Source organism: Dromaius novaehollandiae, chromosome Z (genome assembly GCF_036370855.1).
Source record: "Dromaius novaehollandiae isolate bDroNov1 chromosome Z, bDroNov1.hap1, whole genome shotgun sequence".
NCBI lineage: Eukaryota > Metazoa > Chordata > Aves > Casuariiformes > Dromaiidae > Dromaius > Dromaius novaehollandiae.
In genome coordinates, this window is record NC_088132.1 from 41,520,374 (window position 1) to 41,642,014 (window position 121,641).

At 42.8% G+C, this 121,641-nt stretch overlaps 1 protein-coding gene across 1 annotated transcript; it reads left to right on the plus strand.

Annotated features, from left to right (window-relative positions):
- Nucleotides 1-58,561: 58,561 nt before the first annotated feature.
- On the plus strand, nucleotides 58,562-108,155 carry LOC135325093 (coiled-coil domain-containing protein 112-like). The gene is given in 18 exon segments (XM_064502572.1): nucleotides 58,562-58,707; nucleotides 59,978-60,099; nucleotides 61,766-61,887; nucleotides 63,657-63,746; nucleotides 65,132-65,207; nucleotides 65,762-66,152; nucleotides 66,951-67,367; nucleotides 68,107-68,202; nucleotides 68,702-68,820; nucleotides 75,316-75,434; nucleotides 82,560-82,627; nucleotides 90,735-90,886; nucleotides 93,664-93,796; nucleotides 100,690-100,735; nucleotides 103,061-103,245; nucleotides 103,536-103,644; nucleotides 107,455-107,586; nucleotides 107,589-108,155. Coding segments are annotated over 18 exon segments (2,478 nt in total). The 5' UTR covers nucleotides 58,562-58,653; the 3' UTR covers nucleotides 107,636-108,155.
- The last annotated feature ends 13,486 nt before the right edge of the window (nucleotides 108,156-121,641 follow it).

The window sequence follows — 121,641 nt, forward strand, 5'->3', positions numbered from 1 at the left end:
GGGATACTCCTGGGCATGGAATTGTGCCTCTTGCTGAGTGTGATGCATCAGCTCACGACTAGCGGGAGTGCACTTGCACGCAGCTGGTCGTGTGCAGTTCATACACGCATACAGAAGGGCTATTCCAGCAGGTCAGTGCAAGGATTTGTTCTCTTTCCACGGGTCCCTCTCTCATGAGTCCATAAAAATTCATAAAATACTAGCTTGAAACACTAAGAAATGTATCCATACATGAATATAACTACACAGGTGTGAATGCACACTCAAGTACATCAATGCTTTCTTTCATAAAGAAAAAAACCTTTAGCTTTACTTAAGTCATTGTGTTTGCAAAAGGTGAGCTTACTTTTTGTATGTAATACCAGCTGTGTTAAGAACTGCATCTCAGAAAGGTTGTTTACAGTGCTGGAAACTGGTACAGAGAGCACTTTACCTCAGGGAAGAGACTAATTTCCTACAGAAGGTTTGTCAGCAATGAGGCAAAAAATAATAGCACTAGCAAGGTGAGTTTTTGTTCTGTAACTTCTCACAATAGCATAGCACGAGGCTTTTCATGGCTAGCAACAGCAAAGGGCTTCAGTGAAAAGAAGCCAGCATGACTGATTTCTTGCACTGTAGCATTTTTGTGCTAATTCCTCCCAAACAAAAGAACTGTGCATGTGTTGGAGAGGAAAAAGTAAAGGAGGAGTAGGAGGAGGAGAAAATGGACTAGTATTATTAAGTTAAGATCGAATGTTCTTCTTTTTTTATTAATTGGCTGAGCCGGTGTCAAAAGCCTAGATAATCAAGATGGAACAGTTTCAGTGATAGACTTCAAATATGAAGTGCTGCAGCTTGTACTACAGCTGTTCCAGGGTTACTTAATATACCTCAATGGGCAGATATTAAAGGGCAGTTGCGGAGAGCACGGACGTGAAGTAGCACTATTGATCGTGAAGCGCACGGGAGTAATGGATGTGCCTGGAGCTGGAAGCTGGGCTCCAAAGCTCTCACCTCCATAGCACTAGCTTAATCCTGCTATGATTAATGTTAATCAGGGCTCTACCCTTTTCAAAGGACAGTTAGGGACTTCCGTGAAATCACTGAGTTGCTAATGAGAGAGGATTTAACGATGGGACGATTTAAGCTCTAGCGGAGTACTTGGCATTTCATATCACAAGCTGGTGCCCTGGGTCGTGGCCTCAGCAGAGAGGTCGCGCGTGTTAGGCAGGTTTGGACGCCATGTCCTGCAGTGCAGGGCGAGGGACACGGAGCTCGCCCTGTCCTTGGCCTGGGAGCCGGCCGCCGTGGGCTGGTGAGCCTGGTGCTTTAGGCCGACAGCGGCTCCTCCGCAGCTGGACGTGCTGAGCTGTCGCGAGCAGAGCGCATCGGCGGGGCAGGCTGCGCAAGTCCCGTCCGACACCGACTGTGCCAAAGCCAGCAGCAAACCGCACCTGACCTGGGGAGTGTCCCCTTCCTCTGGTGCGCTTTAATGCAATTTAAAGTAGTGGAAGCACAACTACGGTACAAAACCCAGCAAAAAAGGTGGCTTGTCTTAAGCCACTAGGTTGCTAAGTTAAGGCAGCAAGGACAAGTAATGCTGGTTATTTCAAAAAGGCAGCAAGGACAAGTAATGCTGGTTATTTCAAAAAGGCTGGGAAAGCGTCTGTGAGAGTACCGCTAGGAGCCCAGGGAAACGTCTGGCCAAAGCCGAGGCGACTCGGTCCTTCCCTGGGACGACAGCTCATTGCTGCAGGTGATTGCAGCTCTCTGAAGTATCTAGCTGCCGGCCTGCAAAAGGAGGAACGGCTGCACAGGCATCGAGGTGATGCACGATGTGAAGGTCACGGAAAAGTTTTTTAAAATAAATAAATAAATAAATAACCTACATATAGGTCTAAGTGTAGGGGCTGACCTTTTGGCCGCTTCAATAAATTGGGTTCTAACGTCCAAGGCTGCAGGAGCTGCCGCCAGGCACGTGACCCCGTGTTTGCCCAGGGCGCCGCGTGCTGCCAGCATCCCGCCCCCCTTTTCAAGCCCCTCGCAAAGGGCCCTGCCGCGGCTCCCCGGCCAGCATCGCCAGCCAGCATCGCCACCGTCGGCCCGCTCGGCTGCGCCTCTCATCCAGCAGAGCTCCCTTTCGGTGAGCTGTCGGCATTTACGTGGAGCGGCACCCTATGGGATGTGCTATGGGCGTTAGCTGTTGTCGCTCCTACCGTGTAAAAACCTGACGGCAACGTGTGTCTGTGCTATTTCCACTACGCGTTGATCGTCTTGTTGGCACTTTCAAAGCCACGCTGTGAAGTGCTCCAAAAAGGATCCCGTTCTCCGCTACCTTCTCAGGCACGTGGTCTTAGGATTTCTGAAGCAGTAGTTATATTCCAGGCTTTTTGTCTTATCCTGCTACCTTCCCCCCTCCCCCACCTTGCATTTTGGGCTCTCTTTAGGGCTTTGGTAACTGAGGTTAAAACTGCCTCCTGTGTCAGGTTGATCGGGGCTGGTGGCTCACGTGACCCTCGCTGGTGAGTGACGATGGGAGGAGAGGCTGGAAATCTCATTTCTTGCGCAAGGCTGTCGGGAGCAGAGCACCGTCACAGCACTGCCTCCAAGGGCCGACCCCAAAAGGAATGGGGAAAACTCAGCTGAAGCAGAAGTTTATGTTTTCTTGTTTGTTTTCATGTTTTTTTTTTTTTTTTTTGATAGAATAAAAAATTTAAGACATACACTTTTGATCTGAAATGCCAGTCTTGGCAGACAGGCTTTGTATCATACGCTGGCAGTTCTCCTGTGCCTTTTGGAAAGGAACGAAGCCAAGACCACGTGTGATTTGAGAAATGTATTTGCTAACCCGGATTGGCTTTGACCTCGACAGCAAGGTCCTGCCTACCTGTCTGTCCTTGTTTCTGTCCTGCATCTGTCCGAGCAGGGCACCAGCGGAGCCAGCTCCCGCGGCTCAGCCAACCGGCATGACCCAGCCCAGCCCCCGGCTTTCCTTTTCGTTGGCTTTTGGAGGGGTCTTGGGTGCTTAGGTGGAAGCTAGGTCAGCCACATCTGGGCAAAAATGTCAAAACTTTTTTTTTTCTTCTTTTAAAGACAAAAGGCTGAAACGTTGCACTTCAAAATGAAATTTCTCTGTTTAAAAAGTGCCTGTTCTGACACTTCTGTTGAGGGGGGGCCAAAGTGGCTTCCCAGACTTGCAGTTTGTTTGAATTTCTCAATCTCTATTTGCTGAGAGTTTGACGAGAGGTTTTGCCAAGCTCCAGTCACCAGGTCAAAATGTGCTTCCACCCAAAGCTGCAAAGAGACAGCTTTGGTGTTGCTTATGGCTATTAAATGTTTATCTTCCTGGTGTTTTGGTTTCACATTTCCAGGAGCTGCATTGTGGTTTAAGATTTCAAGAAGACAGGGTTTGTGAAGAGTCCTTCAATGAAGGTACCCACAAAGTGCTCTTTCATAAAGATGACTTTTGGATGTTTTCTTTTATAGTTGACTTGCACAGACAAAGCAGCGAGTACTTGCCACTGATGTTTGATATATTTGCTTTAGTACAGAAAAAAATAATACCAGTAACCCCTCATATGGGCCATGTGTGCTTGTTGCTCTGAGCACTGTTTTGTAGATAGTGATGCTAGTTTTATAAAGCTGCTGGACGTTTCGTCTGTACCAGGTATGTTCCAATGATGCTAAAACAGAAAACAGTGACTGTCCCTGCGTCGTGACGTAATTTAACCAATAGGTTATGAAGATCCAGATGGCTTTTTTCAGTGTACAGCATCTTTATGCCAATGCCTGACTTGTGCAAACCGTTATTTTTCACTGCCCTCTTATATGAGGAGACTTCCTGTGAATTGCATAATTTCAAGCAGAAAAAAACGCAGTGAGCAAATGTACCACTGGGAGAGCCCAGACTACGAAAGAAAAACAATAGGTGTTTTTTTTCTCTTCTTCTTGCCAGCATCAACATATATTCTGTACGTACATCCCACCATTCTGCTCTCCCAGGAGAAGGGCTCCAAATCCAATTGCTTCCACCATTGCTCTCTCCAAGATTAGTTCCCCCCTGCCCCAGTACCAGTGCAATCTGATGTGTACACAGAAGCCGGGACAGGGGATTGGAAAAAGAGTCAGTGACAACTAACAGGGCTGGAGCTGTTAACTTTTGACATTTCTGAGTGGTGGTGAAGGAGCTTGAAAATGAAGGGGGAGGAAAGCTGGAAGAGAAAGCAACAAGCAAAGAAGAGGGGGGAAAAGAAAGCTGGATGAGGAATCAGTGGCAAAGATTGCAGAGGTAGGAAGTACAGCATCCCAGTAAGGGGGAAAGTGTTTCAGGAGATGTTGCAGTGGAGTGAGAGGGTTTTGGTTCCTTATTCTGGAAGAGTCTCTCTGTCTCTGCGTGTGTATACGTTCAGTTTATCTCAGATGTCAGGAAAGAGAAGTTCCTCCTCCTTGTTATGACCCAAATCCTTTCATTTCTATAGAGACAATGACTCCAAAAAAAAAAAAAAGTATGTATACATATACACTGATGATTTGTAGTGTTATCATTAAACTTCCTGCAATGTGAACATTAAATTTCACAGTACCTTAGTCATATAGATAAATATTATTACTAATCTAGAGCAGAGCTACCAGCTGGGAAGCAGAAAGCCCACAAATGGAGCGCACCAACCGAAGGGGAGCAGAAGAGGCTCCCTGCTAGGTGCCCCCATCAGAAGGGCCGGGGCCGGGGCCGTTCCCTCCTGCCGCCCTGCACCAGCGCCCAGGGCAGCCCAGCTCACAGCCTGCTGGGGAGGAGGAGGAGATGCCGCACGTCTCGTGTCCCGTGGAAAGACGAGGCAGTTACTTGAGAAAGCTGCTTGTGCAGAACGGCTGCAGGTTTAGGATCAATCTGCAATTGAAATAAGGGCCCCAAGGGATTAAAATACCCTCAAAGGGGGCATTGATGGGCTAAGCCAGCCTTACCTCTAAGCCAGCTTTCTCGGGAGGTTTGATAAAGCTGCCTTCGTTTTGTTTCCTGGTCTCCTCCGGGCCGTTTCTCGCCTCCCCGTGTCTGCGGGTGCGTGCACGTCCCTAGCAGCCATGCGTGCCCCAGCGGGAGGGACGGGGTCCCTAGGGCGGTTTTGCACAACGTGCCGACCTGACCGGCGCGGTGTGGGTGTCCTGCCCGCCGCTGTACTGCAGCGTCGTAGTGCCGTGAGGCATGTTGCACGTCTGCGGCATCTATGCTTGTGTGCACAAAGTACTGCAGTAACCCAGCCCGCTTGCAGCACGAGTGTGGCTTTCCAGGTTCCTGACCCCATCTCGCTCGTGGCCGAAGCAGCGATTGCTCACCTGTAGATTACATGTGTGTTTCCGATAGCAGGTGTCCCCTTCCTGCCTATGCGCTTCTCTCCTACGAGTGTGTGCTCCAGGGAACCTGGTGGTTTTGGCCCAAATAAAACACAAGGGGAGAAGAGATCCGACCGGGTTCATCCTATTCCTACTCTCTTTCTAAGTTTCTACTCCTACCCTCTTCCTGTACGCTTGCCCCCATCTTGCTCAGCCTTCATACTGAAGGCACAGTTGTAAAGAGCTTCATCTGCTGAGGGGACTCATGTTTCTTCACACTCCTCCTACGGGACTTCAAAGATGAACTTGTTATGGGGCATTCCAGATAACGAGAAATCCCCACGGTGACTCTGCTTGCGGGCTTCTATTTTTGAGCTGTGCCATCAAAAGCATCCTAGTTACCGGTCAGCACAAGCAGAGTCGTACTTGTTTATCAGACTGATAAATTAGGCTGTGGCAAGAGGAAAGCATGCAGCATTTTCTGTTGCCAATGGCATATTCAGATTTCCTCCTGAGAACTGTTCACTCCAGTGCGACTAGCACTAAGTCACAAACGCTTAACAACTTGTTCACATCCCACCTTAGTTTCTCTTATATGTCTTTACAGGAAATTCTTTATACACATAGACGGCTGGTACTGCAGTCCAGTTTAAGTCCATCTCTGAAATGAAGAGATTAAACTGAGTCCAAGATCATGACGGTGTGGGTGGAACAGAAATAGAAAGCGAAGGCAGTGTGCAGATGTTCATGGAATAAATGCATATGGTCAGCAAACTTCTGCACGTGAATGTCACAGTGAGGAAGTGGAGAAAGGTTGTGATCATGCCAACTTGTGGGTAGCTGCACATGTAGCTCAAGCATGTGAGAAAGCAATGAGGAAGACATTGATGCATTGGGGACTTTTAAAAATTGCCATTTTGGGGTGTCAGTATTAAGACTCCTGTATGTCTCCTCTATTTTATATACCCAAGTTTCAAAATGCTGATCATCTTGGTGAGCGTGGTGAATAGCCAGTTAGCAGATACCCTGTACTGAACGACTTGCTGGTTCTGCAGTAGTGCGAAGAGGCAGAAACTGGATCAGCATTTTTCCAGAGAGTCGGGGCAGTTAACTGATATCCCCTGAAGATAACAGATCGTTGTGGTTACCTTTCCTTCTTCCTCACTCTGTTCCCTCATTGTCTGATATTTGCTTAAAACACAATAATCCCCAGAAGTGGCAGGAAGGAGCCAGCATCCTCTGTCCACAGGTTCCCTGTCTGTCACCGTAGTAAGTCACTTGGATTTAATCAAATGTATGAGGAGGGATGACACTGCAATTCTCATTAGTGAGCACTGTCTAATGTCAGAAGTGTCCTAAGCAGCACAAAGAGGTCATCTCTATGCAGTCTGTCATCATCACTTTTATTATGAGTTATTTCATTCCTGAAGCACTGCCTGAATTTTGCTCGAAGCGAGGCCCAGCACTTGCACAGAATTGTCCCCGTGGTCCAGGCTGTGCTGCCAAGCATAGGCAAGCCGGCAAAGGTGGGCCCAGCTCATTGCAGAAGCAGAAATATTAGCAGGGTCTTCCCCAATCAGATCCTACTTTGCTGCAGCATGGGGAATGGTTTTGTGCTGATCAACATCTCTGTAGCTCTACCCAATAATTGCTGGGGGAGTAAGAGTAGCTCCCGTGGTGCATGAACGCACAACGTGCGCTCAGTGAGGCAGCCTACTTCCAGCTACCTCCACAGCTCTGTTTTGGGGCAAGGTATTTCTGCACCCGAAAAGGGGAGTTTGGCCACGGCTCCTACTGTGACTTTTACGGAGCCTGATGTCTAACACTGTATGGCTGTGTCAAAATTACCCTAGCTAATGCTGGTTTGGGGCTGGCGCATGGGAGTTGTGTCTCATGCTTCTCATGAGTCGTGTGCAGGGTAGTGCGTTTTGTTTGAATTGGCCCTGAAAAATCCCACCTCTTACAAATATTTTGACCTGCTGCTGGGTTATAGAAATCTATTCTTAGCAGCAAATGGTACTATGGCAACTGTCCCCGCAATATGACACAGTAGCAAGAATTCTCTCTTCTTTTAATCCGTAACTCCCAAAATATCTTCTGCACATCCCAAGCCACCTGGCTTTTCCCACCCTCTTCTGAGCTGGGGAAGCAGCTCCTACCCAATTTATTTTTCTAGTTCAGTCTGAGGCAAAGCTATCTTGAGCCAATTTAAGCAGATCTGAAATAATATACTCAGTCCCAGCTGTCATAACCTATATTGCAGGATGTTCCCCTTGCTTTCCTATGACACTTTCCCAGTTGCTCGTATGATCTCTTTTCCCCTCAGGACTTGCTAAATAATTCTTTGACATGGCTTCTGTCACCCACTATATCACTCTTTGTATATATTACCAAAGGTGATTTGTCAACCTGAAATCCAAAAAAGCTTTGGTTTACACATTTTTAATCAACACAATATATTAACCTCCACGTAAATAAAACAAAGCCTCCTCTGACAAGGCAGACTGTGTTTTATGAACTGATTTATTTCCGTTACCATAGCTGGAGTCTTGGGGGCCCACATGTGTCTGGAGTCTGCTTTTGCTATGTAATCACTCAGTCAGATCCTTAAAGAGCAGGAAGGCTGATGTTATAAACACACTCAGCATTAGCTGCTGCGGAGTCAGGCCTTCATATACATGTAGTGATAAACCTATGGAAAAATCTGGGTCGCCTCAGTGCTCTTAAGCCCCGCTAATTGCTTTATCTACACGTTTCTCAAGTGTGCTGTGGGCTCGTACGTGCCGTGCCGCCAGCGAGCGGGAGCTGCGAGCGCTGGCTGCTCGAGTGCCGAGCCACCTACAAGTTTCGCAGCGTTTGGTGAGTAATCGAAGGATTTGTGCGTTCAGTACGTGCCATATGCCGTGCGTGTCTTCGAGTGGCAGCGGAGTGACAGCAACAACGAGGTCGTTGAGAAGTTCGGCAGATAACAGGCTAAATTCATCCCTGATGTAACCCCGCTGGCTTTAGCGTGCCGATAACTACCCCGGCGCAGGGAGAGCGGCACGCGAAGGCGCCTGCTGTGAAGGGGCCCTTCGCCGTTTCCCGCCTGGGCTCTCCTGGCGCTGCCGGTGTGTTGGCGTGCCACCGCTGGGTGAGCGGCACCGCCTCGCCGAGCCGGCGCTGATGATGCCATTTATAGCTCTTCGGCGGGGTCCCACGGGCGCTGGGAACGCAAATTGTCATTGCCAGAACGTGGGCACGAATAAAAATACTTGCCCTGATTTCTCTGCCATAGTAATCGCTGTTTCTAATACGCGTTGTTAACCTTCCTCCTCTCAAAAAGGTGTTTTAACCCTTCAGTCTGGAAGAACAGAGACACGCTAAATATCGCATTTTAAAATTAACCATTTATCCTCAAGCTTTTTCCTTCTTACTCAATTTTATTGATACTGAAAAACATTTTAGGGAGCTATCTTCCATTTATGAATCACAATTTGCTGAGACTTTTGTCTCATAAGTTTTCGGTACTGGAATATAAATACTCTAAAATACTTGCTGTTTGCATTCAGCAAGTTTTCTTCCAGCTTTCAGATGATGTTGCCACTCCGCAGCAGGACGAGCCGCTGCACTTCCAAGCTTATTGTGAAAAAGAGAACGACAGGGAGAACGGATCGAGGTGCAGCTGCCTGCTCTGCCCGCGCTGCTGATGGGTGGCCGCCATCTGCCCACGCGACCCGCGTGCGGAGGCCTTCCCCGTGTCCTAAGGCGGGCAAAGACGTGAACTTTGCTCCCCTGGCTCGGGCGACTGCCCTAAACGGCCGGGCTGGCAGCCCCTGCCCCCGTCCGTCCGTTCGCTGGGCGTTGAATTGCGTCCAGAAAGCAGAATGCCTCCTGGGGGGAGAAGGCGGCCGCCCGCGGGGCCGTAGCGCTGCCGCCCTGCGACCGGCGCCCAAGCAAGCCCTTGCGCCTCGCATCGTGCCTCGTCGGCTGTTATCTCCTCTCGTGCGCTTAGCACACATTTGCAACTGCGTTTAATCACTCTGTCCTCGTGCAAACCATGTGCTCGAGCACCCGCCACGAGCAGCCCGTGTGTCGGGTTCATGCCGTACGTCTCCAGGTGCTACATTTGGGTGTCTTTCTCGCGCAATGCCACGGGTGCCTCGCAGAGGCCGCTGGTAGCCCTCCGACAGGCTCCGGGCCTCCTTCCCGCCGGGCCATCGTCTCGGTGTTCACCAGTGCACTCTCAGTCGCCCTACCGTTTTAATTGCGTCTTTCCAACAACCAGGTTTCCTGTTTTTCAGGCCCGGGTGCTGTTGTTTTAGCCTGCGACTCCTGCACAGGCTGGGAACGAGCTTTGCCAACTTGCGTCGCCTGCTGACGGGAGGCAAAACCTTCAGAGGGAGCGCAGCGAGGACACGCAGGGTCTCGGGCGCTGGCGCATAAGGTGGATGCATGGCTTCGGCTCTTCTGCGCGCCCCTCGCCGCCGAAGGGTCCTCGTGAAGCAAGCTTAGACCTCGGCCCTTACCGACCTTTGAACGGTGAAGGAAATACGCGTATTTTCGTATAAATGCTACGTACATATAAATTCTACGTAAAACGTCCATTGGAAGTTTCATTGTAGAAGTTTGAAAATCAAGAATGTGAAGGAGCAGAGAAAAAAAACAAAACAAAAAAACCCCAAACCACAAAAGGCCGCTGGGGAAGGAGCGCAATACGTGCCTCTTGCCTTTGAACAAACCGGCTGTTGAACAGCAGCGGGAGGGAAGTATCACGGGAATGCAGAGAAGTAGCAGTGACAGCATGTAACTATATATTCCAGCCTTCCCTTTTGTCATCATTAACATAAATGAGCTGGAAATTTCTCTTTTCAAACAAGACCAGGTATTTTTAAAATATTCAGTCTAGTACATGTGTGCTCATGCAGGCATTGATGTTTTTGTGCAATGCTTTCTGCGTATTTTGCCCTCCAATTCCATTTTAACCTGTAGAAATTGAGACTTTTCCAGCCGTAGCCAACTACGTAACAAATACTAGCACAAGTGTTTTAGTCTCGTCTTCAGCATGCTCAGCATTTGTTTTCTGAACGCAGAAAGGTTCTCCATCTTTCTGATACAAAGGGGAAAAATTTTCCCCTTAAACCTTTTTCCTTCAGTAAATCATGCGATCTGTAACAAGTTGCTGTGTGTATGCTTTCCTATAGGAATCACTTGCAATAACATTTTATTCCTGTAGAAATACATTTATTTTCCGTAGGAAGTATGTGCAATAAATACATTTTATTCCTCTGCATTTGTCACCTTGAAAAGACTCTCAGGTTTGGCCATCTTCCTGTCTTTGTGTGAAAAAACATCATTTTGTTGAGACTCTGGCGATCCTGTAGGATCTGCTTGATCCTAAATTAAGGTGATCTTGTTTTCTCGCCCTCCTCTCCATTTCAGTGGCTCCCTGCACCTTGAGCGTTTGTGCCCATGAGGTTGGTGGAGGAATCCTTTCTGCCAAATGAAGTCCTGCTCATGGAGCAGCGATTTGTTGCTGTGTTTAGCACCGCGTTGCTCATGGAGCGTGCTCCATAACCCATGCCAGGAGGCACCGGCAGCTTCTCTGGGAGCTCCCCACCACCAAAGCCTGTTGCGCCCGTTCTCGACCAAGGGCAGAGCCCAAGCGGAAAAAGTTTCCAGTGATGGTTTTGGGTCAGCTGGCTCTGAAGTGATCCCACCCTGGCCAGGTCCATGCCCACGTGCGTCCAGGGGACACAGTGTTGGTGTGTAAGGCGGAGGGCGAGCACGGAGCAGTGGCGGTGGTGCTGGGAGGTGGCCTGTGCGTTGAAGTCGTTCCTCGTAGGAGGTGCCAGTTTTATAGTTACGCTGTGGTATTTAAAAGTACATATTTGTTCAGTGCTGGTATGAGTTCAAAAAGATATCAAAACAATAGCGCCTGGTTTAGTGCTGGTTCAAGGAAAATGAAAGATTGGATGGGTCTTTGGTTTGTGTCTACTCCCTGTTCTTATCAAATACGCAGCATGTTTCCTACTCCCCGCGTCTTTCATTGCAGCTTTCCTGGCTTCCCTTTTAAACGCTCCTCCTGCAGACATGGAGAGAGGTGCAACTGATTGTTTTGTGGTAACGCTCCTTAGAGGTGGCATAAATGCTTCTCTTGTTCTCCTCCTCTTCCAGTTTAAGTGCTATTTGTTGTCATACGTTGCTGGATTTGAGGCCGAGATACAAGTGAGGGCTCAGCTGAGTCCTGATTCCACATTAGAGCTGTTTTGAGGAACAGGGGACTGGGGATTTCGTGTTTCTGCTTTATTTCATGCTAGACAAACCTATGAATGGTGGGGTCATCGTTATTTTCCCAGGGTCTGCGGACCATAAACCTCTCCTCTTTGCTTGCAATGTGAGTCATGTTCCTAGGGAGGTTCTTCTCGCCTGGAAAAAGGTGATAAAGAAAATCTTCTATGTCAATAGAAAACCCCATGTATTTCAGTTCTTATTAACCTAAGCAGCTACTTATCTTCCTCCTGCAGCGCAGCGTGAATGCAATCTAGTCGTACTGTTTAGAGAAGACTGGTGGAACGGTAGGGAAGTCACAGCAGAAAACAGAAAATCATCACAACTCCTTGGGAACCGGTTACTAAATCCCTTTCTAGAAATTTTCTACAGCATGAGCCCTGTGCGCACAGTAATTCCTTATTGCAAAAAGGAGTGACTAATGTACAGAGTACCCAGAATAAGCATTTTATTAGTGCATTGCTTTTTAATATAACAATTTTACAGTCTAAATGCACTTCAGAAGCAATTATCTCTTGTAATATGAGCTCTGGATATAACGGAGACAGAATAAATGTCTCTGTAATTAATGATAACTTAAAAACTGCTGCATCAAAAGCTCTTTGCTTGTGAGTCTTTCTCACATGCAGCTATGTCTGTGAGGCTAACATGTTTTTCATGTTTGCACAAGCATTTGCCAAATGGGATGTGCAGTTGCTGGCTTTCATGACTACATGCCAGAGCTGCTGCTTTGGGAGCTAATGCCTGAGGCACTCCCATTTCACACCACCTCATCCCAGAGTTTGTGGCTCTGTTGTTTTGCAAATCTGGCCAACTCTGAAACGTTTTTCCAGCAGGATCCAGATGCTGGCACGAAGCTGCTGATGTGTGTATCCCTGGCAGTGCTTTCAGCCAGGGAAGCTCTGGATTCAAATGCCACTCCTGCCTTCCAGGTACAGCCCAGGCAGCAGAAGTATGTTTTCATCAATATCATCTTGTTTTTGAATCCCTACCCAACGGGGCTCTAAAACTGCCGTATAATTGCGCATTGTATTTAACCGCCACATAACCATGCCCTCTATGTACCTTTTCCTTTAGGAAAGAGGACTTTTCTGTGCTAGGAAGGAGGTCTTGTGGTGAGAAGTTTCTGTATTTGTGCGGAGACTTTAATGGGTATACGTGCTCTGCCTGTAATATCTGCCTAACTGGCCAAGGCAAAGCACGTAGGAAACACAGGCCCTTTTTATGGTCAGCTAACCTGGTGTCGAGCATCCTAGCCTCATAATGAGCTTTCTAGTAAGGGTTAGACCTGCTTCTGCCTTACCTGCGCAGAGCTACCATGACTGGAAAAACATGCCCTTTTCAACACTGTGGAAGAGTGTCTGGGAAAACTGCGAACCTACTTGGATCAGCTAAAGTATGATTTTTTTAAAAGACTGGTCCCACCGGTGCTAACAGGGCTAAATTGCTATCCCAAAACACAAGTTCAGAAACATTGATTTTTTTTTTTCTCTGTGGGTTTTTTTTTTTCTGTGGACTAGACAAAGGCTTTCCTAGGCAACACGTGTGGAGCTGTTCCATTTGCTGATCGCTAGCTTGTGTCAGCTAACATATTTGTACGTGCCAGTTTGCAAATGCCTTATAACTACAGCCTGGTTCACAGGCCCAGTGGAGCTTGAAGCCGGAGGGCCCTTTTGGCAACCTTGTGCAGCCTCTGGGTAACTCAGGTTTGGGAATTCCAGCCAGCCACCTTTGGGCAGAGTTCAATATTTCTTGTTTGCATAGAGCATACCTAGCGCAAACCGGGATGGTAAACTGGGGGGCTGAGCAGGGGATAAGCCTCCCACGCGGTGGTTAGCTGGCTCTCACACAAGAGAGAGCGTGTAAAGAGTCTGCAGTTAATTTTAATGAATTTTATATAGGCGCATGCAAACTTTCTTTTCAGGAGGATACAGATGGAACTGAAAGATTATGATTTTCTCTTACTAAAGCTGATGTGAAAATTGGGAAGTTCTTTTATCCAAACCAGTCAAGTCCCTACTTCTGCAAAAGCGCAATGTTGTTCTTCAGGCTGTTTTATGACTGAGCCTTTCTTGTTGATCAAATTGTAGTGGTTGCAAGCGAGGGGGAGGAATGCAATGGGCCTCTGAGGCAACAGAGATCCACCAGCGCTGGAACAATCTGGTTTGAGCTATAAAATTCCCAGAGAGAAGCAGTAAAAATCACACAGGTTTCAGAGCTGGTTACTGTGGTAAGTACTGGGTCACTATATATTTAGCAGTGCTAACACAAACCACAGAAAACTGTAGAGTGGGAAAAAAAATCCTCCCAGTTACTATAGAGGAGGAAATAGGTGGAGGTTTGCCTGAGGATGTTCCCAGCTGCTGCCATTTGCTACAGATAAATCAGCGAGTGCCCTAGTGTATCTTCTGTGCTTTAGGAGTTTGGTGGACTCGGAGAAGGTCTGTAATTGTTTTGTTTGGTCTTCTCTCTTTGGCGGGAGCTGAAATACAACTGCAGCAATTGCACTGAGAAATTGCACTTAGGGAAGAATAAAAGTGTTCTCCGCGTATTGTGTCTTCTCCACTCCCCTGAGTAGTGAAATAATATTGCGTGGCTTGCAGGCATGTGCAGGATAATAAATGGTACCTTAAAATTTTATCAACGGGTATTTACTTCATGTAGTAGCGGATCATGTTGTGATGACAAGGTAAAATCAGAATGAATGCCTCTCGGAGATTTCGTTAAGGCTTCTTTGATGCACTGTAAAGTCGTGGTTTTGTGGCAGAGCAAAGAATGAAGAGGCCAGACCCCTTCTGAAGGCAAACGAACTGTTCTGGCTGTCTGAGGATGCTGCCGTACCTGCTTGGGATGTGATCCTTAGTTAGGACTGCAGAACAGTTCACTGCCTGCTGTCTCTCTGGAAACACTTTGACACGGCGAAGAGCGCTCCAAGTCCTTCAACAGCCCAAGAGACGAAGCTTCAGACACTTCCTTTATGCGCACATTTTCCAGCTGCTTCCTAAGCTGGAAGGAGCACCTTTCCACCCGTTCGTTCTTGGGTGCTTTAGGAAGGTGCTTTTTATAATACAGTACCTGTTTTTGCACAGGTCCTAGCCTATACAGTTTTCCAGGACCATCACCCCTGTATAGTACTATAGCAGAGCTTATCTGCTAGGGTTTTTTTTTTCTTGTCATTCTGTTGTCAATGAAGCCTTTTCCTCCCTACACGCAAGAGCTCCTGAAACCCAGCTAGTACCGGTTCTGCAGGCAGTATTGGTGAGGACTGCAGATGGCTATTATAAACGAACAGAAACCTGCAGATTTTGCTGAATGCCATGGTACGAGGAGGAATACCAGCTAGAGCTCCTCTGAAATCCTTGATCAGGTGATGGCTAACAAAAAACCAAGAGGCAGCCGGTGAGTTTGCAGGCAACGTGCAGATGTGGTGGGTACTGAGGTTCCTGGTGCCACAGTGCTGCCTGTGACGGGCCGAAGCGCAGGTGTCTGTGTGTCCTGAACAGGCCGCTGCTGGGTGCAGGGGAGGACATCTGAGCGCCTCAGCATCTGAGTTAGGTGTTCCCATACTCCTGCATGGTGGTTTTGCATTTCTCTTTTAAATGTTTGGCCTTTTTAAACTATATTGTGCTGTTAGAATTGTAATGCTGAAAATTCTGTTAGTTTCTCCCACTGCTCACCATCTTCTCTGAACTGTGCACAGTGCAGATTTATTGTAGGCCCTCTAACTTCTCCTCAGTTCCTCTAACTGCTGTATAATCCTGGTTTTTTGTTTGTGTCTTTGTTTTTGTGGTGTGCCACCCCCTCTGCTACACAGCGTCCTCCACGCAGTATCCCGGAGTGGTTTCTCTCTTCAGAAGCTCTAGCGCCTTTTTCTCTCTGTTTTGGTACATCAGCTCTATTCTTATTCAATCACTTTATTTTTTTAAAATGTTACTAAGCATGGCAATGCAGCACTGAGAGCTCCTCCATCTCTCATGTTCATCTCGTGTGATACTTACTGTTTGAGTTTTAAATATCCGTTATCTTTATCCCATTACACTCAGCTTATTAAATTGTCCTCTATCACTGTTTTACCAAAACATGTCCTAAAGCTCATGCAACAGACACCCCTCAGTTCTTGCCCTTCAAAGCAGTTGTTTCTTTTTTAAATGAATTCATTACAGTAGTATTTCTGCTTACAGAGTCTATGCTAACTCAAGCACTCCTCCCCCGTTTTCTGATCAGTAATTTCATAACTACCTATACCAATGAAGATGCCCTCCTTGGAAAGCAAGAGGTGACGACGCTTCCTGGCGCTCCATCCGTTCTCACGATGAGAACTGCCTCTGATGACCAGCCGTGCTGAGACTCTCTCCCCTTCTGTCCTACTCCCTTAAGCTAGCTTTGTAAAGAAACTCCAGAGAGGAAATATTGCGTACAAACATCCTTCGAATCGTGGGCAAAGTACTGCCGTCCTTACTGACTTTGCACAGCTTACAATAATACGTAGCATTTCATCCGGGCCTCACTGATGTGAAAGCAGCTGCTAAGGTCTGGGAGCCGCTCGTTGCGCAGATCGGCTCCCGAGCACGGCGACGGCGCCTTGCGGGAGACGGGCTGAGGAGCGGGTGAACCACCCTTGCAAGGCCAGGGAGGGCTCCCTCCCCGGCCGCGGCTCTGGTCCTGGCCGGCCCTGGTGCCACCACGGCCACCTCCCAGCGACCCCTCCGTGCAGGTGCTCGGCTTTCTGTGGCTTGATTTCTGCCCGCTTGCTGACACATTTCTTGGACAAGGTGGGCTGACTTCTAGATGCACCGTAGATTAGAAAGTTGCCAAATTTAAACACTGACCTTTAGCTTTCCTCTCGCCTCCGCTGATGCACAATTTAGTTTCACTCATAGTGAAATTTGCAAAATTACTCTGGGTAAGATCTGCAAACGTTTCCATCAGTCACGAATCTAGCAAAACAGCCTGATTTGATCGGTTTCACTTGATGTGCTTTAATAGGAATAAACCTCACAGCAGTCAATTTTGGGAAAATCTGTCAGCTACTCTTGTTTGTTTAAAAAAATTACTCCCCGAGAAGCTCTACAAGTCTGAGTTATTAGATATGTTTGCTGATGTTCACATTAATTCTCCCCACCCTATGGAAAATATAAAAATAAAAAGTGTTATAACTGAATGTTTTCATCTAACTTTCACAGCAAAAGACACGTCTAGGCTCTCGCTAAATTTGTTTCATCTGTGTAACAATGGTATAGCCAGAAAGCATAAATTAGAGGTGAGGTTAACATTTGACTAATCTGAATTAGAATAAAGCTCCAGAGATTAGGGAGTATCTTAGTGCTGTGACATTCCCACTCTAAAGATTTGGGTATGAATGATAACTAGAGATTCAGCTCTGATTCTAATAATCCTCATTAATAGGCAGCTGTGCAAATCTCTAGGCTGTGACAGCAAATCACTAATGCTTTGTGAATAAGCGTGATGGTTTTATTGGCTTGAACTGTTATTTGGTTTTTTGACGAAGCTTGCTTTTGTGTCAGTGTTTGTGCCCACCAAAGGTTTGGGGACGCTACGTGGTCGCTCCTCTGAAGAGTGACGCTAGACCCGTGCTGGCTCCTGTTGTCTGTCCTGCTTCCCCCGGTGCCAGGGTGTAGCGAGGCTCCGGGAAACAAGGCCGTGAGAAAGGGATAGTGCCGAACCAAAGACACTGCTCAGGAACACCGCTTGGGTTAAATCAGCTTTAATGACTGTTTCCCCGTAATGAATTCACCCAGAGAAGAATAGAATGCTTTCCTAAATCTTGAAGCTGAATAACATCTCAGTTGATTAGACAAGGTATAAACAAGTAAGTCACTCAAATAGGATATGTCTATTAGTGGAGACAAAGCTCCAGCATTATTTTTGTGGCAGAGCAGTCTGGATTGGCTTGCTGAAACCTGTTCTGATGATCTCCTGAGATGTTGTCTGTAATTTTTCTTTTTTTAAAACATTTTGGCACCTTCTTGCACATAAGATTAGCCCTAAAATTCTTCATCTTCTGAATTCTTTTCAGTATTGAGAGGTTGTTTCTGTTTCTTCATCAGCTGCTTAAAAATAAGGATGAGATACTATATTTAAGTAGGTATCTTAATTATGTTCTCAAATGATCTGTTGAACTTGTGGCTCTGCAGTACTTTCCAGTTTGTGGATCACATTTTGATGTCCAGATCTGGCTTTTTTCCCCCCATCCTTTCTTTGGGCAAATCACTCACTGAGCTCACGCATTGTGAATTCTCAAATCCTTACTCATACTGGATGAGTATCTCAAAAGCTGCAAAAACACTTCCTTTTGCGTTACAGGGACCGGAAAGATGGCTCCTTCTCCTCCTAGATACACAGCTATGCCACAAAGGTCCACGCTTTTGTGTCCCATGGGCTCGATGCTTGCAATGCCTTCCTCTGGAAGTGAAACCATGTTCACTGGATGGTGAAGGAGATTCCTACGTTCTAGGGACAGAAAGGCTGACAAGCTCATGAGCTCTCGACACCTTCCATGGAAGCTCTTGGACTAGAAAAGCCTTCTTCATGAGGCAGAGAACGGGAGAACTTGGTCGATGATAAAAATGAGCCATGGAAACGCTACCAGCGGGCGCACTGCTCTGTTGGCTGGCCTGTGCATGCCTCGGCCCTGACACGTGGCTGTGGGGCGCCGCTGCAAGGCGCCTGCCGCACTGGGCTCCGTGGACAGGTGAAGGGAGAGTGCAGGGAGCTCGTGGTTTGGTGTGCCTCAGCTGAGGAGATGCTAGATGGTTTCTTGTGAAAGAAACACAGGCAGCTTTATTGACGTGGAATGATGCGAGTAAGTAATTTTGGTGGTTGTGAGATGGAGATCCAGCCGGTGAGGTTCCTGGGGCAGGACCCCGCTGGTGATGCAGGGCTGTGGCCTGGGGGAGGCCCAGACGGTGAGTGCACCCAACCTGCCTCCCTGCCTTGTCTGCTGGGTGGCTTCTGCGAAACACGTCCCTCCCATTAGACGTCTTTGCTGTACTTTTATCAGAGTCAAAATTTTCTGGCGACACATTAGCTGGCGAACACTGTGAAATGAAATGCTGGTGAATCAAGCTTGAAGAACAGTCGGCAGCCTATAGGTGCAATTTCAAAATAAATAAATAAATGAAATGTATCTGGTTGCTCCTTTAAAAGAGCTCTGCGATCACATCAGCCTGGGTGAAGCATGCAGGAGCAAACAATAAAGGTGAAAAGCAAGTCGCTGTATGTAGGTGGTTAAATGGAATTAAACATGTGATTATGTGCCAGGGGGGCATGGTATGAATCACAAACTGCGCTGCCATTTTTAAAATGAGTGCTGCGGTGAAATAGACCACGCTATCATTTTAAGTGACATAAATGGGGCTTAACCTTGTTTCTTTCTATCAATCTTGATTGATTATAACTTTTTGAAGAAGTCGCTAATTGTTAGGAATGCATTTTGCTCTGTTTCTCAGAGCACTCTGCTGATGAAGTATATGATGAGTCATCTAATTGGACAGGGATGTGTGTCATTATATAAGGAGAAAAACAGATTAAAAGTACCACGCCAAAGCGTATTCCGATTCTGATTACGGTAAATAGACTTAGGAATATTTTGTCTTCTTAATACAAAATTGAAACACATTGTGTGGCTGGAAGATTTGGGACGTTAGTTTAAAAATGAACAAACAAGTGAAAAAAATGGGAAAAAAAATCTCCTTGCATCTATTGATGCACAGAAATTTGGAATGTCTTCTGGTGTTTTTGGTGTCAGAAGGAAGATGTTTCTCCCCTTTTCTCAGCCACCAAAGAACCTGATATTTCTGTAAATGCCCCAAAGAAGTTGCTCGGAGAGCAAGGGATGTTTCCAGCACTGTTTCCAGACGCCAAAGCAGTGGGTGGCTTAAAGATGGGGGCTGTAGCCCTAGGGTGAGCGTGGAGCCAGCGCAGTCCCTCACGGGAGGTGGCTGGGCGTGCACGCACCACGGGGCTGGCGCTCAAGGCGGTGGCAAACAACAGCCCCCACTATCCTGTCGGTAAAGCCCTGCCTGCTAATGATGTCAGGGCCATTAAAATTAATGAGCCGCTCATATCTCATGGAGTACTTTGGGTAGAGGTAAAATCACTTAGGCAGCATTTCCTGAGGAGGTGGGAGGGGCAGAAAAGCTCTTTCCACATGGGGGATTAGTAAGCGTGCTGGCACGGACGCTCGGGTAGTGCTTCAGCCTCTCCTGCCTCCTCTGTCCGAGTCACGATCTTACAGCAGCGCCTTTAGCTGTTGGGAAGGACTGACGTTGCAGAGGTTAATTCCAAGTTTCCCTAAGTTGTCTCTGCAGAAAGCTGCATCTGACATTGTCCCACCTTTTTTTGTTGGGCGGTAGTGCCTTAGCATGGCCGGCATGCTCTCCTTCGATCGGAAAGCAGCCGGAGTTTCAGGACAGCCCATCTGCGTGGCTCCGATGGAGCTAGGTTTGAGTTCTACCAGACCCGGCTCAGGGTGACACTTCCCTGGCCCTCCAGTTACAGCTCCTCAGAATTAAAACCTATGTAAAAACTGCAAGCTTTAGCCCGCAGCTAATAAGCTCCCTCTCAAAGCCAGCACTAGCTGCTCCCGTAGGTGTTCAAGGCTGCTCGATAGCCTGGTAGCACCGGGAAGCCCCGCGTTTTACGGGACCTGCCCCAACAAGCGGCTGAGCGCGCTGCCAGCCCAGGACCCCCTGGGGTCTGCGCGCTGGACGGGGCCGTCGGCGGATTTCTGGCTCACGGGGCTCCTTCTCAGTAATTTCTTTTCCTCCTGATAAGGGACTCAGTCCTGTCCCTCCTCCCCACCTCCTTTTCCCCCATAGGAATAAATCTCCTGGAGAGCTTCCACTCCCCAGGCTTCGGGCAGAGAAGGACCCAGTCTAATACAGCTTGGGCTCCTGAAGACTATTTTTCTATTTTTATCTCCTCAGTTGCTCCAGGGCTTACAGCCCCTCATGCTTCTCAGTAAGTTATATTTAAATGGTACTTATATGACGCAGCAAGTTTGTAAAAAAGCCACAGCTGCATAAACAGAGTCTGTTGGGATCAACTGATTGAATTCAGCCCAGCTCTTCAGTCTGCTGTTAAATCAGATCATGCTGGTTTATACAGGTTATTGTACGTGTATCATAAAGCAAAGCTACCTTAGAATGTTTAACATCTAATTCGCAGATAAGGAGAACATATGGGCATTCCTGGGTAAAAACTGCACACGCTGCTTGATTTAAACACACAGCTAGTGAACAGCCTGCATGAAACATTCAGAAAAAACAGCAGCTGAGAGCCATGCTGAAAGACGCACGTAGGAATCGGGTATGTGTGCAAGCCGGGGTGATATCAGCAGGAAGGCGTTTGCACGTGGAAATACCTGACTTGCACACACAGTGACAAATGGTTGCGTGCAAATGTAAGTGGTCAGTCTTGTTCGGGCTTTGTGCAGCTCTTGTAGGGCTCCCCTTTTACACTGGGCTTAACCTGTAAATATCAGGATCCAGCTTTTCTGCTAGTGACAAGCAGTTGCTTATTTTAGGATGGGTCTGTGTTGATCAGTTAATTAAAAATAATAATAGATTGGCAGTTGCTAATTAGGAAATTAATTAGTCACACGGTGAAGTGTCACTTCTCCACGTGAAGGAGCTAACTTCAAGTTGTCTTGGAGGAGGCTGGCTTTCTGCCAGCACCAGTGAGTATCTTTATACAAAAAATAGACTCTGATTATTGATGAGCACTTTCCTTTGAGTAACAGGAGGTCTCTACCCTTAAAGAAATAATAACCTAGAGCCTCTTCATAAAAGAGATCCCTCCTCCCTATTTTGGCACAAAAGAGCTTCTGTGAGCTTTTGCTGATCAATCCAAAAAGAAAATGTATGAGAATAAAATTCTTCAGTATAAGGAAAGCTAGTCCTTTACTGATGTCATGTGTTGGTTTAATCTACTTGGTTCTCCACTGCAGTAAAAAGTTGCATGAAATCATTGCTCTTTTGGCAGTAAGTGAAGCACTAAAAGTGAAGACTCCATCAATTACTTTCTACTTGTAGCATCCCAATAGCGAGCTGCATTTAACAAAAGTGTAAATGCTCTTAGAGCCCCCTTTTAGCAGCCTTTGCTTCTCTCCAGCTCCCAGTAAACACATACCTTATTGCATAACTGGTGAAGCAGCCGCTGTGCTTCCGATTAAGTTAAAATGAACAGTGTGTCTGGAGATGTTCAAAGGCAAGAACAGAGTGGCTCAGCATCGCGACAGTTTTATACAGCCCCGGGTTTAATTCCCTAGCTAAGAACCACTGCAACCTCATAAAAAACCAACATACCATAAAGGAAATAGCCCTCAGCAGCTGTGAGGTGCAGGTGCCAAGTGCAGACGGTGTGTGGCTATAGGTGTTAATTATATCGGGAATGCAAACACGAAGGCCGCTGTGGGGAAGGCCCAGGAGAACAGACGCCTGTGTGACGTCAGGGGTGAAATTATGGTGGATTTATGAGATATGACTAGGATAAAAGACAGCCTCCAGAATTCAGTATGTATTACTCATCTCCACCAGCAGCTCGCCAGCAGAACGGAGGGGAAGATCTGACTGTGTAAGCGTGCGAACATACCGTGATGCCTCAGTGGTCTCATGTGAAATGCTGCAGCTGCTTCGCTGTGGACAGTAAACCCAGCATAATTATGTGGACAGGAAGAATATTGTATGTAATTAGAATGATGGAGGAGAGGATTTAGGCAGGCAGAGTGTAATCCCTCAATCTGGGATTGCAGACAAAGCATGATGGTTAATTCTCTATCTTAATGGAAGGGTCCAAGGGAGAATGATGTGGCCAGCATTACCCATGCTGCCTCTCAGGTGAAGGCTGCGCTTCAGTGGTGTGTAGTAGGCACAGAGCCAGGAGAGGAAGGAAATACGCAATTTGTCACATCTCTAGAACTATTCGTAGGGAATGGATTCCTAAAAAAAAACCCAAAATTTCTTGGCTTTGGATGTCACATGCCATGAAGGCAGTCTCAAGAAAGGTCTCTCTTAGAGTTTGTCCACAAATCTATTCAAAGACATGTTCAACAAATTTAGAGGGCTATTCTATTTATCTATAGAAAGTAGAATTACCACAGTGATTCCAGTCATTATTAGTGGAGTGTTGCTTTTATATTTAAGAGTATAAATCAATCTGTGAACAGGTTTCAAAGAACCTTCATGTCCTACTCAACTTGTTGGAAGCACAAGGTCTCAAAACCTTCAGCAGTCAGGCAACAAAATGTTAATTTTACTAGTATTTTGGTACCTGACATCAGTGTGTTCCTCTGCTTTGAAGATGCAAGCACGTTTTATGAAGGCACTGGCTAAAGCCACCTAGCCTTTTCCTCTATCCCAAGTACACTGTCAATGGCGCAGCGGCTAGGAATTACTGAGTATTTTGGTCATTAAGGAAATATCAGAAAGGGTGTTCTGCGTGGAGGAGCAGAGGATATAACCTGTGCTTTTAACAGAAGGAGGGAGATAATGTCAAGTAATGTCTAACGAATTATGCTTCATGTTTTCTTCCATAAGGTAACAATTTGGGGCAAAAAAGGTGCTCAGACACATTATTGTAGCTGAAAGGAAATGTTTCATTTCCAAGCTGTTACCCTGTGCTGGCCCTGTTTATTAGGACCCGGGCTGACTCCATGCCCTTTATCCGAGATGTCCTCTCTTATCCTCCAGTAAAGCAGCAGCAGCAGAACTCGTATTGAAAACAGCAGCAGCTCACACTTCCAGCTCTAGCAGGCCAGGAGCCACGCGGCTGAGGCGGCGAAGGGGCGCAGCGGTGACGCCCCGGCAGGTGGGGGCTCGCGCGCGCCCGACGCCTTCTGCCCTCTCGCGTGCGGCGCGCTTCGCGGTGGCAGGCGCGGGAGCTCGCAGCAGCTTGCCGCGGCTGTGTCAAGATGAGCAGCTGGTTCCCTGGCGTGAGGGAAGCTCAGAGCGGCGTGTCTGCCGGTGGGGCGGCGGCGGGTGCTTGCGCTCTCAGGCAGGCAGACGTAGTTTTCAGGGTGGCTGCAGGAGAAATACTTTGGTAAGGGTCATCTAAAGAACGAGAATGAGCTTATTTTCCCTTTCTGAGGCCGAGGGGATGCATCTCTGTCACTTTTTGGGAAAAAGCATGCTATGCATACGCTTGCGTACTTTTGCCTGCCGACCCCTCCCTCTCCCAAATCGCAGCCTGGGCAGCAATAGTGAACCCTTTGGGCCACTTTTACAAAAGCGACACTGCCTGCACTGGTGTAGTGGCAAGGTGATAGGTGGCAGCCTGTTTGAAAGTCAGCGGTGGAAGATCAAAGGGAGGAAGTGTAATGTAAGAGCAGCTCTCAGGGCGAGAGGATTACAAGCTGACTTTTGTAATTGATTGGTTTTTCATTCTCAAGTTTATAAAAATAAAATGGTTCATTTCTTACAACCTGTCATAAGCAGGAAAGGAACAGATTGATTTTGTCATTTTACTCTTACGGAGCTTGGCACTTCCCATCCTTCACTAAAAGCTAACCCGCCCATTGCATTATGAATGAGTCCTGGGACGCTCTAGACCGAAGAGCTCCAAGAGCTTTCTCCTTTTGACAGACCGTCTCTTTCTTATGAAAAGCGTTGTGTCTCCCCTAGTATTTGTGCTGGAGGTGTGGAAGATTTTTGGATAGCATTCCAGCTTTGGGTGGACATAACTGTTGCTGAGGATCTTCTAAGATCCTTCCCAAGGTAGGGAGAGAAGTCGTGTTGGCTTCACTGATCCTGTCAAGCTCCCTTTGTGCTTTATACGGGTAAAGTCTTTGAAATACCTCTTTGATAGCCTGTCCTTGTTTGAACTCCAGGTAAAGCTGTCACTGGCGGATCCTCACTGTATGGCATTTTATCTACCTGTGATCTTTGTACCTAGAACCAGGAGGAAAATGAAAGGGCTTGTGCAGTCCGCGGTGGAGCCTTGGCGTTAGTCAGTTGTGGACGCAGACAGCGTACTTCTGATGATAGTCCTTTGCAACTGTGCAGTCTCTTAACAAATATTCCTTCGTAACCACGTAATTCTCCCGTTCTGTCATCAAAGCAAGGGAGCTCCAACACAAACCATTGCCCAAACCCTGCACTGCGCAAGCAAAGCACCCTAAGGCAGAGGTGCGGAGTCTCTAGCAAGACTCCAGTGGTGCTGTGGGGAAAACTGTAAGCTCGAACATAGCTGTGCTTTCATCCCTTGTTGCTCCAGACTAGCCCCTTGCTCTGCGAGGACTCAGGACAGTTGCTGTACAAGACTAGAAAGGATGTGCTAATCCTTTACATGCATGCCACTGGCTGCGGTCGAGACAGGGACAAGTTTGCGGGCAGATTAAGTCTGGAGATGATAAAGGGAAACATTTTAGATGTTGAAAGCGTTGCATGTCCTGCGGCAATATTCATCAATGATAGTCCACTTTCAGCATCCAGCAAAAAAACATAGAAACTGCATGTATTGCAGGAGTACCACGTGGTCTCTTTTCTCTCCTGGTGGATCAGAAGTGTGTAAAGCTTTCAGCCCAACCCTTCATAAGCCAATAATAATGCATAAAGTAGGGCAGGTCATGCAAAAGTCAAATGGTGCATGCAAATAACTCTGAATAAGGCTGGAGACGTAGGGCTGGAGAGGCAGCGCATGCCTGGACATATTGTCCCCAGGTTACAATGTATACGAGGCGAGGCCGTTCCAAAACCCTGACAGCTCGCAGCCACGTGATATATAGGATTTCATTAACCGCCCTGGGCAAAAGCTGTAAGAACAAGAACCTTACAACACTTTAAGCCGAACTGAGCTCTTCTGCAGCCGTGGCTGGCACAGCCGGTGGGGTTATCCAAGGCTGCCCGGATATGTTGGTTGCTGGGTATAGAGCTAGCAATGTATTTCTGAACGCGCGGTGACTAAGAGAAGAACCATGTGAGTGCAGGTACTTTTCTCTCTGCGTTACGGAAGCATTCGCATGCATTTCAGTTCGTCTGGTTCTGTGCAATTAATCCTCAGGGGCACCTGGGTGAGCTCTTTCAGGTAACAGGATCAGTCTCACTGAGTTAAGTACGTCAGGTCTTGTAATCATCCTGTGCCTTTTGAAAAGGAGCAAAGCTATGACCTTTTCATGCAAATAATAAACATACCCAACATATTTCATCCACTTGGAACAACACTGTTACTGGACTTGACAACTCAGCTCCTGCCTAGTGTCCTTGCTTCTCTTTCATTTCTCCCTGCCCAAACCGTAATTTTAATCAATCCACGAATTTGATTTAGGCTCTGTATTCAAACAGCCAAAGATCTATTGGGCAGGTAGGTAAATAAATATGACCACGCTTTGCTTGTCTGCTCTCGGTGAGCCATAGCGAGGCAGGGATTGCAAAGAGCAGCCCTTCATCCGTGGCAAGGGCAACGGGGGAGTTTCCTATGTGTGCCTGGGGTACACTTGCTGCAGACAGTTAGCATGGGGTCAGAGCACCAGTGCTGGTCAGAACATATTTGGCTTCTTCTCAGCGGTCATGTAAATAATTTTTTTTGGCAGAAAGTGGAATATTTCACATTAGGAATACTGCCAAATACCTCACAGAAATGTGCTTCGAGTGCTCCATCCTCCCGTTCTGCCTTAGTTTACAAACTCCTGGTTGAGTTTCATCTCCTGTCATGTACCACCCAGCCCCTCCTTCCCCTCCACTTCACACTGAAGGGAGACTTGGGCCAAAATGGGAGCACTCAGCTTGTGTGAAGAACAAGCTTTCTCCAGATACTTTTTTTCCATTGAAACTTTCAGGCCTACAACACAAAACTCTGTCTTGAGCTTAAATAAGGTTTGAACCAGCTTTAAATGGTATGTGGACCTTTTGTTTTCCCTGTACACAAATAAATTTTCCCTTTAAAACAAATGCTAGCTGGACAAAGGCTTCTTTATCCCAGTATACCTCCCAAGTTTTTTGCTCAGGATGACAGCAGATTATGCTGAAGAAGGGACTCCTGCTTATGCAGGCTATCAAACCATGAAAGAGCCCAGGGAAGTTGCATTTTCACTCTCATTGTAATAAAGAAATCGCAGCAGAAGGCAAGAACATCTCCTGCATAATAAAAAACTTAAGAAGAATATGTAGTAGAATAAAGTCGAGGTAAACAGGCTAGTATGTTATGCTTCTTCCATATTCAAACAAGTAGAAGTTTCTTCAGTTCTCACCTGGAATGAAACCCCGTGAAAGTTTCCAAGTAGTCAGAAATAAGGCAAAAGAGGAAGGAGCTGGCATAGGATAAGAAGTGAATGTAGCACTAGATAAAGCATACTTGGAGTTAACGGAGACTTCAGGCATGTGATAAAATGTGTACATTCGGCGGTACAGTTTATTCGCCTGATACCTCTTTTGTAAGTACTATACAATTTCTCTGCAAATAGCCTTCCTTTTAAGTTTGCCTCTAATCCCTTGGTGTTGCTGCTGAATTTACTATTTCCCTTGTGACTTTCTCCAAGCTTTAGAAACCCAAAACCTTCAAGCATGTTCTCAAGTCTCTTGTAAAATTCAGCAACATGTCTGCTGTATGGTTTGTTCTCTAGGGCATTACTCAGATTGCAATGAAAACATCTAAAACAGAGAAACAAAAGAAGACTGAGACATGGGGCCCCACTGTATCATAGGCATTTTTCATCCGAACTCTCCATTTCTGTTTCGCAGGACAGATCAGTGAAACCCAACAGTACAATATGATTCACTGACAGCGTTACCCAGAACGTAATAGACTTCCTGTTTAGCCTGCCTGGAACGGCGTGAGCCTAATAATTCCTTAGGGAAGATTTGGAATTTTCTCAAAACCTTGAGCACGTCTGAAAAATTCTATAGTTTGAATCAAATACTTGAAATGAGTTTTGGTATGAAAATGTATTTACCAGGCTATCACTATGATCTAATAGCGGCACGATGAGGTAATGATTTCAGGCTAATTCTTAACAATGTTGGAGATGTGTTAAAGCAACCTTTTATGAATACTGTAACTGGAACGCTGGAAAAAATTTAAAAACCTAAATATTCTTTAATTATTTTGGGGCAGCAAAGTGTAAAATGTCCATTTGAAATAAAAACAACATAGCAGATGCAATTAAAAGAAAAAGAAAAAAGAAATCTTCATACCAAATCTTGGGCCAAAGACATAAATAGCTATCTAAATTAACAACTATTATTTCCAAGAAAGGTGAGAGACGTCTTTCACAGGGCGGAGGGTCAGATGTTAAGCTAAATGCCATGAAACCTAAAGCCCTTTCTTACTGAAGCCCATGGAAGTTCTCCAGCTTCCCAGCTCCCCTGGGAGCCGGGATGGGGACCAGCCCCTGTGGCTGCTTCCCAAAAGCCCCCGAGGAAATAGTGTTCCTTGTGGCTGAAGGTCTTGCTCTTCCTCCCTCCCCTCTTCTGCCTCTCGAGAGTGTCCCGCGGCACTCGTTGCTTTTCATAAGGGATTTTGCAAGTCTGGGTGCCCTTTCTGACTCTGCGTTGTTTGGATAAACCAAAACCTGCCCTTTCCCCTCCCTTCCCTAAATGTTGTGCCGTATTTGGTGAGCCTTGCAAATGGCTCAGACTGGAGTTACTTCTCCTTGGGGTGGTTTTTTGTTTTTGGTTTGATCCCCTCCCTGGTGATCAGCAGTCTGATGGGAAGCTTTTTGGTATTAGAGCAGAGTTGTGGCAATTTTAAAACACTTGGGCTGTCCCATGCTATTCTGTGTTGCTTCTGAGGACATGCAGAACACTTGGGTTTACAAGTGGGTTAAATTCATCGTTTCAAAACCAACGATGTCATTTCTTTTTTTTTTTTTTTTTTGAGAAAGAACGAGCTAGTTCCTTCCTCCTTAATTCAGATCTGCCAGGTTTCAAGGAATATAATTTATGCTTGGAAACTGCAAGCAGAAGCAAGAAGGAAAAAGAAACAGTCCCATGTTGGAATAGAAATACCCCTTTTATTGAGGGCTGGCACATTTTAATAATTCAGAAAGTGAGTGATATGTATATCAACGCAGTTTACAAAGTGAGAGGAAAGCCGAGATACGTGCATACATCCAGTGTCTCTCCACCAATGCGGTTTAGCTGGGTAGCCAGCAAAATTCGGGCTGATCACTACCCCATCACACCAAATGCTGCGGCAGGAGCGAGGTGCCCCGCATCCGTGGGGGGCAATGACCTTTCTCTGCTTCTTCCTCCGCCAGCCTGTGGGTCTTGCCCTGAGGGCTTTGAACCTTGATTTCTCGGAGGGATGGTTGGTACGTGTAACTATCTGCCAGTCAGGCCCCAAATCCTGTGCCTCCAAGGCCTTTTTGTGCACATTCTAGTATTGTGCTGTGCAAAGTAATACCTGTGAGTTTTAAAAAGCCCCAGCAATGCTAGTGAAGGGTCCTATTGTAGCTTCTCGATTCTTGCCAGGATTTCTTTTCCTTCCTGCTCCTCTAACATGAGTACACTTGTGTCTTTACATAATAGCGGTAAAATTAACATATGAAAAAAAGAGTTTACATGATAAATTATTGTTTGGTGAAATTCTGGTCTAGCAATAGAAAAGAAAAGATAATGTCACAACCGATATCTAGTATTTTGCATAATATTAATAACACAGCATAATCCAAGTAATGCTATTACTACTATCAAGTGTGACTAATTAGATAGGTAAAAATAGCTTTTCTCTTCTCTAAATGCATTTAGATCCCTAAAATACCCCCTTTATTTCAGATGTTTGATTCTGAGCGCCGAGCAGGTAAGGCAGAGATTGACAGCTAAGAGGATCAGCCTGTCAGTAAAGCCCGGGTAATCTCTGCAGGGCCGCGGGCGGGGGAGAGAAGGCGTTTGGCAGCTCCTGTCTCTGTCTGTGTTTGCAGAGGGCCGAGGGGAATGAGCTCTCCCGGCTTCAGGTGTGTTGCTGCTACCAAAGCACGGGTATGAAGGCGCGAAGCAGCGCGAGCCCCTCAGGGCCAACAGCTTTGGGGCCCCGGCGGCAAAAGCGGCGCCGTGCAAACAGGCAGGGGCACAGGCGCTGCCGCCGCAACGCGCTCTGCCGCCAGCAGCGACCAGCCGGAGCGGCCTCTCTGGTCCGTGTCTGCTTCACAGGGCAGGCCGGAACCGCCGCTCTGCCTGCGCTGGCACAGCCTGCGAAAGGGGCCTTTGGATGCGTTGAATGAGGGGGTCAGTGTGGAAAGAAAGACGGACTCAGCAGGTGTAAATTGAAATAGCGCCATCGATTTCAGCGGAGCCGCGTCAGTTCGTGCCAGCAGATCCTCTCCGCCGTTGTCTCGTCCGATTTAGCCTCGCATGGCTGACGTTGTTGAAAGTGCTGTTGAAATGTCTGAGAGCAGACTGAAAAAAGCGTGTGCGTTTTAAAATATGTGTGTATTCCAGTGTCTAGAAAGTGATGTCAGGAAAAGAAAAAAAAAACAAAAACAAAAAAGAAACCTAGCAAGAGCTCCCATGCTTCAAATTCCCGTGCCTCTTTCCCCGACTGGTACTGGCAGTCTTTTTCTGAGATGCCTTTTTTTTTTTTTTGAAGTGACAGTAAATTTATTATGGCTGTCACCACAACAGGTAATTGGTATGCTGTACGCGCTGGGGAGTGGGAAAGTGGTGGGTGACAAAATTACACCGCTGCGCATAATTGTGGACGGGAGCAGAGCGCGTTCCCAGAGAGCTGCAGTCGGTCTGCAGACCTGCCGCTCCTTCCCCGCTCCCTCCTTGTCCCGTGGCCCTCCCGCTACGTTGGGGTGCTTCGGGAGCCTTCTGACCCCTCGTCAAAGGCGTGCCTGAAAAGTAACTTTTATATCATTTCCTATCACAGCACAAAAATGAAAAGCCTCCGCAAATGTGTGCTGAGAGAGGCAATTATTTCCGTGGTGCTTCATGGTAATTATTAGTGACTTAAACCCGCTTGGCACATTAGACAAGCTGAGCACTGGGTATCAATTTCTTTCCCTTGCTGCAGCAGGTATCAGCTCTTTCCCACTGCATCTGCTAGTTTTATTCAGCAGAGTTATTCACATGCTGTGGCAGAGTGAAAAATCAATGCGGGCTTTTTTTTCCCTCCCTCTGAGATTGGTTTTTAACTGCGGGTTGAAGTTCTCTCCCCGAACGCACCAAGCTCTGCTGTTGGCTCGCTCGCCCGTCGCTGGTGTCAGTAGCTGTCAGAAAGTTTCCCTCGCCTTTACTTCTTTAGACTTCAAAGTAACGTCAAAGATGGTTAGTGTAATAAATTATTGCAATTCAGTATAATAAATAGGAGCCCGTTTTGTATATTTTATGCGCACGCAATATTGCCTCTCATCTCCCTCCCCTTGTAACGTGTGAGAAATGTTTTATTGAGTGGGAGGCGGCAAAGGGCTATCTAAAACTTAACCTTACCTGCCGGTCTCTTGCTGCAGAGGCAGGATAGAGTTGCCTGCTGCAGGGCGTCATGCCGGCTCCAGTGATCTTTGCTCGCCTGAGCACAAAGCGCCCAGCTGAGTAAGGGGCACAGCACTGAGGCCCTCGGTTGCTGCCTCTTCAGCTACTCGCTGCTTTTCCACGGAGCGAGAAGCTCCTGGGTGTTCGAAGGAGACGCTGGGGAGTGGGCGACTGGCCATTTAATTGTCACCCTTTCCCAATGTTCCCGCATTCCTGTGCAGGGTAAAAGGGCTTATTTACACTTGGCACATGGGAAAAAACGAAGGCCCACCCATGGCTTGCCAGCCCAGACCTTTTCACATCTGCTGCACCAAAATGAATGGGTTTCAGCTTTATGCGGCACTTTTCTTTGGCGTTCTAAGGCACTTTACAAAATGATAATGATTGAGTTGAGTGCAATGGCTCTAAAGGCGAAAAGCAGGCAGCCACTGTGTGTTTGATATTGTTTATGCTGAGTAGGGCAATGCAGGCTGTTTCACTGAATGGGGGAAAGTTGGCTGGAAAGCAGCATCCTCTTGTAACAAAATCGAGAATTATTGGTCCTCAAGGTGACCTTTGTTGCTTCCCGCTGTGGGCTTCCTTCCCTAGTGCCACGGAGCTTAAATACTGGGGGCTGCCTGCACCCCGGCAGCTCTGTACGCCAGCGGCAGAGAGGCTAAGCCTGGCCCCGGACCGTTCTGTCCTTTCCCACTGGCAGCCGGTTTTCCAGAGCCAAAGAAAGAATGAGGCTTTTTTCTGTTTTTTTGCCAAAAATCCTGCTACAACGAAGGAGCCTCACTGCCTTACTCATGGTGCCTAGGCAGAGTTACGCTGCTCTCTGAGCTTGCGTGGGCGACTCTGGACCTGGCGGAGTGGGCACCCGGCCGGCCAGCGCCCAGAGCGGCTCCACCAGAAGAAAGCAGGGCAGGCTTCGGCAGCGCTCTGTGCCTTTCCGCTTCCGCCCGGCTGTGCCTTGGTGCCCCGTGTTTCGTGCCGCTCTCCAGCGCACCCATCGCTGCCCTGTAGCTTTCGGCATGGGGTGCTGGCCCGCGGGAAGGGGAAGCACCGCCGCCACGTCTGCCTGAGCAGGCTGGATTTCAGCAGTGGATTTCTTGGGTCCAGGAACATCTTGGGCAGATCCCGTAATGCCAGCTGGTAAGGCCAGCAAAGCCAGCGTTTCTCTGCCGGGGACGGCTGCAGTACGTCTGTGCCACTTCTGCTGTCCCTGTCTGCAGAGCAGGGTCCCTACCAGGTACTACAGCGTGGCTCCAAAGCCTATGAAGGTGTGGATATCGGTGAAATCCTACAGGACCTCCCTATACGTGTAATTTCTGGCGTGCTTGAAATGTCTCAGTTTGGCCCCCAAACTTGGCGATAGATAACATCATACGGTGGGATGGCAGGCAGCTTTATTTTCGGTGGCTTCACTCACCACTGCTTTAAATATATTGAGCAACATCTAAGGCTCATGCTCATAAGCCAGTACAGTCCTCCCAGTCTAAGAGTACATTTGCCTCCCTGCGCGTCCGAACTGGGGGTCCTTGGACAACAGTGAAGCTTCAGTGGAAAAGGTCAGCAAATAACTGTGCAGCTCAGGAAATTCGCCCGTGACCATCCCACGCCTTCAGGCTCCCTCTTCCCCCTGTGCCGTGCACTGCTGGTCGCCAGGCAAGAGCACATTACAGCTCTCTGCCGCCTGTTCTCCTCCTCCCTTCCCCAAGTAAGAGCCACACGGCCTCCCTGTTTGTTAACTCAGCTCGGCTAACCACATCAGCGCCGCGCCGGCGCAAGGGGCAGCAAAGCTGGCTCAGGTGACGCGGTGGCTTTGTCGGCGGCCAGCGCCTCTTTGCAGCCGTAGCAGCCCACCTGGGTGCTGCAGAGCCTCGAAAGAGGAGGTGGGAGAGAGGAGGAATAAACTTCCGCGGCGTGAAATGTGAGAGGGGGATTGCTTCTCCTCCGCTACGTGCATTGCCCACCATCTCCGCTCGTGCGACCGCAGCGCGGATGCTCACATTTCGCTGGGGAAGGTGAGGGACCGCGGGAAGAGCGTGGAAGCACGGGTGGCAGCGGCCCGCTGCAAGGGTGCCCTTCGGCATGGCTCCTGAGAGGGGCATTCGTACGCTTGTCAAAGTCTCAGAATTTGATCCTGAGTCTCAAATTACTCAGGGTGAGGCAAGGGATTTAAATGAGAGAGTTGTAGTTTTATTTTTTAAAAAAGGTATATTTCTAGCTGTCACATGTGAAGAAAACCTGAATGTTGCTCTAAAGGTCAAAAAATGAGACAGCAACTAAAAAGAGCCCAAACTTTATTTTAATCTCCAGATTTTTTTCCTAACTAATTATATTATTCTGCTGGGTCTTGCAGTTTTTAAACATCTGGGATGAGCAGCGCTCATTTGCAGCAGTCTCAGGGCTGTCCAAAGGCTCGTCCCCCTCCTCTGAGTTTTGTGCCGGGGCCAGCTCCTGCGAAGAGGCTCACGGCAGCGGGCGAAGCGAGCCACGCGCTCCCCAGCGCTCGGCTCAGAGCCTCCTGGGGCTCCGGGCGAAAGGGACGGGGCAGAGGGGTGCCTGCCCCCGCGCCGCAGCCCCCAGGTAAAAGAAGACCTGCCCCAAGTCGTGTGTGTGTGCGTGCGTGCTCTGGGCTAATGTCAAAGCACAGCGTTTTGAAACAAGAAATACTTCTCTCTCCTACGCTGATTAGCATACAGATTTTACATTTGTTCTTGCTTCTCTATTTTCCTTATCCCGAGAATAAGCCATAGAGACCATCAGGCAGATTCTGGGCCCCATTTTGGCCCTTTTCCACTGCGCCTCAGGGTTCGTCTGCGCTCGAGTATTTATTGAAATAGCAAGTCTGGATAATGATACTGGCTTTATACGTAAGGAACAAAACGTGTAACACAGGCTTCGCTTGACTGCACAAAACAGATCAAAAAAGCCATCTATCCGTGCTGTTTCCCTAAAAGTTTCTTCCCATTTTTATTCATAACACGTGAGCGCTTTGCTGGTATGGAAAGTTCCAGATAAAAACCTTTTTTTGAGCATTTTGACAGTTCTCTTTTTTGGCTGGCAGCAGGTAAATCGCATATGTTTGTCTCTGCAGTGAAAATATGAGGGGACCTTGTCCTTTTGTGGTCTTTTTGAGATTATTGGCTGCTATTTCAGTATTTTCACTCCAGCACTTCTCATTTTTTGCTTAACCACCTAATTACAATTTGCTTCTTGTTAGTGGCAGGCTCGAACTAATGACCAGCGCTAAAATAGGTCCAGTCTCAAGCCGTTTGCAATCAGTATCTCATTCTGAGAGGTGATCCCGGCATTTGGGGACAAACTATTGGTCTGCGATTCATCTTTGTGATTTTAATAGGCCAAAATTACACCTGCAGACGAAAACCCCGTTAAGAGCGAGGCTGCTAGAAATCAGGATCTAAATCTTGTGGCGTGGGTTCCGCTTTGGCTATTGATGCCTTTTTTATATCCGTAAACTGGCTTATTTGAGTGAGAGAGTCAGTCCCTTGGACAAGGAAAACAGTACGGGTAATTTGGCTTAGCATTTTACAAGATGAGTTGTCCGTGTTCTCCGTTTCCTTGGATACTGGAGATTCTATACCGTGATTCAGCCGCACACAGGTTTTCTATTCCATTATAGATCCCTGGAACGTGAATGAAAAACCCTCAGAAATTGGTAGGAGATGAGCAAGACCCCAGGTGCACAGCAGAAGTCTGCAGACAGGACCAGATCGCAGTGGACAGGCAGAGCGGAGAGTTCATGATCTGCCGGGTCTCCTAGCTGTGCTCCCTCCTACTTTTCCGAGCAGGGAAGTCTGGCATAGGCAGGCTCTCTATCCTTCACCACTCTGTAACTACAGGTGTCTTTGCTTTTGGCGTCCACCTGATTGACAGCTCAAAACGTAATGAATTAGACCATACGCATAGTTTAGGCTAGAGGCCAGTCCAGTGTACTCACTAACCAGTTTTCTAAAGGCCTTGCACAATCATAAGTGCATGAAGAAAATCAGAAGCTCGGTCCTAAAAGCTACAGCTGGGTGTGCAGATTGACTTCCTAATTTTGCTGGCTCCCAAATAAATCCACTCTTTCCATTCACACATGCAATTTTGCAGTTTCTGAATAGTCACCCTGTATTTTCTAAGTCTTGTGCCATGAATATCATTATGAGTGGTCCTGAAATTTTCCCAAAGTGGACAGAGTACTGACTCATTACAAGTTATTTGACAATAAGAAAATTGGTTTAAACAGAACTTTTAAAAAAATCACTACATAACCTTTAATCAGATTTGGTTTAGTGTGGATGAAAGGGCAGGGAAGAGCAAGAAAAACCTGGTGGCCACTTTCCAAAGAGTTCTTCCTTCTTTTTGTGGTGTTTCGGGTTTAATAAACCTAGATGGATTTTTCCTGTGAATTTCTTGAGTTTTTTTTTGAACCCAAACATCTTTTATCGTTCACAATGTCTTGGGGCAGGCAGTGCTATAGGTTAATTTTACATTTTGTGAAAAGCTGCCTCCTTCTGCTTGTTAGGAACCTGCCTAGGGTTGTTTCAGTCAATATCCCCGAGTTTTTGTAACAGAAGTGACTGTGAATAATTGGGCCATATTCACCTCCCTTGGGCCATTGAAGGTTTTGCACACCCTTGAGTCTGCACCTTTCCAGACTGAAGTGTCATAAATTATTTTAATATTTATCATAGGGAGGCCGTTCGCTAGCTTCAGAAATCTTATCATTCTTCCCTGTAACTTCCCACTTTTTGTACTTTTTTTCTGAGCTGTTCCAGCCCACCATGTTCAAGATGTGGATGCATCCTAGATACATATACGGTGGCATAATGGTGGTCTCTGTTTTATCGTTTACCCTTTTCCAAACACCTCGGATCTTCCTCTGCTTTTCTGACCCATGCTGGGCACTGCATTGATGTTCACAGGATGCACCTCACCTCTGATGAGCCCTCTCCTTTTTCCTTTGCCAAAAGGGGAGGCACCGTTCCTAATGGAACCGCCTCACTTCGGTCTTCAGAGTAGATGTGATGAATTAGGGATTTAAACCTTGTCTGACAGAAGCTGCAAAGAGAACTTTAGGCAGAATATAGCAGAAAGTCATTATTTATGTTCAGACCCAAGCAAGGTAATATACTTTTGTGCTGTTCTTGGTGCTTTTATTTTCTCTTCCAGCTGCCTGTTCAGAATCACAAAGTTTTCTCCCCGTCTCTCTGCATTTCCAGCTCCCTTTGGCAAGAGGGGAACATGCGCATGTCGAGGAACGCCGTGGCCATGCCCTGAACGCTGGAGGCGAAATGGCATTCCTGAGTGTGGACTGCCAGTGAGGCAGGATTTCACTGAAATGCTGAGGTATACCATATCTCCTTTTCCACACCAGCAATGGTTGGTACTTGCTGTTAATGTTTGCACTGAGATTCTGCCAGGGCCTCTTTTCATCAGTGGTACCTACATGTTCCTTAAGCTATGTGAGGATTTCAGTAACACCAGGGAATAATCCTTGGGGAACAACCTGCTAGATCTGGAGCCCCTTTACAATAGCAATACCTGCCCGAAGAGGGCAGAGACCAGCATGAATCAAACCATGGGAGCAAAAGGCCCTTGCAAAACTTCCCACAGGGGTTCCCAGAAGTGCTCTAGTTATTGGGGAAGAAAAAGGGGCAGAAGGGACCTCTGGGGCCAGCCTCCCACTCAGAGCAGGACTACCACCAGCACTAGGTCACGTCTCTTTTTATTGAAAGGTATCGCACCTTGGAAAGGCTTGTGGGGTTGTAATATCCTAAAAAATTCACATTTTCATAACTGGGCTTGCAAACCTTATTTTTATCATTTGTATCACAGAAAAATTCCTAATGAGGATGGGGGTCCCTGATGCCTTACACGAGGTGCAGGCTAGCAGGTAGAGAGGGCTCCCGCACTGGCAAGGCCTGTCTGAAGGTAGGATCATTAATGCCAGCTCTCTCCCAGGAGAGTGGCTTGCTTCATGACTAATGCTCAGCACAGTTAAGTGGCACAGCTAGTGTTCTTGGCAAAGTAACATATGGTGTTTTCAAGCATTGTAGATGTTTCATAGCATATGTTTTCCACTCTGTTACCTTCCAACACTTTGGGGCACCTCTTGCTCTGTTCATCATTGCTACACTAGTCATTTTTACCTTTGTTTTAAAATGTTAATTATTTATACTGTTGATACTACTACTTCATAATACAAAGGTAGACACATCTGTGTCTGCAGTGCTTTATGGGCCTCTTATAAATAAGACTCCAAACCAAGCAAGGGCTCTTTAATGCCAGATTCGGCCGTGACTTGCTGTCATATTGCGCGTGCTGCTCATGAGCTGGGGACTCTGTGCAAAGCACTGTGGCCTTGGTTTTATGCCAGCCAGAAACTCAATACATTTTTTGACTGTTTGGCATGTGTTGTTTAGAAGGATGGCATTTTTGTTTGCGCTTGCAGCCTTTACATAAATAAGCTTGGTTCAGAGGCAGGCAGATAGATATATACACATACAGAGGCATAAAGCCCAGCCATGCTTCGGGGTTAGGTCCATTAGGGCAGTGTTCAGGGAACCTCATTTTGCACTCCTTGGAAAAGCTGTTGTGATATTTTCTCCAGAGTCTAATGAGCCAGTCTCAGAACAAACCTTACGAGTCATCACCGTTTCCATTTGCACAAAGCTGAGGTTAAATGAAATGAAAGAAGTAGGTAGATACTCCATTTATGAGGACTGATGCCACGGTGAAGGGCAGTAACAAAGAGTCTTTCCATCAGCTTAGAGGGGGATCTACAGAGAGGCGAACTGCAATAATGTGGATTTTTGAATGTGAAGGACTTGCCACATAACTCACATGGTGGTAACGTTAGGTCTCTTACTAGCTCAGTGTCCTGTTTATTTCCTGGGTGTCCACTGAGGAACAAGGAAGGTTTTGTATGTTGGTGATCTACTATATTTTCCCCACTTTGAACATTTAAGATACATCTCCATTTTGTGAACAGCTTGTCACATAAAGCAGGGAGGCATCTATGATAGAGGTACTAAGGTTAGTAGACGCATAACCCTACAAAGGTGTTGACTGCGGAAAATGACGACCTTGGTTTCTTCATCAGTACATGGCAAAATCACTGAAAACTGACTCATGCACAATAAGGAACCTGGCATGAAAAACATAAAGATATGTAGAGCCCTGGTCTCTGCTGTAAGCCAGCTCTCCATCCCGGCTCAGGAGTGCGACCCAGCTCAGCAGCAGCCCAACTCCCGAGTGCCTCAGTGCGCAAGGAGCTGGCCTTCCTCTCTAACCTCTCAAGGAGCCCGGCTGGCCATCGCCCCAACCCTGGAGCTGTCTTGGTTGGGTTTCAGGCTCTCTTACGGTGATGTTTAAATCTCTCAGGAGTGAATAAAGCAAGCAAACATTCACACTCAAGCTAAACTAAAAACTCACATGTTGTAATGGGTCACCCAGTCATGTATTGACTTCTAGGAATGCATTCGTTTTCCATTTTCGAGGGAGAGTCGCTGAAAAGTCGAGCAGCAAACTAAGCCAAATGGAAGCTAATGCAATAAGATAATGCCATTGTTGATTCAAATTCAGACTGAACAGTAACATTTGACCACTTAAAAAAAAAGCCCATACAGGCCTGTTTCACTCACACGGCTGCCTTTGTTTCCCACAGTCACGTCTGCTGAAGCTGCAAATACAGCAGAGGCATAACCTAGATTGCTCAGTCACTGTAGCTTGCATTTCTGGGGCCTCTAGTTTCTTCTTGACTTTTGTATATGTTTGCAATGCTTTGCAGTTAAAAAAAAAAAACAACAACACAAATATCCTACCTCTGAGTCTGAGTTTGTCATGAGCTGTGTCAGGTCTCACAGAAAAAATAAAAGCTCAATCACTTATTTTACTTAGAGCTGATGTCAGCTAGCCAGCAACTTGCCCGTGTTCCCTGATATTTGATCAAAGTTCATTTTCTGCTCGGGCAACACTTATGTCAACGGCTTGCTTCACTCACCAGATAAGCTTTGCAAATGATGTGGTATGATCAAAGCAAGGTGTGTTGGGCAATGGTGCTTGTCAATGCACATTCCTCCCGATGAATACGGGTTTATACTTGCGCGAAGCTCGTTTGCAGCCAAGTGGCGTTTCATAGCCTAATGGTACTTCGTTTTTCCACCTTGCAGGCCCGGGACTTGATTCTGTCCTGCCTTACATACTTGTAAATCAGGAATGCAGGAGTGAGGTAAACGAAACTGGAAGCAGGTCAGGAACACCTTCATCCAGACCAAATGGTGGCCTCCTTTTGGCTTCTTAGGGGGAAACTTAAGAGTAGCAGGTCTGCGGGGAACACGCAAGCAGGCAGCCTACTCCGGAGCTGATTTCTGGGAAGGATTAGCCGTATGTGTGCCAATGTTAAACCATAAAGGCTTCTACGGTTTACTAAATACCACTGTTGGAATAATACCGTGTAATAATAATAATGATAGTAATAATAACCACACATGATAATAAGACCACATTAATAATAATAGTATCACATTAATAATAATAATACCACACAATAATAATAATACCACACAGTAATAGTAATGTCACATAAATACCAGATGTTGGAAAAAATCAGTACAAAACTGGCTCCCCAAGAAAATGGAACTGACAGTGATATAATGTGTAATACATATATGCATACACACATTCACCGCATGCTGGCTTTGCCTGGCTGGCCTGATTAAATAAAATAAGAGGTAATCAATCTGTTTTAGCATGTCCAACACCTGTTTCTTTTACGGTTAAAGCCAACATTTTGGTGGTACAGGGGTTACTGCAGACTCTTCCTGTGAGTCTCCTAAATAGTCTTTTTTTTGCCAGACAAGACCATCAACCTTCCAGTGTGGCCCAAGCCATATTTAGCAATTTCTGCACTGTTTTAGAAGTCCTTTTCTGGATGGAAGCGCAGGAAAGCACATATTTAAAGCTAAATACATACTTCAGATTTTTTCATGGGGCATTTTCTTTGTGCACAGTCTTCATGGCTTCCCTTTTCGCTGAGAATGTTTCTCTTGTTGGAAAATCAGTTTTTAATTCCTTCTTTTTGCTATACCAGCTAAATTCATCTAGTGATGGATAAAAGCCATGATGAGGAGACCCCCAAAATTTTCCTTTCGGAGCTGGGAGCCTCTTCAGAAAGTGTGTACATGAGACTGCAGTGCAGTACCTCCCTGCTTGCTCTCTCAGGGACTGTCTGTGGGGCGCTCAGCAGTAAGCCGTGCGCTGCCGGAGCTCTGCTGGCCTCAGAGCGAAAACCCCTGGGGCAGAGTGAACAGGCAGCAAGGATTTACGGCTTTACTGCCGTGAAATTCCCGAACTGATGACTTCTTTTTTCCCCAGTGTACACTTATATCCCTGTACTTAACACTGGAAAGATTATTAAAAGTATAGGGGAAACACGGCTGGTACATCTTTTTTAAGTCATGAGTTGGTCACTGTTTATTCTCAGACGTTTCAGCACAGTCGGATGCTGCACAGGCAGCCCTAACAGGTGAGGGTGTCTGTAGCACATTAGGCTTGGCTGTATGCAATTTGAAAAGTACACCATGAAAATGTCTTTCTAAAGAGATCTCAGCATTAAACCCTTAGAAATGTTACAAGACTAAAGTCCTGATGCAGTCACTCTCTTAGCGATTGCAAATTACTTGGCAGGTATTTTCAGATTCATTATGAAGTGTATTCCCTTTAGGAACAGAAGGACAGAACCGTATGTTGTTTTGCTTTTACGTCCAGGTATCTGAAGGAAAACATTTATTTTTATGTTGTCTTCTCTTATCCTAAGAAATGCGATATCTGCTGACTTTTTGTGAAGAAGAAGGTGAAATCCTATCATGTAAACAGTAAAATGCAAAATCAGGAAAGAAATTACCATAACAATATGCATTTGCATTTGCAAATATCTTTCATTTCTAAATGGCTTTACAAATCCTAGCTTTGTTCAGGCTTAGTCTTTGCATGAGCATACCTAAAGCTCGTGCACATAATTCCAGTGTGGACAATGGAATAGCCACATGAATTTATCTACACAGGCCACACAGGACATGCTAAATTGCAGGTATCTTCACTCACCACTGAAATCACAACAGTATAAGGGGAAGCTTGCTGTGAAAAGAAAGGGGCTATTAGTATTTGTCAAAATAGTGTTTCTCAAACACTTTCCAGCTGCTACTTGTGTTTAAAGACCCATTCTGCTTGCAGTGAAGCCATGAAATGACCATCGCTGAGTCCAGGGTGTGTTGGATCAGGCCCTCCTGATATGTTCTCATGTGCCACAACATTTGAGGCAGCAAGCGAGTAGCCTTTGCCTTTTTTTTTCTGGTGTCACTAATACTGTGTCTGTCCGTATAAACGGCAGCCTGCTTTGTGGCTGCTGTCTATCCCTCCCCCAGCTAACATTAAACTAGCTCTAAACTGACTAGAGGGAAATCAGTAGTGTAACACCTCAGGCTGCAGCAGCGGAGTCTTTACACGGGATTTCTGGCAGCCTCGTGCTTGACCGAGCGCCATCCTGCTGCAGCTGCACCGCGGAGGGTACCCCCGGGCTTAGCGCGGGGGCACGCAGGGGTGCACAGCCCTTCCTTGCTCTTTCTGATTGTGTGGTTGCTAGCTGGGGATATCTGGACAAACTGCGTATAAGTCACTTTCTTGATTGAACTTCTTTTCTTGTTCTTCCCGAAAAACAAAGCAGGAAACCTGCCTCTTCTTTTCCTTTTCTTCCAGCTGTTTGAAAAAACATGTAAGCTGTTACAACTTCAGGCTCTCATAGTTCCTTTGGAAATGCTGGAAGTTGTGTAGGAACAAAAGAAACAAGACTTCTCCTTGCTTCCATTCCAGCAGTTTGAAATGCAGCAGTCTTTCGTTCCCGTGGCAGTGCAACAAGTCATTTGTTAGCAAATGAGTTAAGTCCTCAAAGGAAGCAAGAGTGAAAAATTCTGTGCCATTTGGCATGGAATCAGAGAGGAATATTTTTTTCACAATCTTTTCCCACAGAAGCACTGGTGAAAGAAACATTCTTCCAAGTGCAAAGGGTTTCATCTAGGAAGAGTTGCTCTCTTTAAATGTCAGAGCTCCAGTTTCCCTTGGGAAAACTGTCATTTTTGCAGATTAATTGGCCCTTTGGTAAAGGACTTGCATTCTTTATCTAAAGATAAAGCAACAAGAAGAGCATGGAGCTGAAACTCCTGACATTTGTCTTTCTCCTCATTTGTCCAGCCCAAAAGATCTGAGGACACCTAAGAAGCAAAAGTTTCTGAACAATTAAGGATGATTTGAATGGGGTCCAGTTTAAAGCATTCCTATTATAACTATACATTTGACTATTTTTATTATTTTGTGAAGTATTGGAAGTATGCTGAGGCCACTGATGAGCTGAAGCATATGGAGAAAAATACTTTCTAGAAGAACAGAACTTACAGGGCTCCAGATGGTAAAATAAAAGCTAAGTCTTTTCCTGTTAAAGAGATCAATGAGCTAAACTAATCGATGTCATTCATAACACAAGCTATACGACGCAGAGGACAACAACAGAGTCCGTTTCTATGAACATCTGTTAGATATATAGGCCTGTAAGGAGATCTCTCTCCAGCTTGTGTGCTTAGCATGTTCGCAGTGTATTCATCAGTTCTGCAAACAATTTCGGGTCCTGTGTTGCGGGGAGCCAAGTGTCTCCGGGACGTCACTGCCCCAGGCCTGACGCCTTAGCCCTGAGCAGCCGCCAGGGAGAACTTCCGATTTTGTCCCTGCATGAGCTTCGGGGTGACAGCAGATGCTCCCGCACATGCTGGTCATTTCTCTGCGAGCTTTGACAGTGTTTTATCGATAGCATTTTCCCTTTTCTATTTCCCTGTCTGCTAGCCCTTCAGAAGCACGTTTGTGCCCTCTAAAGGAGTTGCCCCTTGTCTTTTCCTCACATGACATCTCTTGTCTCTGTACCTCACATGACTCTAATGTTATTGTCCCACTGGGACAATAACTTCTGTCATTGACTAGTTTAATATATTTAGTGTTTTAATACATATTTAGATTTATTTTAGTGTATTTTTAAACTGCAACAGTAAAAACAAACAAAAACAATACAGCAGACAGAGGTCAATGCATTTATTTAGATAGTTTGAGATGCTGTTCAAACAGTGTAATGTTTGATGTATTTTAGAGCAGATAATATAGCATCACATCAATAGTATTTAGATACCATACGAGAGGAATTAAGGGTGCTAATATTTTTCTTCACCAGAAGTTTCTGGAAGACATTCAATATATTGATTTAAGTTAAGAAAATGATAGTGCTGTGAAGACTAATGAAACAACCTCCTTGGACAGCAGAATTTAATTTTCCTCTTCCTGATTCACATCAATACTAATCCAAGCATAATATACTTATTTGTATGCAGCCAGATTTTTAAAAGTATTTAGGAGCCAACCTCTTGCTGATTTCAGTGAGATTTAGGGATCTACTCATTTCTGCAATGTGTATAATATTTTCATAAGGTGAGAATACAAGCCCAGTGTCCAGTTAACATTAAATCATTTGATCAACTTATGTACCAGTATGAGATAATTTCTTACTTTTATTTTCCAAAAGAGAGCTAAGATCTTTTTGCAGCTTTAACCTTTTATATTGATCTTTATGTTGGCTTGTATTTTATTCAAAACATAAATACTGTCATGCTGTAGTCTGTTAACAATCTAGGCAATTATGAAGACAACAGCAGTTAAGCCCCCTAATTCCACATGCACCCAATGTGTTCACTGTCTGGTTTATTTAGAGTAGCAGGGATACGGCTATGTCATTAATATTTGGGGAGTGCACAGTGTTCTCAAGCAGTTCTGCAAGCAATCCGGAAAATCTGTAATACTGTAAATGATCCATCCCTGGCTTTTAGACAGCCAGCTTCTGCTCAGGCGTTTCAAATGGAAACTGTTTAGACCAGCTGCCTTAGACCAACTTTTCAACTATATCCACTACTAGTGTGGGTGTAAGTGCAGGCAAATATATCAGTATTGCTATTACTAGTCTTGATAATCAGGAGAAAATCTATTTTAGTACAAATGGGGAACATTTGGTTTTGGAACAGAAGAGTCTGAGTTGGTTGTACCCTCCAGGGCGCAGGGTTGGGTAGTAACGACAGATATGATTCAGCCCCAGATTAACATAGTGTTTCAGGAGTTTTAGGTGTGATAATATCCCCAAACCCATTTAAAAAACTATATTTCCAAACCTGGTAAGAATCTAAATTATTATCTTAAGAAAAAGAAAAAAGATTCTACCAGTATCCTCATGCACTCTTAGCACGGCATACCTGAGGCTCAGTGCGTGATGTCTCTATTTTGCAAGTAAACAGTGAATGCTTCTCTTCAAAGGAAAGTCCAAAATTTTATTTCCCCATAGCTCTTAATCACTATAATAAAAAGTATTTGAATTTAATTATTTGTCTTACTTTCAGGCCAGTTCTATAAAATAATCTGTCTTGATCTTTTCAGAGCCATTCCTTTTTCTTGTGTTCTCCTTGTGCTCCCGTAACCCACAGAAATGCATTGGGTATAAAGCACATAGATTTGTGAAGGAAGGTGTTACTTCCACTCCATAGGTGTGTGCATAGATAGTGTGGGGAACAGCACACTCAAAAAATCTGGAAAAATACTGGGAGTTTGGTGCAAACACTATCCAAAAAGGGGCAGTTTAACAGTGTGCCTGGTGCTCTGGGGTTCACTACGAGTGCGGCGAGCTCAGGGCAGGTGAGTGCCCTGACTGGCATGAGGGTGAGCCTGGGTCTCGCCCGCCCAGGAGCACCCCGTGCCGCAAATCCCTGTCGGCGGGGCAAATATGTGCAGACAGTTGGAATGAAAATGCTCTCAGGACTGGAGCACGAGAGAAAAACACATTTGCTGACAGAAAACAGGTAGGTTCCATGTGTTTTTGTGAGCTCTGATAAGAAGTGCTGTCCCAGGCACTTCCTGCAGAAAGCCTTCGCCGCACAAGGGCGAAGGCTTAGGCCACTCCGTGCTGTGAGCATCGTGTAAAGCAGCTACAACATAGGTCTGGGGTCAGGCCACTCCAAACAATTTTATATCACTTTTATTTGGAGACACCATCTTTTATGCAACCCATTTCTGGTCAGTTGAAGGCTAACTCAGAAGAAATGTTTATTGAGAGATATGGTCTGATTCACTAACAAACGCACTATGACCAAAGCTTTCATAACATTTGTGATATGAATGGAAAGCACTTGGAAGAGCTTGAGGTTTGTGTTTTGGATTAATAATAGTTGCTGTGTAGTATGTCTCAGGAGTTGCACTGGGGAGAGCTGCAAGCATCTGTACTGCTGTTCTTTCCTCTAATTGCCCATCATGACCCAAGCAGATGGCTTTGTTTTTCTCCCATTGCTCCTGTGGGATATCTTTAGAGAGGATTTCAATCTTTCCTTCCTGGGCAAAGTAAAACTCCATCTGAAAGAAGACAAACTCCATATTTGAACTTCTAATTCATATTCCTGATCTACAAAAATGTAAATGTTTAAAAAAAGACTTACAAGTAAAAGTGGGCTTGCAAAGTTCAGTAGCAGACTAGATGCATAAGAAGAAAGGAAGGGCAGACCGTGGCTTGCTCACATTTACTCCAGCATATTAGAGACAGCAATATAAGGAAAGTACCTGGATATTGTACAATGAAGTGAGATAAAACAGAGCTGATGGATAAGGAATGACAGCTAAGCTTATTTTCAAGACTGTTAAAAACCAGAACATACAGAGGTATCTAGTAGGATCCCACAAGAATATGCCCTGAGGCTAGAAATCAGTCTTGGGATGGGGATTGTGTAACATGTTCCTCAATCCCTTGGAATCTGAGCTGGCAAATATTCACTTCATGAGGGAACTACTCAACCGTGTCAGATTGTCTGTGCATATTCATGGCTATGGGATTTGGCTTTTGAACTGGGATTTAATTCTGACAGAGCCTTCATGTGACACGATATGGCAGGCAGGATTGTCTCAGTCTGAGCCATAAAGATAAAATAATGTGACTTTCTGGCCCACTCTGTGCCTTTTGAACCACTTGGGCCATGCAAAGATCATGGAAAAAAACATGCATCTCTCTGCAGTAAAGAGTTCTCCAAGTGGGCGAACTTTTCAGATCATCTTACGCCAGCGTTGTCAAAGAGTCAGCGTGCCTAATCACATGCTCGTTTGCCACTTAAGTAATCCGTTGGTCTAGGAAAGGCTGAGTGCTCGATGTATCACTGTCACGGAAAAACAAGAGCAAACAAACAAACAGAAAAAGAGTTTATAGAGAACCTGTGGCAGAAAAAGAGGACAATTCCTTTAATGCATAGCGGTGATCAGACACCTAGTACCTGTTGCAAATATTAATTATCCTCAGCACTGCAGGGTACAACCAAGGTACAACAGGTTATGAGCAGGATGGCATCCCCTAATAAATGGTCATATGATTCTGGCTTGCAGAAATGTTCTGGATCCAGACTTGCTCTTCCTAGGAAAACTACAGTTGGTGGGAATAGCTCTTAACAGCTATCAGAAAGGAAATGATGGAGAACAGGGAACATATCAGCCCTAGTAGCGTGCTCCAACAAAGCAAAAAAATCATATTGGAAAAAAGATGAACTTAGCTTTGATATGGAGAAATTGCTTAAGAAGCTCTGTCAGAGCATATCACAGCTTGTTTAATGGTGTGGTTGCACAGCACAACAGTTTCCAAGGAGAGCATTGAGCCGGAGGGATGTTTTTCAGCGCTATCATGTGCCAATGCAGAATACGTTACCGAATGGACTATTGTGCACTCACTCAGTGCTTTCATACCACTCTCAGCACAGACTCAGCCAAATACCCGTAAAGGGTGCCAATCTGTATTCTGTTTGAGTAATAATCATCTTTTATTTATTTACAGGGCACTGACAGTGTGTTGTCAGAGCTTTACAGACATGTGCCTTTTGGCAAGCGAAAAGCCTTGGAGTCCCCAGCCCGCTGTGGGTGGCCTCTCCTGTGGGTACTGAAGTGACCACTCTGTCGGAGAGCCAGGAGGAGAGGGGCAGGGGCAAAGGTGGCTTTTATGTAATCTTTTATGCTCCCTCATCTCTGGGGATTACCAGTCTGGATGGAGTTTGGAAGTGTCCTATAAGTATGTACGTGCAAAGCGGAGGCTGCCTGTGATTGCAACCCATGGGAAATACACGAAGAAAGCAGAAGCCTGTGGGTGTTATTAGCGGTGGTGCTACAAAACAGCCTGCAGTGTCACCCCTCAGTTTGGCGGCTGGCTTTGTGAGCATATTGCTCTCACCAGCATTTAAACCATTTGTAAGCTGGTCTTGACCTTTAGCTTTTGGTCCATACCCGTACACGGCTAAAAATATCTAATTATCTTGTGCTGTCTGCTGATGCATTATCCCTGCAATTCAGCTACTAGCAGTTACCTGCTTGCATTATTGTGAAATTATACAGTATATTGTTCTACATGTTCTTCCCCCACCCTGCCAGAGAGCTCTGTAACATATGGCCAAGCCTCCCGTCTTCCTCACCTCTGTCGTTTTCCGTAAGCTTGTGTGGCAGACTACTTCCTCTCGCAGGTATAAGCAGCAGCATTACCCTGCCTTACTCACTTCACAAGGGAAAAACTCACGTTGTGGCTTCCTGCATTTCCTTATCAATTGGCAGAAAGTATGGCTCAGCCTGCTACAAGAGCTTTTTTGTGAGGGGAACGTAAAAATACCTCACTTTCGCTGTTGTGCCCCACAATGTTGTTTTCAGCCAAACTTGTATCTGCAGGTTATCTAACTGGTGGCTGCTGTGGTCCGCAGGCTTGCGGCCCGTGTTAGCTACCCAGGGCAGGATGCTCTGCACAGAGTGTACGTACGTCTGCACCACGGCCTTTGCTGAACCATGCATTTTATAGGTGTGGTTAAAGGTAATACAAATGTGGATGTGACTGTATTTATTTGATCTTCCGTGCTGCGAAGCGAACGGTTAACCGAATGTTGATATGAAATCATCAATATTGTCATTCCTACAGTGCTTAGTGATGACGCAGCGCTATCCGCCCGGCCTCCCCAAGCACTGCATGCAGAAGTGCATGTTCCCTATGTAGGGAAGGGCAGCGTTTTGGGGACTTGCCTCAGGCCTCTCAGCAAACTAATGGCTGTGGTAGAGGCAGGAGCGACGTGCCCAAATCCCCGTCGCCGTTCCAAGTCCGCTGCATCGGCATGCCTCCACTGCGAGCTGTTCCACTCCAGCTGCCTCCAGTGCCTCGCGTATCTGATATCACATTATGCATGTCAAAAAATATGCACTTCTATGTAAGTGACTGTTTCATACATCTTGATATGCCATTCATTTCCACTGAAAATAACAGCTTGATATTTTGCTGTTCTGCCAGCATGCAGGGACTAATCAAAAGTGCTCTGTTGGCCTGCATTCATTTTCCACTTTGAAAGGGACACATCTCTGATATCCCAAGAAAAACAAAAACAGAAACAGAAAATAACAAAAAAGTATAAGAACATAATCTAATTGCCAACCTCAGTTTGAACCTGGAATACTTACTGATTACAGCCTTTTCAAGCCTTGTTAGCACAACTCTTGCCTGGCATTGAAGTTTTCCAATACAAGAGGACTACTAATGTTTCTTGGATTCATTTTCACTTCTGCCTCACTCCAAACCTTTTCTACATTCTTTCTACTGCAGATGGAAATCAATACTGACCCTGCTGTTCCTCCTAAGGTAGGTAGTTATTCAGTAGTAACAATCCAAGAAAAAATCCTTATCACTTTATGCTCCTTTTTTGGCAAATATAGAAGTAATTAGTGGCTTCAACCAGGTCTGCAAATTGTGTATGCACAAAATTTTTCAGGTTCCCATCAGAGCTTCCGTTTCATGGAGCTGTACTGGGAACCACAAGACCGGTGTCTTGGAGGGCCAAAATGTATTGCTACAGGCATGGTTTTGTAGGAACGCTATGCAGGCTACCAGATAGATAAGTCCCTGCCCATGTAACTGGGAAGTCTGACCTAGTCTTGCTGTCTCATCTGCTTCTGATTGCAAAGTTTTCCCAGCAGGGCTCTTCTGGCTCTAAATGTCGTTTTAAAATCCAGGAAAATGAAAAATCACCACAGCACTGTAAATGAAAAGCTTTACAGCCTCCTGAGCTCTGTTTCCTCTCTCACTGCTTGTGAAGGAAGCTTCGGTAGTACTTGTAATTGCGGCCTGACCACAAAAAGTCCTACTGAAGTCTGGAGGCAGTGTTACAAGCTTGAAAAACCTGTCCAAAACCTAAGCAAAAGGCATTAAGTTACACAGAAATTATAAGTGTGTCAACTTGTTCACACAGCAACATTTCTACTGACTTACCAGGGTAAAAGTTCAGTCAGTACAGAAACCAGGAGAGCTTATCCCAGCGTCATGTAACCTTGTGACTGTGTATCCATGCTCCACATGAGATACCCTCAAAGATCAAGGGAAACATGATTATGTGTTGAGGGTCTCAGCAATATCCTTTCCTCTAAAACTGCACCAAGGTCTTATCTTGCATCCACAAAAATCTACTGCATCTTTTGGCCAAACACTTATTTAACCTAATATTGGTACAGACAGGTATATTCTTGCACAGATACTGTTATGTTTTACAATAAACTATTCCTGAGGCCATGTGTAAAATTAGAGGTAATGTTTAATATGCCCTGGAAGGTGTTTCTCTTTGATAAATGAGTGCTGATTAGAATACTTACTGAATGTGAATGTAAAGGATACTTACTGAATGTGAATAAAACCTGCTAGCCAACTGCTTGTTTTCAAGGGGATAGTAGCCATGACACCTCCAGTGCTTAACCTGGTGTTACTGGAATCTGGAGTAATCTGTGAAACTTGAGTAATTTTATACTGACCCTGAAAATAGTAATTGCTGTTCAAGTAATTGCATTTCAAGTTTATTTTTTGAATCTAAATTTGGACAATGTAGCTCCTCCTTTATTTTTTGCTGTAAATTGACTTTTTGTTTATACTTTGTCATTTTAAGTTGCAAAGACTGGTTTCCATTTTAACTGACAGTGAGTGTGTCTTGCCTCTTTCAGCTGCATATCCATGGAGGCAAAAACTGTGACCATGATTGGCGTATGTGTGTTGCTGTACTGGTTTGCCCAGGTCACACACATGCTCGGTTAGCTGCCTAAGCATGAGGATTCACTTTAACTGACAATAAAAATTGTGGACATAGAACACTTAAAAATGCAACTTTTTAATTCTGGTCTCTACTAATTTAATCACTTAACTGCCACCGCAGCAAGCTGTAGGGAATACAACTGAGAAAAATAAAAGACATTATAAAAATTCAGAGCTTTATTTGGCCCATTATGAAATCAGTACAGAAATCAGTTCAGATGAAATCTTGAACACTTTCAGTTGTGGCAATGTCAGGCCATACATTTCTGACAGACCAAGTGAATCTCTTTATTTACAGAGGGTGATTTTGCTTTTCTGTACAAATATCCTTGCACTCCCTCCTGGTATAGGTCAGCTTTTGCCAGCCAGACATTTTCCTCCTGACCTTCGGAGCCTCTCTCTGCAGGGCGCACTTCCCTAGAAAACCTTCATTAGGTTGCTAATGCATTCTCATTTATCTGCCTCTGACTTACTGGGTTTTTTTTGGAGGGCTGCTGACAATGGCTTGAGCTGGTAGTGTCTTGCCCTTTATGTGACAGAAGGAGGAAAAACCCAAGCAGCCCAAACTGGTCAGCCAGCTTTTCACCGAAGCTACAGAAAAGATCATCAAAAGGGAAGCGATGCATAAGAAAATGCATTGCATTTGGCTGCATTAATAACTAGTTACAGCATAGGAGCTGATAAATTAAGAAGTCACGATAAAAACAAAGTGGCAGAGACAGCTGCTGAGTAAGGTCCTGAAGGCCCAGCATGACTGGTGCTGTCAGTAGTGTGACCTATGCAGTGTGCCAGTTTCGAATACAAGCAGCTGCTAAGGTTGTTGATTGAATATACAAATGTGTACCAGGGAGAGCATCCAATTTATTGCCATGTTGAGGTTTGGCCAAGCTTAAAACTGTCTGTAATTTTGCCTAAGCACATTTCTGTCCTCTGCTTGCCAGACCTAAGATGGAAGATTTCCATAATGTAACGTTTTTGTGCACAGGATTTGGAACTATCGCCTTCATCACACTCAGAAGGATTTTCAGAAAACCTTTGAGGCTTAAGTAACACGTTAGGAAATGTCTGTGTTTTACTGGCATGCCTGCTATCCCTTTCTGTTTGTTTCAAGTGCAGTTACTAGCAAACATTTTCTTCTTCCTTTTATAACAGCAGAGAGAGGGGAATGAGGGGAGAATTACAGAAGAGCCAGGAATTGGGAGATGATGTGAAAATACATGACGAAATTCTAGAGAATGGGAAAAGGAAGGAAAGAATCAGAGAGAAAAAGGAGGGAATAGGATGAAATATTAAGGAGTGAGATTCTGTTGTCATTTACACGGTTATAAGTCAGGAGAGAGTGAAGGACACTGAAATGAAGAGCTCTGGTTCATTTGGGACCCCTGGATTTGTCAAGTGCATTCGTTCAGTTTTTCATTTCCCTTTTGACCTTCCCCTTCACTTGTAGTGTGAAATCTAGATTACAGACTGAATCCCTATAAAGGTTTATTTTCTTGAAAGATATAGTCTGTTCTTCACAGAAAGGAAAAGAAATGGTAGTTTAGATGAGCAGATATTTCTGAGGACAACATGAAGACAGATTTATTTTCAATACCATCTACATTTTCCTGGAAACACTTACTAAAACTAACCTGCTATCTCCAGCCCTCTTTCTATATCCTGTGATTTTAATTTCTTTGAAGAGGCCTTCTACACAGAATGAAACATGAAAAGCCAAGCTACTGTTGCTTGCCATCACATGAACCACGGAGCAAAGTCCTTTCTACCTAAAGCATAGCTGGTGACAGTCTAGAGTCTAGAGCTCATTGGCTTCTGGGACGAGTTAGGCACTGGACGAGATACTGGGGGACGGTAGAATTAAGCAGAAGCTACAGAGCAACAAACCTTGGTGTGCCTTGGCTGCCAGGCTGCTGGCGCTCTGGGACAGGTGGTGAGGGTTCCTGCCCCCATCAGATGAAGGGGAGCTAACAGTGCTGGGATGGGGCCAGGTCAGGTCTTCCTGCAAAGAGCAATACAGAGAGCTGAAGGGCCGGGTACAGGCTGGTCTGCGGTGGATACTGGAGTGAGATAGTATCCTTATTGAGCTCTAGAGTATCCTTATTGAGCTCTTTGAGGGAGAGACTAACAGCCTTAATTTGTGCAAAACGTCTTTTGCGATAGGATCCGTCATATGGAACTAGTACATTTAAATTCCATGTAAGAAACGTGCTCGCTGAGCTTCAGCAATCCTAAGTAACAAATACCTCTTTTTGTTCTCAGACTCGTGGGCCTATGGAAGGCTCCTACTGAGTACTCAGGGGCCACCAGGGTCAGCATGACAAGCAAACTGAAAGAGTAAGGCAAAATCCACTTCGCCTTTCTCTTTCAACTGCTGACTGCAGTCGTTCCTCATTTTCAGTCTGCTAGACATATTACGTCATTATTCTAGAAGCCCTTTGGGTTTTTTTCCCTAGTATCATGCAGTGGGAAAGTCTGCAGTTTTCTATACAGAAAGCAGCATGCAACTGGTTCTTCCGCCAAAAGCACACTGCCGTTATTGCTCCAATGTGTATGCGACCCTGGCAATGCGATGGGGAGCCTCCAGAGCTGGTCAAAAGCTTTGGAGGTGTCATGCAGCAGTTAAGACCGGTACTGCATACCAAGACAGCAGTTGCTTTGTAAATACAGTCAACTGACTAACAAATGTCTGCATGTGAGTGTGCATGTTTTGACAGTGGTGGTAAGGGGAAGGGAGCTACAGACAGGGCATAGAAGCTGTGTGCATTTTATACCAGAAAATCTTTACGCTGCCTCCTGCCAAACTTCCTTACAGTCAGAATTTTTCAATCTCCTCTATCAATATCTTTAATTATGTTACATGTACACAGTAAGAGCTTGTTGCTGGTTTCTAGAAGGAAAAAATATAAGGAAAGGCCACACTGTTAGTAGCTATCAGGTGCTTCTCAGATGACATCTGGTGGACAAAAGCTAGAGAGATGAAATGCAAGACTTCTTCCCTCCATTCAGCCTGATAGCAGCTTGCTCTTACAACGCAGAACTGAGCCCTCCCCAGCCACAGCTGCATTACCACACCTACTGTGTTGTACTCATCAGGTGCCCCTGCTACTCTGCTTATCCTCTCCTGGAGTGCATTATCAGAGCACCTCCAGGTAAGCACATATCATCTGTGTAATAGCTTTTTTGCACCTGTTTACAATTTTTTCATAGTCTGGCTGATGCCTTGAGTAGGTTTATTCTGATCTGTGGGTCAGAGGCTGTGCTACTACACTATACTGCAATGGAGACTTTGCTTTTAGAAAGAAAAATACAACAAAAGCTTATCTTAGCAGCAACCAGATGCTTTGATAGTCCAAGGATATCTAGACAATTTTATGAATGCTTTCACTTGTGGATAGTTGTTCCCATAGAGCTAAAGACTTTGATTCCTCCTGGTCAGTACTGTTCTCTTTTAAATTACTTTCAGTTTGCTTCTCTAGCACTGGCTGTCCTTTCTGCTTGCTGCTTTACAACTGCCCTAAGGGATTCTTGTCCAGGACCCAGAGATGACGCACCAACAAAAAAACGCGCTCTGAGTTCACTGGGAGAGAAACATCTGTTCAGGGAAGTCTCTTTTCAGAGGCTCCACATCCAGTGAGAAGATGCTAATGCTGCCTAGTAAAATAGGTGGTTTCCTTAGGGCTCTCATGGATAGGAATATAATGTTACTATGCAATCCTTTTTCTTTATTTTGCTTTCAGGATTTCAGGAAAATGGGTGGTATTGCTGAAAAAATACTGTGACAGATGAGGCCTCTTCCATAAAGAAAGGTGGCCATGATCAATGCTTTGATTGCTAACATTGCATCTTCCAGGTTGACAATTTTTGTTTGGTTGCTTGAGATTTTTGGTTGTATGTATACCCAATTTCTTTCAGTTTTAACAGCATTATTTTTTTTCTTGGTGTACTCCTGTGTCATTCCTCACCACCGTGGTGCTCAAGCAGCCATTCTTGTGCTGCAACAAGCAAAGCTAAAAGTCATCTCATATACTTGCAAGCCTCAGGACACCATTAGCTGAACAGCCTGGTATAACTAGTGATACCAAAGCTGTCACCAGAAGAGGTAACTGAAGGTGAAATGGTGCCTGTGTGTGACAGAATGGATTCCAGCCTTTCTCAGGTCAAATCCAGACCAAGATATCTCTATCTTTTAAAGTGGTTATTCTTTCAACCCTCTCCTGGCAAGGTAGCCAGGGTTATGATTGCCTTTTTCCTCAGAACTAAATTGTCTGCTCAAGCTCACACAGGAAAAGTGTGGCAAAGCAAGGAACTGTACCCAGTTCCCTGAAATCCTAAGCTAATGCCAAATGTCTTCCCCGTACAACTGCAGGATTGACAGTGTGCTCATTCTCATTGCAGACATTTTTGTATGCAGGAGTAGATGTCATTGCCATCCACAGCAGTCAGAGCAATGTAAACACTTTCTATAAACAGGATGTTGTATGGCCAAATTCTGAACTACTTACCCATGTTTCAATAGGATTTTGCCCCAAGAGAAACTATGTAAAAAATCTCAAGATGTGGTCTTTTCTGCTGAGATGGGAAGTATTGTAAGACTGTGTATACTAAGGGAAGGGAGCTCTTTTTCCATTCCTGTGTATACAGACGAACCAAATAACAGCAATAAAGCACTGGCGGCTATGGAAGCCCTGTTTACACTTATGCTTCAATCTCTACTGCAATTGCATCTGTGACAGACACTCTGGACTGGACAGACTAACCAGACAGGCTCGTAATGTCATGAGTCTTGTTCTAGGCCAAACATAATGCATTACCTGCTGATAGGAAGCTATGGTTTTCAATACTGTTTAACTGCTGTGTGTTTACTAGAAAGATTGTCCACTTTTGAAGTAATTTTATATTCTATCCCTTTTTACTAGATTTTTACCTCATTTTACCTGTCCCACCTGACCCGTTCTTGATTGTTCTTAACACCCCTTGACCAGATCTTGCTATCCAGTTGAACTGTGCACAGCCAAGATTTGGGGGAGACAGAGAGAGTGCTGTGCCCAGAGCTGATCCCTCTAGCATGTTTAAGGCCAGCCCAAAGTTCTTTTTAAGTGCTTAGCACATGCACCTTTTCCAGATTTAAGCAGGAGAAACAAATACTTAACCACTCTTGAAATAGCAGGCAAGACAGGCAAGACATCTCATGCTAGGAGCAACAAAATAGAAGCACTCCACATCTGAACATTTTGGCCTAAATATCTTCTACTAGGCAAATCCTCTTCTCCGTCTCAGGTCCTGCAATCCACTCAGAGTTAAGAAAGAAAGTGAAATTGTACCATTCCTTCCATGTATTATTCCTGCTAAATGGAATGAAGGGCAGTAAATGAAACTAGTTTTCACCTTCTCAGAAAATATGGCTTTATATTTATGCCACTGAAGACAAAATCTTGAAATGTTTGCTCAGGCAAAGCTATCACAGAATGCAGGGACTTGCTAGAGCCCTTCCATCCCCAAACTGAGCTGAGAAATACAGAATGAGGAAGAGGGCAGCATTTAGCCCCATGTAATTAGCTTATCTGGTTTCCTCTGGATCTAGATTATCAGTTTACAAACAGCACACAGAGGCCACTAAGCATATGTGGGATATTCTGGCTTAGATGAGTCCTGCCGCATAGAGGAATGAAGTGAGGTCCCACTCAGTCAAAAGCCAGGGTTCACCTTTATGCCAGCTTCACAGCTTGATGCCTGGCCCCTCCAGTGCTCAGAGCCAGAGCTAGCCAAGCTCAGACACCTGAAATCTCTCTGAACATGATTTCTAGGGCATCTCCGACAAAGTCCTCAGGATTCTGAGGAACTCATGGGTAATATGCGTAGCAAACAGTAATGTAAGAATTCACCACCCGGAAATTGGTGAACTACTGAACAAAGAGTATCTGAATTAGGTTATGAGTGGAGCCATCCTGACAAAACCCGCTTGCTGAAAACTCACACTTAATGTAGCACAATCCCTGAGCAACTGAGTTTGCTTACCATAGTAACAGAAACCTTGAAAGGGTTGATAGTCACCAAAGAAAAGCAAATACAAAAAAGTTCTACAAATACAAAAAAGTTCTAGAGGATACACTTTTTCTCTTACATCTGAGTATTGTGGGACAAAGATAAAGATGATTAGGAAACATTGCTGTGGAAAGAATACTATTTCAAGCCACTGCAGGTAGTAATCTGTGAGAACAATCCTCCTTAATTTATGCTGATGACTATTTTCAGGTTTTGAAATGTTCTCCTTTACTTGTTAATTTCTATTCAGCAAATACAAAGAAATCAAATGTAAGCGCAGTCATAAAAAATAAAAAGGAAAAATATAGCAGAAAAGTGCTCTTAAAAACATCAATTAGGCAATAAAATGTCTTCAGCATAGGCCATTTGGTTAGCATCTGTGAATGTTTTTGTGTTTTGCAGCTGGGAAAACACCAGTTCATGAAATCTCTTTAGCTAGCAAAGCCACTAAATGAATAGATTATTTCTATTCTGCAGAAATGTTAATTGGCAACTCATTAAAAGTTTGATTGGTATATGTGAGTGAAAAACAAGATCTTGAGAGTTCCAAAAATGTACTGAAAAATGTGAAACTCTTTATTCTTCTGTCAGGATAATAAGGACATGCTCTGGTCTTCATGAAGGAAGTAATCAGTACAAAACCTCAAATCCAGACATAAACAGAACCTTAGCCAATAGCAAACATGCCCCATGAGTTGAGAGAGAGAGGAAAAAAAAGTTTAGTCATATACAAAGATGGCCAGTCAGTCAAATTACAACAGTATGTGCTTCCTTCCAGTTAAAACCAGCCACTTAGGGAAAAGTGGGATATAGCATTACACTGCAACGATCACTTGCTGTTATACATTTTATTGTTCTCCATATACAAGATTTCTAAATAACCTATAGCTCAAGCCAGCTCTGTGCACTGGATGTTCAGCAAGTTGCTATGATGGGACACCAGCATGTGGTTTGTGACACTGTCTCTGGCTTTGGGTCTTCACACAAATCCAGGGAGAGTTAAATAGCAACTCTCAGAGAAGAGTTGTGGGGCTGCCTAGGCTGCTGTCTTCTTCTGAAGTTCCTCACCCTGAGTAAATATCTCCAAGACTTTCAGCATTATGGCACCCTGAAGTACACCTTTCCCATCCAGAAACACAGGGTGGTTAAATGTCTAACAGTCACCATCTGCTTTAGACAACGCAGCAAGGATCCTGTGCGCATAAACCCCACTTTCTTTCTTTTGAAATTCCATGATTTCAGGACCCTGTTCCAGGACTCTTTTTCCCAGCTTAGATTCCTCTTCAAATCATGAAAGGCTTTGAGCTAAGAAGGTGTCCTACTGCTCAAGATCTCTTGAAATGTTTCAGTGGAGTGCTGTTCCCTATTGAGCTAGCAGGGTTGTTGCTGAACCAGTTAGTCCTCCATAATGTTATGTTGCTTCCCACAAAGTGCTAGAAACATTGGCGATACTTGCACTGAGAAGACGACCTGTTCTGGAGCTATACAGAACAGATGGCTTCTGAACCAAATTTTGAGTTATTTGGGGTCTTTTCATTGATTTCATTGGGCATTGGATCCAGCCTATAAATTAATGACAGTCATGGAGCTGGAGACAGGCATGTAATGGCTCGATGTTTCTGACTGTAAATGAGACCTCCGAGAGGAAGCTTAAAATACCCGCTTTTCACCCGGCCACCGGGACCGAGGCACCAAAAGGAGACTGCCTGGAGCAGCTCCTGGTGCCCTCACACGTGAAAGGGAGCATGAAACACCTCTTTTCTTGGTGCCCCTGGGGCAGCTGGAGGCCTCCAGAGGCTGAACCTGGCGTAAACGGAGCCAGGGAAAAATTTCCCCAACAGCATTTGGACTAGAGGTGGGAAGGGGGGAGCTCCGCAAAGGGGGTACCGCTTGCCTCCCGCGCCGCAAGCGCTCGGGGAGAGGCGGCAGTTATCCCAGGGAAACGCTTCCCAAACCGCTGCCGAGCCCAAGCCGTGGGGCGGCCCGCGAAGGGACCCGCTCCCGCCGCTGCCGCCCTGCGGAGCCTGGCAGCCCGCGCCGGGACACCTGCGAGGAAGGGTCTCTCTCTGCAGAAGGGGGTCTCTAAGGAGCAGTGACCCTGGGGGCAGCCGTGCTGCGGAGCACCGGCGTGACCGCTGCCCCCCTGGGCGCTGGTGCCTTGCCGCCTCGGGGGGAATATTCCCGGATATATTAGTGCAGACAGAGCTGAAGGGCTGACAGAAATACAGTGTGGGGCACCCTCAGGGCCGCAAGGCTGATCCAGACAAACCTAATATCACCACAAAAAAAAAAAAAAAAAAAAAAAAAAAAAAGGAGGGGAAAGGGAGAAATCCCGCAGGGCAGCGCCGGACGCCCCGGGCGGGCCGGGAGCGCGGCGCTGCCGCGGCGGGGCGGGGACCGTTGGCGGCGGCCAACATGGCTGCCCTGGCAACCGCCGTTGCGGCGGCGGCGGCCGCCGGGCAGCAACAGGTAACGGCCCGGCCGCGGCGGGGGAGCGGGGTGTCTGCGGGTGGCGCCGCCGCGGGGGGGGCCCCTCTCTGCGGGTCCGGGGCGGCGGCCGGGGCCGGCGCGCAGCGAGGCGGGCGGGGGTGCGGCGGCAGGCCGCGGCGCGGGGCGCTCGGGCAGCGGCGGGGTGTCGCCGCCCCGCGCCGGTCACCGGCGTTGGGGAGCCCGCCCGGGTCTCGCGGGGCTTGTGGTGGCTGCCGCAGCGCGCTGTCGCAGCGCCCAGCGGTGCCGGGTCTCCGGGCAGCCTGGTGCGGGAGGGGTCTCCCCCTCGGAAAGCTCCCGGCCCGAGTGAAGCGCGTGCTGGTGGCGGGAGAGGGGCGCTCGGTGAAGGCGAGCGAGGAGGCTGATGCTGGGTCGCAAGCGAGTCCTCACCTCCTGCCCGCGTGCTCCGGGCTTCCGAGGCTGCGTCCGTGACCCTCCTGCCGCGCTGGGGTCGCTCACCTCTCCGTCCCCTCGTCCCTCGGCGTTACTCACTGTGATGGTGCTTTGCGTCGGAGCGGTGACCGAGCGCCAACCCAGGCCGCGAGGTGCTGGGCCAACGCAAGCTAATAAAGCGTTGCTCGCTGCCAAGTTTCGGTCTTGTGCAAGGTAAAGGCATAAGCGCGCAGAGGAACCTGTAGGACAGAGGGAAGCAGTGCCGATTTGCCAAGATGATCTCGAAATACTGGCCTCATAAATCGAACATGCAGTTCTACAGTCCTTGCTCATTAGTAATCCTAGGATTAATTGATGGATGAATAACAATAGCAAATCATATGGAAGGGATTTTAAGCTTCAGGTTGCAGGATTTGGGGAGATAAGCCGGTCCTTTCCTTGAACATGATGAAATAGGGGGTAATCTGCCTAGTGTAGATTACGCGCTTATAGTCAGGAACTTGGTTTCCTCTTAATCTTTAGATACTAATTGCCATAAGAGCAAGATATCTGGGCTTGATTTAGTATTATACTGTGATGAGCAACCTCTGTTAAAGCAACCTGATGCTGCATTTTTCCATTTCTTTGTTGAAAAATATGTTTTATATACAGTCATCAGGTCACCATCTCATCAGTCAAGTTTTATACCTGTGCGACTTAAAAATATTTGAATTATGCCACCATACGCCTGAAGTAATGCTATTACTAGTTATCTCTACGCTATATTGTTGACTGCTCAAAAATAACCAATGAATATATAAAAACACAAGCTGATTTTTTTTGTTTAATTTTGAATAATATTTTATTTTGTTATGTACAGAACGACAGCTGTTTCAGTACTGCAGGTGCTGGTCGACAATTTCAGTTTCAGAATTGGAAGGTGAAAGCTGAACAAGCTAAGAAGGTTGAATTTATAAGAACAGCAGAAAAACTAAAAACCCAGTAAGTTGGAACACTTCCTTATAAGTATATTTTTCATGCTGTTCTAGAGATAACTCAAGGTTAAAGGTAAGAATTCATAGTAATGAAGCTTTCAGACTATGTTAAGATTTCATTTTCTGGAGTCCAGATGGAGTATTGTGGTCATGATACTAGTTCAGAATAGGCTTCGGAGTTCTAAAATGGCCTGTTGTTCAAACCACCAACATCTGGAGTTGATCAGTCTTTGCTATTGCTCAAGTAGATGCACAAAAGTGAAGGTGCTTGTGACATAATTGAGTTTTCAGTTTTCCTGCTCAGCTGTGCTTAACCTTTCTAAGGACCTTAAACCCTTAAGATTTAGATCAACAAAAGATAAATTGCAGTAGTATTACAACAACTTTCACGGAGAAGACTGAGATCATTTCACCTAGAATATCTAGAGCTTGGTTAATGTGGGTTCAAATCAGCTCAGGCACAGAAATGATTTGAATGTGTTTCCCCACATCTTGAGCAAGTGCTGTAATAACTAAGCTATTGATTTGAAGGACAGAGGAGTTTCTTCCCACGTGGATGAGAAAGAGCTGACTTAGCCACCAGGCTTAAGGGAAGGTTTGTAGTTATGAATCCTGAATGAACTGGGACACTTAGCTCTCACAGCAGCATTTTACACTGTCTGATCCAATCAGCTCCTACTTGGTTATTGTGGAGCCTGGGTTATGGCTCAAATGTGGCCGCTGGGTAATGTAGAGAATCCTTAGTAGCTTTAAACTAGGCAGTGTGGATACAGGTAGCAGTTTGACCACGGCAGCTTGTCCTTCTGTAATTGTTGTGCTCTTAAGGCTTCCAGTGTCTTGGGTGAGATTTGGTACTCAGTTCTGGGCAGGGAATTCCATGGGACAGCAGAATATTTAAACTTGGGGTATGAAGGCATCTCTGCATCATGTAGTGGTTTGAACATTAAAGCAGCAATAGTCTGCTGCAGAACCCGTGCTATTGCTGCAAAGGGTTTCTTAGGTTGTCAGCAATGCTGCTTAACACTGGGAATCCTACCTGGTCTCCCTGTACCATGTGGCGCCTGTGTCCTACTGCCATGATCTCTAACAGGGCAGCCCTGGATTACACAGATATGCTCAAAACTGCAGCATCTACGGCCCTCTTCCGCCTGCTCTCCTGTAAGTCAACGCCTATTATGCTGCCTTGTGCAAGGCCAAGCAAATCTTACTCTGAGTCAAATTTTAAAGCCTCTGACCTTCGTAAAGAAGCAAAAGTCACCTATAGATCTCTGTATTATACATAAAGGATTGTCAGTAGCAAAGGTAGCAGTTGCGGTATCTTAAATTAACACTAACGAACTTGCATTTGACTCTTCTGTTGAAGTAGTACCGGGAGTGTAACACTAACCATACTCATTTGTCTGTGCTGGGGCTCCATCTATGTATGCAACTACATTAATACAGCCTGTCTCCTTTCTATGTGCTTTCTATGGAAATTCTTGAAAAGTTCTCTCATAATAAGCATACAGATAAGATTTTAGGCTCTTTCAGTGTGTGAACCACTGCCTGTCAGGAAGATAATTCAGAATCTAAGAGGGTCCTGCTGACACAGCATCAACTGAATGCTAAGCTGGAGAAATCTGGGGGCTATGCTAAGTGTTTGCATCTTTCTCAGTGCTGCAACTTTTTTCCAGGCTCGCAACTATAGAAAAAGACAAAAATGGACATCTTTACAGCAGGAAGAGTGACTTCAGAGTAGAATATAGTATGCTAGAAGAACTGGAACATAAAATGACTGTCAGTAGGAAGACTGAAAGTAAGTGGTTTTTATTCTCTTTGTGCTTTTTTTCCCTCTGCAGTTATTTGCTTAACTGGTTTATTAATGTGTAGTGTAGAGAGGGATTAGTACAGCTGGGAGGTAAAATCTGATAGAAGTGCGGAATTTCAGTATAGGTACTGCTTATAAAGGAGATTTCCACAATTCACTTGCAAAATTAAGACACACAAATATCTTGGGTCTTCTGTGTTATTAACTGTTTCTTTTTAATCTTGAGTGTAGCAGATACTACCTTTATAAAACTTCAGTGGAAAGTTACTATTTTGGAAACTTAGAAGCAATTTCATATGTCTGTAGCAAAATCTAATGTAGTCTACCTAAGGTACAATAAATATATCCTTCTCACAAAATAAGTTTTTCTACACTGATTGCTGAATATAGATAGGTTTTTAAACACTGAAGTCTCCTGGTCACGTTTTCTCAGCTTCTTGGATAATGGACATTCATAGTCTAAATGGTATTTCGAGCTGGTATGCATAGTTTCCTATAGTATCTATTCCACTTCAGAACTAATTAAATCCTTAAGGGAAAAAAAGTGATTCCCTAGTCACTGTCCCTTAATTCTTTCAAGAGCATTCAAATAAATCGTGCTGTGCCTTCTGATACAGACGATAAAACAGAATAGGTTGAAGAACGGGAAAGACCTGGAGAAACAACTAAAAATACACTTACCTTACAAATTTGTATGTGTTTTAATGTGTGCAGGGTTTTGTTTTTTTTTTTAATTGAGGATCTCTATCATATCCTCTGCATCTTACAAGCCTTATGACATGTAAATATTTCCAAGGGATGACTGAGCTAAGAAGTTCAGAAAACTTTCCAGGCATAAGGAAGGAGTATGGAAGTAGGGATGGCAACACTGTTACAAAGTGACAGAGAGGACAAAGATGAGAGGTATAAGTCACTAGATATAAGATGTGAAAGAGTGTTAGAGTAGGACCTTTGAGGGTGTATACTAGGACCTCCATGCTTGTTAATTACTATGCTGCTATGTTCAGGTCTCTGAGCGTGATTTATGTACTCTTAATGTTTCCGTGGTCTCAGCAGTAATTAGTAGGGTCAGGTCTTAGCTGTACTCTGTTACATTTAGCTCTAGACTCTCTATTATCCATTCCTTGAAAACAATCTTTTTAGGAAAGGAGATGCAGTCCCCAGGCTCTTCAGCAGCTTAGGTACATCCAGGACTTCGTCACTTTTGTATGTATAGATTCTTGAGGAGGCAAGTGGTGACAAAGTAAACAAGTGTGTGCAGTTCCTTGGAGCTCCAGAAGACATGGATTCTGCTTTAATGAACACAACAAATATGCAAATGTAGTTGAAACAGTAAATTCACATGTGCTTACCAAGTTTTTTCTCTCCCCTGTTGAGTGTTTGAAGCCTAAGTCAGAGTCCCCTCAAAATTCTGGAGGAGCTGTCTTCTGCACAGGCAATACTGTCCTCCAAACTCCAGTTACCTGGTAAAAAGGTTTAAGAAAACTAAATTAACCTAGATATCACTCTCCTGTTGACCTCTTTAGAAGTATGAGCTATTACAGTTTAAATCTCTGTTGACCCTGTGCCGGGAGATAAACGTTGCATTAAAGTACTTAGTATTGCAGCAGTTTCATAAGGTCAAACAGAATTTGTAATCCTGCTTAGATGAAATCCCCAATTTATTTTGGACACTTGATTGCGCTCATTCTTTTATTGAATTTAATGCACAAAGAAATGTTTAGGACTATCAGCTAGCATCTTATTTTCTTTAACAGAAACTAAAATCCTACTGAAGCTATCAAAAATACATAATAATGTGAAGAGACTTCAGCGACAATTAAAAGATGTGAAGCCTACACCAGAATGTAAGTCTTGTTGGCAGATTTACGAACATTTTCCTTTAAAGACAATTTTCTTTGAAACTGTGCTTGTGCTTCTCCTGCACACTCAGGATTCTCCTTCTCCAGTCCACCTGCTTTTCTAGGAATCTGGGAAGGAGGATGTAATAAGGGAGGAGTGTAAGAAAGGATGAAGGCTCTTGCACTTCTCTGTGGAAGTAGAGCACTTTATTCTGTCCTGGAGCTGGTGTGGGTTTGTTTCTTCAGGCAGTTGAGAGTCGAGTGTTTTCTAAATGCCAGTCTTTCTCCTATGTAAAATAAAACTAGTATTTTAATGCAGTGTAGGTATAGCTCCCTTGTCATCTCATAAGAGGTCACAGAGCAGAGTCTACAGGGAATTAATTTCTAGCCATCTAGATGGCTTGAAGTGCAAGTTGAAATATTCTGTAGAAAATGCTTAAACAGCTTGTTCAGTTAAATGTCTTAAAACTCTTGGGAAATGAGCATTGAAAGAACCATTCTCCTGCAGTGCTCCACTATTATGTATGGAGCTCACACTGAAGTTCTGCTAGCTGAGGGCTTTACAATGCTACATATAACGCATCTAATTTCATTTATTCAGTGCCTATACTATAAAAAAACCCACATTGTCTTCTTTCTTGAAGTGTCAGCAGGATACCAAGAACTAACAAGACAGGAAAACTGAACTAAGAGTTTTAGATTATACAGTGGTATCAATTTGGCTTTTTTGATTTGTTTGCTTTTTGTTTTAAAGCCAAGTTAGTTAAACTTGTGTGTTCAATTTGTGTCCATGGGGAAGTTGTGCTGGTTTAAACCATTCAGATGCTAAACCAGTTTTGTACAATTGCAAAATAGGCCTTCTCTAGACAGCTGTTTTACTGGACTTTCCCAAACTGGGACTGAAGCATGCTGACAGCACTGTATACAGAATCTAACTTTGATGTTTTGTTGCAGGCCCAGCTTCACTGAAAGTAGGGAGCTGTAGGTTAAACTGGCTTGGTACAACCTGGTGTAAGCCAAAGATTCGAATGGGCTTCTTAAGTCACTGTAATTGCATTGTTGCAAAAAACAAAGGTGGAAACCCTTTACTTTAGGGTAAGGCTCCCTTATTCTGTGAATCAGTTGAAGCTTACCCAGAATGAGTCACTTGTTTAATCCAAATAAACATTTGAGGGGGGAGATTTGCATCCCTGTTAGCTAAATCACTATGAAATTGCACCTTCTGAATAGAAGAGAGTCTTCCTTTTAAGAATTCATTTGAGATGGAAATGCAGGCTTTTTGGTACACGCTTCCCAGAATTCTCTGTAAGTGTCTGTTTCGGCAAAGTGCTGAATTACTGGTAAAGACTTTAAACTTCTGAAGTATTACGCTCTCTTTTCTTCTTTTTTAGTTGTTGACAAGCTCAGGGAAATGATGGAAGAAGTTGAAAATGCAATCAATGCTTTTAAAGAGGAACAGAGACAAATGTATGTTTATACATGCTTCAGCTGAAAAAGTGCTTTAATATGACCTAAAGTAGTTACACAATGAAAACTTTGTATTAATGTTGTATCATGTAAACTCTTCTCTTGTTTTTCTCTTGCTAGTGGCTCCTGTGGTATGTAAATGAAAACTTAAACTATCAAGATTAGAATCTTGAGAAACAGCCTTTGTGAGAGGCTGTTTACATAGCTGCTGTAGTGATCCAATCTAACAATCATTTGCCTATGAAAAGGCTTTTCCGAGAATGATCCTTTTGGGAAGGGGTGTTTTTTTTCCTTTTTTCCCTCCTGACAGCAGGATTGAGTTAGTTGCTTGTGTGCCATAAATGTGTGTTTCCATTAAAAGGGTAACTTAATTCTGATTGTGTAGTGCTTTATTATGGGATCATTACAACTATGCTGTCATCTGTTACACCATTTCTGTTCATAATCTTTTAAGAATAGCTTTTGTGTGGAATTGACAATTCCAAAATTTATTTTCAGTGAACAATGAATGCTGTATTTCTTCTGTTACATTCCAGTGTTTGTTCTCTTTTTAGTTATGAACAGCTTTTGAAGGAGGAAAAAACTTCCATTAATGAACTCAGTATCCTTGAGAAAAAGGTGGAACTGTGGGCGTTAGGTAACTCAACAACAGAAAAGGTTTTGAGATTACCATCAGCTAGGGTCTCAGTTGATAAAACACTGCAAAATCATCTGCCTGAAGAAGTAGTAGAGTTTGAAAGATTTCTTCAGCAAACAGGAGGGCGGCAAGGAGGCTGGGATGATTATGATCATCAACATTTTCTGAAAGCATGGACAAAACACAGAGGAAGGGCATCCTACATGGATGAAGCCCTTGAGTATCTCTCTGGAAGAACAAAGGAAGATGTTGAACAGCATGATAAATGGTATCGAGAATTTCTAGTTTTACAAGAAAGAAAAAAAGAGGTAGGATAACCTTCCAGGGCTTTTGTAACTTTAAGAAAAAGTACTTATTTTAAAAATACATGAACTTCTTATTTTTGAATTTGCCTCTCTGGTGGTAGTGCTAGGTAGATTTCTCTAATAGTTGACGATACAACTGAAGTCTTTAGCATCCTTACCTTGCCAGTAAATATTTGTCTTAAAGAGAGATTAATAAATGTGGATCTAACAACATGCTGAAGTGGCCTGTGTATTGCTGGAGTGTATTATAACGGCTTTTGATAGCAGTTTTCCAACAAGTTAGGGACAAGCAGTCCCACCTCACCTTGCAGTTCTTGTTACATCCTCTTTCTCCAACCATGGGTGTCCTGCTATACTTGTAAGCAATGTACCTGTACCTGTACTGTGCCAGTAGAACTGTGAACTCTTGAGAGAGCTTTGAGCTCCTGCGTAATAAAAGATACACTGACATAAACACTGAATTATTAAGAAAATAATATGTGAAATTGTTAATTTGAAGAAAAAAATTGAAATATATTTCCACTGAGAAAAGCATTTCACACCAACATGTTCTAAGGTAACATGAATGCTATAACTTAAATGATTTTAGATAGTAAGCCTTAAGCCTGCCTTGTGAGAAAGCAGACATAGGTGCTATTTTGCCTTAAGAAGTTGCCTAACTAGACCTTGAATTCCTGTCTTCAGCTTGTATTCTTGTAGCATGAGTTTTCATCTACTATCTGTTACTCATGACAGATTGAATCAACATGAATCTGTAAGATTTTTATGGAGATCTTATTTTTTTCCGGTGTTTTCACGCAGTCAATTAAGAAGTGGAAAAAAAAACAGCATCAAGAAAAAGAAGGAATCTTGAAGGAAAAAGAGAAATCAGAAAAAATACTTAGGAAAGAGTGTTTTCAGCGTGAAGAAGCTCAGAAGCAAAAAGCAGAAGAAGAAAGGAAAAAACAACAAGCAGCAATTGAAGCATGGAAAAAGCAGAAAGCAATGGCTTTTGCAATGGAACAAGCATCACAACTAAAACTAAAAGAAGAGAAGGAGAAAAAGCAACAGAAAGAACGCCAGCGCCAATGCCATGTTAAGTTACTGTTGGAAAGGTATACCTTGTTGAAGAAGGAAAAGGCAGAGCTTGAAAAGATTGAAAAGGAGAAAAGGGAGGAAGCTGAAAGGGAGGAAAGGAAGAAAATTGCTGCAGAAGAAATTACTAAGTTTCAAGAGCGGGTGAGTAATTGCCTTTCCACTTATGTATTTGTGTTTAAATTTACCTGCTTCCTCCTATAATATAATCTGATAACAGTTTCAAAATCCTTAATACCCTAGTTTTACTCATTTAAATCTATTTTAGATTCATTATGAATAATTTTGTCTATGTCCAAGAAAAAGTGTGAAACTTTATTCTAGATAAAGATGTTACTTTGCCTCGAGGTCTAAGTTCTATAGGTTTATTCAAACCCATATTTCATTCTAAATGTAGAGATGGTTATGTCTGCTTGAGTGTGACCACAGTTTGGGAAAAACTCTTTAGGACATGCCATTCAAAGAGTAGAAATTACTCTCCATGCCAAAGAAAATGTTAACAGACCTGATTGCTGTATGTGGATGTGTAAGTAATAAAAAGAATAGATTGAAGGTATTGCAAGTTGTTGTAGTTGTAAGTTCAAGTTAGATCCCAGCTCACTGTAAATTTCATTACGGGACAACCAGTATTATTGTCAGCATTCCTGTTAATTTTCGTTTTTACAACGGGTGGTTGAACTACTGGAATCTGGGTTTTTTTCTTCACTATGTAATTGTGGAGAACAAAATGTCGCAAGTAGCCATCTAGCGTAACTTAATTCTGCACTATTACAAAACCACAGAGTAAACTCTAATTCTGTGAGAAGGATGTATACATATTTTGATACAACTTGGTTTATTTTTCCAAAATAAGTTTGAATTTTGTCTTAATATATTTTTTCAGGATCTACGTAAACTTGAACTAAAGATTCATGAAAAGCAAGCTAAAGAAGAGGAAAAACAAGAAAAAGAAAAGAGACTGGCAAAGTTAAGAGAGAAGGTAGCACTCTAACAACATTATTTTAGAACTTTTTTTCTGTTATTGACTATTTAGATAAGTAAAAATAATTAGCTTTTAGAGCAAAGCAAGAAAAAGAATTGTTTAAACTATTGAGCTGCATATACCTCAGACTTAAGAGAATTTCCCTGTCTCTGAGCAATAATTATTACAGGTAAGCAACAGCTTGTTTTTTAAAAATGCTTTGCTAACATTAGTGGACTAAGTAGGCTAGTGTCCTGAAATGTTTTAGGGACATTTTCTGGGTTCTCACAGTTTAACTTTTTAATTTATTAAAATAACTTAGTATTTCATGGAATAAATGCTTCCAATTTGTTTCCTGGGGCAGCGTGGGTAAAACTCTCCTGTTCATTAGATGGATTTATCTTATGTTTTCTTTGCATCTATCTACACGATAAAGATATAATTAGTTTATGTAATTCATTCTGTGATTGATGATGAAGAACATTGGATGTTTTTTGTTTGTTTGTTTCACCGCAAGGTTGAAATTCATGCAGCCAGAGACCCCTCCAGGTTGTACAGGCCTACCAAGGGCTGGGAGGAACGCACAAAGGAGATCGGACCAACAGGTTCAGAACCACTTCTGCACATTCCCCATAGGTAAGGAGAAGAGCAACGAGTGCATGCCACTTTTTTTTTTTTTTTTTTTTTTTTGATTTATGAGCTATTTGTTTGTTTATTTCAGAGCTATCCCAACCTGGAGACAAGGGTTATAGGTGAGGCCCTGCGTATCATTTTTACAGGATGATCGTTTCCTTGTATATGAGGTGGCCAACGGTCTTCAGGAGTTTTCCACAGAAGTTGCTGGGTGCACTGAAACGCTGTGCTTGCATTTCGTGAGTGCTGAACTCGAGCTGGTTTCAGTCAGTAGTGTTTTCATCATGGCTTATATTTCACTGCATTAAAAGTGCTTCGTTGTGACCCGCTGTTTTTACATTCCTTCTCTGATTTCGGACCGTGTACACGTGCTCGGGAAACGGCGAATAGCACCCAGCTTCCAGTTGCCCCCGTTGGTCTCGATTACCACCGCGCCCGCAAGTCGCACTGCACCGAAGGGCGGTTTGAGGAGCATCAGGCTGCGGGTAGCCGCTGTCCCGAGCGGTGCCGCGGCAGGGGGGGGCCGCACCGGGGTGGGCCGCGCCTGCAGCCCACCGGCCCCGAGCCCGCCATGAGGCGGACGGGCAAGGACTCCCCGCGCGGCCGCGCTACGTCATCACCCGCCGGTGACGCGCATCGTGCGCGCCGGGCGCGGGCGGCGGGAAGATGGCGGCGGAGCCGTCGGCGCTGGGCTCGGGGGAGGCGGAGCGGCTGGACTTCCTGCGGGAGCGGCATGTGCGCTTCTTCCAGCGCTGCCTCCAGATCCTGCCCGAGCGCTACTCCTCCCTGGAGACCAGCAGGTAGCGGGCCGGGCTCCCGCGGGCCCTGCGGCGCGCGCCGGCGGGAGGGGGCTGCTCGGCGGGCGGGCGGGCCGCGGCGCCCCTCGGCCCCGGCCGTTCGGCGGGGCGGGACCGGGGCGGGACCAGCCCCCTTTGCTTTCGCCCGCCGCGGGGAGCCCGCGGGGTCTCTCCTGCCCGCTGGAGAGCGGCCAGCCCGGGCCGGCTTCCCGGGGGCGGCCCTGGCGAAGCCGCGCCGGCCGCCTGGAGAGGCAGCGCTGCGGCGGCGGCGGCGGACGCGCTGCCCGGAGGGGCGTTTGCGCCCGCGGGCGGCTCCCGGCGAGTGCGCGGATGGGTGTCGGCCGTGCCCGGTGAAACTCCCCGACTTCCGCGAGAGGACACTTGTTGATCCTTCTCATCTGTTTTCAGTCCCATGCTTCACCCTTTTAATCCACCTGGAAAGCCGATTTTAAAATTAGCGATTTAAGCGTTCTGTAGCTCAAAGTCAGCACGCGGAAGATGCAATAGCCGAAATCATTTAAATCTTCATTAGCAAGCGTAAACATTAAAGCATATTAATTGTGGTAGTGAAATATGTTCCTTACCTTAAAGTAGGGAGATGCTTGTCCATGTAATGGCTTCACAATGCATTTATTTTGGATTCTTAATGTCTTCCCATGAGGTAATAAGTTATTGCTGATGCACAAGATGATCAATACCTTGTTTGCAAAGTTGCATTTGAGGAGAAACTTGGAGACAAGTAAAGGATTCAGTATTTTATTCAAGTAATAATATGACCTTTTTAAAATTTTGTTGTAGTGTCTTGGAAGTCATATTATGGGAAACGTGCAATTACTTTGATCAGCCTTTTTTTTTTTTAAGTGTACTTTCATGATTTTTCAATACTTTGAAAAGTTTCAGGAGGATTTTTCCAATCCTGTTATTTCACTACATTCATGTTGGTTTAGATGGTGAGTAACAGAGATCTTCTCTGATCTCTAGACCAAAATGCCAGGCCTGATTACAAGTAAAAATTAATTTGGTTATCCAAGCTTAACATTTACAGGAATTACAGCAATGGAGGCAAAGCATGTCGTAGGCTGCATCAGAAAAACTATAGTCAGCAGATCAAGGAATGCAATTACCCCACTCCATTTAAGCATTTGTTATGCCACACTTGGAATATCGTGTTCAGTTTTGGTCCCCCTGTTCCGCAGAGACACTGAAAAATTGGAGGGTCCCACAGAGAAGAACTGCCAAGATGATGAAAAAGGGTTGGAAAAATTGACATCGGAAGAAAGGCTCAAGGGAACAGAAGGCTCAGGGAGGATCTAATCACAGTCTTCCAGTACCTGAAAACTGGTTAGAGAAAAAGTGGTATGATGGTGATGGTGCAAGAGGCAACAGGCACGAGTTGCTTCAGGGGAGATTCAGTCTGGACATAGGAACAATGTCCTTCACTGTAGGAGCAGTTAAATGCTGGAATAAGTTGCCCAGAGAAGTGGTGGAGTGTCCTTCTCTGAAAAAAATTAAGACTCTGCTCAACAGGGCTAATCATATCTGTGGCCGTGCTTTCAATAAAAGGTGGGATCAGGTGATCTCCAAAGGCCTTTGCCAGCCTAGACATTTCTGTTGTGTGATTTACGTTGCCAGGCTGTCTCAATTTGCCGCTGAGCTAAAATAGAGGTTGTAGTGTGCAAGGCGTTGTCCCCAAACTTATTAGCATTACACTTACTTAATAATATAGTGCTAATTGTTTTCAGATCTCTTCTAGAAATTAATAACCTGGTTGAGTTTAAATTTGATGTGTGGTCATAGCAGCCACGATATATTAAATAACCAGTGCCAAGTACATGTTTTTATAATGGTTGTGCAACACTGGAAAAAACCCTAAGTTTTCTGAAAATTGGAACTCTCTGAAATTATTTCAGGACTCTCTGTGTTCTGGCTAATCAGCATATTCAAGTTTAAACCTTCAACTAGAATAAAAATCAAGGTCATCTGAATTCAGCATGTATTTTTACTAATAAAGGTATTCTCCAGTTTAAATGTATAAATTTTTAAAATCAACATTCTGCAGACATATATACCCCTCTGTTAACAAATTCTTAGCAGGTGTTTGCGTCACAGAAGTGTTTGATGGCGAGTGTACTAATTAGCCTTTTTGACAAGTTCAATTGCACCAAGTTCAGCAAACTTCCACAGTTGGCATTGCTGCAGAAGGAAACTCTGTCATCCTTTTATTCTTACCTCCCTTGTTCCTGCATTTGTGTGGTTGTGTGGTGAACTGGATTGGGGAGCTCAACTAAATTGAAGAGCAACTTGTTTAAAAAAAAAAAAAGAAGTCAGTAAGCTTTTTTCTGGTTCACCATGCTGCAGCAGGAACAACTGCATTTGTTCCCACAGGACAAGCTGATAGAAGATGAAATTTTCTTTTTGCACAGTGCTTGTCCGTTCTAACTTGGATTGTGATTTGTCAAACACTAAGGGAGTTGGTAGAAGACTGAAGAAATTCAATTTCATTTTCTTTACTGAAATTATTGGTCCAAGGAAGGACCTCATAATTATTTTAATCTGTAGCTACCGCATGCAACATCAGTGACAGTAGTTTTTGGTGATCTGGTCAGTAAACTCTTGTACACACTCAGTCAGTACCATGAGTTTTGGCAGGAGAATGCACCTTTCCTGGTCTCTGAAGTCTTTCAGATTGAGGAATTTCATGATGCTCTTTGCATCATGCTTGTTCAGATTCTCAAATCATTTCAAAAGGTTTTGGAATTCTGCTGAGAAGCTGCAGTCTGTGTCCTTGCCTGAAAACCGAATCTGTCATCAGAAATGTCTATTTGCTTATCTTTGTGAGGGACTTAAAACACAGATTATCTGTTATGTAAGTTTTCAGTAGGTTAAGTAACAACTTAAAAACAAATTTCAGCTTCAAAGTTTGATATGTGACTTCCTAAATTAATACACATACAGTAACTAAAGTGATGGTAGAAGGCAGGAAGAAAAGGTACAGCAATAGTGATGCTAGACTTGGGGATCGTGTCAAAAAGGAGTGCTCTGTAGGTAAGTTGGTCTATATAAAGCTTTTTAATTTTATGCCATGTGTCAGCTAAGGTACTGGTAACAGTTGTCTGTACTCTGTTAATGCTCAGTGAGGCAGAATAGCATGTGAAGTAAAATGTAGTATGTAGGTGGCTGTATCAGGAGGGCACCGTGTTCAGTGATGCAGGATGTTCTTGCCCATCATATGTGAATTCCGGCAGTCTACATACAGTCAGTTCCTAAATGCTCCTGTTAACACAGAGAATCAGTTCTGATTAGGTAAACTGAAGCCTAGCTATGCGTAAAACCACTTTCTGCACTCACTTATCTATGTGAGTATTTTTGAGTGTAGGTCAGATACATGTTTTGTCTTTTATATGTACAGTCTTGTGTTTTGGGGCCTGGTGTGCAGCAGTTCCTAGTGCTGACATTGGCATAGCGTTTGTGCCTCTTTGGAAGTAACTTAACTGGGTAACATAGTGTGAAAATGCCTTCAAGTATTTGTAGTAAAAGATTCTCAAACTTTGTGTTTGTGAAAATTGGAAATATGTACAGTCTTTCAAAAAAAAATTACTGTAATTGAACTATCTTTTAACCTTTGTTCCTTATGAAGTTTAAAAAGTACTGGTTTTCCTCAAAGTAGCGAGTTATTGTCCAGAGTCTGATTTTGGGTTACACAGATCTGAACAGTGGCAAAAGTTGATGTAAGCCTCAAAGTGCTAAGCTTTCACTTAAAGACAATTTTGCAGCAGGCGGTTTGCTTAAAATGATATTTTTGTTCTATGTAGAAATAAATTTTGTGCGCAGTGTAATTTTTATGACTCTCTATAATAAAAAAAACTTATTTGTAATAATAATAGTAAAGAGACATATCTTAGAATTAAGTGATTACAAAATAGCTTTACCGTTTTTCGGCCGGGAATACTTGCATTGATAGAGGTGTATGCTATTCTGTGTTTGATATTTTTGGCAAGGACCTTAGAGTTGCATAGTGTTTTTTTGAAGAGGGATTGATAGTGGTCAATATCCAAGATTATAAGCTAAAATCTTTTGTTTGTGAGAACAGTCATAAAGAATAATGCAAAACCCCAGGATCTAGGTAAAAGACAGCATAAAATCAAATGATTCAGCTTAACATTCTTCAAATGCATTGTGGTCGCTGCTTGTGGTATGTAATTCTCGGTAATATCAGTTGTGAAGCAGAAGTTGGTGGCTTAAAAATGTCTTGTGAATGTCAGGCCACATGATTACTGTAACAACAGGTTGTCACACTCATAGGAATGTCCTGCTTTGTGGGGTGTGACATTGTATTTGAGAGGAGGGTTTGCTGCGCCTCATTTGGCTGCTGCACTATCATTTGCTGCAGAATACTTTTAAGGCATATTTTGGGCTGACTTACATCACCATTTTCTGTGGCCTTGGTGTTTGTGGCTCTGACGCAGAAGCACAGGCAAAAATTAGATGATCACAGAGGTTTCCATCCTGATCTTCTTCAGAGGTTCCTGCTCCTGATGCTCAGGGTGGCTCAGCAGCCTGCGAGGTAACTGCAAATTATAACTTAGTCTCATAAGGAAAGCTGGCATTGACTTTTGGGTTTCCTTAGTTTGCTAAGCTGTAGTTTCTGTCCATTCAGCACCTGTTTCATGATCAGCTTATCAGTTGGTGAAATGAGAGCAAGAATTTTCAGAACGGTAGGCAGATACAACCGTGGGTGCCAAAATGTACATCCAGCTATTTTTAATCTGACTCAGACCTTCCAACTTACCACTGCGTGAGCATTTTCCCTGATAGCAAGCTATCTCAAGTTCCTACCCTAGTGCCGCGGTGTTGGTGCTTTCTCAGTGCAACTGCTGCAGCTCTTTGAGGGGCTGTACTGTAAACCAGATCATTGAAATGATTTGTGTTAAAAACAAAACCTCCCAACAAAGAGGGGTGGTTTGCAGTGTAGCCTTATAAACAGTTACAGTAGCACAAGTTTAGGGAAGGAGAGAGGAGCTTTAGGCAGGAGGGAACTTGAGCATGCTAGCTACTCCTGACTCCACTTCCTGCGTTGGATACTTGGATGTGACTTGCTTAATTTTAGATGTTTAGTTAAGTTAGTCATCTAGGCTCCTTTGTACTCAAGGACAAGAAATAAGTACCTCTACGTAGTAATTCATCCTGTGTGTTTGTTTCTACATTCATCAGTTATAAAGGAAGCCTCGCTATTCGACACCTAACTTTTAAGCATCTGAAATTGTGTTTAGGACGCAATGAGAGGCAGCTTACTTCATTTCAGGGTTATCTTGCACTTACTGCATAGTTATAAGACTGTTCATATAAGAATTCATCACAGAGAACTAGTTTGGAAGTTAGTAAGTTACTAAGTTACTAACATAGTTTACCTTGTAGTGTCTTTTTCAGGTAAGCAGGCCCTTAGGCTAATGCCTGAATTGGCATCTCTTTACCATGTAAAAGAAGGCATGGCTTATGTGAAGTCTTGTTGAGATGGAGAAATGTTTAAAGTATAAAGAACATAACTTTATCCAGTAAAAATTTAATATTTTCTGAGCTAGACTCAATGTATTGCTCCACTCTACAGGCTGAGAATTCATAGATATTTCTGTTTCTGCAACCGTTTGTTAATCTCCCCATGATATTTATGGTGGGAAGTGTAAGTCTTATCTTTTTCTTTTAGGTTGACAATTGCATTTTTCGCACTCTCTGGTCTGGATATGTTGGATTCCTTAGATGTGGTGAACAAAGATGATATAATAGAATGGATTTATTCCCTGCAGGTCCTTCCCACAGAAGACAGTGAGTGAGTTTTTAGTTTTTTTTATTGATATTAACATCTTTACTTTTGCTTTTCACCTGGGGAATAGTGTATGGCACTTGGTTTTTACAAAATACAAGCTTGACCTTCCTGAGGTGCTGTCATGATAATTTCAGATAGCGGTATGTCCAGCAATTTCTAGAAGTAGATCCCTCTAAAGAAATAAAGCTAGAAGAAGTGATTAGTTTTGCTTTTTTATGTATTCAAGTTGAAGTTATGAAATGTCTTTGAAAATAAGACAATATAAAATACTACTGAAGTTTCACCTTCAAAACCCTTCTCAGATAAGTTTTTTTGCCTGTTTCTAAAAGAAACACATATGCCACATATGCATTACAAGTCTACTAGTGGTTATATTGACTTCCACTAATTGTAGCTATGCCAGGAGCTAGGAGCACAGGTGTGGCTATACGGAACAGCTTTTGAAAAAAAAGGAAAGGTAAGATGAAGAAGCAAAAGGGATGAACGCTGTTCCCACTTTATAATGAAAAATCAGTTCTTTGGATCTGTGGTGGTTAAATTTGCCTAATGTCTTTAGAAGGGAGTAATACTGTTGCTCTGCCCCAGCTGTCTTCAGATTGGAATGTGCGTAGTAGATCCAGGTTAGGGAGGGAGCTCAGAAGAAGTGGCCCTCTCCAGGCCGCTTAACAGAAGCCAAGGGAAGCGCCACTCCTGTGGGCTCGCTGGTACTGGCGTTCTTCTGTGGCGGCTCAGGTGAGTGGCTCATAGCAGCAGAGGGAGTGGAAGGGAGGGGGCTGCAGGTAAGGCAGCTCTGTGACATGAGGTGCTGGCATGTTAAGTGCTGGTGTGGGATAGCTCCAGGCTGGTCTGCAAAGAAGAGGTAATTGTAGGTGCCTGTCTATAAAATCATGAAAGTGTGAAGTGCTTTTAATGTTGGATGGTTGTAGAAATAAAATCATGTTTTTCGTTATAATGTCTAATCATGTGCCGCAAATTGGGTCTCTTCCCTAAAAGCAGTTTTAGGAAATAAAAGCATTTTTATGAAGTGAACATGTGGAAGTCAAGATTGCCGATGCTTGATTTTTACAGCAATAAAAAGAACCCATTTCTTACTCTGGCAACTTGCAAGCCTTCATATCCACACCAGGCACTAGCTCTAATAGATTTTTTTGCTTGGGTTGCATTTCAGGACTGATTATAGAAAATTAATGGGTTTAGATCATATAATTGCTCCTGCAGCTCTTTTAATTATGAGAAGGTTCCTTAACATGAAGATAACTTTCCATGTGTACATTCTTTGTTTTTAGGAGTTGCATGCTTTTTGATCCCTATCCCTGTCTTCGGGAGTGTATTCTGATAGAACAGTCAACTTCACGAGAAGAGGAATTAGAATAGGCATTTTTGTTTGTTTGATAATATGCTGAAATTCTCTGCACCTTCCCCCCCCACCCCCCACCCTAGCCAATATTTGGGATAGTCCCATTGTTAAGGCCCTTCTAGGGAGGACAGTATCAGTCTCAGCTTGCAGATGTGGAGGCTAAAGATCTGGGGCACAGCTAGGACAAGCTCTTCCCATCGTACAGTTCCTGGAGAACACTTTTGCAGGGGGTGCCTCCCTGCTACAGTGCATTCTGTGCTTATAAATAATAGATTTCTCTTTTCACCAGCAGACCCAACCTTCCCTCCAATCCTGTATTTTGATATCCTCTCATAAGAACTTTTTTTTTTGGTTAAGCTCTATTCCTTCTGGTAATAATGCCACTCTTCATCTTGACACTTGACCTCTAAAATTTTAGGTTTTTTTTTTTTCCATTTTTACTTCATCTGGCGGACAGTAGATGATTAAAATGTAAATGATACTAACAGCAACAGATTGGATGCTGGATGACTAAATATTCAGAAAGGAGTGCACAACCTCCTGTAATATCTGGTTTCAATAAAATGTCCCGACTGTCTAATTTTTAATCTTAATGTGTGTGATGTTTGTTGACAGCCTGCCACTAGTAGAGCTCTGACTCCATCTTTTGACATGCCCAGAGAAGTAGCTAAACTATGGTAGACAGTAGCACTGAGGCCTTTGGTTTCAAGTTGATCATACATATCTAGTTAAAGGAAATACTTGCTAGATTGAGGCATTGGAATCTGTCTTGGAAAAAATCTGATTTTACTTTGCTTTAAAGTAATAATCTGTTGCAACTTCTTTGACGTGCATGCTTATATCTTTCTCTTTCTAGGGAAAATTGATCTTTAAGCATTTAAATTATAACACTGTTGTGTAGTTTTTGGAATGATGAAATTCCAGTAATCTTGCTTTAAGTAACAGCATTGCACTTAATATAAATCTTCATTACTTTTGGCTCTAGCATTGAAAACCAGTGGACCTATATTTTAGATTGAAATATATTTTTAGAGCATCTTGGGATTTTTTTTTTTTTTTTGATTGAGTCACTGAATGAATTCCTGAAAGGAGAGAGAAAAGAATACCTGGAATTCTTGGGCAGGGGTGGAGGGGAATCCTCTGTTGTTGGTGTTTCTCTCTCCAAAGCTTCTATATCAGTAGTACTTCACTTGGTTTTACTTAAGGCACTTTTTTAAGGTGGCAAGTTCAAATTATTTTGAGAACTGCTGCTATCTTACAATAGGCTTCCAATGGAGAGGAGACAGAGCAATTAATACTCTACAGGCTTAATTTCTATTTACTTTTACCAATAACTGTTATAGCAGGGTACTGTAGAACTTGGTAGAAAAATCAGAATTTGATGTTTAGAATACTTGTTAGTTATACTCTCAAAATATACTGTGGTAATAGTAGTAGTATGGTTGTATGTATCAGTATGGGATATGCTAATGTAGCCTGCAATTGAAAGGTCTGTAGCCTTTGAAATTTTTATGTGAAACTGAAGTTCATGAAAGCAAAATGGTGAGATCTTGTTCTAGCTGAGTAAGAAAGTAAAAATACAGTTTGTGATCCTAAATGGAATACACTAAAGGAAGCTGAAGATTGAGGTCTGTCAGGATAGACTGAATTCTTCTGTGGTTTTATTGTAACTACGAAACATGAGAGACTCAGAAAAGTAATATTCTTTAGATACCATGACAGATTTCAGCTCAAGTGCTTCAGAGACTGACTCAATACAGGTTGTAATTAGAGGGAGAGAATAGCCATGTCACACATGCCAGCTGATGCTTACTCTCAAACCTAACAGTCTTCACTGGGTGCTTGGTCTCATTGGTGTCTTCTGCTTACTGAAAGGACTCTGTCTTCTGTAACTCTTACAAAATAGTTTGGCTTTAACTTCCATAGCATTTGACTGTTGCTACTTTTCCTTCCTGTTCAGTAAATGCTCTGCTTAGTTGCATGGCTAACAGCACGTGATTGTTTTGTTTGTGTGTTCCTTGTAGTAAGACCTCACTGGGTTTCCTTTTACAAGGATGTTGAAATCTTGAAAAAGCCTCTTTTTTCTGTGGGGGAAGGGGCTGTATTCTTTTACAAGTCCTACTGGAAATGACAGCTTTGAGCTAAAGACTTTTTTTTCAAATATGAAGTTCAAAAAGGATTGACAAAAGATCCTGTCTCAGCTGTTTGTTCTTCTGGTTCTTATCATGTCCTAACTTTACTGTTTGCCCTCTCATAAAGCAGCTCCTAGGCAGAATTTCAAATTTATTGTAACTATCTTAAAGTGCAGCTCTTACCAGTGTGAGAGATATGTATCCCAGTTATTCCTCGCAGGTTGTGTTTAAAACCAGTTCAGCACTTTTGAAAGGTTATAAATACAGAGCTCTGGACCAAAGTGATCTAGTTGTAGACAGAAAGTGGAGGCTGGTTCTTTGGTCATACTCATCTGCCATCCTCCCCTATAGCAACACTGCCACTGTCTGCCCCCGCTGTGAGCTGGTTTGGCTTGTTTAGCTGGCAGAAAAGCATGTATTTATTTATCTATCAGAAAGGTTAGCTTTCTGTTGCCTTGGTGAACTGACTTGGCTGGGGATACAAGGGCCAGAGCCCAGCGGGGGAGAGGGAACGAGATCACATACTTTGACAGCTGGGTGTTTCACTGGCTTTGCTGTAGTAAGAAACTGCACCCCAAGTAAAGCTGAGGCATCTTTCGTTTTCTGGTTTGGACCCCCAGGGTCTGTGCATAGCCGCTTGAAAACCACTGTTCCACACCAGGGACCTAAAACTTTGTTCTGTCAAAGTTTGAATTTAGATTGGTAGCAATGCTTGTGGTGCACGTTCCAGTGCTTTGGTTGGTAAGGAAATTATTTTTTAGCCTTAGTTCAGTAAGAATTGCTCATGTTTATCTGGATGTGCTGTGTCAACCTATGTTAGAGCTATGACTTTTTCTTGTATTTTAAGCTTTTAATGGCCAATGTAAAATTGCTCCTCCACTTAGCAAAATAAGAAAAGCCTAGAAGCCAGAGGAATACACAGGTACTCTGAAGGGGAAGAGTTACCGCTCTTCCCATCAAAGGCTAATTGTAAAAGTCGCATAACAAAAGTGGCCTTTCTGTAACAAAAACGATCCTTGGATAAACCTCCTATGGTCCTCACTTAGGACTATTCGAAGGACCACCTGGCCTACACATACGTAATACGGCTTTCTGCAAGGTAAAGTCTCAGCTCTTGGTGTAAGTGTGAAGTCTCTTACTTTGGGAAACAGGTCAAATTTATTTAATCCTGTTGTCAAATATGACAGGTTTTTCCAGGTGTTCTTTGTTCTGCTTGAAACAGTCATACAGTGATTGATAAAACTTTTATTACTTACTGCTATTTTTTGAGCCCATTCAGAAAGGGATTAAATATGCTTAACTGAAAGTGAACGGTAGGTGGTACCATTTCATAACTGCATTTTACTCGATGCTTCAACTGACTGTGCAGGTGCTGAAGTCATTGCTTCAGCAATTTTTTACACGGCGCATTAATTCTGATTATTATCCCTTTAATTAGGATATGTTTCTCAAATTTGCTTAATTTTTAATGATATATCTGATCCTCACTGGCTGTTTGCAACTCAGCAAAGTAGGCAAGAGCTTGATTAGCACTGCTAAACTATTACATGAGATAAGCACAAGTACCTTCAATAAAATAGTAAAACCAGCTTCACAGCAAGTGAGATGATGCACATAAACTGAAAGATGGGGCTTTTTCATTAAATAAATATTTCCCCTTTTGAGTTGGACTTGGCACTTACAGGAAGCTAAAAAAAATTGAGACACGACGTCAGTGTGCCAGAGTCATATGGCTAGAAATGAGCTGTTTGCACTTCCTGCTTAGCGCTTCCTTTACCAGCTCCGCGTTCTATTTTTAAAGTCAAGAATTGCAACTATCAATTTAGCAATTCACTTGTAATCCTGAAGCTCTAGGAACTTCTCTTACATGAGCATTAATGATGAAGTTTTCCTTTACTTTTATGTGGAGGAGAAGAAATTTTGCCTCTCTTTGGAGATTATGCACTGATAGCTATGTACCAGTAGACTTAGGACTTTTGTCGGTGAAGGATTTCCACATTTGTGCCTTTTTGGAGCTTACGTAGCCTTTTTGACACACTTTTTTTTTTTTTTTTTTTTTCCTGAAAACAGTACTTTTTCACAATGTCAGTTAGGAAAATTGGTATTTAAGAAATGGAACTTCTAATTTTCCTTTTTCTTAACGGGTTCATTCATGTTATATTGTGTTTCAATTTATGAAGCTTTTTTGGCAGGGTCTTTCAGGAACTGCTTAAGCAGTTAATCTTTATTGTGCTTTCCAGAACCTGTTGCAAAACAGAAAGTAGGATCTTTGACTCCAGGAACTAACAGGCAAACTTTCTTTGCTGAAAAGATTTAGGGTACAACAAAATATAACGATTATGTGTTTTTTTTATTTACAAATTCAGATACTCTTTCTGTTTTCTCGTTGTTGCTATAGGATACCAACTTCTAGCATATGCTGATCTGACCTTCATTACACCTATAGATTCATTAAAAATTTTTTAGACCAGAAGGTGGAGAAGTGGGGATTGTAGGTGTTTTTTTCTGTTAAATGATAGTTCACTCCATGGAGATTAGATCCAAAGACTTGTCTGTTAGGAAAAACCTGCATGCTTTACCTGCATTAAAGTCATTAGACTGATGCAAGGTTCTAAATTAGATATTGCATATCTGCAGAATGCATTTTAAACTAGAAGCTACTGTGTTGATTAATTACACCAATATTGGTGTACGACATTGCACAGTGATGTTTTTTAGGGCTTTCAGTATTATAATTATTGTTCAGTTAACCTGGTGCAAATTTTCCTAATCTCCATGAGGCTTTTTGGATTCAAGGCTGAAGATGAGCAAAAAAATAGGGGGGGGGAAGAATGAGTGAATTAGAGCTGTTTTACCTTTGGAGGCAGTGGAGTGAAGCAGTTGAGCTTTTGCAGTGTGGAAGCAGACTTGAGCCCTGGAAATTTATACTTAGTGCTAGACAGAATGTGGTACACGCTCCTCTAATACATGCTCAGATACTGTGACACATTAAAAAAAAATCACATCTGAATCAGTGGAAGAAATGTCTGATTGATAAGGTGTTCTTGTACCTGTGTTTTGAGTGAGAGAGGGGAATGGCTCCATTAAAAATGTCATATTGTTTCAACTGTTTCATTCTGACACTAACTCATTAAATCAGTACTGGCTTAAAACTGCAGATAGTTTGTTTGTCCTTGTATATGCTGCAAAGTATCTTAAAACAATTCTGCTTAGGAACAGACGGTATTACTAGGCAGAAATGTAGAGAGGAAAAAAAAATCTGTTAACTCTGGGTGTTTTTCCAGGGAAATAATCAATCAATCAATCTCTCTCTCTTTTTTCTTTCTCTCTCTCTTCTTTCTTTTTTTTTAAGAACAGGGGAAAAAATTATATGCTGGTATGAACAACATATTTCCACCAAACAAAATAATCTGTTGCTTTGCCATTACACCAGGATCCAGTTTGTTTGATTGTTTTTCCTATTCAGAATGCTAACAATGTGAGGTAGGGAACATACTGAAAGGAACGTACATGCAAACTCTGGTTGTGCTGTGAGTGATGCTGAACTAACAGGTCTTGATCTAGAGAATTGCAGTTTATAATGAATGTTTCAGCAAAGCAAATCAGCTGACATTTTATCTTTCTTCCTTCTCTAGGATCAAACTTGAATCGCTGTGGATTCAGAGGCTCTTCGTACTTAGGGATGCCATTCAACCCATCCAAGGTTAGTTAAGTGTGATGAAGAAATTTCAATTAGACAGTAAATGATCTCCTGTCTTTTTTTATTGTATTAACTGCAGAGTTGTGGAAAACATGGGAGGCAGGGGTTTTTGTTATGTTGATATACTGAAACCTTTGAAGAGCTTTTATAGTATGGTACTCTTAAAATGGTCCTGCTTGTGTGTACAGGGGGCAGTGAAGAAAGTGATGTACAAATTGTGGCTCATCTCAGTGCACTCTCCCCTGCTCTGATCTGTGACTGGGGAGGGAAACTTCTCCAGCTCAAGAACTGTCCGTGGACTTGGAAGAGAAGGACAGAATTGCTGTGTATCAGGTGGTGGAGGGCATGCTGTTCTTCAGTATTCCTCTTCATGTGATGAAACATGGGATATTTCATTGGATATGGGATATGAAATTGAAAGCGAGGATGGACATCTGATATGGTTATGACTGTAGTGGAGTGTAAAAATGCTTGAACTAGCTTGTGTATGAGGATACTACAGCAGCCTGTTTTGACCTTATTTGTATTTACTTTAACAGCACAGCCTTAGGTTTCTGAGTATCTTGTGGGAATGTTAATCTACACTAGAGTAATAATGACTTATTGCCCCTTTTTGCATAGCAAGTCAACCAAGTATCCATAACAGTAATATTCATAGTTTACACTTTGTAATAGGGAAAAAATAATTGCGAAGAGGATTTTGTATGTGTCTGCACAAGGCACTGCAGCAATATGTGACAGACAACGTAATCTGCCTCTTGGTTTGCTTTGGTATTTATCCCTTTTTACACTACAGATGGTGTCTGCAGTGAGCTCTGATTGTAGTACTAAGATGAATTCATCATCTCTTTTAATTGGAATTAACCTCAGTGGCAATCCTACCACCCACTGAGCTTGAAGGAAAGAAGGAAAATGTCTGCTTAAAACAAAACTTAAAAGTATTTGGGATCTCTACTGATGACTTACTGGGATGCTTTATTAAAAATAAAGCTTAAATGCAAAGTAGCAGACCATAATTTCAGTATGGTCATAAAAAAATATTTAAAGACTGGTTTTCTTGGAAGGAAGCTAGTAGTCTTCTTTTTGTTAACAGTTACCTAAAGAAGTTGAGGGTGTAATGCTATTATTGTGGTATGACTGCATTATAAGATGAATAAACACAGTCTTACCAAAGCAAGGTAATAAAAGTGCATCAGCCATGTTTCTTCAAAGGTCTGGGTCAGTGCTATGCAATGTAGTATGTTAAATCAGTATATGCTTTTTGGAAACTTGTCCCCATTACATAAAGCTTGAAGAATGAGTTTTTGCATATAATTCTGAGATTTTATAGAGCCCTTTGACGACAGAAAGTCCAAAAGAACTGAAAAGTGTCATTATAGCTTGGCAGCACTTCCTGGTGTTTTAACGTTACACTCCAGTTCCAGTAGTACATGCTTCAGATATAAATACTCTCTTTTCAGGAAGTGTGTTGCAGCCCATCAGTGTCTCATAACCTGTTAGCCGATCTGTAGGAGGGACAAAGGGTAGGATCATGTAACCTCTGGAAATTACTTACAAGGTTGTTATATCTAGAAAACTATTCACAGATGGATATACTCTGTATTCAAGCTTCATGGTACTTTTTTTATTGCATCTACATTAAAGGGATCAGATCTACCTTGATTTATTGACATACAAAGGTTTAAATATTTCCAGAGTTGTTGCCTTAAAGTATTCTGAAGTGACTCAAGGAAGGAAGAATTTGGAAATCTGCTGTGGGTTATGTTCAAGGTCTTGTTGTTTTTCTTTATTCATCATTTAAATGTGGTCAATTAAATCTGTGTCTTTAAAAACAAAAAAAAAAGGCCTGTAAGCTTTTTGGATTTGCGTTGGCAGTTACTTATTCCAAGCCGCTACAGTGATTTCATTTTTGGACTGTGAGAAAGTGCCATACTGGAGCTAGCCAAATCTCTTCTGTCACTCTGGGGATGCTTGAAAACAATAGAAAAAAAGAAAAGGATATTTAATAGAGTTGGGAGGGTCTAACATGTTATCAGGATATTTCATTTGTTCTCTTGTTTTTATAACTGCTATCCTTTTAGTGTTTGATGGTAGTGACTGTGCAGGTCTTTGGAGTGGTAGCAAAAATGTACCAAAAACATACCACCTCGACCACTCTCCACACAGCCTTAGTAAGTCTTAACAGACTTGATTGTAAATGAAGGCTAAAAGTGCTACTTTTATCAGTGCATTTAAACATGAGTCCTTTCAAATTAGAAAACTGCTGTTTTCTGAAATTACTCCAGATTCTGTGGTCTCTCCAGTTTAGTGTTACTAGAGTTTAAGCTGGCTTTTGAAATTAGGTGTTTACAGTCTCCTTACAGTTTCAGACAGGACGAGGTCTTTTAAATCTATTTAAACTGTTACAAACCAGTTTTAGGGGCTAGATTGAAAGCCCGTGCCTAGCACATTTTGTGAAAAATTGCTGGAAGTAACATGTTTTTGTTCAGAGGAGGAAAAAACATCTTCTTGTGTCTCCAGTACAACATTGTATTCTCTCAAGGCTGCAATGATCCATGTTTGTAACACTGATGCCAGGTGGGAAGACAGCATTTTGAAAGTCTGACTCGGTGTAGCAGTGTGTTTGGTAGCGCACTGTAGTGTTTTGAAAGATCTTGCCTCCTCAGAGTTAATTCTTTTGAGGAGGGCTCAGGTAATAGAGACCATCATGGAATCTCTCATAAAACAGGACTGTTTGACTCCATTGCTGAGAGCCAAATTAATCTGGTTCCTGTGTGCCCTAAAACCAATAATTATCGCCAAAGATGTGCAGGACCTGGCCGTATCCCCATAGCTGGGTTTCTCAGGGTATGCATGCATCAGTATTTTAGTTCAGACCAGGAGAGCACTTTTTACATGCATCTCCTCAACGTGCTCGCCCCACAGAGCGCCAGACCAAACCGGGCCCCTTTGTGGGGAGCTAGTGCAGCGGGTGCGCCCCGCACGCACCCCGCCACCCGTGCCTGGGCAGTCAGGCCAGGGAGCAGCCTGCAGCCGGCACCCGGTCTGGCAGACGCCGTGCGGGGCCCAGCGCCGCAGCACCTCCTGCTCTGCTCCCAAGCCCCCGCCTGCAGCACTGCATCGCTCCTTAACATAGGCATAACCCTAGCGGGTTACATTGCTTTCTTAGGGATACTTAATCTAAGTGTTTAGCCGTCCGTCTGTAGTTTAACACCCTTCTCGCTGCTAATTTTTGAGAAGTAACTGCTGTCGTTCTTAAAATAACTTAATTTTGGTTACTTCTGTGCCCTTGGCCCGTGAAGGACTCTCATGGTTTGAGGTGTCGGCAACAAGGACTTTTTTTATGCCTGGCCTGGCGGTTTGATTAGTTGCTGCTGCTGTGCCTTTGGTCTGCAGTGCCTGCAAAGCAGAAAGAGTGCAATTTAACTAAAAGTAGGCCTCATTCATAGGGTAGAACTTAAGAAGAAACTTCTTTTAACCAAGTCCGAAGGTGCCCATTAAAAGTCAGTTGCTCTGCCGATGATGTCTTTGATAAATTCAGCAGACTTTTACACAGTGTCTGAATTACTTTGTCCTGCATAGCAGAGGCAATTTAAAAACAGGGTTTTTTTGTTAAATAGATGGTTAGATTTAAACACCCTTGATTTTCAACACAAGTAAAGAAACTTAAAAGTCAAGAGTCTTGTAGCTCAAGTGTTTGTCTTTCATTTGATCTCCATTCAGAAAAAAAAGTGCACTTGTACTAGAAAACATCATTTTATGGGGGGCAAAAAGATTGCATTTCAGTACCTAAGATTATTTTTACCTTAAACACTCACCTCTGTAGTATCAAAGGTACAAAAGTAGAATTTTTCAGTTTGAATATAGCATGTTTCTAGACATACTTGAAGAGGGCTTTTTGTTTGGGATTTGTTTTTGTTTGCTTTTTTGCTTGCTTGGGTTTTTTTTGGCCGGATGGGTTTTTTTTGGAAGAGCTCCAAGGCCTATGCCAGAGATAGCAGCTGGAGCTTCTGAGGAGGGTTCATCTTTGTCTATGTAGGTTTGAAATTTAATGGGTCATGGAGAAAAAAGAACAGTAAAAAGTAGTCCTTCAAGCACGCATGAGCATTGTTTCTGTATTTTGATAAATGAAAGGAATGTTGTTAGATAATTTTGAAAAATATTTTAAATACTAAAAGCATTATCTAGCTCGATACCAGAGTGTACATATATGTAATGGAGCCTTCGGTTAGGGTTGCTTTATCACGAAAGACTTCCTCCCATCCACACAAGTTTTAGAAGTACTAGCAGTTATCTTACAAAACCTTTGAGATTTGTTGTTATCTTTTCCTATTGAAAAAGCCATTTCAGTCTTTGTTTTTGGCATCAAATTGTCACAGGGCCAGTTTCTGCAATTTTTGAGTTCTCGTTTAATTTTTGCCTCTTAAAATCATTTACATTTCTTGCATATAATCTGGAATGTCCAGCTCTTCTGATTGATGTCCCCTCAAAGAAACTCTGTTGTTCAGGCTCAGATGTTTGTGTTGAATTCGTGTGTGTGAAAAGTGTATTGGGGTGTGTGTGTAGGCTGTGCGTAGGCACATACATGAAGTGTGATAAGGAGTATTGTGACAACCTTGAAATAATCCCATGGAGCCTAGAGAAGTCTAAGAGATAAGTGCATTCGAGCATACTTAAAGTTTGAACAATTCTGGTTAAGGGACAGAATGTATTACTCTTCTGGAATAATATACTATTTTTTTTATATAAAAAAATTCTTGTATGATGAACAAAGATCTATTAGGCCCTCAAAAACTCCCAAACCCTACAGTAAATTTACGTTTGAAACTTCATGTTGGCCTTTGTGAGTACACCTGTAATGATTTCTGTTTACGTGATCTTGATTCTGAATCTGCTATGTTTAATTTTATTTGAATATTGGCCGTATATGTTGGGGTTTGGGGTTCTAAAATGAATCTTCTCAGGACTTTGGATGCATACCATCACATTGACCCTCTGTCACTTCCACAGGCTTTTTTAGTAATTACATATCAAAATATCTACCAGTATACCAGTTTTCCATATAAAGAGTTGAATTACTTGCCACATGATAATACCGGGATAAAGGAAAACTATTAGCAGTAAAGGTAGTTGTGTGAGCTACTAGTAGCCCTTCTCGAATGCTGAGACCACCTTCCTGTTTCCCTATGTAGTGATGTGTTCGAGCATCACTGTTTACGTTTGCGTCCTAATAGTCCTTTCTGCGTTACTTGCACCTAATGATCTGTGCGGTGTTCGAAGATGGCAGCAGAAGATTGCATGACTAATTTAGCTTTGAACTTCATGATAGTATGTACAGCCAACACTCACTTCCATTTGCATTATATGCACCATAAGGGTGGAGTTTATGCTCTTTGCTGAAACTACGCTACTTGCAAAGTTTTATATGCCTCTGGGGTTGCTGAAACCCTGTATTTGGAAAAACAGTATGTTACTGCTACATGCTGAAATGTTTGCATGGAAAAGATAAAAATGTATACGTTGTCTAGCTGTTGTAGTGATTGATACTGTTTTTTTTCAGGGGAGAGGGGATTGTTTTGTATCATGACCATGCAGTGTACTGGCCTATAATGCATTTTATGCAAACAGTATTTATTGCAGCAAGTGATAGTGTAATAGAAATACCTGTATTCACTAAAAATAAAGATCCATTTATTTTAATGTATTTGTAGGCTACCAAAACTTTACAGGCAGTATGAATTAGTATGTGTATATAAAAAGCACAATTAAAAAAAATCTCGTGAAGCAGAAATTTTGAGCTACTTTGTGTTGAAACTGTGTGAAAAATTGCCACTTAAAGGGGACTTCTTTGAGAATTACAGATGCTTTAGAAAATCTCCTGAATATCCAAGCATGTTTGAAGTAGTTAAGACATTTGCATAAAATTTCCATAATCAATGATTTTAAAAAGTCAAGTCTGCATATCCTCAGGGTAAATCTGATTTGCTTAGTAAATATAATCTTCCTCTGGAAATAATATTTTTGAAATTAAAATTGAACTGTTTCACTATCGCTGTTACTGTTCCATTATTCCTGATGTCAATATTGATTTGGAGAGGAACTTAATAATAGCTATATGAGTGTGTAAACAGAGCAGTGGTATGCAATTAACATTGATTTGCAGGCTGCAGCATTTTCAGCATGTGTGAAAGGAGCGGAGGCATCTCCTGCACTTTCCCTGCTCCTCTGATCCGGGATGTTTGAAGTCGGGCGAACATAAATGGTCCTCTCAGTCCAGTTTAACCTCGACCATACAGATGTTTGGAAACATAGTTTTCTTCAGAATTGCTTGCTGACCTACTGGGATGTTTTGTAGGCAGTTGGTACTAAATATGGAAGACCCTTTGCAGATATTTTTCATCTGCTAGTGTGTCTGTTGTATATCATTTGACAAAATACACGAGAAGTTTTAGCTACCAAGCTGGGATATTGAGAATCCTTTTAGGGCCAGAATTTGTTCAAATTTGGGTTTTCAGGAGAAAGACTCGCTTGGTTTAAAAGTGAATTAATCAATTATGTTAAATTGAATATTTTTCTGTGACAGAGCAAGTTTGTATCACCCTACATAAATGGAGTTTTGAAGCTGAGTTTTACATTTCAAATATACTGATGCTTCACAAGGGTTAAGCTGCTTATAATAAAATTTATTAAGGGGGAGGTATTCTAAACCTTTTTTGGCTTCTGTTAGATTTAAAATGCTGGAATGGGTATGACAGGCCAAGTCATTCCTCCAGGGATCAGAGCCTGCCACCCACCCAAGTCAGAGAAACGCGCTTCCCGGCAGCGGCAGCTCTGCGCCTCCTCAGCGCCCAGCGGCCCTCCACCTGCGGAGGTGGGAGGTGGCCACGGACGGCAGCGCCAGTGCAGGAGCTGGCCACGGCCACAGAGATTTGCGCCCTGCTTCTTGACGGAGACCCCGGGGCAGGACAGGGCCACGGGGGGATCGAGGGGGTGGAGGGGTGCAGCGCTCGGTATCGTCGCGGCCCCTCTCACGCTGCTGCCGCCTCCCTTCCCTGGCTGGGCTTGATTCCCCGGGGGAGAAGCGTTCCTTGCTGTTCAGTGGGTAAGAGGTATTTCTCTCCTAGCTCCTTGTTTGAAATAAAGCTCTCTGGCTTGATTTGGCCTGAAAAATACCATGTACCCATAACATAATCTCATTTAAATTGTTTTTATGCTGCTTGTTTTGTGTGTGTGTGGTTTTTTTTTTAATGAATTGCAAAGTAAAAGTGGCAGTTAACATAATGCTAGTAAAATGTGTTTCAGAAACTCATTTGTCTCTGCTGCTCAGCACAGAAGTAGCTCTTTTATCAAAAAAAAAAAAAATCCTTCAGTTGTTCCAAACTGATCCATCCTAAGTATCTGAAGTCATCTTGTTACATGTGGTTTGTGTTGTGGTAATGTCCAGGACGTACCTATAAAATACCACAAGAAAAAAGAATACATTCAGCACCTATCAGTCGCCTCCCCATTTCGTGATTTGTATCATGTAACTAGTCAGCATTTAGCTCTCATTTTAGCTTCCCTGTTGACTTTTTTATGTAAATACTCCATGTAAGCCCTGATTATTGTTTTATAATACAGACGAAAGTGGATGAGGGGTTAATTTGCTTTCCCTTCAACTGACAGAGAGATTACTAATAATCTCTCTCACGCTTTTGTACTTGCAGATAATTAGGATGTAAAATCTTTGCAGAAGGAACCTCTGGAGGGGTGGCTATCTAACAGAAAGCACATCCTGCTGCCAGGAAACTAATGCCCAGGAGTGCGTCAGGATAAACTTAGACACAGTTGAGCACATCTAATTTTTTTTTTTTTTTTTTGTTAACTCTTGCATATATATCAGTGTTTGCGCTCCAAAGCTTCCTGCTGACCATCTGATTACAAGGGTATCAGAGCTGTGCAGTGAGTTAGTTTTGTTCAGAGAAGTTTAGTGGGATGCCTTCAGTTTAACCATCATTTGTGAAGGGAAATGAACTTTGCTTAACTCTTAAAACTTAAAAAAAAATTGAATATTTGACTGTGATAGAAGGTCTTACGATGTTTCAAAAAAATTTTTTTTTCTTTTTCTTAGGGTCCTGGTATATCTCATCCCTATGACAGTGGGCATATAGCAATGACTTACACAGGTCTATCATGTCTGGTTATTCTTGGAGATGATTTAAGTCGAGTAAATAAAGATGCCTTATTGGAAGGACTGAGAGCTCTCCAGCTGGAGGACGGAAGGTAAATTATATTTTATATTTTACAACCCTCTGGCAGGTTAATGGAAAACTTAAGTGTGGAATGCACCATAGTGCACATGTTTTTATGAAAATAGTGGTGTAATATTTTCTTTCTGTGAGAAAATGTTTTGGTGGAGATCAGCCATAGAACATATGCCACTTCACAGGTACCAAACAGCGCCTTGTGTCCAGGTTTGCCTTCATATTGGACAATGGTTGTTTGCTTACAGCTATAGATACATACTATTGGAAAGTTAATGGTTTGGCTTACACCTTGGGGATAATTGGGGTTTTTGTTGTATCTTTCAAATAAGTGAGATTTTCTGTGTTCATATTGTCTGGTTTTGCAAGGCCCTGGAGCACTATTAAGATGATGTTTGCTCTGCTTTGTGGGAGGGTGAGCTTTAGTTTTGAGACAATCAGAACATTAATATAGCAGGATGGATTAGCCTATATACAACTTATAATAGAAGTATAGTAATATTAAATTTCATTGTGCGATTCATCCTTTTTGCATGCATTTTTTAAAAATACCACACTTCCCCTTTGATCTGCTTCTGTTTGATTTTTATGTAGGCTGGAGCTGCTAGTTAATGAAACTTCTGATAGGTCACATGATCCGTCTGTGTAGTTAGGTTTTACTGGATATCATTTTTGAAAGAGTACTTTGAGAAATGCATAATTATAGAAATGCTATTCCTGAAGGGAATCTGTTTCACTTCATAATTAAATTGTTCTCTCTCCGTTTACTAGCTGTGAAAGCTAGTAAGCTGAAAGCTTTTTTCTTTTTTTTTCTTTTTTAAAATTTTTTTTTGAAAGGCTTTGTATCACCTAGAGGTCTTCTATGATTAAAACCTTTTTTTATGGAATATACCTTTCAAATGTTATATTAAAAAGAAAAACAAAACTCCGGAATATTCTAAATGGAAGTCATGAATAGAATGATGTACAATTTCCTCTTTATATATAGCCACAGAATGATCTTAATGGGCCAAGTCCTAATGTATGAATACAGATAGGTGTAGGTGTGTTTGTTGGTCTGCCTTAGTTTGGAAGCATCTTCAAGGACATAGGGGTGTCTGTGCTGCCGCTGGATGCGCTCCTGTCGCATGCTGAGCCGTTTCTGTTGTCACAGTATCTCCAAGAGGAAGGAGTGGGGTTGAGCTGTGCCAGACCCACTAGCATCTTGAAGTGATTGCTTGCCATGGTGCCTGTTTGCAATAGCAAATTACATGCAGTTAACCTGTTCTGCACGTTTGTATCATGTGTGGTTTTAAGGTACTGACTGATTAAAGCACAGGATTAAGTGTAAGATGCCGAAGAGTGCCAGCTAGCCACCAGAGGGAAAGGAGGGTGCTGTGCCCTTCTCTGGGGCAGAATTGTTACATGGGTGGGAGTCAGCTCCTGGTGTGACGGACCAGCTCCTTCATACCTATGGAAAGAGCTTTTACTGCATCCGAGGGAAGAATGTACAAAAGCCAGAATTTGTCCTAATATCTTGTCTGGGTGGAGATAGTCAGTAAGCTGAATAAGGAAAAGAGAAACTTTCCTGGTTGTAACCCTAGTATAAGTATACTATGCTTAGTTTTTATTTCGTCACCCATGTCTTCTATTAACTTTAAAAAAAAAAAAAAAAGTAATTATTTTTTCTTTCAAAATTATGACTGAATGTGTGTGTCTGTGCATTTTTGCTTTACCTGGAGCTAACATGATCTGATGTGTCTGGATAACATACAGGGCAATTGTCATTGAAGGATGGGGTGAAGTTGTAAACCACATCACTGGCACATCTTAAGAAGTGTCCTGGTTCCCCTGAACATCCTTTGCTATACCCAAAGAGTAACGGAGCTTGTTTCCATTTAAGCCGCACGGACCAGGACCTGGCAAGCATGGGTGGTTAGCAGAGATGAAACTGTCTCCCAGTAGATATTGGAGGCTCTTTTTATGCAAGAAGATATGGAGTGCATACTTGGATCCCATGGTCAAAGGGGGAATGTCACAGTGGTTCTTGAAAGACTCTCTTTCAAGTCAGAAGTACTTTGTTGGTTTTTTAATATTTTTTTGGAGTAGAGGTCTGACAGGAGGACTCCACAAAATATTCTGTTGTGCTAGCTTCTTGCAAATACTTATTTTTTAAAAATGTTCTAACTAGCTCTTTAAACAAAACAGAGGCTTGCCAGGAAGCAAATCATAGCATCACTCCTCCTTTTAAAGGATCTCTTAAAGAAGATGGGATTGTATCTAATCTAGATAAAACAATTTTAAAACATTCTCAGAATTCGGAAAGAATTTAACTATTAGAAACTAAAAACTGGGTTGCACGTAATTTTCCTTTTTTAAATTAGAAATGGCAATAATAACAGTTATATTTATACATATATGGGAATCTGATCCTGAAGTGAGTCAGAAAAGCAATGTGAGTTATGAAGATTTCTAGAGCAGCAAAGAATTCTTGTACATCAGTGTATAGGATGATAGGTGAAAGAGTATACACATCAACATCTTTGGATAAATAAAGACCAGGGTCATGACATTGCTGGAAATAAGGTTACCCAAATGTTAATAGTTCTGTTAATTTTGCCTGGCTTGGTTAGAATCACATGTTCTGAGAAGAAAATCTATTACAGGTTTGGGTTACATTCGTAGTGTTGTTTCTCTGAATACTATAACTGGAATAACTTATTTTGAAAGGAAAAATAATGCAATTCCTAAAATGTTCTTCATATTTTCTAATGTAACAGGCCATACAATGTATAATGACAGAAACCTTTCTTTCAGTTTCTGTGCTGTGCTGGAAGGAAGTGAGAATGATATGAGATTTGTGTACTGCGCTTCCTGCATCTGCTACATGCTTGATAACTGGTCAGGCATGGATATGAAAAAAGCAATAGATTACATTAGAAGAAGTATGGTGAGTTATTCTCAAACAGTTATTTCTTAAGACATTTGAAATGCAATTGTTTTATTTCTTCACTCTGACTATAAATCCATCCAAATTGAAATATTAGTTATAGTATTTTGTTTGGTTCTCATTCCTGTTTTAGTGGGTTGAATATGAAAAAGTACATTCTTTTTTCCATTTATATTTTCCCTGCAATGTGTGTACTAACAACATAATTGTAGTTTTGTTGTGTGTATGTTGACTGTAAGTTAAATTAAATCTGATTTTTCTTCTTTAAAACTCAATTTAAAATTGAAAGCAATATTTTAAACATTGAGGCCTGAAGTTCTTACAATTTAAAAAATGCGTAAATAAAACATTGCATTAATAAATCCTCAAATTTCAATTAGCTCTAGTGCTGCTTTTTAAATGATATAGAGAATCAAAGGAAATATTAATTATTGAGATCAGTTCAAACTTAATAAGTGTTCCAGTCGTGCTCTTCATTAATTATTTATTAGATATTTCCAATAAAGCAAAGTGTTAGTATATGTAGTTTTTTCTGCGTGCATGCTGTCTTTGTTTTTTGACGGAGCAAAGGGGTTTTTAGTTATTTTTCATTTCAGTTTGAGTAGTAGGCGTAAAGAGAGCACATACTTAACCTGAACCAATTTATTCGTATGATGGGAGGCTGCAGATTCAGAGAAGGTGAAGAACTGTTGTTAGACTACAAATAATGTCAAACATGATCTGGATTGATTCTAAGAAACTTAAAGGACACAAGGTGAAACTTTCAGAGACATTTGGCAATGAAGAATATGTGCAAATGCTGAAATTCATTAATTCAGTATGTACAGTCAGTTCATCCAAGTTACTTTGAAAGTTAGTTTAAATATGAAAATGATGTAATACTTTTTAATAAGTATATCCGGCACACTTTTGGTATCTTAGTTAATGAATAATTGTGCTTTTAAAATACTGCTTTTGTTAATTAAATGAATTTCATTTTAAAGATTAATACAAGCAATTAGTAGAGTAAGTTTGAAAACTATAATTCCTTAATGTGAGTAGATGTACATAGCAAACTCTTCTGGTCCACAGAAAAAAAGCCAAGTTTGAGACGTACAGCTGCTTTTGTAAGTTGTTGTAATTATTACCAGTAGTTAAATTGTAAATTTTAAGTGAGAAACAAGTCTAAAAAAAATTTTAATCTCCTACTTCAGTTATGATTTAGATCAGCAAGCAAAAACTGATTTAAATTAATCAGGCCTTGTCTGAATTGGTTTTTATTTTATGTTTAGTTTTTAGGGGGGGTAGAGTTAGATCTTTAAGCATTTGTTAATGTACGTCGCAAAAAGCTTTCTGGCAGACCACCCGTAGACTTGTTAGGAACATAATTTTCTTCAGATATTCTTTTTTATAAGATTTACAGTCACTGATTCATAATACACTGTGCATTGATGACATTAGGCTGCATATTGGAGTCAAGAGTGTGAACAAAATTTTATATTGTCACACCTTGCTTTTAATGCCTGAGTTGTCTTGTTTAATGCTAGTTCCTATGTTTCTGCTCTGCCCTTTGATATAGACACACTCTCAGACTTAAGTTACTGTAGGATATGGTCTGCTTATATGCTGTGTAGTTCTAAATGATATTCAGTGTTTAGAGTGCCCTATGCATGCAGCGTTGCGCTAAGCAGCATTTGTGTAGCCTAGGAATATCGACAGCCTTGGGAAACTAAGTTGAAACGTGGCTCTGTCTTTCTCCTGTCCTGCAAGACACATCACAGTTGAAAAGAAAATATGTGGTAACTGAACAAGTTAATAAGATTTCCCTTAATATAGTACCATTTGCAGTATAGACATTAAAGATGTGTGCACTCAAGCTAAAAATAGCCAAATGCTTGAATTTTAAGAGCAGTTTGACAGGATACCTCATCAAAAGCTTTAAAAACAAAACCAAACCTGAATTGTAGGGTAAGAAGGTGTTCTTTTATGGACACAGCTGTTCAGTTTATTGGAGAGGGCAGCTAGTGTAGTTTGTTAATAATTTTAAGTTATTTATGACAGTAAAGTCAGTTGTCAGACACACACATTGACCAGTAGTCTGCTCACACTCAACCAGCCCCTTCACCCTCTCTTCCCTCAATTTTCCCACGCTTGTTCTTCCCCAGTCCACTTTGAATCCTCCCTTTCCTGCTTTTGGTTCCTTAACCATCCCATAATAAGTTTTGCACGCCCTCGCATTCTTCTTAAAACACCCTGTAAGAAGCTTTACACAATCCTGAAATTCTCTTTCCCTACATCCCTTAAGGAGTCCTGTACACCGGGAGGCAATAACCCCCATTAGCTAGCATGGGTTTCCGGGGAGGGAGTTTCCCAGATGACTCCTCTTGGTGACCCACCTCTTGGTGGGTTTCACGCCAGGAACGATGCTTTAACCCATCTCCTTTGGTGGTCTGAAGGAGCAGCCGCGTCAGGGCGCTCCCTTTGCACTGACTAGGTCAGCAGGGTTCCTGCTCCAGCATTGCTCCTCTGATCCTCCCTGGGCCTTTGTTTACCAAGATTAGCCTTTAATCAGATAGCTTAACAGAGTCACAAAAGGAAAATCAAATATTAAAGAAGAACAGAGAGCAAAACCGAAGAATAAAACCCTCACTGTAGTGTTCTGTACACCACATCAACAGTGAGCTTGCATTTTGTGCACCTGAGTGCAGTTTGGGTCCCGAAGGATACAATAAAACTAGGACACGTGCAGAGAAAGTTGAGTTGAATGGTCAGAGGTGTGAAAGGGCGTGTGTAAAAGGAGTGTTTAGTATACCAGGACTCTTCATTCTGGAAATGAGATGATCAAGTGGAGTGTGACAGAGTTCTCTAAAGTAATAAGTGGCACCGAAAAGATTAAGTAAGCAGGGAACAACTGTTTCTTTCTGAAACAAAAACTGGAAAGCATCATGTGAGGGCACTGATAGAGCAGGCAAGTGGACGTTTTTTGAAAGTTTGGAGCTTTAAAACTTTGGAGCTTTGGAATTGCACTTTGAAATGAAAATTTGAAATTGAATTTTGAATTTGGAGATCTACTGTCTACTGTGAACTTGAAAAGAATTTATAGTTTGCTTGTGGAGCCTCAGAACCTGCAATTTCCGATTGCTATGTTCCTACTGGGAAAATAGACCTCCCCCCCTTTTTTTTTTTTTTTTTTTTAATAATAATTGAAGCCTAAACAGAAGAGACCTCATGGGAAGGCCCATATTAATGCTTTAGTTAACTGATGAAGTTAAATTGTGGTCTGGGCATGGTTTAAGTCCAGAAGACATCAGCTTATCATTAAAGCTAGGTCTGCTTCCGGCTAGCTGAGAGAGGAACCCAGAGTAGGCAGTGAGCTACAGGCAGCAGGCTCCTTAGGATGAGCGAATGTGTAACAAGGGATGTTACATTTCTGCCCAGGTTTACTGTAAATTAGGGAGTAGATCAACTGTGCGCTGTGTTCAGTAGTGCTTTCTAAGCGTGTTGGTTTACTGTGAATGCACTGCAGAGCTGGTACGCACATGGGCAGTGGTTTGATCTGAGTTTTCTGGCTGTGCAGCTGCTTGGCAAGAGCAGTGCTTCCACGTGCTAACTGGGTCGCTAGGCATCTGGCACTTTTGGGCAAATATGTGCAATTTTTGCATACCGCCTGGTCAAAATCACAGAGTCAAAGATGGGTACGAGCAAGCCTCAGATGTATGGTAGCGCTATGTGAAAATTGTTTCGCTGTGGCTGTCATTCTCTCCTCTCGTTTGTCTCTTTTCCCCCCAGTGGCCTCCTTCAAATTGCATTCCAGTTACCAGTTCCAATTCCAGTTACCTATCGTATGAGCCAAGTACGGCAGTGTGTTTCTTAAACAAATGTAATGCACATAATGGTTCTGTTTAATGAAGTGGGGGATACACGAATGTTAGTCTGAGTGCTTAAGATTTTGTGGACAGTGCTAAAAGTAACCTAAAATACAAGCATTTTATATTTCAAAATAAATTTTATTTGAGTTTATCTCATTTGTTTTTGCTTGTGTGATTACACAGTGAATATTGTTACAGATTTTCCTGCAAATGTTTATTCCTGTTTTGCCACAATGTTGCCTTGTTCTGATGCATCCATTAATTATAAAACTAAACAGATTGCATTGTTCAGGAGTAAGCTGCTGTCACATAAAGGTGTGGTTTTGTTTTACCATCTTAGGTCATCATTTGCAAAGAGATGAAACTCACTTATATACCTCTGTACAAGACATAGTTCACAAACTTTTTTCAGCTATGCAAATCAATGTACATGTGAAGTGCAAATAATTCGCATGGAGAGTTACAGGACTGGTTAGTCACTGTAATCGTTGTAATAGGCTTCTGAATTTTTAGCTTATTCTTTGTAATTTATTCTCTGTAGTGATGCTGTATCAGAATTCTGACAGATTTAATTTTGCTAAAAATGAAATAACAAAGGTTTTTGTAGAGTTAGGCACACAAAGGACAGTGGAAGATTGGAACATGGAATAGTTGTGTTGCCTTACTCTGGTATTAACTATATCAAAAAGAATTGTATCATGGTACAGAGCAGAATGATGGCCTTCTGTTATCCAGTGACTAGAAAGTATTTAACAGCACTGGTTAATTTTTGGTCAGTGGAATTGTCAAGTTCTAATCACACAATTTTTATGGGCATAAGCCTTGGTCTAATTTGGTTTTCATATTAAGAAGTCAGATATATCACTAATTAAAAAATAATAGACACTAAAATGCTGAAATTTAGAATGACCTTAGCAACCATAGACTGTAAATGCGGTTTTTTGCCAACATACCTTGATTTACCTCAAATTTGTTTTTAGGAAGAAATGTTGCAATATTTTTTAATTAAGGCATCTGTTTTCACTAGTATAGTACAGAGTCTTCTGCAAATATAACTATGTGAATCTGATGATAATGAACCCGGTTGCGAAACTTTCAGAGTGAGGGTTTGGAGTGGGAAGTGAAGATTGTTTCAGACTGGGTTTACACATTTCCTGAGGATAGCATTTAATTATGCAGCTTTCATGCTGCAATCACCTAGAGCTTCTTTTGCTTGGAATTTCCTGGGCCTTTAACCGGCACGCATCCCCAAAAAGCAGCTGCTGCCTGCGAATAAATAGGCACCAGTCAGCCAAAGGTCAACTATTGTCTATTAAAATTTCAAGCTAATTGTAAATCCCAAGGTAGTAAACTGTCTGGGATGCACACTTAACAGCTTTTCTCCATAACTAATTACTTTGCCATACAAAAAGCAAACCACCTCCTCTTACAATTACCGTTTGTAGAGTTAATTAGCTTTGCCAGCATAGCTTTGCTAATCAGCTTGCCCTTGCTTAGCAGCTAATGGGCCTGAGGAGTGTGGCAGCCTGTTTGGATTGTGCTCTCAAAAGGCGCTGCAAGGAGTTAAAAGGAACCGTATGCTGTGTGTTTTAACATTCAGATGTTCGTAGTGATTACTTAAAATTGACTGTTTTCAAACTTTAAAAGATCAAGCTGCTGCTTGAAGTTTGTGTGTCAGGTGTTCAGTCTTTTTAGATACTTCAGCATGTAGCAACACCTCAAGAACTGAGGGATATAGTTTTAATGTGCTTAGCCACATTAGGTCTGCTTTTCTTCCTTCTTTTTCCCCAATATTTGTGTTTTTTTGTTTTTCGTTCTGCAGAATTATCCTCATGTCGTTGCTAAAGACATGCTAGCTCCAGTAGCCATTCTTTAGTTAGGAGTATGGGAATTATCAGTGGTCTGTCAAGGTGTCCTCTATCAGCTAGCGACTCTTAAATGCTTTGAAGAAAACATGAGATATTCATAGTCAATAGTTGGTGAAAAATAAAAGCTGCTTTCTGACTGTCTAATCAGAACATGACCCAGTGAGTAATTGAACTGTAATATAGAAGCAGTATGATCTGTGTAATTTAACTTTGGAAGCTAAATGTAAAACATTGAATTATTTTTTTCCCTCTAAACAGTTTGGTATTTGTCCAGTGATAATGAATTCTATTGATTATTATGCATTCTGTGAACACTTCTAAATTAAACAGTTTCCATTTTATGAATAATTTACTCTGTTCTCTTGTTTCTTACCATGCAAAATGATTTAATGAATTTGTAGAGAGGAGAGATTGTTATTCCTACATCTACAGTATCACCTGCTCTTAGATTGCTTACAAGAGACCTGCATTGTAATGCTTTGGTCGCTTTCTTTGTGAGAGCGAAGCTGCTCCTTTTTCTTTTGCTTAACAAAGCAATTCTTTCAGCATTTTAAAAGTAACTTTTAACAGTAGTATTTCATAGGGCAGTTTAAGTTCATGTCAAATAGTATGCTTTAGTATGTTGTTGCTTCTGGCTTTTTTCCGTCCATCAGTCTTTAGTTTTGAAAAGCCTGATGTTCTTTCTCCCTGCTGAAGCATTTCTTGTGCTTCGGCGTTGTTCAGACAGCAGAACCATTTTGCCTTCTTGTACATTAACCAGCTTTTGGATTAGAGACAGATTTCATTTATACACTTCAATTTTGTTTGGAAATATATATCCATTTTCCCTTTTCGGTAAAGGAAGATTTCTGTTTTTGTTTTAATGGTTACCTGCGTTGCATGCTTTCCCTTTGGCAAATGTTTACCTTGCTCCAGACTTTTAACATACGTTACAGCTAAAATGAGCTCTGTGTTCTTTAATTAAAGAAAAAGTCTTAAAAACTGCCTATATTGAAACAATGCTGATTTGCTAAGCGGTGGTTTTGTGCCAAGAGCTTTTTGAGGCATAGGTTCAGAATTGAACTAAATTAACATGGTGGTGTGGTCAGATGATAATTTTGCTAATAAACTGTGAAATTGTAATGTCTATAGAAGTGATTTAGCTCTAAAGTAACTGGTTTGTGGTTTTTTTCTTCAGTCTTATGATAATGGCCTGGCACAAGGAGCTGGACTGGAATCTCATGGTAAGAATGTTAAAATGTTCTACACCCATTTTTAAGACTAGAATTAAATGAGAACCGCTGTAAGAAGTGCAGGTTTTGTCAGGTTTTTCCTTCTTTTCTGGCTTTAAAAAAGTGGTATGAAGAGGAGCAAACCCAAGGCATGCCTCAGAGTGTGGTCTGTCTTCTTCCCTTAGTTGCAGCTCAGTATCGGACCAGATGGGCTCTTAAGAATACATGAACTCCATTATTCTTACCTCATGAATGTTTTGCTGAAAGGTGTTGGCTGTAGTCCTCGTTTCTTGCTGACAGAGCAACCTAGTGTTGCATGTACCTACCATTGCAGCTCTGTGGATTTGTCTGCAAGAGATCTTGTGCAATGCACTTGATAATTTCCAGTTTCGGCAGCTATCAGTAAAACCTAGAAACATTTCCTCTGTTAGATTACAGCATCCATTTGGGGCTCAAATCTTGAAGCTGCAGTTAACTTTTGCAAACAGTTGGAAACCATGAAGATAGGAATTCCCAAGAGACTGATTTTTAAGCAAAGTATTTTTCTCTGCAGTGAAGTGATTCGCTTTTTCCTAACTGAGAAACTATTGACTCTTATATGAGTGATATTAAGTCTATCAAATGGCTGCTAGCTTTATCGTTAATATTGAACTTTAATATTATTCCATATATGCTTTTCCTGCAGGATGGGCAAAGTTGAAAAACTTAAATTATTCTCTTACATATTTAAAAATGTAGTTAACTCTAAGTTACTCTGGAATGCTAGAGATAATAAATATCATTGGTTCAGTATTCTTCCTGCCTTTTGTCATCAGAATGAAAAGTATTCTTAGAGTACGTGGTGTCTTCTAGTGCCTGAATAGGCTAACAGTGGATCTTGGGCCCCAAGTCTTGAATCAGCAGCTTGGTCTTTCCTGGACTGTAATTATGCAGTTAGAGGTAATAGAATGAGCTTCAGTAGGTTTTAAGTGATGGCAGTGATGCACAGTCTACGTGAGTTCCTCTTCTAATTCCAAAATTCACCTTGTGGTTTCCTTGACAACAGCAACAAAAAATCCTTGGGAGTGTAATTTATATGTTTGTTACAGCTATGGGAATCCCATGTTTTTTTCATAACATTGACCATGTCTTGTTTTTTTCTGACTTGGTTTCTACTCGTCAGACACCTTCTAAAACATCAAATAGCAGTCGTCTTTACAGAAAAGTCATTTCAGGAAAATGGTTAGCAGTTGTGTCCGTGTAACGTTGCACATGAGAAGAAGGGAGAGTTACACACCCATTTTTTGGTGGAGGACTTCAGGTTAAGAAACCATTAATGCACATGCTATTGTGGGAGTTAAAGGAGGATATGCAGCTGCCAACAAGTAATTATCGGACCAAGTCTTAAGGTGTCTTAGGTACACCTTTACTTTTGGAATCTGTAGTCCAGATCCAGTGTCTCCAGCTGTGAGTTTCTGTCAAAGGGAATTACTGGTATCTACCTCCTGTACGCTGCTCCTAGCCTGTATTTCTGCAATGGCTTTAATGCATTGTAGGAGTTGCTGAACCAATTGGAAGACAAAATTTGCTTGTTAAAATAAAAATAGTTTAGCTGCAGCAGTTGATCTGTCCTGTTACATAGCAATAGTAGTGGTCCTAAAAGAAGTATTGGAACATAATATGGAAGAAAAAATTGGTGGAAGTGAGAATGTCCCATCAACCAAAACCAGAGTAATTTTCAGTAATTGCAGTTAGTAATGGGAAGAAAACTAAAATCTGTGTAGACTAGTGTAATAGTCTGTAGAAAGTGGGAGTAGGCGGGATTTTCCTTATAAATTTCCTTCCTTATGACCTGCGGTGATGTATGGGGAAAGGTATATCACATTTTAACTAAAAGCTTTTCTGTATGTTTTTCTTCTCTGGGGGGCTGTGTCTGAGACTGCCTTTGGCATCTCCGTTTCAGTCTGAGTGCTGGCTAACCATTAGTTTTCCTGGGTGAGTGAAGATATGAAGAAATACCTTCTGTTGCATTACCATTTACTCACTCCTGAACTGCTGTGTAATGTAAATGGGGCAGCACTGAGAGGCCCTCCAGCTTTAAGAAAATGAATTCAGGCTTCTTTGTGGAAGAGTGTGGTTTTTTGTTTTTTGGGTTTTTTTCCCCCTTTGATATATGTGCTGAGCTAAAAAGTGTTTTATTTGTTTCAGTTTTAGACTTAAAATTAACACTTTTGTACTCCTTTAGAAATCCATTGATTTAATCATTATTACCCTAGTTACATTGTGATTGGGATCATACAAGCTGCAGTGAAAATCTGGCTATCTTAAAACATTGCATAAACAACTGTTTCCTCATAGGTGGCTCTACATTTTGTGGTATTGCATCACTATGTTTGATGGGTAAATTGGAGGAAGTTTTTTCAGAAAAAGAACTGAACAGAATAAGAAGGTGGTGTATAATGAGACAACAGAATGGCTACCATGGACGACCCAACAAGCCTGTAGACACGTGCTATTCCTTTTGGGTGGGAGCAACTTTGAAGGTAATGTACAGAAAAGCCATAGGATGTGACTGACTTTGACTTGTTTTGGTTTCTTAACCATCTTGTCTGCTCTTTACTTGGCACAGTTATATATTTGGTGCAGATATATGAAGATGCATAGATCACTAAAAATGTCTCTCATCTTGCAAAAATGCAGGATAAGGAAGTTTACCAGATTACTGGAAGTTTACCAGTGCCCCAGTTATATACATAAGTATGCACTATATTTTAGTATAAAATAATCGTATTAAAGTTTAATATATTACTGTAACACTTTACCTTCTTTTCAGCTCTTGAACATATTCCAATATACAAATTTTGAGAAAAACCGAAATTACATCCTGTCAACTCAGGATCGCCTTGTTGGTGGATTCGCCAAGTGGCCAGATAGCCATCCAGGTAAATTTACTTCTCAAATTATGAGTGTGTTCTAAGCTAGAAATGTATTCCAGCAGCCAAACATTTGAGAGGTGTAAAAGAGACTTTTTCCTCAGTCAGCTTCAAGTAATGGGGAAAAAAAAAAACTTAAAATATATTTTGACTGAGATTTTCATGATTTAGAGGGAAAGAAGGGGATATAGCTTTTCCTTGTTCAGCATCAGAGCAAGCAAGCCGCTGTTGTTTAGACTAAGAGTATCACTGTCTACTAAGAGCTGGATGAACTTCTCCATATGTTTTTAACCATTTTAGTTAAAGAACATACTGTGCAGTGGGTATCTTTGTAAATGTTCTGAAACATTTTACTCAGACCCTTTATTTCCATAAGAAAGGAATCCTTTGAGCATATTCAGAAGTCACTGATGTAGTTAAAAATAGCCAACTCAAAATTTAGATAGTTACATATTATCTTTTACAGATTATAGTTAAATATAGAAATTATATATAGTATGTCTGGAAGTTGTATTAGTCATTGGTTGCATTTTGGAAGTAGATACTGTTAGTTTGCAAAGATGCTAGAGTTCAAAGGAGATACTGTAAAAATGTGAAAACAAACCTCGTGCCAATAGTATTGCTCAGTAGCATTTTGTACAGAGAAGATAAGCAGTCTGTAAACTCACCAAACAAGATTAAAATGTAGTCATAATAAAGGAGGAGACTGTTGAGATTCTGCACAGAGATATTTCAGCCTGGCATCATTTCATTTTGAAGAAAGTTGAGTTTAGAATTCCCTTCTGGAAAAATAATAAAGAATTTGTCAGAGTGGACCCTCATTGTTGATATGGTGCTTGTGATATGCTTTTCTCCCAGCCTCCACCCCTATCCCCTGCCAAAAACTGATACTTAAAAGTCAGCTTAGGATTCCTGAAGACTAGCTATATTTGCTGTACGTTATGTAGACCAATCTATATCTCTGAGAGGAAATATTTGTGTGTATATTGATGAAATGTTTACTTAGGTTAGGAAGAAAAGCAGTCTGTTTAAAACCCGGTCGTGTGAAAAGTTCCTTAACCTGTCTTTTAACATAGCTGTGATCATTTGAGATAAGATTTGAGCAAGGTAAGACTACTATTTGCTTTGCTGCAAAGCTATTTGCTTTGAATTGTATAGTGTTCCTGCCTAAACACTACTATTTCCTACAAAGCAAGCTTTTACTGTCTCTTAAGCTTTCTTTTGAGAGTAGCTTAAAGTAGCTTATACTTCTGAATTTGAGTGTCCTGTCTGGCCACAGCAATGGAACAGGCTGATTGAACTAGAGCACTAAGGGTTTGCTAGATTATCGTTCTATGAATGTACAGAGGTTTTGCTGGTATGCCAAATTCTTCCCAGCTCTGATGGTTTATAGAATACATGTCTTCACAGATCGCATATCTGCTGGGAAAAACTTAATTTGGTGTTTCTTTTGGTACTGTTGAATTTCAATGTTGCAGAATTTAAGAAAAAAGAAGACTCAGTTTGCACTTTTGTGATTTGTGAGGGGTTTTTGCAGCATTCTTCTCTCAAGCAGATGGTGACATAAGTCTGTGTTTACATTTTCAAGAAAAACAGTAAAATGTTGAATGCAGTTCTAATCTGAAAAAAGACTGTAAATGCAGCATCATAAAAATCATTTTTATGGATCTGTTATTTCAATGTCATGTATGCACAGCTGAGCTGCCTACGAGATTAGTCTAGCATCTGAAAGCCAAGCTGTCATCTTGAACATTATGTGTTTCCCACAATAAAGATTTCACACTTCACTAACATAAGTGTTTGTGCAGCTCCATTGTTTTCAGAAGCCTACTGATGGTTAAATGTACATAGACCTCTTCACTTCAATGTATATGCAAAATGTGAAGGTAACGAGACTGGTATGGGTCATCCTGCAGATGAGTTAATAGTTCTGTTGAGGTTGAATAATGACAGAAATGATTCATTCTCCTTGAAGCACTTAGCTTTCGTAAAGCTGAGGATAGTGGCCTCTGTTTTTGTTGCAAAACTCAGATGTGACAGCATATGCCGGGGAAAGTTTGCAAAGTAAGAATATACCATTTTTCGTAGCTGCTTACTAGAGTAGATTCAGAATTTGAACTTCTGTAGCTCCTATTTTATTCCAAAAAAACTCTTTACATTTGGAAACTCAACCCATCTTTGCTGTGAAATACTGTTTTTTGGGGGAAGAAAACTAGGAGAAATTGCGGAAACCAGAAAACTACTTATGGTAATCTAAATATTACATAGACTACTAAAGCTGCAAGTAACTTTTCACAACTGATGATTCAGGAAAATATTTTATAGTCCTGATGTTCCCATGCTAGCAGACATTAATACACTGTTGGTTCTGGAGGCCAATAGCATTATTAAAAACTGTTTCTTGATTTAATATAATAAGTGTTTGGACCAGTGTGCTTGTTGAGCAGTGAGCTTAGAAAATTGTTTCTTGCCTTTGAAAATCAAGTTTTAACATGATAAAACAGGAGAGTGAGAGGATGAAAATGAGTGCACACAATTACTAAAACACTCTGAAATGAGATTTGCTCTAGTCAATGTATAAATACACTTTGCATTTTTGTTTGTGCTTTTAAGACAGCTACTCAGTAGCTGCAAGGTTCATGCTGTCTTCTGTATTTGTGTGTCGCTCATGAAACAAAACATTTGGACATAGGCTTTTCAGCCTTGAAAAGCCTTATGTCTTTTATAGCTTGAAACAGAAGAGTACACAGGCTGCATAGGTATGTTTGACTAGAACTTGGATGTGTATTAAGTTGGTATGGATTTACACAACTATAGAACTTCATGATAATTAGGCTTGTAATACCATTTTAGTCACATGTGAAATTAGTGATATTATCAAAAGGTTACCAAGCGTTGAGGATGTGTAAGGGACCCAAGAAAGTCACATCCTCTTTCCATTTTTAGGCTGTGATTTCACGGGCAGGTAACCCAGCCTAGTGGCTTGCTGTTGCGCAGAGGAGGCAGGCTCACTCCTCGTCCTGCCAGCTTCCCAAGTGCAGCTGCATAGTCCTTCGTCCTTTTGCACTTGCTTTAGTATATATAGAACCTATCTGCAAACCAGTTTATTCAGTAAAATATCGAAAAACTGTCAAACTTTTCCTGCTTGGGTTAGTTTTCTTCCATGTTTTTTGAATTGCTTTAGGTTACAGACTTTGTTCAGCAAGCTCTAGTGCTGGTGTAAGGTAGACAGCAGGAGCAGTGTGGGATGGGGGAAGAAGAGCATCTCTTTTTGGTGGCAGTGGTCTGTTACAGCTGATCAAGCCACTTCACAAATTCTTATCCCTAGGATATTCTCTCTGGAAGAAGGGAAGTTAGGGAAGGTAATGATTTCTTTTACACTTCTAACCTTTGCTGTTTGGCAGCTACTGGAGCTAATGTTGGTGTTCCAGTGGTCAGCTGTCCACCTGACCTTGAGCTGCAAAAAAATTCCTTCATATTTGAAAAAAGAAAAAAACAAGTTACTTTTGGAAATACACTTTCTTCAACAGCTCGTCAAATTCTTCTACTATTTGGCCAGAGCACTCAGATGAAATTATGTAGTGGGTAAGAATTTTTATAAAATGAAACAGGCTCTGTCTTAGAGATTGCAGACTAGCATTTCATGCTGGGGGGCTTAGGCAGAATTTGTTTTCCTGCCTCAAATCCTAAGTTTAAAATGGAGCACCTGTTTGTTTTCCTTGACGGTAATTATTTAGGGGTCTTGGGATCCAGGAACAATTGGCTGTTACAGCCTGACAGAAACATAATTTTCTTTTTCCTTTTCTGTCCTGCTTTCAGATGCTTTACATGCCTACTTTGGGATCTGTGGCTTGTCGTTAATGGGAGAAACTGGTATTTGCAAAGTTCACCCTGCCCTGAATGTAAGCACAAGAACCTCAGAGCGCCTTCACCACCTCCATCAGATCTGGAAAACAAGGACTCTAAACAGTGTTCAGATGACACACACGTCTCTACATGACTGATTTAGACTTGAATTTAGTTCTGGTAGCATAATTGTAGCCCAAGGTTAAAAGCCATGTATAACCAATGTGCTCTTTTAAGTGCTGGAGTCATACAGTCAGATCTGTGTTGCTGGCATCACTTTGATAGGGAATTGCCTTCAGCCAGTTATTCTGCATTGGGGAAAAAGGAAATAATTAGGTTATGTAGAAGTTTGTCACCACAGACTATAAATGGCTCTTTAAATGGCTTTACTTCTAAGAAATCCCTTGAGGCAATTAAACATCATTTTTATTTTATTTTTTTAAATTTCTGCATACAGTGTCAAAATATATAATGGGAAAGTATTTTCAAAATCTGTTTACATATCATACAGTATAGCACAGGACATTGGAGTTCTTTATGACCTTAATGTTTGACACATTTTTGGGTAGAGAATCTCCCATATTAAGTCTCGGTTAAAAATTACCTTTTGTTGTCTACTTCCAGATTCCATAAACTTTGTTTAAAAAAAAAATAAATAAAATTATTTTATTCAATATACTGTACTGTTAAAGTTGTGTGGCGTTACTAAATGCATTTCCTAATTCTAATTAGTAGCTTCTACATCAGTGCAGTGATCATTAGCCAGACAGTGTTTTAATCAGAAATATTCTCTTCATGGGTTATTAATGAGAGGGCAGAGTATTGATGTATGGCATTGAGATATTTGGCACGATCTTTTGAAAGAATGCACTAAAGTAGCATTAGAACCTGTTTCTGAAGTCAAGCCTTTGCAGTACATTAACATTGTACAACTGCACTTTGATTTTTCAGGTATTTTTCCCTTTTAGTGTGAAATAATTTTAAGTTTCTTAATCATTCTGTGTAATGAATGGAACACAGGGCCTTTAAAATAAGTGGTAGTGGTTTCCTGTCAGAGAGATACAATGAACATTCTCAGCTTATTTAGTAGTGCCCTGCTATGAATGCTTGAAATGCTGCTCAGAATCAAAACAATTTTGCAGCTGTTGGGTTTTTTTGGCAGATTAGTTTGTGCATCTAAGGCATACAGTAAGTAGGAGGATATATTTCTACCTGCACATCATTAAGGTATGTTCTTTTTACTAATGAACTTAAAAATACCAGTCACCAAAGATCTCTCATGCCAGATCAAGCGCACCACTCACCACTGCTGAGCCTGCAGGAGACACTACAGACCCTTTCAGTCAGCAAAAAGAGCTGAAGGAAAGACCGTGGTTCTGATCTTGCAATACAGTGGAAGTAAAAAGGGTGAAGTCGTCACCCCCATACCACATATGTCAGAGAGATTCAATGTGCAGCCTCAGGCTACCGGTATAATCCCAGAAGTCGTTTTTTCTAAAAGCAGAATTTCCATAGCAGCACTGGGACATCACCAAGTGTGCAGAGAAGACCAGAGAAGGAGCATGGGGCAGCACTTGGAAGAAAGACACTTGCTCTGAGCTAGAGATGTCCCAAATCCCAGACTCTTTCCTTGCAGGAAGAGAGGCTACGCAGCTGGAAGTACTGTAAGAGCAGGAAGTCTGAAGTGGTGGAAGCAAGAGGACAGTAAGGCTAGTACTGGGGAGAGGAAGTGAGGTGCTTGAATAGGACTGGCACAGAGTAAGAGAATAATATTAGGACTAAGAGTTATGGAGGGTGAAGACAAAAATAGGGAAGGGAATACAGAGGAAGAGTGGGACAAAGTACAGGAAAGGACTTGAGTTTTCTAGGGTATGTGCATTGCATAGAGGGGACAAGAGCAAGGGGGAGGTCCTGGCTCAAGAAGGCCCTTCTTCCCTGAAAGAGAGGTCCTGTCAGGTAGGGGGTTGCACCCTGAACATCTGGGCACTACAGCAGTTCTTTTGGGAGTCCACATCTGGTGGAGCTCAATAGGACATCTGTCAGCAACAGCAGAGGTAGCTTCCCTGAATATGAGACTCCCAGGCATGGAAACAAAGTCTACCTAGTTGAGAGTCATTCAAAAAAACAACTTCAGGTAAAACTGGCTCAAAATAGCACAGTGCGTGCTTGTCCTTGCCATAGAATGGTGGGCACAAGTTGACCGATGGTAGAGTGGGGTGTAGTTTTGGAACATGGTGGAGTTACAGTGAAGATGAGATGCAAGTGGAGCTATCTTTCCCTACCCAAGGCCTCTCTACCTTGCTGGAGAACTGTCTTACCAGGCTTTTAGCATTTAGTACATCCCCAGCTAGAGGAAGTAGCCATGAATTTCAGAAGAGCTATGTTCTGCTCAAAGCAAGCTGCTCGAAGTCACTGCTGGAAAATAGCCAAAATAACAGATACTTTCTTACCTGCCTTCCTGAGGAATAATGTATTTGATCATCTTAAGGCAAGTACATGGTTAGTTGCATAATCCAAAACTACGGCTCCTGTGTTTCCCCATCTGTGAGCAGGATCTCATCTGTAAGCAATACTAGGGTAAAGGAGCAGAAGCAATAGGACAGCAGTGAAAAAGCACACTCTGCAAAAAATCAGTTAATCTCTTATGGCAAGTAATATAACAGTGTTTTGCTTAGAAAAGCAGCTAATATTTTTTGCTTTGTTTTCTCTATCTGTAAACTACCTTGGCTTGTTAAGACAGATCTTCCATTTCACATTTCTCGACCCCTGTTTCTTCTCCAGCTTTTTCTTTTCAGCTGATAACTTGGCAGCATCTTTTCAGGCTGGATGTTGACAGCAACTTGCCCTTTTCTAAAGGTTGCAGGATGCATATTTGTTTCCAATTAACTCCTATAGTTTGTTCTGAAGTCAGCAAACTGCTTATGCCTTCACCCCTCATTGAGAATCTAATTACTTTGATTGATTTGAAATCTTTAATCTTTTTTTAAGTTGACCAGAATCTGTCTTTGTGCTGATAACCAACTCTGCACACATGAGCTAATGAATATGACCATTGACCGTTCCTGTGCAGCAGCTATTTAGATTCTGACTTACTGTGTGGTTAATGCTGGACTGCATTGCCTCTCCCATTTTTGTGGTTATCATGTCTTCTGACTAGCAAAATGGTAAATGATAAATTAATAGATAAAAAGTTCATGGATAAAAACAGAAGCGGAGTCTAGAAGCTAAAATACCTTTAAAAACTCTGATGTTCAAATCCAGCTAAAACTTAAATGTAAGCTGTAAAGTTTAAATGTAGCTCCAAAAAGCAAACCATGAGATTACTGTCCACCTGTAATAATTTTGTGTTAACCACAGCTTTACATGACAGAGCTTGAGCCCTCAATAAGGAATTAACAAACGGAATAGCTTTACTGTGTACTTGAGGATGTAAAATGTCTCGACTATAAGGGCTTGCATTATGCAGAAGAGCCACTACTGCAGCCTTTTGATGTTTCAGCAGTAGTGTCATACAACGGCCCTGCTCCCTAATTCTTCCTCCTTGTTAAGATTGCATTTATAAAATTAATACCTTATTTAATCTTCAGCAGCACTTGAAACTTACTGATGTTGGCTCCAGCTGACAAATGTATGCCAGCTGGGGGCCCCCATCTTATCTGAAAGGCTTACAAACCATGGCTCATTCTGCTTCCTGTTCCAGAAAAGCAGCTTTGAACTGGCTTCTTTAGACTAAGGAAGTTAAATACATCCTTTCAATAGGATGTGAGGACTGAGGTTTCAAACATCATCATTAAGGCTTTCACAGCAGCTTTAATCTCTGGATTTGTTCATAGCTACCGGCAGATGTGATAACACAATTTTGGAAGGCTGTTGCTAAATATGTTTGTATTTGTATATGGACTCTTCATCTTGAGAAATTTTATTCTAGAGGGGACAATCATCAGCTGTAATAGACCATGCTAACAAGTAAATTGGATGTTGGAGAAACATCTAAATATTATGTATGTTGAAACACATAATAAAGGTCCACCTTGTTCCATGTGCTAATTCCCTGTAAAAAATGAAAAGACAACCTAAGAGGAGCAGAAGAAGCTATGTTAAATAAGCTGGTCTCAATGCCAGCCAATATCAAAAATGAAATCTCCCTTAGAAACAACAGTGTTTCCAGAAAAATACATTTTATCTTTGCAGCAAGTCCTTAGCCATTCTGTTAGGGATTACCTTGTGTGGAGGGGAAGAAGCAAGGATTTCTGAAGTCAAAGTGCTTTTGTGGGGAGCTCATCTCCTTGCATTTTGGAGGAACGGCTGTTGGTGCCCCTGCTGAGGTAGAAGGCACGCTATCGGGACGTGAAAAGGAGGGAGACACCCAGGTAAGCAGATCCTATTGCTGCAACTAAAATATGAAGTATCTCTGAAGTTCATCGCTTGAATGAGAATCTTGGTCTATTTAGGTTGGTGTTAGATCCTCTGGTTGTTATGAAAATTTCTTGCTTTGCTGTTGCAAGTAGGTGCCACCTGATCAGTTCTGCTGACTTTAGACAAGCATTGGATGACTCACAGGAGGGTGTAATTATCTCTGTACTAAATAATTTTTAAATCACTCGATTGAGTGGTTACACTATGGCCTAGAATCATACTTTCAGCCCGCCATTTTAAAGCTTTGGTCTTCCTGGTCTTTATTTGCTTGATTAGCTTCCCAATTTAATAAAAATCAAGGAACCGTTGCTTTGGGAAGCAGGCGAAACTCTTTATTTCTGCTGAGCTGTAGCTCTTGCATTTTTGCAAACCAGTCTCATGCTGTGGGTGAAGAACTGCCCACAGAGCATATTCTCGGAGTATAGAAAATGAAAACCTCCAAGCTAAACCCAACGAAGGCAGCAAAATCCCATACTACTGCTTTGCTTTTGAGACACTGGTAAAAAGCCTTGTTTGATAACTGCAGTGTAAGAACATCCTTTAAAATGTACGTCTGTAAGTACAGACTCTGTACTTGCAGACAGGGCTGGTCAAAAGTGGTAATTACCACTGGAGAATGAACAGGATCCTGAGGAACGAACAAGCTCTGTCTCAAATAAAAAGGGGAAGCTCATCAAGGAAAAGAAAATTTGTGTGGAGATAATTTGCAACGTCTCTTTTTGAGAGAAGAGGAGAGAATTTCAAAATGTGCATGGGAGGGAAAATGTCCGTGGTAAGGAGAGAGTTTTCAACTTGCCAAATAGGATTGTTTATGTTAAATTCACAAATAAAAGCAGGAAGATGTGCATATGGAAGCCTGTATTTTGACGGTTTTAGTCGTGTATGTGTGTGAAGGTGGCCTCCATGTTAACCTGTAATAGTGATAATAAGCAGGCTCTTGCACAAGGACCTGAGGCTTCCCTGTGCGCTGGTTAAAACTGCATTGCATTCTAGTAGTCCTGAGTTGAAATGCGCCTGTGAGATAGCCAGGAGCCATAAGGAAGCTGTTTTTGCAAGAGCCATCACCAGGTTTTCATCCAGATCTCCCTCCCTCTGTCCCCTTTGCTATGTGCATTACAGAGGCTCCGCCTCACCCTGGGAGGGAAGGATCCCACCTTGTCAGTTTATGGAGAATCCAGTAAAAGGCAATTTGACACGAAAATTACAGAATAGAAGTCTTTGCTCTTTATTGTTCTTCACCAGTCCTAAGTGCTTGAGGGGAGAAGAGTGGTGCTTATGCTGCCTAGAAAGCTAAATATGCTGGAATCCCATTGAAATTGCATGCTACTTTGGGGTAATTTAAAGGTTTTTCCAAGCACTGTGCTATATTTATTTGGTGTTATACTGTCCAAGGAGTCTTCATTTAGCAACTTTCTTTAAATTATAACCATGTCTTACAAAAATAGGCCCATTTTCTAAAATTACATTTTAACCCAACCCTTGTATTGCTTATTATAGCATTAAAATCCCCTTAAATTTCAAACTCATTGTGGAGAAGCATTGCGCTGAAAGGCACCTATATAAACCTACTGCCCGGGGAGGCTGCGGAGCTTTCAGCGGTGGCGTTCGTTCAGATCAGGTTAGACTAACAGCTCGGGAATGACGTAGGGACAGCTTACCCTGCCTTGGGGTGGTTTGGTGGCTCACTGATCTCTTAAGGACCCTGCTGGCCTGTTTTCTACAGTTTTTTAATCTTACCTCAACATGAGTTTTTGAGGGTTTTTTTGTTTTGCCTCAGCCTATAAATTCTTTATATTGAGAACTGTTTTCACTGGTTGGACTGGTTAACATCAGCCCAAATTGCAAGGCACGTAAATGGGAACTGGGAGCTGCTTCTATAAATAGTACAAAGACATTTAAGAACAAATCAGAAGTCTTAGAAGGATTGGGCACACTTGTACTCCTGTCTGTATTTTCGTATTGTACAGATCAGTTGTCCCCAGGCCGTGTGGGCCGCCCAGCATTCTTCTGAAATAGCCTCTCAAAATATACTGCTCTCTGGTGAGGCCAAGGACAGGGTTCTGCTGGAGCTGTGTCTGGATGAGGCTTTCCAATGCAGTCACAGGGCTGTTCTATATATATGTATATAATTCTATATATAACACTCTGTTTATGGCCAGAAAGCATGCATGCCCTCGGTTGCTTCCCAGTTGCTGTAGGTAAGTTCCTCAGCAGCCCATGGAAACTGCTACAACTACCAGACTTTCCTGATGGCTCTGTGCCTTAACATTTGTTTTCAGTGTAAATAAATTCTAGCTTCAAACACCTTCCTTCTGCAGACTCAGGAGCTACTGATAACAGCGAATGCTGTGATGGTAGACATCTAAAGAAGAGGTGTTAACCTTACTAATGAGGTGAGCTGCTCTGGCCATAGGCCGCACGGCGTCCCCCCCTCCTCTGCTGCCCCAGGCTTCTCATAGTTATTATTAACCGCAGTTATGAGGGAACCACGGCGGTGTGTGTTGCATCCTGTTTGCCCGAGATGGAGACCCTTCCCCGGCAAGGGGTATTCAGGGAACTCGGATGGCGGGAACAGCAGCTAGCAGTGGGAAAGCTGCCTCCACATCCCGGTAACCCCTGCCGGCGCGCTCTGGGGCTCGGTGGCCCAGGAGCTCAGCGTCTGCGCAGGCAGCAGAGCCCGCTGCTTGCTTGCAGGGGCCTGTGCCTCATGGGAGCTGGGCTCTTGAACGTTTCTTCTCCTGTTCCTGGGTGACCCTAGTTCTGTATCTCTAATAACCCAACTGTAAGCCTTCCGGACGATTGCAGGCTTTCTTTAACCTCTCATGACTTCAAGTCATGGTGAAGAAGCCCCAGCACAGGGAAGTTTCAGGGTTCCCTACGCAAAGCAAAGGAAAGCAGTCTGCTTTTGGCTGCGGCAGAAGCCCGAACAAGCACGCAGACTGGCATTTGAGATGCATGTAGTGTATGGTCTCCAGGGAGAGCTCTTTTTTGAGCCGAAGACTCTGCAAGCTATGAAGTGCAACAGTTCCCACGAGCTCCCTTCTAAAAAAGGAAAGTGAATTCTGCAGCAGCTGTTGATCTGATAGCCAGTCTGGACGGGGTGCCCCTCTCGTCCCCTTCCGGTTAGCCAGCCTCCTCCAGCTACCCATGCGCTAGCTTTGCCATCAGAACAAGCTGAGCTTTGTGCTGCTTTTTGAGGCCAGCCAGATTTGGAGCAAACAGGAAGGTAGAGGAAGGGTGATTTTTCTTCGTTTCAAAAATAAAAGTTATGATGTCAGCGACTCTGGTGAAGGTCTGCACGCTACAAGCACTGGCAAAGGAAGATTCAGAGGTGCTTTGCCTTGGTGCAGAGAGCCCACTAAAAGGCTGAGACAGCTCTAGGCTAGAGACTTCTGCCAGTTTACCGATGTCAGTCAGGAGCCGATTATTCTTGATGACAATTTAATCATGGTAAAACATAAATAAAATCAAACCAAACCAAAATGTCTTTTTTGCAAACATAATTTCACTCACCCCAGCTCTACCTGAAAAGAGTAGGTAAAAGGTAGGAAGGTAGAAAAAAAAGGAAAAGATAATAAATAATGCCGTATTTCTAGCTAGTGGAAGAAGGGTTTGTTTTGACTTTAACCAGTTTGAAATCCTGCGCTGGCAGGTGGTTTTGGGAGGACTCTGGAAGGAGCCAGCCTTGGCAGAGCAGCATGCATTTGACTTTCCTCTCCTTCACAGCCGGGCAAAGCGAGCGTGACTCTGTGAAGTTCGTGAGTTATAGCTGAATCGGAGGGAAATCCGTTCCACTCAGTTAGGCTGGTGCATCAAGGAGGCCTTTGCAAGCACGCCAGGGAGAATTGCTGCAGTTATCAAGAGACATACAGAAGTCAAAGGAATAAAAAGAAGGTTACATTGAAAACCAGGGATATTTCTGATTAGTGACGCCTAGAAATTACGGGATGGTGTTTAAGTGCTCGTCTGCCAGTGTTAGGGCTGAGAGTCGTATCACCAAGGGCTGTGCTTCTGCTTTTCGCCCGCTCGATAACTAGCCTTCTGCAGCGGCCAGGTCCCTGCAGCAAGGCATGTCCGACCTCGCTCTGCGCTGTGGCGTGTGCAGGGCAGGGACGACGTCCCGAACAGTTGCTGAGCGTTCGTGGGACTGCTGTCTTGCAGCTGGCTGTGCATGTTGTGGCACTCTGCTTGCACTGCATTGCAACACACGTAGGGGAACCAGCCGGAACCACGTTTTGGGCAGTTTGGCCCCAAACAGACCTCTCTCCCTCCTCCCCCAGCCAGCCTTGGCATCCATCCTGCACACCTGGGCTTGGGGAATTGTCCCAGGCCCTCTGGGCTCCTCAGGGTGCAGACAGCTAGCAGGAGGACTGCTGTATTTTGCCCTTGGCTTTTTGTTGATCTAACTAGGAACAATGTGCTTTGTTGTGACTTTGGATAACATTCTGTGAGTGACGTTTGTGGCCTTTCGTTCAGTACTGTACATCCCTTTGTATACATATGCCAAGTTTGTTTATCTCAGTGGATCTCTGAGGGGTCACCAGCATCTTTGTCAGTCCTCAGAGAGGGGGAAGAAATGCAAGAGTCCCCCTGGGCTGGGGTTTGCCTGCCCAGACCCGCTGTACCGCTGCTCTGCTGACCCTGTTACGGTGCTATGGGATGCTCCTCCAGCAGGGTGACATTTGTTTACGTACTTATCCCAGCTGGATGCTGGTATTAAAACTGGGTTGTAGGACCTGGTCAGGGGAACTGCAGACCGGTGGAAGACGCACAGGTAAACAGGAATGCTAATTCTGGCGTGGTGCACAGCAGGTCCACATCGGGATGGTAGTTGTCTGACTAATGCAAGTACAATAGGGTCTACGCAGATATTGTTTCATGCAAATTCAATCCACAGTGAACTTAATCCACTTTCAGTGGGGATTAAGGACAGTATTAACTGCCTGGTAAATACATACAAAGAATTCAGTTGAGCAAACACGGGGCATACCATTTTGAAAAACGAAAGTTAACTCAAACCCAGTCCTGGTGTAGTTAAGCGTAAAGACAAGTGCAGGAGCCCAGCTGCTGCATTTAAACCTTGAGCACATAAATTAAGCAAACTTTGTAGAGAGAGAGGCCTTTAAAGGCCAGCTGAATCTGAAAAGCTTTCAGGCCTATCCATTCTTCTTCAGAGCCTTCACTGTTACAGACCTGTCTCTTCTGTAACTCGAACACGTACATCACTAAAATATGTATCACTGCAGTCGCATGCAGATCTCAGTAGCATTTGTCTTTCCTTCATCTTTCCCTAATCTCCACATGTCTCTGATTTCTTTGTTGGACAAATTCTTTCAAGTAAATTAACAGAATCAGTCTGCCATGTTTTACTCAATTAATATTTTTAAAAATTCTAGATACATGAAATTCTCTTTATATTGTCAAATTTGATGTACTGTGTTTGTAGCATAAAATGGCCACTACATTACATATTCATGGTATGCATCATTACATACTTTGACTGATTCCTTATAAATATAGAATAACATACTCAATATATTAAATATTAATAGTAGTCTACATAATTAACCCATATTTCTTAAATGAACTTGTTCCCAGGGGCATGTGATACTGTACCAGTGTCATATGGGACAATCTAAGAGGAAATCATGCAGAAAGGTATGTTTCTATATAGCACAGATGCAGTTTTCACTCTATGCTTTCTTTTGTGTGTTGGCGCCTTATAGATAGTGCATGGAGATGTTTATGGTACTTGGATGGAGGTGTTAAGTGGAGAAAGGCAAAAAGCCTAGAGGTAGATACCTCTGGTGTCAAAGAGGTCTGAACACAAGTCACAGCTGCCCTGTGTGAACAAAGTCAAACAAAACGTCGGTGGATTTGAAATTCACCTTTTTATTTTACTACATTTGTCCTTAGACACTAAGGAAGACTAGAGACACTGAGGATGTGCTCTGATGGAGCACTGAGGATGTAAAATCAAATTCTCTGACACAAGGTGAGGGTGTGAACAGACAGCTGCATCACAGAGGGAGATGCGGGGATGCCAGGGAGTCACCAACTAAGTCTGAACCCAGAGCGGGATTTATGACCAGGAGGGGCAGAGGGAAGGGGCAGGAGATAGGTGGCCTGCCCTAGGTATCCGTGGTGGAACCTCAGCTGAGGGTGGAATAGATGCAAAAGGAGGCAGCTCCCTGTCTTGCTCACTAAGAGACTCCAGCTCGTTGTCTTCCTTCTTTCTCCCCAGAACACCACAGATGGGAGTGGAAAAAATATAACGTCTCACTGTCATGCCTGAAAGAACAACTGGGGATGGGTTGTGTTGCAGGGAGAGGTTTAGGTCTGCATGCAGGTACTGGGAGCTTTGAAACGCAGTTTGGTCACATCACATTTATGCTGCTTGTAAAGGCTTTCTAGCCATCAGAAGGGCTCATCTGTTTCATGGCAATTTTTTTCAGCTGGTGACAGTTCCCATCAACATCACTCCCTATGGAAAGAAGCTGTTTACATAAAATTCATAAACTATTTACACCAACTCTCTTTAGTATTGCTTGAATTGGATCTAGCCCTTTGAATGCTGCTATGAGAATAAATGCGGGTCACAATTCTTATCAGAGGCATGCATGCTTGGCTATGCATAAGGGTTTTTCCATGATTTCAAATGTTTGTTCAAAAGTACAATTTAGCACTGAGGTAGGTCATACTGAATACTGGCAGTTTTCCACTACCTATAACATCATCTTTCTTGCCATCTCGATTGCTGTGGCATTGAAATTGTCAGCAACATTTGAGTCCTGTGAGATGAAGTACGTTACACAGATCCATTTCCTTATGAATACTGTAAAATGGAAGCCCTCCCCCTCTCCCCAGTACTGAATTAATTTTATTGGTCCTTTCTTTATTGCCACTTGTAACTGCTTTAAAACATCTTTAAGTAGATTTCCTCATGTAATGATGGCCAGCAATTTTAAGGATGGTGTACACATGTATGGTGGGGGAAGCCCCCAGGCACGATACTTAGACTGGTATAAAGGGTGTGTGCTTGAGTGAATTCACTCTATAATGGAAACAAGAAAATATCTTAGACTCCTAGGAGAGTAGAAAGAAAATAGCATCAGGCTTCACTACTCAGATTTATTTCAGAAGCAGAAAGTGAGCTACAGAAGGAGATCAAGCAGCAAATCTAGAGCTGTCACTGCTGTTGGTGAAGAATCAACATATTTCACAGGTCAGGAAATACAAATTTTCTTTACAATTGAATTTCCATATCAATGTGCCAAGACAGAGCACTGTGTCACATGACATTTCAGGATTACAGTACCAGGCCAGATTTTCCACTGGTATACATTTGTACAAATCAGTTTAGATCATTGGATAATCTGGCCCGAGATACTTGCTTGTTTGGAGACCTGCTTGAAGACTAAGTGATGTAAAGCAAATTGAATCATTCTACTATTTATTTTTAATATAATATGATGTTTTTGAGATTGATGGAACAGGTGAGGAGTTCTTGGCTATTCTGATATACAGCCTACCTTGCAAAGGTTTTGTAAAACACTGCAAACGGTTACTAAGAGTGGTGAAAGTTCCTCGGCCACCAGCTGCAAGGCGAAGTCCTCCCATCTGTCAGCAGCCTTCCAAAGGCACATTCCACTGTCATTCTGCAGCTACTCGAGATAAAGCCTGGCACAGACTTTCCTCCATCCAAGGGAAGGTAAACTGGATCCTGCAGAACGGCTACAGGAATCGGCATCTCTTGCAGAGAGTAGTCCTGAATTCCTAACTAGTCTGCATCTTTGGAGACAGCCTGTGTTAATGTTACTGAAGTGTCCACGAGGCTCCGTGAAATCTTGCAGTACTCTGCAGAAATACCCTTTTCTTCAGGGCTGATGGTGGAGAGGGCTAATGGTCATCCCAGAGCTGTCACACAGGTATGCCATTGCTGAAGCTGTAAAATCAATGCCAAAGTGGGCTGTGACATCCTCCTGTTTACCTGTCACTGACAGCCACCCACCCCTGGAGGAACGTCAGTGGTAGTAAAGCTTACTCTGAAATAAAACTGCTCCCAGAAAAGAGCACAAAAGAATCCTCTTTTTCCTTCTCCTCCAGTATCCTTCTTGCCCTGGTTGACTTCATCATATGAGCTGTATTTACATCTCTTTACATATATGTCGTGTTGTAATGAGAACCAGAGCACTTTGCGAGCTGTGAGTGTGTTGTCGATCCATTTAATAAAAATGAGAGATAAGAAGGGGAAACCTTCCCTTTCAATCCCAAGCCCCAGAATTCCACCCCAGGCTGGTCAGAAATCCCATGTACAGCAGAAAGAAGCAAAACAAAACACACTGGTGGAGCAAAAAATCATGAGACAGCAGCTGGAAATTCAGAGCAGTTAATTCAAAATAACAGCCTGATTCATGGCCAAAGAGCACAAGGTAAAAGTGCAGCTATTTCAGAATAGTTGTACGGTGCGCACACCATGGGAGACCGTTGTCTCCTATGGTTTGGGAGATTGGTGGTGTGGGTCATTTAACATGAACATAACAAACCTGCAACAAGATTCAGGTGCAGACACGCCTCAAGCTGAAAGTTTTTTTAGTGTGGTAAACTGCTGCATGAGGAGCTATTGTCTTCTGTATCGTGCAGCAGAAAGGGTTGTAAATTCCTCAGCTTTTCAAATGGCCTGTCATTACTGAACAGCGAGGTCAAAGGTATGTTTGCTGCTTGGCTCTGGTTATCATTTAGAGATTCACACTGATACTGTGGTATAATCTTCCTTGACGTGGGAGTGCCTCAGTTGCTTAGCTCAGGACTAAAGCAGAGTCCTCAAAATGATTACACGAGCAACTTGGGAAATGCGAGACACAGTCCACCGTCCCAAGCTGAGCGAGCTCTGCTTTCTGACTGCAGTCAGTATTTACCAAAGAAATTACAACAGTGAAAATGTCCCGCGTGAGTGCCATTTACTGAGCTGGAATAAGATCAGAGAAGCAAAATATCTCACATCATGTTAAATTATGTATCAAGGACTTCTTAACTGCATGGGTGATGACAGCTGATTGTCCCCTGTGCCTCTCTCCCCATTGTTTATTCCTAAGCTCCTTGCACAAAAGCAATACGTGGAACACTGAAGCATACTGAAAGTGTGTCTATATCCCAATAACAAGCTATTTGGTTAATGAGTCATCTGATATATATAATTCTACAGTATCTAGTAACAGAAAAGCCTGGTAGCTATTCCTGTGTCCCATTTCCTCAGAAAGAAAGGGTATATTGTTTCAGTGAGTAACCTGTAGAAAGAATCTGGGATAACATTACTACAGTATCAGTAGGCTTAGGAAATACAGCCTCCAAAGAGATACATTATACTGGTAAAAACATACCAAAGGGTGTTTTATAACACATGGAGTGATGTGCTCCGTGGGCTACCTGGTATCTAAAGTGTAAGAGTGGCTTGCCCTTTCCACAGTTTAGTTTTGGCATGAGCAAGAGGGAGAGGAAATGAGAGTGGAGGACTAGCTACTTGTTAGGCCTTCTCTCCGAGTCTTGGGACAGCGGGGCCCTAAGGGTTTGGGGGTGATTCTAGCAGTGGAGGAGGAAGAATTGAGCCAAATGCTGGCTGAAGTGACCTTTTGTGCCTCTGCCAGAAGCAGGCTACTGCAGCTGCTTGGGCGAGGAGCGTGCTGCCTGTGGGTTTGGAGGCATCGTTCCCCAGCTGTCCTGTGGGCCCTCTTGCCCACAGCGCTT